The sequence below is a fragment of the Scyliorhinus canicula genome, unplaced genomic scaffold, assembly GCF_902713615.1.
Source record: "Scyliorhinus canicula unplaced genomic scaffold, sScyCan1.1, whole genome shotgun sequence".
NCBI classification, from domain to species: Eukaryota; Metazoa; Chordata; class Chondrichthyes; order Carcharhiniformes; family Scyliorhinidae; genus Scyliorhinus; species Scyliorhinus canicula.
Genome location: NW_024056027.1, coordinates 163,816 through 307,994, shown reverse-complemented (window position 1 = coordinate 307,994; position 144,179 = coordinate 163,816). Strand labels below are relative to the sequence as shown.

Sequence of the window (144,179 nt, the reverse complement as noted above, 5' to 3'; positions counted from 1 at the left end):
AAAGTGAAAGCTCTTATTTATTATCCCTCCTCCCCCACCCTCTGATGTGAAACATCCTCCAGTGGTTGAAGCAGAATGGCAGATTTGAAGGGCACAGGGACAGTACCTGAAGAGAGAGGAATGTTGACAATATCCATGGACACAGGGTAGTTGGCCGATCAGTAGCTCAGTGGGAATAGGGTCGATGGAGCAGGAGCTGGGTCTCATGGACAAGATGAGCTTTAAGAGGGCATGAGGGGAGATGGGAGAGAAACTAGAGAAAGATGTGGGTTCAGGGCTCGGGAAAGGATGAAATTTAGAGACAGTTTGGTCCGGTCGGCTCGTGGAAGGGAGGGAAGCAGCAGAGGCAGCTGATCGGATTGACTCAATCTCAGTCACAAAGAAGCTCCACAAGCTCCTCACACTTCTTGTTGGAGGTGAGGATGGAAGAGACAGGGGAGAGCGAGAGAACTTCACAAGGAACTAACTTGTGTTAGAGATATTAAAAAGTTTCAACACACTGCGTATTTCACGCAAATCAAATTTATTTGACTTTTAGCCAGAATATTAGCCCCTGTAAATGGGCTGGAGTTTATTATCAGCAGAAAGAGACCCAAATGAACATGGTTCAGTCCAGAATGTGAGGAACAGCAAAACCCAATCACTGTGGTTACTTGTGGCCTCGTTGGTGTCTCAGCAGGTGGGTTGAAGTGGCGAATCCCTTCCCACACTCACAGGTGAATGGCCTGTCCCGAGTGTGAATTCGCTGGTGCTTCAGCAGGTTGGATGACTCAGTGAATCTCTTCCCACACTCGGAGCAGGTGAATGGTCTCTCTCCGGTGTGAATTCGTTGATGTACAGTGAGGTGAGATGAGTGCCTGAACCCAGTCCCGCAGTAAGAGCACCTGAACGATTTCTCGTCAGTGTGAACACGCTGATGGCTCATCAGATCCCCAGAACGTTTAAAGCACTTCCTGCAGTCTGGACATTGAAACGGTCTCTCATCAGTGTGAACCCGCTGGTGACTCAGCAGGTTGGCTGAAATAGTAAATCCCTTCCCACACACTGAGCAGGTGAATGGTCTCTCCCCAGTGTGAACTCGCAGGTGTGTGGACAGAGCAGATGACTCAGTGAATCCCTTCCCACACTCGGAGCAGGTGTATGGTCTCTCCAGAGTGTGAATTCGCTGGTGTGTCAGCAAGTTGGTTGACTGAGTGAATCCTTTCCCACACTGGGAGCAGGTGAATGGCCTCTCCCCGGTGTGAATTAGCTGATGTACAATGAGGTCAGATGATTGTCTGAACCCAGTCCCACAGTGAGAGCACTTGAACGGCTTCTCATTAGTGTGAACACGTTGATGACTCCTCAGTTCCCCAGAACGTTTATAGCATTTCCCACAGTCTGGACACAGAAATGGTCTCTCCCCAGTGTGAACTCGCTGGTGACTCAGCAGGTTGGCTGAAATAGCAAATCCCATCCCACACTTGGAGCAGGTGAATGGTGTCTCATCAGTGTGAACTCGCTGATGATTCCGCAGGTTGGATGACTGAGTGAATCCCTTCCCACACTTGGAACAGGTGAACGGTCTCTCCCCAGTGTGACTGCGTCGATGAATTTCCAGCTTGGATGGGGAAGTGAATCCTTTCCCACAGTCCGCACATTTCCACGGTTTCTCCTCGGTGTGACTGCATTTGTGTCTCGTGAGGCCTGATGATCGACTGAATCCTCGTCCACACACACAGCACGTGTACGGTTTCTCCCCACTGTGAACGATGTTTTTTCCTTCCATGATCGATGATATTCAGGATATGATAAATTGAGGACTCTGTCAGATCCTGATGTGATGTTTGGTTTGCGTTTCCGGACTTTGAATCCTGCCCTTCGAACACCCTGTGAAATTGATTGAATACAGAAAATAGGGAGTGAGAGAGAACCCACAAAACACAAAGGCAGGTTGTGAAATTGAGCTGAATGAATCTGGTCATTTGTGGGGCCGGCTCTGGGAAAAAGTGACCATGAAAACGGCTGGATTGTCATAAAAACCCAACTGGCCTCTTTGGGAGGAGAGAGAAAGAGGTGAAAAGAGATTTTGTATATCTACAAGACATAGCGAGAGAGTAATTGGCAAAGCAAATTCGATCTTGAGCTTCATAATTAGAAATATTGATACCGAAACAGGATAGCTAGGCTTCTGGTGGCACAGTGATTAGCACTGCTACCTCACAGTGCCAGGGACCCGGGTTCAATTGCGGCCTTGCTGACTGTGTGAAATTTGCACTTTCTCCTCGTGTCTGTGTGGGTTTCCACCCGGTGCTCAGGTTTCATCCAATACTCCAAAGAAGGGAAAGTTAGGTGGATTGGCCTTGATAAATTGCCCCTTAGTGTCCAGGGATGTGCAGGTTAGGTGGGGTTATGGGGTTACAGGGACAGGGTAGGGGTGTGGGCCTAGGCAGGGTGCCCTTTCAGAGAATCAGTGCAGACTTGATGGGCCGAATGGCCTCCTTCTGCACTGTAGGAATTCTATGGTTCTAATTCTATCCTGTGAGTCTTTGTAAAGCTCTGGTCACCACTCTTCAGGAAGGATGTGAAGGTTCTTGGAGAAGGTGCAGAGGAGATTTACCAGACTGGATCCAGCAAAGGAGGTTGAGAGGAGATTTGATTCAGGGACACAAGATTATGCCAGATTTCCATTGGGTGGAGAAAGAAACTCTGTTTCCATTCACTGATCGTACAAGCAGTCGGGACACAGATTTAAAGTTTTGGGTAAAACCTGGATTGAACAATATAAGAACCTGAGGGGTCTTGACAGGGTGGATGTGGAGAGGATGTTTCCTCTTGTGGGAGAATCTGGAACAAGGGGGTCAATGTTGCAAAGTGAGCGGTCACCCATTTAAGATGGAGATGAGGATTTTTTTTTCTCTTGAGGGTTGCAAGATAGGGGTGGCATAGGGGTTAGCACTGCTGCCTCACAGCACCAGGGACCTGGGTTCAATTCCCAGCCTGACTGTGTGGAGTTTGCACTTTCTCCCCGTGTCTGTGTGGGTTTCCTCCGGGTGCTCTGATTTCCTCCCACAGTTCAAAGATGTGCAGATTAGGTTGAATCGGTTCGGACTGTATTCGCTGGAGTTCAGAAGAATGAGGGGGGGATCTCATAGAAACCTATAAAAAGTGGGTGGTGCAGTGGTTAGCACTGCTGCCTCATGTCGCCAAGGACCCAGGTTCCATCCCGGCCCCGGGTCACTGTCTGTGTGGAATTTGCACATTCTCCGTGTTTGCGTGGGTCACACCCCCACAAATCCAAAGATGCGCAGGGAAGGTAGATTGGCCACGCTAAAATTGCCCCTTAAGTGCAAAAAAAGAATTGGGCACTCCAAATTTATGTTAGAAAAAAACAGGGCGAGACAGAGTAGATTCAGGAAGGATGTTCCTGATAGTGGGTGTGTCCAGAAATAGGGGTCACAGTCTGAGGATACGGGGTAGACCATTTAGGACAGAGATGAGGAGACATTTCTTCACCCAGAGAGTGGTGAGCCTGTGGAATTCGTCGCCACAGGAACTAATGAAGGCCAAAACATTGCATGTTTTCAAGAACTGGTTAGATACAGCACTGAGGGTGAAGGGGATCAAAGGATATGGGAGAAAGCGGGATTAGGCTACTGAGCCTAATCAGCTCTGATTGTAATGTGGCAGGCTCAAAGGGCCAAATGGTCTCCGCCTGCTCCTCTTTTCTACGTTGCTCCGTATCTATGCATGTAAATGGTCCAGGAGGTATGAAGAAGAATGTTTTTACACAGTCAGTGGCAATGACCTTAAACTTGCTGCCAATGACGATTTTGCAAATAGACACAATAAATTATTTATTTTTTAAAAACTGGATAGAAACCGGAGAGAAATAAAGCTGTTCGGATACAGAGACAGAGAGGAGAATGACTCTGACTGGATTGCTCCAGATAATAATAATATTTATTAGTGTCACAAGTAGGCTTACATTAACACTGCAATGAGGTTAATCCCCAAGTCGTCACACTCCGGCGCCTGTTCGGGTACACGGAGGGAGAATTCAGAATGTCCAATTCATCCAACAAGCACGTCTTTCGGGACTTGTGGGAGGAAACCGCAGCACCCGGAGGAAACCCACAACAGACACAGGGAGACTGTACAGACACCGCACAGACAGTGACCCAAGCCGGGAACTGAACCCAGGTCCCTGGCGCTGTGAAGCAATGGTGCTAACCACCGTGCCGACTAGAGAGCTAGCATGGACTCAATGGCCCGAATGCCCGTCTCTGCCCATAATTTATATATTTAAAAAAATAAATTTAGAATACCCAATTAATTTTTTCCAATTAAGGGGCAATTTAGCATGGTCAATCCACCTCTCCTTCACATCTTTGGGTTGCGGGGGCGAAAGCCACGCAGACATGGGGAGAATGTGAAAACTCTATATGGACAGTGACCCAGAGCTGGCTTAGAACCTGGGACCACAGCGCTGCGAGGCAACAGTGCGACTCACCGCACCACCGTGCTGCCAGCTGACTCTGCCATTTCTGTCTAACCTCACCATGTAATTTAACCCCGGGGGGGTTCAGATATCACTCAGGTAATCTATGCTACACTCCCTCCGAGGCCATTCTATCCTTCCTCAGGTTTGTTGCCCAGAACTGTACACAGTGAGGTACTGAGGGGGGTATCAAGGTCGCAGGAGTGTACCAGCAGACAGAAAGGTGGGTTGAAGTGTGTCTATTTCAATGCAAGGAGCATCCGGAATAAGGTAGGTGAACTTGGAGCGTGGATTGGTGCTTGGGACGACGATGTTGTGACCATTACGGAGACATGGAGTGGAATTCGCCGATCCCCCGCAGGGTTGGTGAAATCGCCTGGGGCCGGTGTAAATCCTGCCCCCGCCGTGGCCGGAATTCTCCGCCACCCAGGAATCGGCGGGAGCGGGAATCATGCCCCGCCGATCAGTGTGCCCCCCGCGGCGATTCACCGGCCCGCGATGGGCCGAAGTCCCGCCGCTGACAGGCCTCTCCCGCCGGCGGGAATTGGAGCACCTCTGGTGCCAGAGGGAGCAGGCGGCGCGAATGGGCCCCGGGGTGATCGGACCCCGGGGGGTGCCCCCACGGTGGTCTGGCCCGCGATCGTGACCCACCGATCGGCGTGTGGGCCAGTGCCGTGGGGGCACTCTTTTTTTTTCCGCCGCTGCCACGGTCTCCACCATGGCTGAGGCGGAAGAGACCCCCCCCTACCTCGCATGTGCCGGTGGTAAAGTCAGTAGCTGCTGACGCACCAGCGCATGCGCGGACCGGCGAAGGCCTTTCGGCCAGCCCCGACGCCGGGCGCCAAAGGCGGTTGGCGCCGGTTTTGGCGCCGGCCGGCGCAGCGGAAACCACTCCGGCGCGGGCCTAGCCCCTAAAGGTGCGGAGAATTCTGCACCTTTGGGGAGGACGGACGCCGGAGTGGTTGGCGCCACTCCGCAACGCCCGGACCCCCCACCCCGCCGGGTAGAGGAGAATCCCGGCCATGATTAGAACAGGGACAGGAATGGTTGTTGGAAGTTCCGGGGTATAGAAGTTTCAGTAAGAGTAGGGAAGGTGGTAAAAGAGATGGAGGAGTATCATTGTTAATCAAGGTTAGTTTAACGGCTGCAGAAAGGCAGTTCGAAGGGGATCTGCCTACTGAGGTAATATGCGCTGAATTTAGAAATAGGAAAGTTTTCTATAGGCCCCCAAATAGTAGTAGAGATGTGCAGGAAGAAATTGCAAAACAGATTATGGATAGGTGTGGAGGTCTCAGGGTAGTTGTCATGGGTGACTTTAACTTTCCAAATATTGATTGGAAACTTTATAGGTCGAACAGTTTGGATGGGGCAGTTTTTGTACAGTGTGTGCAGAAGGGTTTCCTGACACAATATGTGGATAGGCCGACAAGAGGGGGGCCACATTGGATTTGGTACTGGGTAATGAACTGGGCCAAATGTTAGATTTGTTTGTGGGAGAGCACTTTGTAGATAGTGACCACAATTCGGTGTCTTTCACTTTTGCACTGAAGGGGGATAGGGCCATACAGCAGGGCAAGGTTTATAATTGGGGGAGGGGTAATTATGATGCAATTAGGCAAGAATTAGGGAGCATAAGATGGGAACAGATACTGTCAGGGAAAGGCACAAATGAAAAGTGGAGCTTGTTCAAGGAACAAATACTGTGTGTCCTTGATAGGTATGTCCCTGTCAGGCAGGGAGGAAATGGCCGTGTGAGGGACCCATGGTTCACAAAAGAGGTTGAATGTCTTGTCAAGAGGAAAAAGGAAGCATATGTAAGGATGAGAAAACAAGGTTCAGTTCGCTTGAGGGTTACAAGGTAGCAAGCAATGCGCTAAAAAAAAGGGCTTAGGAGAGCTAGGAGGGGGCATGAGAAGTCCTTTGCGGGTCAGATCAAGGAAAACCCCAAGGATTTTTGCACTTATGTGAGGAATAAAAGAATGACCGGGTGAGGTTAGGGTTGGTCAAGGATAGTAGTGGGATATTGTGCATGGAGTCAGAAGAAATAGGAGAGGCGTTGAATGAATACTTTTCTTCAGTGTTCACTAAGGAGAGGGGCCATGTTTTTGAGGATGAGAGTGTGATACAGGCGGGTAGACTGTAGGAGGTAGATGTTCTGAGGAAGGATGTATTAGCAATTTTGAAAAACTTTAGGGTCGACAAGTCCCCTGGGCCAGATGGGATATATCCTTGGATTCTTTGGGAAGCAAGGGATGAGATTGCAGAGCCTTTGGCTTTGATGTTTGGGTCCTCACTGTCCACGGGGATAATGCCAGAGGACTGGAGAGTGGCGAATGTTGTTCTTCTGTTCAAGAAAGGGAATAGGAATGACCCTGGGAATTATAGGCCGGTTAATCTTACTTCGGTGGTCGGTAAGTTAATGGAAAAGGTCCTGAAGGATGACCATTTGGAAAGATGCAGCTTAATCCGAGATAGACAACATGGATTTGTGAAGGGTAAGTCTTGTCTCACTAATTTGATTGAATTGAGGAGGTAACTAAGTGTGTCGATGAAGGTAGAGCAGTTGATGTTGTATACATGGATTTTTGTAAGGCGTTTGATAAGGTTCCCCATGGTCGGCTTATGAAGAAAGTAAGGAGGTGTGGGATAGAGGGAAATTTGGCCAATTGGATAAGTAACTGGCTATAACATAGAAGACACTGGATGGTGGTGGATGGAAAATGTTCAGACTGGAGACCAGTTACCAGCGGTGTACCACAGGGATCAGTGCTGGGTCCTCTGCTATTTGTGATATTTATCAATGACTTGGAGGAGGGGGCTGAAGGGTGGGTCAGTAAATTCGCTGATGACACCAAGATTGGTGGAGTAGTGGATGAGGTGGAGGGCTGGTGTAGGCTGCAAAGAGACATTGATAGGATGCAGAGCTGGGCCGGAAAATGGCAGATGGAGTTTAACCCTGTTAAGTGCGAGGTGATTCATTTTGGTAGAAAACATTTGAATGCGGATTACAGGGTCAACGGCAGGGTTCTGAGGAATGTGGAGTATCAGAGAGATCTTGGGGGTTCATGTCCACAGATCTCTGAAGGTGCCACTCAAGTGGACAGAACCGTGAAGAAGGCCTATAGTGTGTTAGCATTTATGAACAGGGGGCTTGAGTTCAAGAGCCACAGGGCTATGCTGCAACTGTACATGACCCTGGTGAGACCACATTTGGAGTATTGTGTGCAGTTCTGGACACCTCAGTATAGGAAGGATGTGGAAGCATTGGAATGCGTGCAAAGGAGATTTACCAGGATTCTGCCTGGTTTGCAGGATCGGTCTTATGAGGAAAGGATGAGGGAGCTAGGGCTTTTCTCTTTGGAGCGGAGGAGGATGAGGCGACTTAATAGAGGTTTATAAGATGATGAGGGGGCTAGATAGATTGGACGTTCAGAGACTATTTCCTCGGGTGAATGTAGCTGTTACAAGAGGGCATAACTATAAGGTTCAGGGTGGGAGATATAGGAGGGATGCGCGTGGTAGGTTCTTTACTCAGAGAGTGGTTAGGGTGTGGAATGGACTGCCTGCTGTGATAGTGGAGTCATCATAGAATTTACAGTGCAGAAGGAGGCCATTCAGCCCATCGAGTCTGCACCGGCTCTTGGAAAGAGCACCCTACCCAAGATCAACAACTTCACCCTATCCCCATACCCCAGTATCCCCACCCAACACCAAGGGCAATTTTGGATACTAAGGACAATTTATGATGGCCAATCCACCTGATCTGCACATCTTTGGACTGTGGGAGGAAACCGGAGCACCCAGAGGAAACCCACGCACACACGGGGAGGATGTGTAGACTCCGCACAGACAGTGACCCAAGCCGGAAGTGAACCTGGGACCCTGGAGCTGTGAAGCGATTGTGCTATCCACAATGCTACATTGCTGCCCACTTTAGGATTCCTGAGTTGGAACTTTCAAGCAGTTATGGGATAGGCACATGGAGCACACCAGAATGACAGGGAGTGGGATAGCTTGATCTTGGTTTCGGACAATGCTTGGCACAACATCAAAGGTCGAAGGACCTGTTCTGTGCTGTACTGTTGTATGTTCTATGTGCAGTTCTCCAGGTTTGGCCTAACCAGAGTTTGTGAATCTCGAGACTTTTCCAGTCACACTGAGACCTGAAATCTTCCCTCACAGACAGAACAGACAAACCTTTTACCTTCCACACCAGATGCTGCTAAAATTCAGTTTCTAATGAATCGAGTGACTCTGTCAGATCGCGATGTGACGTTTGGTTTGTGTTTCCCGTCTGTTAAGCCTCCACTTCCAGTATCCTGTAAATTTACAGAAACCTCACTGTCAGTTTAGGGTAGAAATTCACAACATTCTCTCCTCGCCAACTTTGATTAAATGTATTCCTGGAGGTTTGATCACATGACCAGTCTCCATCCTCCAGCCATTAATCGGTCAACACATCCATCCTTGTGACACACTGCCTTCCTCGGCCAATTGGGAAGTAAAAGGACTCATTACCTTACAGGACAGTGATTGACTGTCAGCCAAACAACCTTTATCCCATTTTCAATATTTTATATCCGCTGAAGAGAAATATTCAAAAATATTTTTTACTTTCCCAATGACTTTCCAGACACCCAGGTATGAATCTCACTAAGGCAGAAGGTAAAATTTGAATTCATTTAAAGTTTTCTGATGGCCATGAAATCATTGTCGATTGTTGCAAAGACCCATCTGGTTCACTCCTGTCCTTCAGTGAAGGAAATCTTCTCTCCTTACCTGGTCTGGCCTACATGTGACTCCAGATCCACAGTCAGCTGGTTGACCCTTAAAATGCTCTCTGAGATACACTCAGTTCAAGGGCAATTAGGAATGGGCAGTGAATGCTGGCCCAGCCAGCGACACCCACATCCCGTGAATGAATAGAAAAGAAAATCTGCCATCCTTACCTGGTCTGGCCGACACGGTTCCAAACCACAGCAATGTGGTTGTCTCTTTAAATGCCCTCCGAGATGGCCGAGCAAGCCACTCAGTTTAAGGAAAATTAGGGATGGGCAATAAATGTTGGCCCAGCCAGTGACTCCCACAAATGATTAAAATAAAATCCTGGAGCCTCCAGTCAGTCAATCCGCGAGAGTTGGTATCCGGTCCAGGCTCGCAGCGCATGCACCCTGCGGCACCTTGTCCTCTGTAAAGATGGCGGCCGGTAACCCGGGCCTGTCACCGCTCAGCTCTCACTCTATTCGGTGCTGTTTAAGACGGGACCGTTAACATTTTGCTCGGGAGTTGAAGCCCCCACGGGGTATTTATGAAGCCTCCCAGCTCACTCCGCAGCTTCTATTGCTCCCCGGCCACCCACCGAAGCTTCTGTCTTGTGGATAGAGCACATTCTCAGCTGCAATCCATGTTGGGTAATAAACCCGCCATTGAAATGGATATTTTTGATGTAAATTATGCTTTGCAAAATGATTACGATTAGTAACAGTGGGCCAAGGCAACACCCACATCCCAAGAACAAATTAAATTGCCCCTTGATTGGAAAACAATATAAATTTATATATTTTTTAAATTCTGTGGGATCAAAATAGTTTGGATAGGAAGGTCCTATTCCCTTTGGTTGAGGGATATATATAAAAGGGGGCAGAGATTTAGGGAAGGACTAGGAGGTTTAGAGGGTGGTGAGGATCTGTGACATGCTGCCTGAAATGATGGCAGAAACGCTCATAACATTTCAAACGTATTTAGATAGACATCTGAATTGATGTAACCAAAAAGGTTGCAGACTAAAATCTGGAAATTGGGATTAGGCTGAATACCTACTTTGTAGCCACGATGAGCTGAATGAAATGCAACCGGAACAACAAACTTCAATAAAATCCCGGATAGTAACTCTTACTACGAACAAGGTCACCAGTTTGCCCACTTTAGCTGCCAAGTATGTTAATGTGGTAATTTTAAATTTTACCTGCATACACAAGAGTACAACAGCAAATTATTTAACGTCTCCAATGTGATCGGTGTAATTAGTCTCAAATTTAACCTGGAATGGTCATTAAAAGTTTCCCAGTCACTCTGATATCTGAAATCTTTGTCCCCAGACAGAACAGACAAACCATTTTACCTCCCAATGACATTCCGGTCCTGATGAATGGAGTAACTCAGTCAGAGGATGATGTGATGTTTAGTTTGAAGTTCCCGTTAGTAAATCCTCCTCTTTCTAAAGGAATTTCACTCTCAGTCCTGGAGAGAAATTCAGGCGATTCTGTCTTCCGGTTTCCGGTTTCTGGATGCTCGCGCATGCGCCCTGCTGAGCATTTCCGCTGAGCAAGATGGCGGAAACGCAGGCGCCCTGCAGCATATCGCCCCAAAACAGATGACAGCCGTTAACAATGGCCGATCAGAGAGAAAATCACAGATGCGGCCGCCCCATTCGGTACCAACACCGAACTGTGTCAAAATTGCCGGAACCAATTTATCACCCTGAGGAACGTAACTGAATAATGGCGGATAAGGCTACCCAGAATGCCGGGCGCGGAGGAATGCGCCCTATCTCCATCACAGGAGCCAGAACGCGCAAGCGCGAGTATGCCCCACCCCCGAAAGTATCGTCTCTGCGCAGAGCAGTCGCAGTGCTGCTCCGGGCTGAGTGCAGCTCCCAGAGGCTGAATGAGAGTCGCCGCGAGCGGGGACAATGGTGAGAACCCAAACCCCCCAATAAGACCCATTGGTTTTATTGTCAGTCTGCAGACAGGAGTTGGAGAACTGAACCCAGGCAGAGGAGAGGGAGGGAGAAAACTGGGAGTGGAGGAAAGAAATGGTGAGATGGGTTTGGGTTTCAGCCCAGGGAGGAGGGAGAGTGTGTGGGACGGGGATTTTCAGCTTTGGAGGAACAAGAGAGGGAAAAATGTTCCAGAGAAACTAGAATTGCCTGATCAGAATTTCTGTCTTGGACTGACAGTGATGGCTTTTGTAAACTCCTTTTACAGGATATTAGAAGTGGAGAATTGGCCGACAGAAAACTCAAACCAAACATCACATCGAAATCTGACAGCCACTCTTTTCATTAGGAGCTAAATATGATCAGTCTGTGAATTTGGAAGGAGAAATGTTCCAAGAAATTCTCCTTGGAAGGAGAATTTGGAAGGAGCCATGCTAAATTGCCCGTAGTGTAAGGTTAATGGGGGGATTGTTGGGTTACAGGTATACGGGTTACGTGGGTTTAAGTGGGGTGATCATTGCTCGGCACAACATCGAGGGCCGAAGGGCCTGTTCTGTGCTGTACTGTTCTATGTAACACAACTTCCTGTTTCTCTGCTGCCAGCACATCTCACTTCTGAGCAGAAAATAAATCCAGGGACCACAATCTGGTGGGACCATCTGTCAGTGCGGCCTTATCTGTCCACAGAGTCAGGGCAGAGTCACACAGATTACATTGTGGTGACATTTACAAATGAGCCGGTTATTTCTGTTCAGAGTCTCTATTCCCGGACAGAACCGGTTGTGTCTGTGGACCAGTCACTGAGTTCCCTCTGCTCTCTGTAGCTGGGAACTGATAACCTGCTCCCTTATATTTTATATCATTCTTTCTGTGTTACTTGTTTCCTCTATTTTTCAACTTTAATCTCTCGCCACCTCATCTTTCTGCTGTTTAAAATCTCAGTTTTTCTCACAGTTAGAACATAGAACAGTACAGCACAGAACAGGCCCTTCAGCCCTCAATGTTGTGCAGAGCCATGATCACTCTACTCAAACCCACGTATCCACCCTATACCCATAACCCAACAACCCCCCCCTTAACCTTACTTTTATTAGGACACTACGGGCAATTTAGCATGGCCAATCCACCTAACCCGCACATCTTTGGACTGTGGGAGGAAACCGGAGCACCCGGAGGAAACCCACGCACACACAGGGAGGACGTGCAGACTCCACACAGACAGTGACCCAGCCGGGAATTGAACCTGGGACCCTGGAGCTGTGAAGCATTGATGCTAACCACCATGCTACCGTGAGGCCCCGTTCTTCTGCCTCTCCTTTCCTCTGTATCTCTCTCTCGATATCTGTATGTTCCTATTTAATAGAGGTGTTGAATTTCATGAAGGGGTTGTAATAGATTAAGGAAAGACGGAGAAAACCAGTAAATGTTGGAAAAACTCAGCAGTTCTGGCAGCATCAGTACTGAGAGAAACAGAGTTAACGTTTCAAGTCCCTGTGACTCAGAGCAGGAGAAACCGGGATTGTCCCTCTGAGATCAGGGAAGGTGAAGGGGAGATTTAATAGAGGTGTTTAAAATGAGGAAGGATTTGTGATGGTGTTGATGGGGAGAAACTGTTTCCCAAGAGCAGGAGGGTGTCTAACGAGAGAGCATAGAGATTTAAGATATTTGACAACAAATATCTTAAAGCAGATTTACAGTAACTTTCAAAGGGAGTTACACTTGTAGAGGGTAAATTGGCAGTGTTATGGTGAACACTGTTATTCCAGTGACACTGACTATAGCACAGAAACATCAAATTATCATTGCTACCTTGCATCTTGCCCTCTTATTATTGTCTAATGATAACAGTGACAGAGTAACACACTGGATTTGGACTGACAGGCAGGTTATTGTCTGATAATAACAGTGACATAATTATTATCTTGGCCCAGGTAGCGTGATATTTTAGAGAACAGATTTATAGAACATAGAACAGTACAGCACAGAACAGGCCATTCGGCCCTCGATGTTGTGCCGAACAATGATCACCCTACTCAAGCCCACGTATCCACCCTATACCCGTAACCCAACAACCCCCCCTTAACCTTACTTTGTTTAGGACACTACGGGCAATTTATCATAGCCAATCCACCTAACCTGCACATCTTTGGACTGGGGGAGGAAACCGGAGGAAACCCACGCACACACGGGGAGGACGTGCAGACTCCGCACAGACAGTGACCCAGCCGGGAATTGAACCTGGGACCCTGGAGCTGTGAAGCATTTATGCTAACCACCATGCTACCGGGTATTTGATGGGCCGAATGGCCCCCTTCTGCACGTTAGCGACTCTTATGATTCTACATTGGATCTAATGATATGTTCACTCACACACTACAGTCTGACTTATTATTGGAACATACACTGTGTTTTTTACTCTCAAAGTGAGTGAATCCTTTGCTGTTTCTCCTCTGGGCCCCATCTCCACTATTATTGTCTGATTGTCCCACTGAGACTCTCACTGTTATTATTGGACAATCAGCGAGTCAGCCTGAGCCTGGGGCCGCTCTCACCATCTGGAACCGTCACAATGCCCGGGTGATTGACGGCAGCTCCGGACCAATAGGAGGTGGAGGGGCGGGTCTGGAGGACGATCGGGAGCGGCTGGTCCTCCAATCAATCGGAGAGAATGAGGGGCGGGGTCCGCTGTGATTCAAGCATGCGCAGTGTGGGTAATGGCGAAGGAGACGGGCGTGTTCTTCAGATCCAAAATTCGTAAGGGGCGTTTAACAATATGGAGAGAGCGAGAGATCGCGGGGGTGGGCGGAAACGTTGTGTAAAGCTGTTGTAAGCTGCAATCCCCGGTAAAGGGTTTTCGGGACCCGGGTTGTACCCAGCGGGGCTGCAGCTCCTCATCTTCGACTCGGGTTAACGGCCGCCATCTTTATTGAATGTGCATCAGGGCGCATGCGCGTTTCTCATCTTTGTCGGGGCGATGTTTCAATGAGTGGGAGGGGCTTGTTCCCCATTGTTCAGAATGGAGACAACTTGTCCATCAAACTGGATTCGTCTTTGAGTCCCAATGTTTTATTGATGATGCAAAGCGGTGACAGAGATGGAAAGAAAAGGAAGCCAATCCTGCTCTCCGGATTTCACTGTCTCATTGGACATCCTGCCCCATGTGTCCAAAGCTCTGCGGCTCTGTTCAGCCACATGAAGTCCAGGGCAGAAACTCTCAGCCCTGAGGAGACGTCACCCTCAAATCGAGGGACTGCTGATGATAATAGGGGTCAGTGCGCAGTGGGGGGCATGAGCGGTCATCCTGGACCCATAAGCAGTAAGGGAAAATGTTGTGAATTTCTATCCTGGACTGACGGTGATTAATTTTGGATACTCCTTTTACAGGGGGTTAGTAGGGGAGGATTTACACACAGCAAATTCAAACCAGGAGAAATATTTATCTTTCCTGAATTTTATTTCTGGACTGACAGTGATGCCTTTGTAAACTTCTTTCACAGGGGCTTAGAAAGGGATTCACAGACAGGAAACTCACAACCAATCCTCACATCAAATTCTAACACCACTGTTTGGGTTATCAGGATGTGGAGATTATCGACCTTTGTGGGTAAGCATTGAGTTCCAGATCATTATCACTCACTGTATAAAATGTCTACCTCCTATCTCCCCTGTAGATCTTGTTCACAATCTTAAATCTGTGTCACACAATCCTTACACAATCTACTGATGGGAACAGTTTTAAAAAATCTTTGGTGGGTTTGCCGTTGTCTTGTGCCTGGGTCGATGCTGGGTGGTCCGTCTGGTTTCATTCCTTTTTCATGTTTTTGGTGTGGTTGAATCAGCTTGGACCAGTCCATTTAGGATCCAGAACACAATTGAAGACTCCTCCAAGAATCAATTGCTCTGTATCCAGGTCTGGAATGGATTCCAACAATTTTTTTACAAATGTTTCTATGAGATCCCATCATTAAAAAAAAGATAGAGAAGCAGAATTAGGCCATTCAGCCCATCGGGTTTGCTCTGCCATTCGATGATGGCTGATATGTTTCTCATCCCCATTCATCTTGTATTGTAGCTCTCTTGAAATGAATGCGAACATTGCATTTGCCTTTCTAACTGCAACTTTCCTTTATTTGTTCTTGGGATGTGGGTGTTACCTTGGCCCAATGTTACTAATCGTAATCAGTTTGCAAAGCATAATTTATATCAAAAATATCCATTTCAATGGCGGGTTTATTACCCAACATGCGTAGCAGCTGAGAATGTGCTCTATCCACATGACAGAAGCTCTTCGCACATGCGCAGAGTCCGGCTGTGACTGGAGCATGTGCCGTTCGGGCTGTGACTGGAGCATGTGCCGTTCGGGCTGTGACTGGTGCATGCGCAGTTCAGGTTGTCGCTGTCGCAAGGAGCGGGAAAGAAACAATCGAGTGACTTTCAGGATTAGAGCCGGTGGGTGGCCGGGGAGCAATAGAAGCTGCGGAGTGAGCTGGGAGGCTTCATAAATACCCCGTGGAGGCTTCAACTCCCAAGGAAAATGTTAATGGTTTTTCAGTTTTTTTCTGAAACAGCACTGAACAGAGTGACAGCTGAGCCGTGACAGGCCCGGGTTACCGGTCGCCATCTTTACAGAGGACAATGCGCCGCAGGGAAGGGGCTGGTTTAGCACAGTGAGCTAAGACAGCTGGCTTGTAATGCAGAACAGGGCCAGCAGCGCGGGTTCAGTTCCCGTACCAGCCTCCCCGAACAGGTGCTGTAATGTGGTGACTAGGGACTTTTCACAGGAACTTCATTGAAGCCTACTTGTGACAATACGTAATGATTATTATTATGTGCTGCAAGTCTGGCCGGATGCCAACTCTCCCGGATTGACTGACTGGAGTCTCCAGGATTTTATTTTAATCATTTGTGGGAGTCACTGGCTGGGCCAACAGTTATTGTCCATCCCTAATTTCCCTCAAACCGAGTGGCTGGCTCAGTCATCTCGGAGGGCATTTAAAGAGTCAACCACATTGCTGTGGTTTGGAATCGTGTCGGCCAGACCAGGTAAGGACGGCAGATTTTCTTTTCTATTCATTCCCGGGATGTGGGTGTCGCTGGCTGGGCCAGCATTCACTGCCCAGCCCTAATTGCCCCTGAACTGAGTGTAACTCAGAGCATTTTAAGAGTCAACAAGCTGACTGTGGATCTGGAGTCACATGTAGGCCAGACCAGGTAAGGATAGAAGATTTCCTTCACTGAAGGACAGGAGTGAACCAGATGGGTCTTTGCAATAATTGACAATGGTTTCATGGTCATCAGTAACTTTTCAATGAATTCAAATTTTACCTTCTGCCTTGGTGAGATTCATACCTGGGTCTCTGCAAAATCATTAGGACAGTAAAGAAGATTTTTGAACATTTCTCTTCAGTGGATATAAAAATATTGAAAATGGGATAAAGGTTGTTTGGCTGACAGTCAATCACTATTCTGTAAGGTAATGAGTGCTTTTGCTTCCCAATTGGCCGAGGAAGGCAGTGTGTCACAAGGATGGATGTGTTGACCGATTAATGGCTGGAGGATGGGGGCAGGTCTTGTGATCCAACCTCCAGGAATACGTTTAATCAAAGTTGGCGAGGAGAGAATGTTGTGAATTTCTATCCTAAACTGACAGTGAGGTTTCTGTAAATTTACAGGATACTGGAAGAGGAGGTTTAACAGACAGGAAACACAAACCAAACATCACATCGCGATCTGATAGAGTCTCTCGATACATCAGAACCTGAATATCAGCAGCATCTGGGTGTAGAAGGTAAAAGGTTTGTCTGTTCTGTCTGTGAGGGAAGATTTCAGGTCTCGGTGTGATTGCAAAAGCCCCGAGATTCACAAACCCTGGTTAGGCCTGAGGAAGAATAGAATGGCCTTGGAGCGAGTGCAGCACAGATTTACCTGAGTGATATCTGAACCCCCCCCCCCCCGGGGTTAGATTACAAGGCAAGATTAGACAAAAATGTCACAGTCAGCTGTCAGCACGGTGGCGCAGTGAGTAACACTGCTGCCTCACAGCGCCGAGGTCCCAGGTTCGATCCCGGCTCTCGGTCACTGTCCGTGTGGAGTCTGGACATTCTTCCCGTGTTTGCGTGGGTTTCGCTCCCAAAACCCAAAGATGTGAAGGCTTGGTGGATTGACCATGCTAAATTGCCCCTTAATTGGAAAAAATGAATTGGGTACTCTAAATTTATTTTTAAAAGTTTAAAGGAACATTATGGCCAGAGAAGGGCATTCGGTCCATTGAGTCCATGCTAGCTCACTAATCGGCACAATGGTTAGCACTGTTGTTCACAGCGCCAGGGACCCGGGTTTGATTCCCGGCTTGGGTCACTGTCTGTGCGGAGTCTGCACGTTCTCCCCGTGTCTGCATGGGATTCCTCCAGGTGCTGCGGTTTCCTCCCACAAGTCCTGAAAGACGTGCTTGTTAGGTGAATTGGACATTCTGAATTCTCGCTCAGTGTACCCGAACAGGTGCCGGAGTGTGACGGCTTGGGGATTTTCACAGTAACCTCATTGCAGTGTTAATGTAAGCCGACTTGTGGCACTAATAAATATTATTATCTGTAGCAATCCAGTCAGAGTCATTCTCCTGCTCTATTTCTGTATCCTCACAGCTTTATTTCTCTCAGGATTCTATCCAATTTAAAAAAAAATCATTTATAGTGTCTATTTCCAAACACTGTCCTGGGCAGCAAGTTTAAGGTCATTGCCACTGGCTGTGTAAAAACATTCTTCCTCATACCTCCTGGACCAATGTAGAAAATAGGAGCAGGGGGAGACCATTTGGCCCTTCGAGCCTACTCCAACATTCATTGCGATCAGAGCTGATTAGGCTCAATAGCCTAATCCCGCTTTCCCCCCATATCCTTTGATCCCCTTCACCCTCAGTGCTGTATCTAACTACTTCTTGAAAACATGCAATGTTTTGGCTTCAATTGGCAGCACGGTAGCATTGTGGATAGCACAATCGCTTCACATCTCCAGGATCCCAGGTTCGCTTCCGGCTTGGGTCACTGTCTGTGCGGAGTCTGCACATCCTCCCCGTGTGTGCGTGGGTTTCCTCCGGGTGCTCCGGTTTCCTCCCACAGTCACAAAGATGTGCAGGTTAGGTGGATGGGTATAATAAGTTGCCGTTAGTGTCCAAAATTGCCCTTAGTGTTGGGTGGGGTTACTGGGTTATGGGGATTGGGTGGAGGTGTTGACCTTGGGTAGGGTGCTCTTTCCAAGAGCCGGTGCAGACTCGATGGGCCGAATGGCCTCCTTCTGCACTGTAAATTCTCTGATAAGTAGTTCCTGCAGCGACGAATTCCACAGGCTCACCACTCTCTGGTTGAAAAAATTTCTCCTCATCTCTGTCCTAAATGGTCTACCCCGTATCCTCAGACTGTGACCCCTATTTGGATTGGATTGGATTGGATTTGTTTATTGTCACGTGTACCGAGGTACAGTGAAAAGTATTTTTCTGCAAGCAGCTCAACAGATCATTCAGTACATGGGAAGAAAAGGGAATTGAACAGAATTCAAGAAAATACATGAGAATACATAATAGGGCAACACAAGATATACAATGTAACTACATAAGCATTGGCATCGGATGAAGCAGACAGGGTGTAGTGTTAATGAGGACAGTCCATAAAAGGGTCATTTAGGAGTCTGGTGACAGTGGGGAAGAAGCTGTTTTTGAGTCTGTTCGTCCGTGTTCTCAGACTTCTGAATCTCCTGCCCGATGGAAGAAGTTGGAAAAGTGAGTAAGCCGGGTGGGAGGGATCCTTGATTATGCTGCCTGCTTTCCCCTGGCAGCGGGAGGTGTAGATGGAATCAATGGATGGGAGGCAGGTTCGTGTGATGGACTGGGCGGTATTCACGACTCTCTGAAGTTCCTTGCGGTCCTGGGCCGAGCAGTTGCCATACCAGGCTGTGATGCAGCCCGAGAGGATGCTCTCTATAGTGCATCTGTAAAAGTTGGTAAGGGTTAATGTGGACATGCCAAATTTCCTTAGTTTCCTGAGGAAGTAAAGGTCCTGTTGTGCTTTCTTGGTGATAGCGTCGACATGAGTGGACCAGGATAGATTTTTGGTGATGTGCACCTCTAGGAATTTGAAACTGCTCACCATCTCTACCTCGGCTCCGTTGATGCTGACAGGGGTGTGTACAGTACTTTGCTTCCTGAAGTCGATGACCAGCTCTTTAGTTTTGCTGGCATTAAGGGAGAGATTGTTGTCATTGCACCACTCCACTAAGTTCTCTATCTCCCTCCTGTATTCAGACTCGTCGTTGTTCGAGATCCGGCCCACTATGGTCGTATCGTCAGCAAACTTGTAGATGGAGTTGGAACCAAGTTTTGCCATGCAGTCGTGTGTGTACAGGGAGTAGAGTAGAGGGCTAAGCACGCAGCCTTGCGGGGCACTGATATTGAGGACTATTGGAGGAGGTGTTGGTGTTCATTCTTACTGACTGTGGTCTGTTGGTCAGAAAGTCAAGGATCCAGTTGCAGAGTGGAGAGCCAAGTCCTAGGTTTTGGAGCTTTGATATGAGCTTGGCTGGGATTATGGTGTTGAAGGCGGAGCTGTAGTCAATAAATAAGAGTCTGATGTAGGAGTCCTTGTTTTCGAAATGCTCTAGGAATGAGTGTAGGGCCAGGGAAATGGCGTCTGATGTGGACCGGTTGCGACGGTATGCGAATTGAAGTGGGTCAAGGCGTTCCGGGAGTATGGAGGTGATGCGCTTCATGATCAGCCTCTCAAAGCACTTCATTACAACTGACGTCAGGGCCCAATAGTGTTGTGGACACAACACTATTGGGAATATCCTTCCTGAATCTATTCTGTCTCACCCTGTTTTTTTTTTAAACATAAATTTAGAGAGCCCAATTTTTTTACAATTAAGGGGCAATTTTAGTGTGGCCAATCACAAGAGGAAACATCCCCTCCACATCCACCCTGTCAAGACCCCTCAGGATCTTGTATCGTTCAATCCAGGTTTTACCCAAAACTTTAAATCTGTGTCCTGGCTGCTTGTACAATCAGTGAATGGAAACAGAGTTTCTTTGTCCACCCGATGGAAATCTGGCATAATCTTGTGGACCTGAATCAAATCTCCCCTCAACCTCCTTTGCTGGATCCATTCTGGTAAATCTCCTCTGCACCTTCTCCGTGAACCTTCACATCCTTCCTGAAGAGTGGTGACCAGAGCTTTATAAAGATTCATTGAATTGAATTAGAACCATAGAATTCCTACAGTGCAGAAGGAGCCCATTCGGCCCATCGAGTCTGCACCGATTCTCTGAAAGGGCACCCTGCCGAGGCCCACACCCCTACCCTGTCCCTGCCACCCCATAGCCCCACCTAACCTGCACATCCCTGGACACTAAGGGACAATTTATCATGGCCAATCCACCTAACTTTCCCTTCTTTGGACTGTTGGAGGAAACCTGAGCACCAGGTGGAAACCCACGCAGACACGGGGAGGAACTCCACACAGTCACCAAGGCCGGAATTGAACCGAGTCGCTGGCGCTGTGAGGCAACAGTGCTAACCACTGTGCCACCAGAAGCATAGTTTGGTATCAATATTACTGTTTATGAAGCTCAAGATTGAATTTGCTTTGCCAACTACTCTATTAATCTGTCTTGTAGATATACAAAATCCCTCGTAACCTCTTTCTCTCTCCTCCCAAAGAGGCCAATTGGGTTTTATAACAATCCAGCAGTTTTCATGGTCACTTTTTCCCAGAGCCGGCCCCACAAATGACCAGATTCATTCAGCTCAATTTCACAACCTGCCTTTGTGTTTTTGTGGGTTCTCTCTCACTCCCTATTTTCTGTTTTTCAATCAGTTTCACAGGGTGTTCGAAGGGGAGGATTCAAAGTCCGGAAACTCAAACCAAGCATCAGAACTGGATCTGACAGAGTCCTCAATTGAACATATCCTGAATATCAACGTACTTTGAGCATGGAAGGAAAAAGCATCGTTCACAGTGGGGAGAAACCGTACACGTGTTGTGTGTGTGTGGACGAGGATTCAGTCAAACATCAGGCCTCACAAGCCATAAATGCAGTCACACTGAGGAGAAACCGTGGAAATGTGCGGACTGTGGGAAAGGATTCACTTACCCATCCAGCCTGGAAACTCATCGACGCAGTCACACTGGGGAGAGACCATTCACCTGCTCCAAGTGTGGGAAGGGATTCACTCAGTCATCCAACCTGCTGAGTCACCAGCGAGTTCACACTGGGGAGAGATCATTCACCTGCTCCAAGTGTGGGAAGGGATTTATTCATTCATCCCACCTGCTGAGTCACCAGCAAGTTCACACTGATGAGAGACCATTTCAATGTTCAGACTGTAGGAAGTGCTACAAAAGTTCTGGGGAACTGATGCACCATCAACGTGTTCACACTGACGAGAAACCGTTTAGGTGCTCTCACTGCGGGACTGGGTTCAGACAATCATCTGACCTCACTGTACATCAGCGAATTCACACAGGGGAGAAGCCATTCACCTGCACCCAATGTGGGAAGGGATTCACTCAGTCATCTGAGTTGCATAGGCACCAGCGAATTCACACTGGGGAGAGACCATTCACCTGCGTGCAATGTGGGAAGGGATTCACTCGGTCATCAGGCCTGCAGAAGCACCAGCGAATTCACACTGGGGAAAGGCCATTTGCCTGCACCCAATGTGGGAAAGGATTCACCGAGTCATTTTACCTCACTGTACATCAGCGAGTTCACACTGGGGAGAGACCGTTCACCTGCTCCAAGTGTGGGAAGGGATTCACCACTTCATCCAACCTACTGAAACACCAACGAGGCCACAAGTAACCACAGTGATTGGATTTTACTGTTCCTCACATTCAGGACTGAATAATGTTCATTGGGTCTCTTTCTGCTGATAACAAACTCCAGCCCATTTACAGGGGCTAATATTCTTGCTAAAAGTCAAATAAATTAGATTTGTGTTAAATACGCAGTGTTGAAACTTTTTTTAAATAAAAAATTTTAATTAGATGTTTTTCGGCATTGTAAACAATAGAATTACAGACGAGAAAACGAAAGGGCTGTACAGTAAACAAAGCACATAGTGCAATTTCCGTAGCCCACCCCACCCAGATCTGCCTAAATGACCCCCTATACCAAATTCCCCTGACACCTCCCCCCACCCCGCTGACGATTAATTCTCCCCAAAGAAGTCAATGAATGGTTGCCACCTCCGGGTGAACCCTAATAACGACCCTCTCAAGGCGAACTTGATTTTCTCTAAGCCCAGGAAACTCACCATGTCTGACAGCCAGGCGTCCGACTTTGGGGGCTTTGACTCCCTCCAAGATAAAAGTATCCGTCTCCAGGCTACCAGGGAAGCAAAGGCCAAGACGTCAACCTCTCTCCCCCTGGACCTCCGGGGCCCCTGAAACCCCAAAAATCGCCACCTCTGGACTCATTGCCACCCTCGTGTTCAATACTCTGGACATGACGTCCTCGAATCCCTGCCAGTATCTCCTCAGTTTTGGACATGCACAAAACATGTGGACATGGTCTGCCGGTCCTTTCAGACACTTTATGCACCTGTCCGGTCCATCCGGGACACTGCCATGTGGGGCCCGGTGGCCTGGCACATGTTGCAGTCCCATCAGCACCCACGTCCGCCCACAGGCCTTCCTCAATCTCCCCTCCCAACACCTCCCATTTATGTCTCAGCTCCTCGGTCTGCGTCTCCTCCACCCCCAGGAGCTCCTTGTCAATATCCGAGACACTTCCCTCCCCCACCCAGCCTCTCGACACTACCCTATCTTGGATCCCCCTCAGTGGCAAGAGTGGAAAAGATGGCACCTGCCTGCGCAAAACGTCCCGCACCTGAATACAATGGAATTCATTCCCCCTCGTCAACCCAAACTTCGCCTCCAGCGCCCTCAAGCTAGGGAAGTTCCCTTCCAAAAACAAATCTCTCATCTGCTCAATCCCAGCCCTCCGCCATACCCGTCCAACCTCCCCGGGGCAAACCAATGATTGTCACATAGTGGGGACCAGACCGATGCTCCCGTTGCTCCCACATACCTCCTCCACTGTCCCCAGATCGGAAGGGCCGCCACCACTACAGGGCTGGTGGAGAAGTGCGCTGGCGGGAACGGCAGAGGCACCGTCACCAACGCCCCCAGACTGGTACCCTTACCCCTACATGAGGCTGCCTCAACCCACTACCATGCCGACCCTCCCCCCACCACCCACTTCCTTATCATGGCTATGTTAGCCGCCCAATAATAGTTGCTGAAATGTGGCAGTGCAAGCCCCCCTTCCCCCCCTGGTTCCGCTCGAGCATCACCATCTTCACTCACGGCGACTTGCCCGCCCATACAAAGCCCAAAATGATCTTGCTTACCCTCTTAAAAAAAGGAACGTGGAATGAAAATGGGGAGACATTGGAACACGAATAAGAATCTCGGGAGGACCATCATTTTAACTGTCTGTTCTCTCCCAGGTAACGACAGTGGGAGCGCATCCCACCTCCAGAACTCCCCTCGCATTTGATCTACCAGCCAGGACAGGTTCAGCTTGTGCAGGTCGACCCCCCCCCCCCCCCCCCCCCCCCCCCCCAATCTGCTCCATGAACTCCCTCAGCTCTTTTCCCATTGCTGACTCTCTGCCCGTTTTTGAGCACGACCGGTCCAGGCCTGGATCCATAACTGTATTGAAGTTCCCTCCCATAACCAGCTTGTGGGAATCCAGGTCGGATATCTTCCCCAGCACCCTCTTTATGAAATCCGCATCATCCCAGTTTGGTGCATATATGTTGACCAGGACCACCTTCCTCCCTTCCAGCTTACCGCTAACCATAATGTAGCGACCTCCCCCATCCGAAACAATACTACCCCACCTCAACCTGCACCCGCTTGTTCACCAGAATCGCGACCCCCTGGTCTTAGTATCTAGCCCTGAGTGGAATACCTGACTAACCCAGCTCTTCCTCAACCTGATCTGGTCCGCTACCTTCAGGGGCGTCACCTGCAACATTATCACATCCGCCTTTAAAGCCCTAAGATGCGCGAACACTTTTGCCCTCTTCACTGGTACGTTTAGCCCTGTAACGTTCCACGTGACCAGCCTATTTGGGGGGCACCGCGCCTTCCCCCCCCTTGCTGTTCAGCCATCCCCTTTTCCTGTGCCTGCCCCCAGCCCCTGCCCTGCACCTCTGTAGCCCCACCTCCTGGCAGCGCCCAACCCTGACCTCTTCTCCACTTCTAAAATCAAATCCCTCCCTCATCAGATAGTCCGAACTTAACCTGCTTCTTGGACAGGATCGACTTTACTTGATTAAAACCTACCCTCCTCTTGACCACCTCCACGCTTAGATCTTAGTACACCCGCAAAATGCTGTTGTCCCACTTCCAGCTCCGCGTGCGATTGGCCCACTGGAGAACGCGCTCCTTATCCAGGGACCTGTGGAACCTGACCACCATCACCCGAGGGGGGTCTCCCTACCGCGGCTTCCTCGCCAGCGCTCTGTATGCCTGATCCACGTCCAACGGTCAGGGGAAAGTCCCATTTCCCAGCAGCTTCTGGAACAGTGAGTGTTCTACTGAGTAGATAGCAACGGGAGCATCGGTCTGGTCCCCGATATGTGACAACCATCGGTTTGCCCCGGGGAGGTTGGACGGAAGTTCCGGGTATGGCGGAGGGCTGGGATTGAGCGGATGGTGATTTGTTTTTGGAAGGGAGCTTCCCTAGCTTGGGGGCGCTGGAGGCCAAGTTTGGGTTGACGAGGGGGAATGAATTCCGGTATATTCAGATGCGGGACTTTTTGCTCAGGCAGGTGCCATCTTTTCCACTCTTGCCTCTAAAGGGAATCCAAGATCGGGTAGTGTCGAGAGGATGGGTGGGGGAGGGAAGTGTCTTGAATATTTACAAGGAGCTCATGGGGGCGGAGAAGACACAGACCGAGGAGCTGAGGCATAAATGGGAGGAGGAGTTGGGAGAGAAGATTGAGGAATGCCTGTGGGCGGAGGCGCTGAGCAGGGTTAATGGGACTGCAAGATGTTCCAGGCCTGGCCAGATTCAATTTAAGGTCGTCCACCGGGCCCACATGACAGTGTCCCGGATGAGCAGATTCTTCGGCGTAGAGGACAGGTGTATAAAGTGTCTGAGAGGACCGGCAGACCATGTCCACATGTTTTGGGCGTGTCCAAAACTTAGGAGATAATGGTAGGGGTTCGAGGGCGTCATGTCCAGAGTATTGAACACGAGGGTGGCAATGAGTCCAGAGGTGGTGATTTTTTGGGTTTCAGGGGCGCCGGAAGTCCAGGGGGAGAAAGAGGCCGACGTTTTGGCCTTTGCTTCCCTGGTAGCCCGGAGACGGATACTTCTAGCTTGGAGGGTCTCAAAGACCCCGAAGTCGAGTGATACATGTGATGTTACGGTATGGGGAGAATTGTGGGTGTTATGGGGCTGTTAGTTGCATATTACTGCTTTTTGCTATACTTTTTGTTATATTTTCTGTAAAAAATTCCAATAAAAATTATTTAAAAAAAAAAAATAAAAAAAAAAGACCCCGAAGTCGGAAGACTGGCTGTCAGACATGGCGAGTTTCCTGGGCTTAGAGAAAATCAGGTTTGCATTGAGAGGGTCGTTGTTAGGGTTCGCCCGGAGGTGGCAACCATACATTGACTTATTTGCGGATCATTAATCGTCAGCAGGGCGGGGCGGGGCGGGGGGGGGAGGGAGGGTTAGGGTAATGTAGTATAGGGGGCCATTTAGGCAGATCTGGGTGGGGTGGGCTACGGCAATTGCACTATGTACTTTGTTTACTGTACAGCCCTTTTGTTTTCATGTTCTGTAATTCTACTGTTTACAATGCCGGAAAATACCTCATTAAAATTGTTTGTTTAAAAAAAATGTTTCATCACACTGCGTTTTTTTAAAATGTTTTTTATTGAGTTTTCATATTTTATATCCAACAAATTACAAATTATTAGAAAAAAACACGCAGAAATTAACATATATATTTACACGTAAGCATCTTCATAATAACAACTGTGGCCGCCCCCTTTAGCCAACATACATATTTTACATTCCCCAATATGGCCAAGGCACATGTTTATAGGCATTTATTTACAGTTTGGTTTGGGCCTTAGCTAGCCATCAAACCCCCATAACGAACCCGTAGCCCCCCCCCTCCCCTCCCCCCCCCCCCCCCCCCCCCCGGCTACCTTCCCCCGATTCCCGTCCATTTTCCCCTGATTCTTGGCCACCCGACTATTCTTCCTCTTGCATGAATGGCTCCCACGTTCTGTGGAAACCGTCGTCTGACCCTCGGATGGCGAATTTGATTTTCTCCATTTGGAGAGATTCCGAGAGGTCAGACAGCCAGTCTGCAGCTCTGGGTGGTGCTGCTGACCGCCAGCCAAACAGGATTCTATGGCGGGCGATCAGGGAGGCAAAGGCAAGGGCGTCCGCCCTCCTCCCCAGGAATAGATCTGGCTGGTCCGAAACCCCAAAGACCGCCACTTTCGGGCATGGCTCCACCCTGATTCCCACCACTTTGGACATAGCCTCGAAGAAGGCTGTCCAGTACCCTGCAAGTCTGGGGCAAGACCAGAATATGTGGGCGTGGTTGGCCGGGCCTCTTTGGCACCGTTCACATCTGTCCTCCACCTCCGGGAAGAACCTACTCATACGGTTTCTTGTTAAGTGGGCTCTATGTACCACTTTTAGTCGCGTCAGGCTGAGCCTTGCGCACATGGAGGTGGAGTTGACCCTATGCAGTGCTTCGCTCCAGAGTCCCCACCCTATCTCAATCCCCAGGTCGTCCTCCCATTTCATTCTTGTTGCGTCCAGTACGGTGTCGTCCCTTTCTACCAGTCGGTCAAGAATGTTGCTACAGTTCCCTTTCTCTAGGATACTTGTGTCCAGCAGGTCCTCCAGTAGTGTCCGTCGTGGCGGTTGTGGGTACGTCCTTGTCTCCTTTCGTAGGAAGTTTTTGAGCTGACCTGGCTAGCCGAAATTCTCTGTCAGTTCATCCAGTGTTGCGATCCTGTCGTCCGTGTATAGATCCCTGACTGTCAGTGACCCCCCGTCCTGCCTCCAACTTTTGAAGGTGGCGTCAGTCAGTCAGTGCTGGTGTGAACAGTGCTTGTCCGACATTTTGGTCAGGCCAAATTGCTGCCGCAGTTGGTTCCAGGATTGGAGGGTGGCTGTCACCACTGGGCTGCTGGAGTGTTTTTTGGGTGGGGATGGGAGTGCTGCCGTGGCGAGGGCCCGGAGGGAGGTCCCCATGCAGGAGGCCTCCTCCGCACGCACCCACTCGGCTTCTGGCTCCTGGATCCATCCCCTTACTCGCTCGGCTGTTGCCGCCCAGTGGTAGAATTGTAGATTCGGGAGGGCTAGCCCCCACCTGGATTTTGTTTTTTGTAGGACCTTCTTTGGGATCCTAGCATTTTTACCCCCCCCCCCCCCCCCCCCCCCCCCCCCCCCCCCCATACAAACACCATGATAGGTTTGTCCAGCATTTTGAAAAAGGCCTTGGGGATGTAGATCGGAATGGATCTAAACAGGAAGAGGAACCTGGGCAGTACGTTCATTTTGATCATCTGGACTCTCCCCGCGAGGGAGAGTGGGAGTGTGTTCCATCTTTGCAGGACACACTGCGTATTTAACATAAATCTAATTTATTTGACTTTTAGCCAGAATATTAGCTCCTGTAAATGGGCTGGAGTTTGTCATCAGCAGAAAGAGACCCAAATGAACATGGTTCAGTCCTGAATGTGAGGAACAGCAAAACCCAATCATTGTCGTTACTTGTGGCCTCGTTGGTGTCTCTGTAGGGAGAATGACTGAGTGAATCCCTTCCCACACTGAGAGCAGGCGAATGGCCTCTCTCCAGTGTGACTTCGCTGATGTTCAGTGAGGTCAGATGATCGTCTGAACCCAGTCCCGCAGTGAGAGCACCTGAACGGTTTCTCATCAGTGTGAACTCGCTGGTGACTCAGCAGGTGGGATAACTGAATGAATCTGTTTCCACACTTCAAGCAGGTGAATGGTCTCTCCCCAGTGTGAATTCGCTGATGTACAGTGAGGTCAGATGATTGTCTGAACCCAGTTCTGCAGTAAGAGCATCTGAACGGTTTATCATCAGTGTGAATACGTTGATGGCACATTAGATTCCCAGAACTTTTGTAGCACTTCCCGCAGTCTGGACATTGAAACGGTCTCTCGTCAGTGTGAACACGTTGATGATTCAGCAGGTCGGATGACTTAGTAAATCCCTTCCCACACTTGGAGCAGGTGAATGGTCTCTCCCCAGTGTGAACTCGCTGGTGATTCCGCAGGGCTGTTAACTGAATAAATCCCTTCCCACACTTGGAGCAGGTGAATGGTCTCTCCCTAGTGTGAACTCGCTGGTGTATGGACAGAGTAGATGACTGAGTGAATCCTTTCCCACACTGGGAGCAGGTGAATGGTCTCTCCCCAGTGTGAACTCGCTGGTGTATGGACAGATTAGATGACTCAGTGAATCCCTTCCCACACTGGGAGCAGGTGAACGGTCTCTCCCCAGTGTGAACTCGCTGGTGTCTGGACAGATTAGATGATTGAGTGAATCCCATCCCACACTTGGTGCAGGCAAATGGCCTCTCCCCAGTGTGAATTCGCTGATGCACAGTGAGGTTATATAATCGTCTGAACCCAGTCCCACAGTGAGAACACCTGAACGGTCTCTCCTCAGTGTGAACACGTTGATGGTGCATCAGATTCCCAGAACTTTTATAACTCTTCCCACAGTCTGGACATTGAAACGGTCTCTCATCAGTGTGAACCCACTTGTGTCTCTGCAGGGTGGATGACCCAGTGAATCCCTTCCCACACTTGGGGCAGGTGAATGGTCTCTCCCCAGTGTGACTGCGTCGATGAGTTTCCAGCCTGGATGGGGAAGTGAATCCTTTCCCACAGTCCGCACATTTCCACGGTTTCTCCTCAGTGCGGCTGCATTTCTGTCTCATGGGGCCCGATGACGTGTGCGGTTTCTCCTCACTGTGAACGATGCTTTTTCCTTCCATGTTCAAAATCTGCTGATATTCAGGATATGATAAATTGAGGGCTCTGTCAGATCCTGATGTGATGCTTGGTTTGAGTTTTCGGACTTTGAAGCCTCCCCTTCGAACACCCTGTGAAACTGATTAAAAAGAAAAAATAGAAAGTGAGAGAGAACCCACAAAAACACAAAGGCAGGTTGTGAAATTGAGCTGAATGAATCTGGTCATTTGTGGGGCCGTCACTGGGAAAAAGTGACCATGAAAACTGCTGGATTGTTATAAAAACTGAACTGGCCTCTTTGGGAGGAGAGAGAAAGAGGTGAAGAGGGATTTTGTATATCTCCAAGACATATTAAGAGTAGTTGGCAAAGCAAATTCCATCTTGAGCTTCATAAACAGCAATATTGATAGTGAAACTATGCTTCTGGTGGCATGGTGATTAGCACTGCTGCCTCACAGTGCCAGGGACCCGGGTTCAATTCCGACCTTGGTGACTGTGTGGAGTTTTGCACTTTCACCCCGTGTCTGTGTGGGTTTCCACCCGGTGCTCAGGTTTCCTCCCACAGTCCAAAGAAGGGAAAGTTAGGTGGATTGTCCTTGATAAATTGCCCCTTAGTGTCCAGGGATGTGCAGGTTAGGTGGGGCTATGGGGTTACAGGGACAGGGTAGGGGTGTGGGCCTAGGCAGGGTGCCCTTTCAGAGAATCAGTGCAGACTCGATGGGCCGAATGGCCTCCTTCTGCACTATAGGAATTCTATGGTTCTAATTCTATTCTGTGAATCTTTATAAAGCTCGGGTGTAGAAGTCAACTATTTCCTAACACACCTAATAGGGAAAAGATAGCTATTTAGGATAAATATTAAGCCCCAATTTTACCCATTTTAAATGAAGGATTTCAACATTCTCATAACCTCAGTTCATCTCAAAACATCCAGCTTACAAAACAGCATCCTTTTTACTGTCCTAATGATTTTCCAGAGACCCAAAATTAATATCTTTACTGTCCTAATCATGTTCCAGAGTCACACAAATACTTTTTACTGTCCCAATGATTTTCCAGAGACCCAAAATTAATATCTTTACTGTCCTAATCATGTTCCAGAGTCACACAAATATTTTTTACTGTCCCAATGATTTTCTCGACACCCGGGTATGAATCTCACCAACGCAGAAGGTAAAATTTGAATTCATTGAAAGTTTACTGATGACCATGAAACCATTGTCGATTGTTGCAAAGACCCATCCGGTTTATTCCTGTCCTTCAGTGAAGGAAATCTTCTATCCTTACCTGGTCTGGCCTACATGTGACTCCAGATCCACAGCCAGCTGGTTGACTCTTAAAATGCTCTCTGAGATACACTCAGTTCAAGGGCAATTAGGGATGGGCAGTGAATGCTGGCCCAGCCAGCGACACCCACATCCCGTGAATGAACAGAAAAGAAAATCTGCCATCCTTACCTGGTCTGGCCGACACGATTCCAAACTACAGCAATGTGGTTGACTCTTTAAATGCCCTGTGAGATGGCCGAGGAAGCCGCTTAGTTTGAGGGAAATTAGGGATGGGCAATAAATGTTGGCCCAGCCAGTGACTCCCACAAATGAATAAAATAAAATCCTGGAGATTACAGTCAGTCAATCCGGGAGAGTTGGTATCCGGTCCAGGCTCACAGCGCATTCGCCCTGCGGCACCTTGTCCTCTGTAAAGATGGCGGCCGGTAACCCGGGCCTGTCACCGCTCAGCTCTCACTCTGTTCGGTGCTGTTTAAGACGGGACCGTTAACATTTTACTCGGGAGTTGAAGCCTCCACGGGGTATTCATGAAGCCTCCCGGCTCACTCCGCAGCTTCTATTGCTCCCCGGCCACCCACCGGCTCCAATCCTGAAATTTGCTCCATTGTTTCTTTCCCGCTCCTCGTACCGTCAACGACAACCTGAACCGCGCATGCTCTGGGCACAGCCCAAAATGTCACAATGCGCGGGGAGCGATCGGTGGCGGCTCTGGACCAATAGGAACAGAGGGGCGGGATTGGAAGACCGGACACGAGCGGCTGGTCCTCCAGCCAATGGGAGTGAATGAGGGGCGGAGCTGGACTGTGAGTGAAGCATGCGCAGTGCGGGTGATGGGCAGATGGGTCCACAATGGGTAAAGGGGGGGATGGCGGGGCGAAGGGTCCGGCGGGTGCACAGAGGCGCTCCGGAAACCCCAGGAATAAACTGAGCGGATCCCCCCCTCCCCCCGTTTACACCGAGCGAGACCGCAGCCCCCAGATCAATGAAGAGCTGCTTTGTATCAGGTTGGCCATTGGTTCCAGAGGTTGTTCCCTGGTCTCCAACGTCGCTTCTTTATCAGTGAATCATTGAATGGTCACAATACAGACTGAGGCCATTCAGCCCGTCCTGTCTGTGCTGGCTCTCTGTGCCAGAGCCAATCAGCTCCTCCCACTCCCTTGTCCTTTCACCAACAAGACCAGCAGCAAATATTCCCCATCCCCAGTTACCTGTGGAAAAGATGATGTTTGACCTTCTTGAACCGCTGCTGTCTGTGTGGTGAAGGGACTCCCACAATGCTGGAGTTACAGGTTATTCACCCAGTGATGATGAACGAACAGTGATACATGTTCAAATCAATAACAATGTGTATTTATATAGCGCCCTTCAACTAATGGACCATTCTGAGGTGCTCCATGGGTGGGTTAAAAAGCAATATTTGACACAGAGTCATATAAGGAGATAAGAGGCAGATGGTCAGAGTTGGATTTACCGAGTATCTTAAAGGAGGACAGGAAGATAGAGAAGTAAAGAGGTTTGGGGCAGAAATTCCAGAGTTTATGGCCTCAGCTCGAGGCATGGATACCAAACATGGAGTGATTAAAATCAGGAATGGTCAGGAAGCTGGAATGAGAGGAGTGCAGAGACCTTGGAGGTTGTGAGGCTGGAGCAGATTGCAGAGACTGGGAGATAAGAGCGTGGAGGAGATTACAGAGAGAGAGAGACCAGAGCATGGGGGAGATTATAGAGAGATAGAGAATGACATGGAGGAGATTATAGAGAGATAGAGAATGGCATGGAGGAGATTATAGAGAGATAGAGAATGACATGGAGGAGATTACAGAGAGATAGAGAATGACATGGAGGAGATTATAGAGAGATAGAGAATGACATGGAGGAGATTACAGAGAGATAGAGAATGACATGTAGGAGATTACAGAGAGATAGAGAATGGCATGGAGGAGATTATAGAGAGATAGAGAATGACATGGAGGAGATTATAGAGAGTGGAAGGGGGTGAGGGGGGAACAAGAGCATGGGGTATTTTTTAATGTATCTGCTTCTTAACTGGGAGCCTTTGTAGGTCTGTGAGCATGACTGAAACTTGGTGTGATTAAGCAATAAAGATCTTGGGTTCATAGGGAGGTTTAATGTGGGGGACCAGCTGGGACTGCATTAGAACTGTTAAATCTACAGAGAACAAAGGAATGGGTGAAAATTTCATCATCATCCAAATGCTGATGGATTTTGAACATGGAAGGGAAACAACACCGTTCACAGTGGAAACTGTGCTCAGGTTCTGTGTGGCTGAGATTTCAGCCGATCAGCTGTCCTGTTGAGACAAACGCAGTTACAGCAGAGAGAGAACGTAGAAACGTGCGGACTGTGGGAAGGGATACAATTACCCATTGAAGTGGAAATTCACAGTGACACTCACACGGGGAGAGATCGCTCACTTGCTCTGAGTGTGGGAAGACATTCACTACCTCATCCCACCTATTGACCCCAATGAGTCCACACTGGGAAGAGACCGTTCAGTTGCTCCGAGTGTGGGAAGGGATTAGCTCACTCAGCCAACCCGCTGAGACACCAGCGAGTTCACACCCACAAGATACCTTTTAAATACCCAGACTGCGGGAAACACTGTAGAGGTTCTGAGGAACTGATGTCCCATCAACGTGTTCACACTGACATGGCACCGTTCAAGTGCTCTGGCTGTGGGACTGGGTTCAGGCGATCATCTGATCTGACTGTACATCATTGCAGTCACTCCAGAGAGAGGCCGTTCACCTGCTCTGAGTGTGGGAAAGGATTCATTACCTCATCCTACCTGCTGACACACCAGTACATTCACACTGGGGAGAGACCATTCACCTGCTCCAAGTGTGGGAAGCGATTTAGTCACTCACACAACCTCCAGCGACACCAGTACATTAACACTGAGGAGAGGCCATTCACCTGCTCTGACTGTGGGAAGAGATTCACTCAGAGATATAGTCTTCTGGAACACCAGCGAATTCACACTGGGGAGAGGCTGTTCCCCTGCAGTGAGTGTGGGAAGGGATTCAGTGCCTCATCACAACTGCTGACCCACCAGTGCACTTACACTGGGGAGAGGCCATTCAGCTGCTCCTGGTGTGGGAAGGGATTTGCTCGATCATCCAACCTGCTGAGACACCAGTGGGTTCGCAGTGAGGATAGACCGTTTAAATGTCCAGACTCTGGGAAGTGTTATACAAGTTCTGAGGAACTGATGTCCCATCAACATGTTCACACTGACGAGAGACCGTTTAGGTGCTCTGATTGTAGGACTGGGTTCAGGCGATCATGTGATCTCACTGTACATCAGCGTATTTACACTGGGGAGAGACCATTCACCTGCCCTGTGTGTGGTAAAGGATTCACTACCTCATCCTACCTGCTGACACACCAGCGACTTCACACTGGGGAGAGGCCGTTCAGCTGCTCTCAGTGTGGGAAGGGATTCACTCAGTTATCCAACCTGCTGACACACCAGCGCACTCACAACGGGGAGGGGCTGTCTGATGCCCTGTGTGAGAAGAGAGTATATCAGACATACACCCTTCTGAGACACCAGTGAGTTCATACTGAGGAAAGGCTGAATACCTGCTCTGTGTGTGGAGGGATTCACTCAATCACACAGTCGCCTGTTGGACAGTCATTCACTTTCTCCATGTGTGGAAATGTTTCAACTGACCTGATCAATCATCAAATTGTTCATACTGGGGAAAGGCTGGGCAGTGATATGACGTGAGAGTGGATTCATTAATCATCCAATCTGTGGATACACCAGCAAGTTCCCACTGGGCTAAGACTGTTCACCTGCTCCGTGTGTGGGAAGGGATTCACTCAGTCGTTTAAACTTCTGACTCGTCAGTGAGTTCACACTGCACAGAGGCCGTGTGTGTGTGTGTGTGTGTGTGTAAAAGGATTTGATCATCATCACAACTGTAAACTTGTCAATTACAAAGTGGAGAGAGGATATTCACCTGCTTCCTGTCTGCAAACACATTTCCTGATAATGGATATCGGATTGATCAGAGATCCTGGAATTCATTTCAAATTGTTGCAGACTTGCTCTCTGAAGGCTAAATATAATTTTCTGTTGCTTCACACCTCCACTCTATCCCAGTAACCCCACCTAACCTTTTTGGACATGCAGGGCAATTTATCATGGCCAATCCACCTGAGCTGCACATCTTTGGGCTGTGGGAAGAAACTGGAGCACCTGGAGGAAACCCACACAGACACAGGGAGAAAGTGCAGACTCCGCACATACAGTGACCCAAGCCGGGAATTGAACCTGGGACCCCGGAGCTGTCAAGCAACAGTGCTAACCACCGTGCTACCGGAGACCAGGAAGAAGTGATGATGAAAGTTACTGGATTATTGTGAAAACTCAACTGATTCGCTAATATCCATCAGAGAGGGAACCTTCCACTTGGTCTGGACCTACACAGGACTCTGGCCTCTCAGAAAGGAGAGAGATAGAGGTGGCAAGTAAAGGAGAAGGATTTTGTATATCTGCAAGACATATTGAGAGATTAGTTAGTAAAGCCAATGGGGTGTTGAGCTTCATAAGCAGGAAAACTGATACAAAAACCGGGAAGTTATGCTGAATCTTTCTAAAGCTCTGGTTAGGTCACGTCTCGAGTATTGTGTCCAGATTTGGTCACTAGACTTTAGGAAAGATGTGAAGATTCTTGAGATTTACAGATTTACCAGAATAGTTGGAGCAAAAGAAGCTGAGGGGAGATTTGATTCAGGTTCTCAAGATTCTGACGGGTTTGGATCAGGTAGACAAAAAAAATCTGGGACAGAGATTTCCATTTTTGGATAAGAGATAGACGGGGATGTGAGGGAGAATATTTTTACACAGTGAGTGATAATGACCCAAAACCTGCTGCCCACGAGGGGGTGGAAATAGGCACGATGAATGATTTTGAACAACATTGGAGAGACACGAGGGAAATAAACCTGCGAGGACACGGGATAGAGCAGGAGAACGGGACTGACTGGATTGCTGTGGAGAGCTGGCACGGACTCAATGGGTGGAATGGCCTCCTCTGTACCATTATGACTCTATGGCTCTTTCCAAGAAATCCTTAAATCCTTACAGTGCAGAAAGAGCCCATTCGGTCCATCGAGTCTGTACTGTCCCTCTGAAAGAACACCCTACCGAGGCTTACTCTCCCACCCTATTCCCATAACACTACCTTTGTACACAAAGGGACAATTTAGCATGGCCAATCCACCTAACCTGCACATGTTTGTGGGAGGCAAATGGAGCACCCGGAGGAAACCCACGCAGACTGGGGAGAATGTGCACAGTCCACACAGTCTTTCCTTTGTTGCACCTTGTAATTTAACCCGGGGGGCGGGGGGGGGTTCCAGATATCACTCAGGTAAATCTGTGCTACACTCCCTCCGAGGCCATTCTATCCTTCCTCAGGTTTGTTGCCCAGAACTGAACACAATTCTCCAGGTTTGGTCTAACCAGGGTTTGTGAATCTCGGGGCTTTTCCGGTCACACTGAGACCTGAAATCTTCCCTCAGAGACAGAACAGACAAACCTTTTACCTTCCACATCCAGATGCTGCTGATATTCAGTTTCTGATGAATCGAGTGACTCTGTTAGAACGCGATGTGATGTCTGGTTTGAGTTTCCAGTCTGCGAAACCTCCTCTTCCAGTATCCTGTAAATGAACAGAAACCTCACTGTCAGTTGTCATCGTTCTCAAGCTGGCACCGTTAACTTCTCCGAACAAATGATTCACAGGAATATCCGAGCAGATTTACGAGAGAAAGCTCAACAAGCATCTCGCTGAACTAATTTTATTGTTCACACAAAGTGGCACATAGTTCTAACTTATTGAACACATGCACAGTCATTGTTTAAAGTTTCAATCTGGTATATATAAACACACACTTTCACCTACTCTTTGCAGGCACCGCTTATCTTGTTATTGTCCACTGTCCCTATCTGTTACTGAGACAGCCGTTACCTCCTGTTCCTTGTTATTGAAGTTCGCTGTCCTTGTGAGAACATAGCTGCAAATTCTGCTGACTTGTGCTTAAAGTTTTACAAAGTTCAATTTGAATTTTTGTAACAATCTGTAACCCCTTTTCTGGTGTTTTATTCAGACTGAAACCTCATTCTTAAATCATATCATAACCTTAACATGTACTATTTATTTCCCCTTCACACAGTCCAGGGTAGAAACCCACAGCATTCTCTCTGCCTGCTCCACGATGACCGCTCCTGCTCTAGGATGACCGCTCATGCTCCCTGGTCCAGGATAACCGCTCCTGCTCCCTGGTCCAGGATGACCGCTCATGCTCCCTGGACCAGGATGACCCCTCCTGCTCCCTGGTCCAGGATGACCCCGCCTGCTCCCTGGTCCAGGATGACCCCGCCTGCTCCCTGGTCCAGGATGACCCCGCCTGCTCCCTGGTCCAGGATGACCCCGCCTGCTCCCTGGTCCAGGATGACCCCTCTTGCTCCCTGCTCCAGGATGACCCCTCCTGCTCCCTGCTCCAGGTTGACCCCTCCTGCTCCCTGCTCCAGGATGACCGCTTCTGCTCCCTGGTCCAGGATGAACCCTCCTGCTCCCTGCTCCAGGATGACCGCTTCTGCTCCCTGGTCCAGGATGACCGCTCCTGCTCCCTGCTCCAGGATGACCGCTCCTGCTCCAGGATGACCCCTCCTGCTCCAGGATGACCCCTCCTGCTCCAGGATGACCCCTCCTGCTCCCTGGTCCAGGATGACCCCTCCTGCTCCCTGGTCCAGGATGACCCCTCCTGCTGCACATTGACCCTTTTGTCATCAGCAGTCGCTCGATTCGAGGATGGCGTCTACTCAGGGTCATGTTTTTCTGCCCCGGGTCTTCATGTGACTGAACAGAGCTGCAGATGTTTGGACACATGGGGAAAGACATCCCATCAGGCAGTGGGATCCAGAGAGCAGAATTTGCTTCTTCATTATCTTTCCTTATCTGCCATTGTTCTGCTTCATCAATCAGGCACCTGGGTCTCTACAAACCAGGGTCGTGGATGTCAAATTACCCAGGTCAAAGGTTAATGCAGTTTGATGGTCATAAAGAACAAAGAAAAGTACAGCACAGGAACAGGCCCTCCAAACATGCCACCCATCTGAACTAAAAACCCCTCCCCTTCTGGTGACCACATTCCTCTATTCCTGTCTTATTCATATTATTGTCAAGACGCCCCATAAAACTCACTATCGTCCCTGCTTCCACCACCACCCCCGACAGCGAGTTCCAGGCTTTCACCACCCTCTGTGTAGAATAACGTGCCTCATACATCTCCTTTAAAACTTGTCCCTCGCACCTTAAACCTATGCCCCTTAGAAATTGACTCTTCCACCCTGGGAAAAAGTTTCTGACTATCCACTCTGTCTATACCCCTCATAATCTTGTAGATTTCAATAAGGCCCTTCCTCAAGCTCCGTTGTTCCAGTGAGAACAAACCTGATTTCTCCAATCTCTTCTCATAGCTAATACCCTCCAGACCAGGCAACATCTGGTAAATCTTTTCTGTATCTTCTCCAAAGTCTCCACATCCCTCTGGTAGCCTGGCGACCAGAATTGAACTCTATATTCTAATCGTGGCTAAACTAAGTTTCTATAAAGTTGCAACATGGCAATTTTTTAACTCAATACCCCGGCCGATGAAGGCATGCATGTCGTATGTCTTCTTGACGACCTTCTCCACCTGTTCTCCCACGTTCAGTGACCTGTGTACCTGTACACCCAGATCCCTCTGCCTATCAATACTCTTTAAAAAAAAAAAAAAATTTTATGAAGGCATTTATGATTTTATAACAATAAACGACACCAATACAAATGTAAACACAATTCAGTGAGTAACACATCCCTCCTTCTCCCACAGCTCCTGCCTACTCTAGACACAAAATAGCCTGACTTCCCCCCCCCCCATCCCCCTCACCTTATCGAACCCACTGACAGTTTAGTTTTCTCCGAAGAAGTCAATAAACGGCTGCCACATCCGAACAAACCCTAACATTGACCCTCTTAGGGCGAACATAATTTTCTCAAGACTATAGGGGCAACACGGTAGCATGGTGGTTAGCATAAATGCTTCACAGCTCCAGGGTCCCAGGTTCGATTCATTGCTGGGTCACTGTCTGTGTGGAGTCTGCACGTCCTCCCCGTGTGTGCGTGGGTTTCCTCCGGTGCTTCGGTTTCCTCCCACAGTCCAAAGATGTGCGGGTTAGGTGGATTGGCTATGCTAAATTGCCCGTAGTGTCCTAAAAAGTGAAAGGTTGGGGGGGGGGGGTTTGGGTTGCGGGTATAGGGTGGATACGTGGGTTTGAGTAGGGTGATCATTGTTCGGCACACCATTGAGGGCCGAAGGGCCTGTTCTGTGCTGCACTGTTCTACTTCTACTTCTACTGAGAAACCCAGCTATGTCGCTAACCCATACCTTTGATTTTGGGGTCTTCGAATCCCTCTATGCTAACAATATCTGTCTCCAGTTTACCAAGGAGGCAAAAGCCAAAGCATCAGCCTCTCTCGCTCCCTGGACTCCCGGGTCTTCCGATACTCCGTAAATTGCCACCTCTGGACCCAGCGCCACCCTCGTCTTTAGCACCCTGGACATGACATCCGCAAATCCCTGCCAGTATCCCCTAACCAGAGGTGGACGTGAATATGGAATGCGAGCCCTTCCGTGCACCTCACACCTGTCCTCCACCCCAAAAAACATGCTCATCCGGGCCACTGAAATGAAAAATGAAACACTGTCATGTGTGCCCGGTGAACCACTTTGAATTGTATCAGGCTGAGCCTGGCACAAGATGAGGACGTGTTGACTCTGCTCAGCGCATCCTCTCACAGACCCACCTCTATCTCCCCTCCCAGCTCATCTTCCCATTTAGGCTTTAGCTCACCTATCTGGGTTTCCCCTCACTCCATAAGTTTGTTATACATTTCCAAAACCTTCCCCTCCCCCACCTCCGTTCTAAAAACTACCCGGTCCTGTATCCACTGTAGCCGTAGAAGCGGAAAAGTCAGAACCTGCCTTAGCGCAAAATCCCTTATCTGCAGATATCGAAACCCATTCTCTCCCGGCAATTCAAACTCCGCCTCCAAATCCTCGAAACATGGAAAGCTCCCATCAATAAATAGATCTCGCAGCCTCTCAATCCCTGCTCTCTGCCACCTCCGAAACTCCCCATCCAGGCTCCCCGGGACTAACTGGTGGTTGCCACAAATTGATGCCCACACCGATGCTCCCTCCACTCCCATATGCTTCCGCCACTGCCCCCAAACTCTCAGGGCCGCCAGTACCACTGGGCATGTGGTGTACCAGGCCGGCGAGAATGGCAGAGGAGCCGTTACCAATGCCTCCAAACTTGTGCCCTTGCATGATGCCGCCTCTACCCGCTCCCATGACTCCCCCCCCCCCACTACCCATTTCCTAATCATGGCTATATTTGCCATCCAGTAGTAGTTACTCAAGTTTGGCAGCACCAGCCCACCCCCCTCCGCTCAGCAACACTTCTCATTACTTGCGGGGTTTTACCCGCCCACACAAAACCAGAGATCATCTTGTTCACCCGCTTAAAAAAGGTCTTTGGTATAAAAATAGGGAGGCACTGGAAAACAAAAAATCTCATTTTTACTGTTCCCTCCCCACCACAGGAGCATGTCCCACCTCCGAACGTCCTCCTTCATTTGTTCAACTAACCGGGTCAAATTTAATTTATGTAACTGCTCCCATCCCTGTGCCACCCTAATTCCAAAGTAACAGAAACTTCCTCCCACCACTTTAAACGGCAGCTCCCCCAGCTCCTGCCCTCTCGTCCGGATCACAAAAACCTCGCTCTTACCCATGTTCAATTTGTATCCCGAGAACCGGCCAAATTCCTTTAAGATTCGCATAATCTCTCCCATGCCCGCTAATGGGTCAGAATTGTATAGGAGTAGGTCATCTGCATATAACGAGACCCTGTGTTCCACCACCCCCCCCGGAATAGTTCCTTCCAATCCTTTGGCACTCTTAGCGCCATCGCCAATGGCTCTACAGCCAAGTCAAACAAGTGGGGAGAGGGGACATTCCCTACCTTAACCCCCCCCCCCGGTGCAGGCTAAAGTAGTCCAAGCTCACCCGGTTCGTCCGCACACTCGCCACTGGTGCCTGGTACAGCAACCGAACCGAGTCAATAAAGCCCTGCCCAAACCATTCCAGGACTCCCACAAATAATTCCATTCAACCCGGTCGAAGGCCTTCTCTGCGTCCATAGCGATTACGACCTCTGCCTCCAGCCCCTTGGAGGGCATCATGATCATAAGAGCCTTCTAGGCCGTTAGCTGCCTACCTTTATCAAACCCCACCTGGTTTCTGCAGTGGGCCCAGCCTCCCAGAAAATATCTTGTAAAATTCCACAGTGTAGCCGTCCAGTCCCGGGGCCGTAATCGACTGCATGGCCTCCAATCTCTGTCCTACTTCTACAAGCCCGATCGGGGCTCCCAACCCCTCCACCAACTCTTCCTCCACCGTTGGAAACTCCAACCCTTCCAAGAACTGCCTGTAGATATCAGACCAAACTCCATCTGCAGCTTCTGCCGCTCCTTCAACAACTCTACCTCTGGGGCTTCAGAATACCTTCTGTCCACTTGGAGTATTTCCCTAACCAACCTATCCATCCCTACCCGCTCCACCTTCTCCGTATGAGCCCGTATCGAAATTAGCTCCCCACTAACTACTGCCTTCAGTGCTTCCCACACTGTTGCTGCCGAAATTTCCCCCGTGTCATTAATCTCCAAATAATTCTGAATGGCCTCCCTCACCCACCCTCATCTGCTAACAGTCCGACATCCAATCTCCATTGTGGACGCCGACCCCTGTCCTTCCAGGTCCTAAATCTTCCCTAACACCCGCCTCATAAATTCCACGTCGTCCCAATTTGGTGCATAAATATTTCCTAAAACCACCGATATCCCCTCCAGCTTCCCGCTCACCATGATGTACCTACCCCCCCACCGAGTCCGCCACTATATTCCCTACCTCGAATGACACCCGCTTATTAATCAAGATCGCAACCCCCCTAGTCTTAGAGTCTAGCCCCGAATGAAATACCTGCCTGATCCACCCCTTCCTCAGCCTAGTCCGATCCTCTGCCCTCAGGTGCGTTTCTTCTAACATTGCCACGTCCGCCTTCAACCACCTCAAATGTGCAAATACACGAGCCCTCTTGACCGGCCCATGCAGCCCTCTCACATTCCATATGATCAGCCTGGTCTGGGGAACGCACACATGCACGCAACATCCACTCTGCGCCCAGCACCCTTCTTAGGGCAGCCTCCAGCCCGCATCCTGCACCTCCTCAGGCCCGCCCTCAGGCACCCACTGTCCTCGACCTCCAATTTGTCTCCAAGCACCAATCCCTCGGTAGCTCACGGAAGCGCCTGGAAGGCGAGCAGGAGACTAGTTTCATATGGTGGGGAGGGGGGGTGGGGGACCAGGTCTGCTGATTGGGTGGTCGGCAGAACAGTTCCCCCTCCCCGCTCGCTTCCGTGAGCTAGCCCGCCCAGCTTATCTGGTAGCACCCAACCATGGCGCCAAGCAAATGGCGCATTGATTACCCGGCATCCCCCGCGGTGGTGAATGTCCTCTATTGAAACCAAAGGGCAGCAGTGCGCAGGCGCAATGACTGTGAGTAGTTGGAGCATGCGCAGTGTGTGATTGCCCCTGGGATAGAGACACTTTTTTGTCTCATGGGCAGCGGGTAAGGATGTGGAAATCCGGAGGAAGCGATGCAGCCGGCTCTGGAGAGAGAGTTTCCAAACACTGCGTGAAGGCCCCAAACCAGGAATATGTACCTGTAGGTCCTGCGGTTGCAGCTTCTTCCCGATCTTTTTCCCGATATCAGTCCCGGCTTAACGGCCGCCGTCTTGATTGAAATGGAGCGGTGCGCATGCGTGGATGCGGTGACGTCTATAATGGGCGTGGCTTCGTAGTGTGTACCCCACCAGGTCCTAGTGCCGGAAGGCTACCGACAATTAAACAACTTCACCCAGCCCCAACTGCAGTCTAGAGGAGGGACCATTGTTCAGTGTGAGAGGTTGCAGCCTCTGTATAGTTTCCTGAAGGGGTTGCTCCTCACCTTCGGTTACACTTCAGCCCCAGGCTCCTAATTCTTGGCTGCTCATTGTGGAGGAGGCTGGGTGAATCTGAAGTTCTTCTCCTGCATCTTTTCTTGGGGCTGATTAACAAAGACATTTGTTGAACCTCAATGAGCAGTTCCTATGGAGGTTGGGTGGCTGTCAGACTGCCTTACAAATTTTCATTGAAAGGGAGCAGTGGCGGCCAATGGTACGCTTGCTACCTTCCTCAACTGGTGGGAACCTCTGGGTATAGAACAACTCCAAAACACTAGAAGCAACATTCTGGTTTAGTTAGGAAGCTTCCCTTTGCTTTTGTTGGTATTTTGTTGCTAATTTTGTCTTCTTTCAGTTCGTTTGGACCACTTATTTGGGGTAACAAGGGGTAACAAGTGATAAAAGATTAGTCCACAGAAACTGGAATTGTCTGTACTGAATTTCTATTGCTATACAGTGATGATGTTTGTAAACTTTTACAGGGTATTAGGAGAGGAAATTTTGCGAGTGGAAACTCAAACAAAACATCGCAGAGATGAAACAGACTCACTCGCTACATCAGAATCTGAATAACATCGGCCTTTGTTGGTGAAAGGAGAAATGTTTCTCTGTTGTTTGTGAGAAAAGATTTCAAACATCAGTTTGACTGGAAAAGCACCGAGACCCACACAACACACACCCGAATGAGAGAGTTCCAGTGAACTGACTGTGGAAACATCAGTTTTTATGTGTGGCAGAGGTTTCAGCCAATCATCTGGCCTGTCAAAACATAAGTACAGTCACTCCATGGAGAAACCATGGAAATGTGGGGACTGTGGTAAGGGATTCAGTTACCCGTCTGAGCTGGACATTCATCGGTGTAGCCACACTGGGGAGAGACCATTCACCTGCTCCACATGTGGAAAAGGATTTGTTAGGTCATCCCATTTGCTGAAAGATCAGCGAGTTCACACGGGGGAGAGGCCATTCACCTGCTCTAAATGTGGGAAGGGATTCACTCAGCCATCCACACAGTGGCGACACCAGCTAGTTCACACTGGAGAGAGACCAGTCACCTGCTCCGAGTGTTGGAAGAGATTCACTGCTTCATCCTCCCTGCTGACAGATCAGCAGATTGATACTGGGGAGAGACCGTTTAAATGCCCAGACTGTGGGAAGTGCAAGAAAAGTTCCGGTATACTGATGCGGCATTAACATGTTCACCACCAGGAGAGACCATTCAGGTGCTCTCACTGTGGGACTGGGTTCAGACACTCATCTCACCTCACTGTACACCAGCGAGTTCACACTGGGGAGAGGCCGTTCAGGTGCTCTCACTGTGGGACTGGGTTCAGACACTCACCTCACTGTACATCAGCGAGTTCACACTGGGGAGAGGCCGTTCAGGTGCTCTCACTGTGGGACTGGGTTCAGGCACTCACCTCACTGTACACCAGCGAGTTCACACTGGGGAGAGGCCGTTCAGGTGCTCTCACCATGGGACTGGGTTCAGACACTCACCTCACTGCTCCGATTGTGGGAAGGGATTCACTCAGTCATCCAACCTGCTGAAACATCAAAGAATTCATAAGTAACCACATTGATTGGATTCTGCTGTTAATCACATCCAGATTCAAATATGTTTAGTGGGTCAGTTTCTGCTGATGTTGATGAAATCCAGTACAGTTATAGGGGTTAATATTCTCGATAAAAGCTGAATAAATGAGCTTTGTGTTAAATGTTTTGTGTGTGGCCCGTGGAAAGGTGGCGCAGTGGTTAGCACTGCTGAGTCACGGCGCCGAGACCCGGATTTCATTGCAGCCCTGGGCATTGTCGGTGTGCAGTTTGCCTTTTCTACCTGTGTCTGCGTGGGTTTCATTCCTACAACCCAAAGATGTGCAGGGTAGGTGGATTGGCCACGCAAAATCTCCACTAAATTAGAAAAAGTAAAAATAAAAGATTTGTGTGATAAATCTTAATATTGTCAACGTAAACAATTCTTTTTGAAGGTCTCTCCCTCTCCCCTGCCTCCTCCATCCTCACCTCCCCACAAGTGCTCATGGAGGAGGAACTCATTCTTTGTAACTAAGATTGAATCCATTCAATCAGCTTTCTCTGCTGTTGATAATTCCCCTCACCCACTGGGCCAAGTCTCCTCTAATATTCCCCTTTGTCCGAGCCCTGAACTCCTCTTTCTCTCGTTTCCCTCACCTCCGTTCATGCCCTTTGAGACCTCAACTGGAATATTGTGCACAGTTCTGGGCGCCACTCCATAGAAAGGATGTGAACACATTGGGGAGAGTGCAGAAGAAGTTTCCAAGAATGGTTCTAACAAGTTCCTTGTATAAGTTCAGCATAATCTCTTTGCTCGTCTACTCTATTCCCCTATTAATTTTAGAATCCATGCAGTGCAGAAGGAGGCAATTCGGCCCATAAAGTCTGCACCGACTCTCCGAAAGAGCACCCTACATAGGCCCACTTCCCATCCCTATCCCAGTAACTCCACCTAACCAACACATCTTTGAACTGTCGGGGGGGGGGGGGGGGGGGGGGGGGGACTGCAGCACCCAGAGAAAACTCATGCAGACACGGAAGAAAATGCAAACTCCACACAGGCAGTCACCCAAGGCTAGTATTGAACCCAGGTCCCAGGTGCTGTGAGGCAGCGGTGCTAACCACTGTGCCACAGAATAATAAATCCCAGGATACTGAGTACTTTTGTTTTGTATCATCTGCAAACTTTGAAATTGTTCCCTGTACACCAACGTCTAGATCATTGATATATATCAAGGAAAGCAGGTGTCCCAATACCACCCTCTGGGGAACACGACTAAACTCTTCCTCCAGCCCCCAAAAATATCCATTGACCAGTCCTCTCTGTTTCCTATTACTCGGCCAATATTGTATCCATGTTGCTCCTGTCTCTTTTATTCCATGAGCTATAGCTTTGCTCACAAGTCTGTTGTGTGGCATTGTATCAAATGTCTTTTGAAAGTCCAAGTACACCACATCTGCAGCATTACCCTCATCAACGCTTTTTGTTAGCTCCTCAAAAAACTCCAGCAAGTCAGTTAAACATTTTTAGAATTAACCTAAAGAAGGGTAAGCGCATGTTAGGGAGAAGGTTAATACTGTCAACATTCAGAACAACACAGATATTAAAGGAATAATTCATCTCAAAGACTATCTCTTGTAGTTTGTGTGACGGGTTTGCTGACCCAAGTTAAAAGAAATTAAATGGTACCTGTTTTTTAACTTAAATAATTTTACTTAAATCTGGAACTCTGGATTGACTGGGAGGATTTGGATCAGTGTGACAGTATTTCAGAACCAGTGTTCAGTCTACTCAGCAGCAGTAGGCTAAATCTCTCCTCAAAACCCACATTGAAATCTGCATGTTCTCCCCGTGTTTGCGTGAGTTTCCTCCGGGTGCTCCAGTTTCCCCCCACAAGTCCCGAAAGACGTGCTGCTAGGTGGATTGGACATTCTGGAATCTCCCACAGAGTACCCGAACAGGCGCTGGAATGTGGCAACTAGGGACTTTCACAGTAACTGCATTGCAGTGTTAATGTAAGCCTACTTGTGACAATAATAATAAAGATTATAAAAGTCCACTCCCATTCCCTATACCAACGACTCTAACCTAACCTAAGCATCTTTTCTGAGCACTAAGGGGCAATTTAGCATGGTTAATCCGGTCTTGGGCTGATCAGTTACCATACAAGCTGTGATGCAGTAAGATAGGTTGCTTTTTGTGGTGCATCAGTAAAAATTGATACGAGTCAATGTGGATCGGGTGGTGCAGTGGTTAACACTGCTTCCTCATGACGCTGAATATCCAGCTTTCATCCCGGCCCTGGGTCACTGTCCGTGTGGAGTTTGCACATTCTCCCTGTGTCTGCGTGGGTTTCACCCCCACAACACAAAGATGTGCAGGGTAGGTAGATTGGCCACAGTAAATTGCCCCTTAATTGGAAAAAAAACAATTGGGTACTCTAAATTAAAAAAAAGGACTCAATGTGGACAAACCAAATGTCCTTCATTTCCTGTGGAATATATGAAGTACATCTAAAGTTCATCATTTCAGTATTTCACTGAGGACCAGAACCATGTAAGGATTTGACTGTCTGTATTATTGCAGCGCTGTAAATAAAATTAGTAAAAGACGATTTGTTGTTGGCAGTTTGATTATCTGGTATCTGAAAACTACAAGATTCAATATTTAGTCAACAAGGTGAATAAGGAAACATATCAGGGCCCAATATTCCAGCTAGATATTCACAGGAGAAAGGCTGTTATCAAACACCTCGAATGGACAGGACAGAGAAAGATCCCAACTGTAAGAAACTCTCAAATCATTTGTAAATATCTTTCAAATGCTGACAGGTTGCAACTGTCAGTTTCCATCACACTGAAGTCAATGAAATGTTAGAGAATGGTTATTCGAGAACTAAAATACACGAGTTATATCACAGCTAGTCTCCAGAGTACAGTTCTGGTCACCACATTACAGGAAGAATGTGATTGTACTGGAGAGAGTACGGAAGAGATTTATCTGGATGTTTCCAGGATTGGGGAATTTTAACAAGAGGAAAGATTGGATCGACTGGGATTGTTTTCTGTGGACCAGAGGAGGATGAGCGGGCATTTAATTGAGGTGTATAAAATTATGAGGGTCCCAGATATAGTGGATCAGACGGCAGAAGGACCTATTTCATTAACAGGCTGGTCAGTAATCTGGGGGCCTGAGATTTAAGTATCTATTGGAAGGATTAAAGGGGAATTGTGGATTTTCTTCACCCAGGGGGGTGGTGGGGATCTGGAATTCTGTGTGAAAGGGAGATAAAGACAGAAACCCTGATCACATTTAAAGACACCCTGAGATGGAATTTCTGTGACCTGCAGGGCTACAGACCAAGAGGTAGAAAGTGGACTGGATAAACCATTTTCAGCCAACACAGACAGTGGGCGAAATAGCCTCCTCTGTGCAGTAAATGTCTAGGATTCTGTGATGACAAGTGATCCTTGGGAGTTTATCAGTCAGTTAGCCCAAGTGTTGATGTGATGGATCAAGTTAAGAGGTGTCAGGTACCAGGGGCAGTGATTAAAATGGAAATATCAGTAAATACTGATATAGTTTATCTGTATGTGGTTCCATTTTCATAACTTCTCCTGAATGTGACCCTCACCCAGGTTTTGTTTTGATTTATTTATAATAATAATCTTTATTGTCACAAGTTAGCTTATATTAACACTGCAATGAAGTGACTGTGAAAAGCTGCTAATCCGCCACATTCCGGGCCTGTTCGGGTACACGGAGGGAGAATTCAGAATGTCCAAATTACCTAACAGCATGTCTTTCAGGGCCTGTGGAGGAAACCGGAGCACCCGGAGGAAACCCACACAGACACTGAGAGAACATGAAGACTCCGCACAGACAGTGACCCAAGCCAGGAATTGAACCTGGGTCCCTGGCGCTGTGAAGCAACAGTGCTAACCACTGTACTACTGTGCTGCCCACACTGCTGGCCTTGCTCTGCATCATATAAAAATTGTCAATACATCTGGTTCAAAGCTGAAGTTCAGGTCTTAATGCCTTGTTTGATTTCACTTTGTGTTTAAATCCTCCTCATGTAACCCCCTGTAAAAGGGGTTGCCTGAATCCATCACTGTCAGTCCTGCTGAGTGGACAGGGCTCACCACGTATGTGCCCTGCTGCACTCTGTTACCTGTGAGCATGGTGGTGGTGAACTGGGGAAAGGCTCTGCAGGAAAACCTTCCCGCTCGGTGCAAACTCGGGAGCGGTAAATTCTTGTTTTAGCTTTGAGGCCTCCACTGGGTGTTTGTGAAGCCTCCCCTCCCACCCACTGCCCCTAACGCTGCCTCTGCTTATCTGCCTCCTTCCCGCCTGAAGATGAGACAAACAAGCATCTGTCCCTGGACATGAACCGCACTGCTCATGCTCCACATCACAATGCCCGGAGAGTGATTGACGGCAGCTCTGGACCAATAGGAAAACGGGCATGACTGGAGGACCACCAATCAATCGGAGTGAATGATCGGCGGCGCTGATCGCGGATCTCCCTCATTGGCTGAGATTCTTCCCTCCAGCCACGTGGGCATGGGTTCCAGAATCTAATTTCCTGCCTGAGAGGTGTTGACCAATGGGAAGACTTGGAGGACTGGGTGGACTCTGGTCCTCCAGCCAATCAGACTGCAGGCTTTGTGTGATTTAAGATTGAGCATCACACAGACTGAAACTTCTTCCTGTGTCAAACTTCTGAATAAAACATTTTCTTTCCACTTAAGTTGGCTTTTTTCAAGTCCATTGACCCTTCTACAGAACTGTTGCGACAAGGAACAACAAACGTTAACTCTGTTTCACTCGCCACAGATGTAGCATGGTGGCACAGTAGTTAGCACTGCTGCATCACAGCACCAGCGACCTGGGTTCAATTCCAGCTTGGTGTGACTGTGTGGAGTTTGCGCATTCTCCCCGTGTCTGTGTGGGTTTCCTCTGGGTGCTCCAGTTTTCTCCCACCGTCCAAAGATGTGCAGGTTTAGTGGATTGGCTACGCTAAATTGCCCCTTAGTGTCCAACGGTGAAGTTGGGTTACGGGGAGAGGGCGGGGGAGGTGCGCTTGGGTCGGGTGCTCTTTTTGTAGGGTTGGTTCAAACTCGATGGGACGAATGGCCTCCTTCTGCACTGTAGGGATTCGATGATGCTGCTAGACCTGTTGAGTTCATCTCGCATTTTCTGTTTTTATTCTATATTACACACTTTTTTAATCCATTAATTATATTTATTGAATCACTGTACCATCAACTAGCAGGAGCAGTGTGTGGATATTTCAGCCATTCCAGCCTTGGGTGAGTGTGTGGAGTTTGCACAATCTCCCCGTGTGTGGGTTCCCTCTGGGTGCTCCAGCTTTCTCCAAAGATGTGCAGGTTAGGTGGATTGGCCATGCTAATTGCCCCATGGTGTCCAAACAAAGGTTAGATGTAGTTACTGGATTACGGGGCTAGGCTGGAGGCATGGTCTTAAATAGGGTGCTCTTCCAAGGGCCGATGAAGGCTCAATGGGTGGATGGCCTCCTTCTGCATTGTAAATTCTCTGATTCTGGAGGATTTACTCTCTCACTGTCTGATCCGATGGGTCTGTTTGCTGGTATTTCCGATGGTAGCAGTTGGTTCACAGCACTAGGATACAGAGTTCAATATGCGTTTGGGTCACGGTCTGTGTGGTGTCTGCACGCTCCCTCATTGTCTGCATGGGTTTCCTCCGGGTGCTCCGGTTTCCTCCCACAAGTCCCGAAAGATGTGCTTGTTAAGTAATTTGGACGTTTTGAATTCTCACTCTGTGTACCCGAACAGGCACCGGATTGTGGCGACTAGTGGCTTTTCATGGTAACTTCATTACAGTGTTAACGTAAGCGTACTTGTAGTAATAACAAAGAATATTATTAATGTGTTTGAGTATTTTAGGGAGCAAGTAGAAATTCCTTTGTTCTACCTGTTATCCCCTCAGATATTCCATCTGTTTTTGGTTAATGTGTCTGGCTGTCTCGGGTATATGGTAGCTTGGTGTTGTGATTTGTGTTGTTTAGTTTGCTGTCTGTCTCCAGCAAGTATTTTTGTCTCTCGATAATGACTGTGCTGCTACCCTTGTCTTCTGGTCTTATGGACATATCCATGTTGGATCCAAGCTCCCGGATTGTCTGTCTTTCTCTCCGGGTAAGATTCTGTTTGTCTCTTGTATTTCACTGTGACAGGGCAGAGACCTGATTGAAGGGATTCAAACATGGGAGTTCTGGGAAAGATGGGCAAGGATTTTGGAGGTGACAACATGTTCAAAGAGTTTAGAGAGGAGAGGGAGGTTAATGACGGGGCAGTAATTTGTAAGAATGGCAGGGTCAAGGGTTTGTTTTATTGAAGAGGGGGTGATGATGGCAGATTTGAAGGACAGAGGGACAGTACCTGAAGAGAGAGAAATGTTGACAATATCCATGGACACAGGGTAGTTGGCTGATCAGTAGCTCAGTGGGAATAAGGTCGATGGAGCAGGATCTGGGTCTCATGGACAAGATGAGCTCTGAGAGGGCATGAGGGGAGATGGGAGAGAAACTAGAGAAAGATGTGGGTTCAGGGCTCGGGAAAGGATGAAATTTAGAGACAGCTTGGTTCGGTGGGCTCGTAGAAGGGAGGGAAGCAGCAGAGGCAGCTGATCGGATTGACTCAATCTCAGTCACAAAGAAGCTTCACAAGCTCCTCACATTTCTTGTTGGAGGTGAGGTTGGAAGAGACACGGGGAAGCGAGAGTACTTCAAAAGGAACTAACTTGTGTCAGAGATATTAAAAAGTTTCCACACACTGCAGATTTAACACAAATCAAATTTATTTGACTTTTATCCAGAATATTAGCCCCTGTAAATGGGCTGGAGTTTGTTATCAGAAGAAAGAGACCCAAATGAACATGGTTCAGTCCTGAATGTCAGGAGCAGCAAAATCCAATCACTGTAGTTCCTTGTGGCCTCGTTGGTGTGTCAGCATGTTGGATGAAGTGGTGAATCCCTTCCCACACTTGTCGCAGGTGAATGGTCTCTCCCCAGTGTGAATTCGCTGATGTACAGTGAGGTTAGATGATTGTCTGAACCCAGTCCCGCAGTGAGAGCACCTAAACGGTCTCTCGTCAGTGTGAACACGTTGATGGCACATCAGTTCCGCAGAACTTTTATAGCTCTTCCCACAGTCTGGACATTGGAACGGTCTCTCATCAGTGTGAACTCGCTGGTGTGTGGACAGAGTGGATGACTCAGTGAATCCCTTCCCACATTTGGAGCAGGTGAATGGCCTCTCCCCAGTGTGAATTCGCTGGTGACTAAGCAGGGAAGGTAACTTTGTGAATCCCTTCCCACACTTGGAGCAGGTGAATGGTCTATCCCCAGTGTGAACTCGCTGGTGTCTCAGCAGGTGGGATGACTTAGTGAATCCTTTCCCACACTCTGAACAGGTGAATGGTCTCTCCCCAGTGTGAATTCGCTGGTGTGTGGACAGAGTGGATGACTGAGTGAATCCCTTCCCACACTTGGAGCAGGTGAATGGTCTCTCCCCAGTGTGACTGCGTCGATGAGTTTCCAGCTTGGATGGGGCAGTGAATCCTTTCCCACAATCCGCACATTTCCACAGTTTCTCCTCAGTGTGACTGCATTTGTGGCTTGTGAGGCCTGATGATTGACTGAATCCTCGTTCACACACACAACACGTGTACGGTTTCTCCCCACTGTGAACAATGCTTTTTCCTTCCATGTTCAAAGTACGATGGTATTCAGGATATGATAAATTGAGGACTCTGTTAGATCCTGATGTGATGCCTGGTTTGATTTTCTGGACTTTGAAGCCTCCCCTTCGATCACCCTGTGAAAATGATTTAAAACAGAAAATAGGGAGTGAGAGAGAACCCACAAAAACACAAAGGCAGGTTGTGAAATTGAGCTGAATGAATCTGGTCATTTGTGGGGCCGGCACTGGGAAAAAGTGACCATGAAAACTGCTGGATTGTTATAAAACCCAACTGGCCTCTTTGGGAGGAGAGAGAAAGAGGTGAAGAGGGATTTTGTATATCTAGAAGACATATTAAGAGAGTAGTTGGCAAAGAAAATTCCATCTTGAGCTTCATAAACAGCAATATTGACACGGAAACAGGGAAGCTGTGCTTCTAGTGGCACAGTGATTAGCACTGCTGCCTCACAGCACTAGGGATCCGGGTTCAATTCCGGCCTTGGTGACTGTGTGAAGTTTACACTTTCCCCCCCCGTGTCTGCGTGGGTTTCCACCCGGTGCTTAAGTTTCCTCCAACAGTCTAAAGAAGGGCAAATTAGATGGATTGGCCTTGATAAATTGTCCCTGAGTGTCCAGGGATGTGCAGGTTAGGTGGGGCTTTGGGGTTACAGGGACAGGGTAGGGGTGTGGGCCTAGGCAGGGTGGCCTTTCAGAGAATCAGTGCAGACTCAATGGGCCGAATGGCCTCCTTCTGCACTGTAGGAATTCTATGGTTCTAATTCTATTCTATGAATCTTTCTAAAGCTCTGGTCACCACTCTTCAGGAAGGATGTGAAGGTTCTTGGAGAAGGGGCAGAGGAGATTTACCAGAATGGTTCCAGCAAAGGAGGTTGAGGGGAGATTTGATTCAGGGACACAAGATTATGCCAGATTTCCATTGGGTGGACAAAGAAACTCTGTTTCCATTCACTGATCATACAAGCAGTCGGGACACAGATTTAAAGTTTTGGGTAAAACCTGGATTGAACGATATAAGATCCTGAGGGGTCTTGACAGGGTGGATGTGGAGAGGATGTTACCTCATGTGGGAGAATCTGGAACAAGGAGTCACTGTTGCAAAGTGAGGGGTCACCCATTTCAGATGGGGCAACGGATTTTTTTTTCTCTTGAGGGTTGCAAGACAGGGGGTGGCATAGCGCTTAGCACCGCTGACTCACAGCACCAGGGACCCAGGTTCAATTCCCACCCTGACTGTGTGGAGTTTGCACTTTTTCCCCGTGTCTGTGTGGGTTTCCTCCGGGTGCTCCGGTTTCCTCCCACAGTTCAAGGATGTGCAGGTTAGGTTGAATCGGTTAGGATTGTATTCGCTGGAGTTCGGAAGAATGAGGGCGGATCTGATAGAAATCTATAAAAAATGGGTGGCGCAGTGATTAGCACTGCTGCCTCATGTCGCCGAGGACCCGGGTTCGATCCCGGCCCCGGGTCACGGTCTGTGTAGTGTTTGCACATTCTCCCTGTGTTTGCTTGGGTCTCATCCCCACAAATCTAAAGATGTGCACGGTAGGTAGATTGGCCACGCTAAAATTGCCCCTTCATTGTAAAAAAAAAAATTATGTTTAAAAAAAAAAGCAGGGCGAGACAGAGTAGATTCAGGAAGGATGTTCCTGATAGTTGGTGTGTCCAGAAATAGGGGTCACAGACTGACGATACGGGGTAGACCATTTAGGACAGAGATGAGGAGAAATCTCTTCACCCAGAGAGTGGTGAGCCTGTGGAATTTGTCGCCACAGGAACTAATTAAAGCCAAAACATTGCATGTTTTCAAGAAGCAGTTAGATACAGCACTGAGGGTGAAGGGGATCAAAGGATATGGGGGGAAAGCGGGATTAGACTATTGAGCCGAATCAGCTCTGATCGTAATGAATGGTGGAGCAGGCTCCAAGGGCCGAATGGCCTCCTGCTCCTATTTTCGATGTTGCTTCGCATCTGTGCATGTAAATGGTCCAGGAGGCATGAGGAAAAATGTTTTTACGCAGCCAGTGGCAATGACCTTAAACTTGCTGCCTGTGACGGAGTTTGGAAATAGACACAATAAATGATTTTTTTTTTTTAATTGGATAGAAACCAGAGAGAAATAAACATGTGAGGATACAGAGACAGAGCAGGAGAATAACTCTGACTAGATTGCTCCAAATAATAATAATATTTATTAGTGTCACAGTTAGGCTTACATTAACACTGCAATGAAGTTACTGTGAAAATCCCGAAGTCGCCACACTCCGGCGCCTGTTCGGGTACACTGAGCGAGAATTCAATGTCCAATTCACATAACAAGCACGGTTTTTTGGGACTTGTGGGGGGAAGCCGGAGCACACGGACGAAACTCACACAGACACGGGGAGAACGTGCAGACTCCGCACGGACAGTGTCCCAAGCCAGGAATCAAACCCAGGTCCATGGCGCTGAGAAGCAGCAGTGTTAACCACCGTGCCGATCAGAGAGCTAGCATGGACTCAATGGACCGATTGCCCTTCTCTGCCCATAATTTTTTTCATATTTTAAAATAAATTTAGAGTACCCAATTCATTTTTTCCAATTAAGGGGCAATTTAGTGTGGTTAATCCACCTACCCTGCACATCTTTGAGTTTCAGGGGTGAAACCCACGCAAACACGGGGAGAATTTGCAAACTCCACATGGACAGTGACCCAGAGCCAGGATCGAACCTGGGACCTCGGTGCTTTGCGGCAGCAGTGCTAACCACTGTGCCACCGTGCTGCCACTGACATTTTTGTCTAATCTCGCTTTGTAATTTTACCCCAGGGGGTTCAGATATCACTCCGGTAAATCTGTGCTACACTCCCTCCGAGACCATTCTATCCTTCCTCAGGTTTGTTGCCCAGAACTGAACACAGTTCTCCAGGTTTGGTCTAACCAGGGTTTGTGAATCTCGGGGCTTTTCAGTCACACTGAGACCTGAAATCTTCTCTCACAGACAGAACAGACAAACCTTTTACCTTCCACACCCAGATGCTGCTGAAATTCAGGTTCTGATGAATCGAGTGACTCTGTCAGATCGCGATGTGACGTTTGGTTTGCGTCTGTTAAACCTCCACTTCCGGTATCCTGTAAATTTACAGAAACCTCACTGTCAGTTTAGGGTAGAAATTCACAACTTTCTCTCCTCGCCAACTTTGATTAAACGTATTCCTGGAGTTTTGATCACATGACCTGCCCCCATCCTCCAGCCATTAATCGGTCAACGCATCCATCCTTGTGACACACTGCCTTCCTCGGCCAATTGGGAAGCAAAAGGACTCATTGCCTTACAGGACAGTGATTGACTGTCAGCCAAACAACCTTTATCCCATTTACAATATTTTTATATCCGCTGAAGAGAAATGTTCAAAAATCTTTTTTACTGTCCCAATGATTTTCCAATCACCCAGGTATGAATCTCACCAAGGCAGAATGTAAAATTTGAATTCATTGAAAGTTTACTTTAAAAAAAAAATTTAGTGTACCCAATTCATTTTTTCCAATTAAGGGGCAATTTCGTGTGGCCAATCCACCTAACGGGCACATCTTTTGGGTTGTGGGGGCGACACCCACGCAAACACTGGGAGATTGTGCAAACGCCACACAGACCCAGAGCCAGGATCGAACCTGGGACCTAGGCGCCGTGAGGCTGCAGGGTTAACCCTCTGCGCCACCGTGCTGCCTTCATCGAAAGTTTACTGATGACCATGAAATCATTGTCAATTGTTGCAAAGACCCATCTGGTTCACTCCTGTCCTTCAGTGAAGGAAATCTTCTATCCTTACCTGGTCTGGCCTACACGTGACTCCAGATCCACAGTCAGCTTGTTGACCCTTAAAATGCTCTCTGAGATACGCTCAGTTCAAGGGCAATTCAGGATGGGCAGTAAATGCTGGACCAGCCAGCGACACCCACATCCCGTGAATGAACAGAAAAGAAAATCTGCCATCCTTACCTGGTCTGGCCGACACGATTCCAAACCACAGCAATGTGGTTGACTCTTTAAATGCCCTCCGAGATGGCCGAGCCAGCCACTCGGTTTGAGGGAAATTAGGGATGGGCAATAAATGTTGGCCCAGCCAGTGACTCCCACAAATGATTAAAATAAAATTTTGGAGACTCCAGTCAGTCAATCCGGGAGAGTTGGCATCCGGGCCAGACTCGCAGTGCTTAATAATAATAATCACGAGTTGTCACAAGTAGGCTTCAATGAAGTTACTGTGAAAAGCCCCTAGTCACCACATTCCAGCACCTGTTCGGGGAGGCTGGAACGGGAATTAAACCCGCACTGCTGGTCTTGTTCTGCATTACAAGCCAGCTGTCTTAGCCCACTGTGCTAAACCAGCCCCTTCCCTGCGTCGCATTGTCCTCTGTAAAGATGGCGGCCGGTAACCCGGGCCTGTCACGGTTCAGCGCTGTTTAAGAAAAAAAATGAAAAACCATTAACAGTTTCCTCGGGAGTTGAAGCCTCCACGGGGTATTCATGAAGCCTCCCGGCTCACTCCGCAGCTTCTATTGCTCCCCGGCCACCCACCGGCTCCAATCTTGAAAGTCGCTCGATTGTTTCTTTCCCGCTCCTCGCACCGTCAGCGACAACCTGAACTGCGCATGCGCTGGTCACAGCCTGTACAGCGCATGTTCCAGTCACAGCCGGACTCTGCACATGTGCGAGAAGCTTCTGTCATGTGGATAGAGCACATTCTCAGCTGCAACGCATGTTGGGTAATAAACCCGCCATTGAAATGGATATTTTTGATATAAATTATGCTTTGCAAACTGATTACGATTAGTAACATTGGGTCAAGGCAACACCCAGAGCCCAAGAACAAATATTGGAAAGTTGGCAGTTAGAAAGGCAAATGCAATGTTCGAATTCATTTCAAGAGAGCTACAATACAAGATGAATGGGGATGAGAAACATATCAGCCATGATCGAATGGCAGAGCAAACTCCAAAACTCGATGGGCTGAATGGCCTAATTCTGCTTCTCTATCTTTTTTTCATGAGGGTATCTCATGGAAACATTTGTAAAAGAATTGCTGGAATCCATCCCAGACCTGGATACAGATTAATTGATTCTTGGAGGAGATTTCAATTGTGTTCTGGACCCTAAATGGACTGGTCCAAGCTGATTCAACCACAACAAAAACATGAAAAAGGAATGAAACCAGACGGATCACCCGGCATCGACCCAGGCACCAGAAACGACAACGGCAAACCCAGCAAAAGATTTTTTTTAACTGTTCCCATCAGTAGACTGTACAAGGATTACGGGACACAGATTTAAGATTGTGAACAAGATCTACAGGGGAGACAGGAGGTAGGCATTTTAATAAGTGAGTGAAAATGATATGGAACTCAATGCTTACACACAAAGATCGATAATCTCCAGGTCCCGGTAACTCGAACAGGTGTGAGAATTTGATGTGAGGATTGGTTGTGAGTTTCCTGTCTGCGAATCCCTCTCTAAGTCCCTGTGAAAGAAGTTTACAAAGGCATCACTGTCAGTCCAAAAATAACATTCAGGAAAGATAAACATTTCTCCTGGTTTGAATTTGCTGTGTGTAAATCCTCCCCTACTAACCCCTGTAAAAGGAGTTTCCAAAATTAATCACTGTCAGTCCAGGATAGAAATTCACAACATTCTCCCCTCCTGCTTATGGGTCCAGGATGACCGCTTATGCCCCTCGCTGCACACTGACCCTCATTGTCATCAGCAGTCCCTCGATTTGAGGGTGATGTTGATTCAGGGTTGGAAGTTTCTGCCCTGGGTCTTCATGTGACTGAACACATGTGAGCTTTGGACACATGGGTCAGGATAACCAATAAGACAGCGAAATCTGGAGAGCAGGATTGGCTTCCTTTTCTTTCCATCTCTGCCACTGCTTTGCATCATCAATAAGGCATTATGACTCAAAGACTAATCCAGTTTGATGGACAAGTTGGCTGCATTCTGAACAATGGGGAACAAGCTCCTCCCACTCATTGCAACCTCAAACAAACCATTGTTTGCAGCAAATTACCCAGCCTTCAGAACAGCGACCACGACACCACACAACTCTGCCAGGGCAATCTCTGCAAGAAATGCCAGATCATAAGAACATAGGAACTAGGAGCAGGAGTCGGCCATCTGGCCCTCGAGCCTGCTCTGCCATTCAATGAGATCATGGCTGATCTTTTGTGGACTCAGCTCCACTTTCCGGCCCAAACACCATAACCCTTAATCCCTTTTTTCTTCAAAAAAACTATCTTTACCTTAAAAACATTTAATGAAGGAGCCTCAAGTGCTTCACTGGGCAAGGAATTCCATAGATTCACAACCCTTTGGGTGAAGACGTTCCTCCCAAACTCAGTGCTAAATCTACTTCCCCTTATTTTGAGGCTATGTCCCCTAGTTCTGCTTTCACCCGCCTGTGAAAACAACATGCCCGCATCTATCCTATCTATTCCCTTCATAATTTTAAATGTTTCTATAAGATCCCCCCTCATCCTTCTAAATTCCAATGAGTACAGTCCCAGTCTACTCAACCTCTCCTCGTAATCCAACCCCTTCAGCTCTGGGATTAACCTCGTGAATCTTCTCTGCACACCCTCCAGTGCCAATACGTCCTTTCTCAAGTAAGGAGACCAAAACTGAACACAATATTCCAGGTGTGGCCTCACTAACACCTTATACAATTGCAGCATAACCTCCCTAGTCTTAAACTCCATCCCTCTAGCAATGAAGGACAAAATTCCATTTGCCTTCTTAATCACTTGTTGCACCTGTAAACCAACTTTCTGTGACCAATCATCGACATGGGTACCACCATTACACATGGTAACACCACCCACCAGGTACGCGGCACATACTCGTGCGACTCACTCGACCAATGTAGTCTACCTCCTACGCTGCAGGAAAGGATGTCCCGAAGCATGGTACATTGGCGAGACCATGCAGACACTGCGACAACGAATGAACGGGCATCGTGCGACAATCACCAGGCAGGAATGTTCCCTTCCAGTGGGGAGCACTTCAGCAGTCAAGGGCATTCAGCCTCTGATCTGTTGGACTTTAACCTGGTGTTGTAAGACTTCTTACTGTGCTCACCCCAGTCCAACGCCAACATCTCCACATCATGGCTACCATCGACACCGCAAACTGCCGGCTCAAAGTGGAGAGGATCTCCAGAAAGATCGCGCATATAGACACTGACATTAAGTTTCTACAAAGATGCAAAAAAGCAGATAAGATCCCGAAAGGGCTACAGATCACAAACCCACTCAAGTCGACCTACAACACATGAGGATGTGAAGCAAGGGTTAATAGCCAGAATGATCGGGATACTTTAGTGGAAAATCACAAAGTAGAGGAATGTGTTATTGAAGCCATTGAAGGAGAATGAATTTGCTCAGAGAATGGAGTGATATTTGAAGTTGTGAGCCGACTCATGACTATAAGCCAAACAGCCTTGAGAAACAAGGCGCATGGCCGGATGACAGGATATGAAATGTGGGAGCCGCTTGCAACCATAGCTAACACTTGTTAATTAAGCTAAGACTGCTACATACTCATGTGCCAATAGATAACCTCAAAGTCTGTAAAATCATGTACTGGAACTATTGTAATAACCAATCTATGCTTTGTAATGTGGGCAAGCTCAAGTGACTGTAAGAGACAACCCCTTAAAAAAAATATTAAAAAGGGATGCTTTGAGCAAGACTTTGGCACTCTCAGAGGTGTTTCTTTGGAATACCGCACCTCTGTCACACTCCTCAAACTCCTCGTACACCAGCTCTCCAGCAGTCGACGCAACCTGGAAACCAAGATAGAGGCAATATTCTCAACTTGCGCTCAGGATACAGCAGACCAGCTGCGTAACACCGCCAAACAGGTGAGACAAAGATACTATGCCACCTATATACACACCAAGAACAGAAAGCTTGAGAAACTCGGCATCACCAATCAAGCCTCCCCCTGTACCACAGTCGAAAACAATACACGGAAATCTATTGTCAACTTGTCAGACTACACCCTTCAACCAGATGAAATCGAAGTCCTCAGCAGAGGGCTCAATTTCTGCACCACGACCAAAATGGACCCCATCAGTCTCGCGGCAGACACGGAGGAATTCATCAGGCGAATGAGGCTCCGGGAATTCTTCCACAGACCCCAAGATGCCGACAGCGAACCCAAGGGGTCGACCAATGAACCAGAACAGCAGACCGCGAGATCTGCGGTGCAGCAAACGAAAAGGAAAGAGTCGAATTGGACTCCTCCGGAAGGCGGCTGCCCTCGACTCGACATGTATGCTCAAGCCGTCAGAACTCGTGTCAATGCCAGATTAATCAGTCGCAGTCACAAGGCAGCCCCGAACGTCAAACAAGCACAACGCAACGCCATCCGCATTCTCAAGACCAACCACAACATTGTCATCAAACCAGCAGACAAAGGAGGGGCCACCGTCATACTGAATAGAATGGACTACCGCAAAGAAGTATACCGACAACTCAACAACCAGGAACACTACAGACAGTTACCCACAGATCCAACCAAGGAACACATCCGCCAACTCAACAGATTGATCAAGACCTTGGATCCAGACCTTCAGAGCACCCTACGTGCTCTCATCCCACGAAATCCCCGCATTGGAGAACTCTACTGCCTCCTGAAAATACACAAGGCCAACACACCAGGCCGGCCTATCGTTTCAGGCAATGGGACCCTGTGCGAGAACCTCTCTGGCCACATCGAGAGCTTCTTGAAACCCATCGAACAAGGAACGCCCAGCTTCTGTCGCGACACGACGGACATCCTACAGAAACTCAGCACCCATGGACCAGTTGATCCAGGAACATTCCTCGTCACAATGGGTGTCTCGGCACTCGACACCAGCATCCCCCATGACGACGGCATTGCTGCAACAGCCTCAGTCCTCAACACCGACAACTGCCAAGCTCCAGACGCAATTCTGCAACTCATCCGCTTCATTCTAGATCACACGTCTTCACCTTCGACAACAAATTCTTCATCCAGACGCATGGAACAGCCATGGAGACCAAATTCGCACCTCGATATGCCAACATCTTCATGCACAAGTTTGAACAAAACTTCCTCACCACACAGGACCTGCAACCGACGTTATACACCAGATACATCAATTACATATTTTTCCTTTGGACCCACAGCGAAGAATCACTGAAACGACTACATGATGAGATCAATAAATTCCATCCCACCATCAGACTCACCATGGACTATTCTCCAAATTCTGTTGCATTCTTGGACACACTCATCTCCATCAAGGACAGTCACCTCAGCACTTTGCTTTACCGCAAGCCCACAGACAACTTCACGATGCTCCGCTTCTACAGCTTTCACCCGAAATTACATTAAAGAAGCCATTCCCTATGGACAAGCCCTCCGTATACACAGGATCTGCTCAGACGAGGAGGAGCGTAACAGACACCTACAGATGCTGAAAGATGCCCTCGTACGAACGGGATATGGCGCTCGACTCATCGATCGACAGTTCCAACGCGCCACAGCAAAAAAGCCGCACCAACCTCCTCAGAAGACAAACACGGGACACCACTGACAAGAGTACCCTTCGTCGTCCAGTACTTTCCTGGGGCGGAGAAACTGCGACATCTTCTTCGCAGCCTTCAACACATCATTAATGAAGATGAACATCTTGCCAAGGTCATCCCCACTACTGGCCTTCAAACAACCGCGCAACCTCAAACCAACCATTGTTTGCAGAAAATTACCCAGCCTTCAGAACAGCGACCACGACACCACACAACCCTGCCAGGGCAATCTCTGGAAGACATGCCAGATCATCGACTTGGATACCACCATTACACGTGGAAACACCACCCACCAGGTACGCGGCACATACTTGTGCGAATTGAACAATGTAGTCTACCTCATACGCTGCAGGAAAGGATGTCTCACAGCGTGGTACATTGGCGAGACCATGCAGACACTGCGACAACGAATGAACGGGCATCGTGGGACAATCACCAGGCAGGAATGTTCCCTTCCATTCGGGGAACACTTCAGCAATCAAGGGCATTCAGCCTCTGATCTCCGTGTAAGCGTTCTCCAAGGCGGTCTTCAGGACACGCGACAACGCAGAATTGCCGAGCAAAAACTTATAGCTAAGTTTCGCACGCATGAGTGCGGCCTCAACCGGGATCTTGGATTCATGTCACATTACATCCACCCCCCACCATTTGGCCTAGATTTGCAAAATCCTACCAACTGTTCTGCCTTGAGACAATTCACACCTCTTTAACCTGTGATTATCCCTCTCTCTGGATCTGTAATGGTTTGATTATCTGCAAATGCTCGCATTCCAAGCCTTGTCTGGCATCTCTGACTTTGTCTATATAAATGTTTCTGGAACATACCTCTCCATTCACCTGAGGAAGGAGCTGTGCTCCGAAAGCTCATGTTTGAAACAAACCTGTTGGACTTTAACCTGGTGTCAGACTTACTGAGCTCACCCCAGTCCAACACCGGCATCTCCACATTCTGAACAATGGGGAACAAGCCCCTCCCACTCATTGAAACATCACCCCGACAAAGATGAGAAACGCGCATGCGCCCTGATGCACATCCAATAAAGATGGCGGCCGTTACCCTGAGCCTAACATGAGGAGCTGCAGCTCCGCTCGGTACAAACGGGGTCCCGTAACTTTTCCGAGGATTGCGGCTCACTACATCTTTACACAACGTTTCCGCCCACTCCCACAACCTCTCGCTCCCTTCATATTGTTAAACGCCCCTTACCAATTCCGGACCTGAAGAACACACACGTATCCTTCGCCATTACCCACACTGCGCACGCTTCAATCACAGCGGGCCCCGCCCCTCGTTCACTCCGATTGGTTGGAGGACCAGCCACTCCCGGTCAGTCCTCCAGTCCCGTCCCTCCTCTTCCTATTGGCCGGCGTCAATCACCCGGGCATTGTGACGGTTACTGATGGTGAGAGCGGCCACAAAGGCTCAGGCTGACTCGCTGATTGGCCAATAATAACAGTGAGAGTCTCACTGGGACAATCAGACAATAATAGTGGAGATGGGGCCCAGAGGAGAAATAGCAAAGGATTCACTCACTTTGAGAGTAACAAACACAGTGCCTGTTCTAATAAGTGTTGTTTTTTTCCTGAAGCACCGCCTCTGTTACGTCATCACAATGGCCCCTCAGCCGCGCCGCTAAACAAAGATGGCGGCCGTGGTATTGGGCCTGATACCGGATAAAAGCTCCGCAGCTCAAACGCGGGATTTGCAGGGTTTTAGTCCGGCCTTGTGATCAGCAGGGGGTGTTTATGAAGCCTTCACTCCCTCCCCGCCCCGACCCCCGGCTCCATTACTCCCTCCACCTCACCGCCCCAAACAGCCGCTCCCGCACTGGCAGACCTCCCAGCAAAGTGACACTGCGAATGCTCCAGGGACAGCCCAGCATTGCGTCTGCGCAGTGGGCTCCTGTGGAGTGAATAGGGTACATTCACAGCCGCAGGGGATGTTGGGTAATACCAGCACCATTGAAAGCGCAAACAGTTAATACAAAATAATTTGTTTCCTAATTAACACAAATAATCAAGTAAACTATTATCAATGGGTATTCTGCTATTCTCTATTTCTCAAAATGATTAAATGCTGCTCTTCTGAGGAACAATGCAGAACTTAAGGTTTTTTCCCAATGGGTCCTTCCTCCCCTCCCCAGAAGATGCAACTCTTGCAGGGTTCAATCCCAGAATCAGTAATTCCTCTATCTTCTTCCCTCTTGCTCGTGAAACTGAATGTTCAATTTTGCTAGAATGATCCAGCACAGTTATGTGGAGCTGTTTAGCACAGGGCTAAATCGCTGGCTTTGAAAGCAGACCAGGGGAGGCCAGCAGCACGGCTTGATTCTCGCAACAGCCTCCCCGAACAGGCGCCGGAATGTGGCAACTGGCGGCTTTTCACAGTAATTTCATTTGAAGCATACTTGTGACAATAAGCAATTTTCATTTCATTTCATTTCAGATCTCACTCGGCACACCATGTCTGTACTGACCCTGTACCAGAGCTGCCACTTTTCCTGCTTTAATTCCATTTGCCAGTGTTCTGCACATATGACCCACCTATCTGTATCATCCTGTAATTTAAGACTTTTCTCCTCACTAGTTACCACACCAACAATTTTCCATTTGCAAACTTATTGATCATACGTTCACATATTTCAAGACCTCGACTTTATATATAATTACTATTGGTGACTGAGGATGCACCAGAATCTCCATCAGCACCTGAACCTGTGCTTCCTTCCTTTGAGTGGTTTAAGAACTTTGGAGAAACATTGCTGAGAAAGCTGATGTTCTAGTCAAGGCCAATAAGTGGGTGCTGCCTTGCCTGTCTCTGAAGTTACTCCACTCCTGTTCACTCCCCACGTATTGACCATAATGACTGGGAAGAGTTTAGAACATGGAACAGTATAACACAATACAGGCCCTTTGGCCCACGATGTTATGCCGACCACTTATCCTAAATTAAGATCAACCTAACCTACACCCCTTCAATTTACTGCTGTCCATATGCCTGTCCAAGAGTCGCTTAAAAGTCCCCAATGACTCTGACTCCACCACCTCTGCTGGCAGTGCATTCCACGCACCCACCGCTCTCTGTGTAAAGAACCTACCTCTGACATCTCCCCTATATCTTCCTCCTTAAAATTATGTCCCTTCATGACAGCCATTTCTGCCCTGGGCTAAAGTCTCTGCCTATCCACTCTATCCATGTGTCTCATCACCGTGTACACCTCTATCAAGTCACCTCTCTTCCTTCTTCGCTCTATTGAGAAAAGCCTAGCTCCCTCAACCTTTCTTCATAAGTCATGCCCTCCAGTTCAGGCAGCAACCTGATAAATTCCCTCTGTACCCTCTCCAAAGCATCCACATCCTTCCTATAATGAGGCGACCAGAACTGGATACAATATTCCAAGTGTGGTCTAACCAGGGTTTTATAAAGCTGCAGCAAAACCTCGCGGCTCTGAAACTCACTCCCCCGTTAATGAAAGCCAACACACCACATGCCCGCTTAACAAACCTATCAACCTGGGTGGCAACTTTGAAGGATCTATGTACGTGGACCCCAAGATCCCTCTATTCCTCCACACTTCCAAGAATCCTGCCTTTGAACTCTATATTCAGCACTCAAATTCGATCTTCCAAAATGAATCACTTCACATTTATCTAGGTTGAAGTCCATCTGCCACTTCTCAGCCTAGCTCTGCATCCTGTCAATGTCCTGTTGTAACCTGCATCAGTCCTCAACGCTATCTACAACTCCCCCAAACTTTGTGTCATCGGCAAACGTACTAACCCACCCTTCCACTCCCTCATCCAAGTCATTTATAAAAACAACAAAGAGCTGAGGTCCAAGAACAGATCCCTGCAGGACACCACTGGTCACCGACCACCAGGCGGAATACTTTCCAGCCACTACTACCTGCTGTTTTCTATTGGCCAGCCAATTCTGTATCCAGACAGCCAGATTTCCCTGTATCCCATGCATCCCTAACTTTCTGAATGAGTCTACCATGAGGAACTTGATCAAATGTCTTACTGAAATCTATTTACGCCACATCCACTGCCTGATCTTCATCAATGTGTCTCGTCACATCCTCAAACAATTCAATGAGTCTTGTGAGCCATGACCTGCCCCTCTGTCACTCTAAGCCCACTCAGGGGCTGGTTTAGCACACTGGGCTAAATTGTTGGCTTTTAAAGCAGACCAAGGTATGCCAGCAGCACGGTTCAATTCCTGTAACAGCCTCCCCGAACAGGCGCTGGAATGTGGCGACTAGGGGCTTTTCACAGTAACTTAATTTGAAGCCTACTTGTGACAATAAGCGATTTTCATTTAATTTTCATTTTCACAAATCCATGCAGACTATCTTTAATCAAACTATGGTTTTCTAAATCATCATAAATCCTATCTCTCAGAATCCTTTCCAATAATTTGCTCACCACAGACGTAAGACTGATGGGTCTGTAATTCCCAGGGATTTCCCTATTCCCTTTCATGAACAGGGGAACAACATTTGCCTCCCTCCAATCATCTGGTACCAATCAGTGGAGAGCGAGGACGCACAGATCATTGTCAACGGCACAGCAATCTCCTCCGTCACTTCCCATAGTAACCTTGGGTATATTCTGTCAGGCCCAGGGAACTTATCTATCCTGCACATCCTCCAGCACATCCTATTTCTTAGTGTCAACCTGTTTGAGTCTATTAACCTGGTTCACGCCGTTCTTATGAGCAACAAGGTCCCTCTCTCTCATTAAAACTGAAGCAAAATATTCATTTAGGCCCTCCTCCATCTCCTCAGATTCTAGGCACATGTTCCCTCCACTATCCCTGATCGGCCCAATCTCACTCTGATTATTCTCTTACTTCTCACAGAAGTGCAGAACGCCTTGGGGTTCTCCCTAATCCTTCCCACCAGGGCTTTTTCATGCACCCTTCTAGCTCTCCTCAGTCCATTTTTGAGTTGCATCCTGGCTAACTTGTAACCCTCTAGAGCTGTGCTGGAACCTTGCTTCCTCAACCTTACGTAAGCTTCCTTATTCCTCTTGACTAGAAGCTCCAATTCTCTTGTCATCCAAGACTCCTTCACCTTACCATTCCTTCCTTGCCTCAGTGGGACAAACGTATCCACCACTCACAGCAAGTGCTCCTTAAACAACCACCACATCACTGTTCTGCATTTTCCCAAGAACAATTGTCCCCACATTATGCTCCTCAGCTTCTGACTCATAGCTGCCAATCAGTCACTATCGTGACAACGTGCCCATCAAACTGCATCATTAGGGCAGCATGTTAGCACAGTGGTTAGCATTGTCGCTTCAGAGCCCCAGGATCCCGGGTTCAATTCCCACTTGGGTCACTGTCTGTGCAGAGTCTGCACATTCTCCCTCAAAGACGTACTTGTTGGGTGAATTAGTCATCCGAACAGGCGCCGGAGTGTGGCGACTAGGGGATTTTCACAGAAACTTCATTGCAGTGATAAAGTAGGCCCACGTGTGACAATAATAAAGATTATTATTACTTTTGAATTCCAACACCTCAATGAAGAGGCAGAGAGTGGCAGAGAGGGACCTCTGCCAAAGATCTGTGGGTCGAGAAACAATTTCTCCAATCACAGAAAGACTACAAGAGAAACACATGACTGAGTAGTTGTCATCCTCGAAATGTACAAGAAGGATGTGTTGCATCTAAAACGGAGGGGCACCAATATCCTGGCTGGGAGGTTTGCTGGAGTCACTCGGGAGGATTTAAACTAGTACAGCAGTGGGGTGGGAACCAGAGCGTTAGCGTAGAAAGTCTAATAACTGAAGGGGAATTGGAGAACAAAAATAAGAGAACTTCACCCTGTCTGCTCAAACATAGTGGTTTGAAGAGTATTTGTTTCAACGCCAGAAGTGTAGCGGGGAGGCAGATGAACTTAGAGCACTTATGAGTACTTGCAATTACGATGTTGTGGCTATCACAGAAACATGTTTAAAGAAGGGCAGGATTGGCAGCTGAATGTTGGAGGATATAGATGCTTCAGGAGAGATAGAGAGGGATGTAAAAGGGGTGGGGGTGTAGCATTACTGGTTAAGGAAAATATTATTATATTATGAGGGGAAATATACCGTAAATGTCAAAACTCCGAGGAATATATAAAGTCAGAGTGTGTGCATGTGCACAGATCTTTGAAGTTGGCAACACACATGGACAAGTTACTCAAGAAAGCAGATGGAACGGTTGCCTTCATTGGACGGGGCATCAAGTATAAAAACTGGCAAGTCATGCTACAGTCGTGTAGAACCTTGTTAAGGCCACACTTGGAATATTGTCCACAATTCTGGTCACCACAGGACCAGAAGAATTTGGAGGATTTGGAGAGGGTGCAGGCAAGGTTTACCAGGATGTTGCCTACTCTGGAGGGTGTTAGCGATGTGGAGAGGCTGAATAGACTTGGACTGTTTTCGTTAGAAAGACGGAGGCTGAGGGGTGACCTGATAGAGGTCGACAAGATTATGAGGGGCATTATTAGAGTGGATGGGCAGGCACTCTTTCCTCGGGTGGAGGGGTCAGTCACCAGGGGACATAGGTTTAAGGTCCATGGGGCAAAGTTTAGAGGAGATGTGCGAGGCAGGTTTTTTTATGCAGAGGGTGGTGAGTGTCTGGAACGCATTGCCAGGGAAGGTTGTGGAAACAGATACATTAATGGCGTTCAAAAGGCATCTTGACAAACACATGGATAGGATGGGTATGGAGGGATACAGCACAAGGAAGTGTTGAAGGTTTTGGCAAAGGTTGGTATCATGACCGGTACAGGCTTGGGGGGCCGAAGGGCCTGTTCCTGTGCTGTATTGTTCGTTGTTCAAAGACCCTGTTCAATGCGGGAGAAACAGTTCCCGTGTTCTGAATGTGGATAATATTGTAGCCAATGGTCTGACCTTTCAAACGATATGTAGTCACGCTGAAAGAAACCTTGGAAATCTGGGGATTGTGGAATAGATTTAATCAGACCTGGAGATTGATCAACCTGTTCACACTGAGGAGATACCGTTAATGTTCCCCGTGTGTGGGAAGGGATTCACTCAGTTCACCAGCCTCACTTCATCACGGTCAATCTATACTGGACTGTTGCCAAGTGCAATGTATCTTTCCTGAGGTTTGGTGGCCAGTACAGAACACAGTTCATGCAGCAAGTGAGGAAAAGACAGCAGGAATTTCTCCAATCTGTGATTTACAAGGACACATTCTTGGTTCCCAGCAGTTACGTTTCTTCAGTAATTTCCTCATTTACCCTAAACTACCCTGCCTGTTAATTCTATTATTACTGATAATTCCATTACTGTAGCTATCACATATTAGAATTTAATCTGTTCTATTATTCACTCTGGTTTAAGTTTATGTTGAGGTTAATAACAGACAAACTCTGTCCCCTCCCCGATCCGATTACAGTTTCCAATGAGTCGATTCTGTGGAATGGAATGTCTGATCAGCGTTTCCACGGTGACCTGTCTGCAGTGAAGGAATGTCTTATCAGTGTTTCCACGGTGACCTGTCTGCAGTGAAGGAATGTCTTATCAGCGTTTCCACGGTGACCTGTGTGCAGTGAAGCGCCTGCTTGAGTTTCTAACTCAGACTAAACTGGGGGGGAGGGGCAGGCGGGGAGGGGGGGGGGGGGTGGCGGATAGTGAGTTGCTCATCATTGTGCATCTGCTGATGTGTCAGCAGTTGGGATGACTGAATGAATCCACTCCCACACTCGGGGCAGGTGAAAGGCCTTTCCCCAGTGTGAACTCACTGGTGCATCAACAGGCTGTCTGACTGGGTGAATCCACGCCCACACTCGGGGCAGGTGAAAGGCTTCTCCCCAGTGTGAATGCGTTGATGGGTTGCCAGGTCAGATGGGTAATTGAACGCCTTGCCTCAGTCCCCACATTCCCATGGTTTCTCCCTGCTGTGACTGCGCTTGTGTTTTGACAGGCCAGATGATCGGCTGAAGCTTCGTCCACACACAGAACACGTATACAGTTTCTCCCCACTGTGAACTGTGCTTTTTCCTTTCATGTTCAAAATCTGATGATATTCAGGTTCTGATCAGTTACACGACTGTCAGATTTTGATGTGGTGCTTGCTTGGAGTTTCCCAATTGCACATCCTTCCCTGCTAATACCCTGTGAAATTGATTTAAAACAGAAAAAAGGGAGTGAGAGAGATCCCACAAAACACAAAGGCAGGTTGTGAAATTGAGCTGAATGAATCTGGTAACTTGTGGGGCCGGCTCTGGGGAAAAGTGACCACGAAAACTGTTGAACCTTTTGTGAAAAGTGAACCAGTTTGTTAATGTCCTTCAAGGAAGGGAACCTGCCACATGGCCTGAGCCCACACAAGATTCCGGCTTCTGCAAGAACACAAGAAATAGGAGCTGAAGTAGACCATTCGGCCCGTAAAATCTGCTCTGCCATTGAACACGATTGTCGTTGATCTCAGTCTTCAATTCTACTTTCCTGTTAGCTTTCTATATCCTTTGACTTCCTGAGAGACCAAAATCTCACCATCTCAGCCTTAAATATATTCAATGGTGGTCGCAGTAACTTCATTGCAGTGTTAATGTAAGCCTACTTGTGACAATAATGATTATTATGATCATCCACAACCCTCTGGGCTGGAGAATTATTTGTGAGAAACAGAGTGAGAGAGAAAGAGAGTGAGTAGTGGGAAAGAGAGAATCAAATAGATTGATGGAAAGGGAGAGAGAACTGAGTGAGGGTAACAGGAAGCAATGAACCAACAACTGAATCACAATTTGACAGAATTTCCAAAACACATAACCTCCACCACCTGGATGGAGCAGGACAGCAGATGTATGTGAACATCACCACCTGCAAATTCCTTTCCAAGCCACACACAGTCCGATCTTGTCCGACATCCAGTGCTGGATGAGCAGACCTTTCCTCCATTTAAATATTGAGAAGACTGAACCCATTCCCTTTCATCCCCTCTACAAACTCCACTCCCTTGTTACCAATTCCATTCCTGTCAAATGTTTCACCCCTAGATGAGCTCTTAACCACATATCCACATCATCACCAAGATTGCCGATTTCCACCTCAGGAACATAGCTCTACTTCACCTTAGTCTCTGTTCATCTGCTGCAGAAACCATCATCCATTCTTCTGTTACCTCTCAACCAAATTATTCCAACGCACTCGCAGCCGGACTCCAACATTAAACAACCCCCTCCATCCCATCCCAAACTCTGCTACCCAAGTGCTTACTCACACCAGCCCCTGTCCCACTGATCTGTAAATGTTTCCTTTTAAAAGGCACAAAAACGTTTAAATTTCTCATTCTTCTTTTCCTCCATGGTAGTGATCATCCTGATCACTGTAATCTCCTCCACACACACCCCTTTGAGATCTCTGCACTCATTTAATTCCAGCCACTTGAGAATTCCTGATTTTAATCTCTCCACCATACTGTGTTGCCAAGGCCGCAATTTCTGGAATTTCCTCCTTAAAACTCTCCCACTCTCTGACTCAATTTCTCCATTAAGATTCTCCTTAAAGACTTCCGGTTGCGGCTATGACCAGCTAAGTCGCACGTTTGGCTGCTCCTGCGAGGAAGGTGTTTTCGGGCCGATTGGAGGGCCCCTAACGGCGCTGGAACGACGATTCCCGGTGGGGGAAGGTTCCCAGAGGAGAACCCTGCAAAACTTATGGTCGTCACCCGAAGTGGGGCAGAAAAAAAAGCGGCAGCAGCTCCCCGAAAAAAGCGGGGGAAGAAACCCAAAATGGCGGCCGGCGGCGCACCCGAGGACTGGAGGAAATGGGCGGAGGAGCAGCAGGCCGTTCTCCTGCGCTTCTTCACGGAGCTGAAAGTGGAGCTGCTGGAGTCGATGAACGCGACGACCACCAGGCTGATGGGAGCCCAGGCGACCCAAGAGGCGTCAATTCGGGAGCTGCAGCAGGAGATGGCTGTGAGGGAGGAGGAGGCCACGGTCCTCGTGGGAAAGGTGGAGGTGCACGAGGCACTCCACCTGAAATGGCAAAACCAACTGGAGGAGATGGATACCCGCATGAGGCGGAAAAACCTGAGGATCCTGGGCCTGGCAGAAGGGCTGGAGGGGTCGGACCTCCCGAGATATGTGGCAGAAATGCTGGGCTCACTGATGGGGGCAGGGGCCGTCCCTTCGCCCCTGGAACTGGAGGAGGCCTACAGAGTAATGGCCAGGAAGCCAAGAGCAAACGAACCCCCGAGGGCGGTGCTGGTTCGGTTCCAGCGACTCAGTGACCGGGAGAGGGTGCTGAGGTGGGCCAAGAGAGAGAGGAGCAGCAAATGGGAGAACTCGACGGTGAGGATCTACCAGGACTGGAGTGCGGAGGTGGCAAAGCGGCGGGCCCGGTTCAACCGGACGAAGGCGGTGCTCCATGCCAAGAGAATCAGATTTGGGATGCTGCAGCCAGCGCGCTTGTGGGTGACCTATAAGGACCAGCACCACTATTTCGAGTCCCCGGAGGAGGCGTGGGCCTTTGTCCAGGAAGAAAAGCTGGACTCGAACTAGAACCAGGGGATACTTGGCGGTCGTTGCCGCTCTGGTACTTTAAGCTGGACACGTGGCTTTCTTTTGGTTGGATTTTCACTTGGCTGTATTTTTGGACCCCTTTTTTTCTCTCTACCAGTTTTTTTCTTTTTTCTGTTATTTATAATGTTATGATGGGGGGGCGGGGTGGGGGGGGAGTGCCGGGGGTATGTGTTTCTTGTGGGGGTTTTTTTTTTTATCGGTGTGGGATCGGGGACGGGGGTGGAACTGAAGATGGAGGGGTGGGGAGTGGCAGGGCGAAAGCGCGGGCTTTCCTCTGGTTTCCCGCGCGCGGGGCAGAGGAGGGAGGAGGGTGGGAGGAAGGGGCGTGGTCAGCAATGGCTCCCTTTCCCGCGCTGGAGCGGGGTCAAGGAGGGGTGGTAAGGGGGGGGATGTCCCCCATGCCGGGAGGAGTCGGATTGTGGCAGGGGCAGCCAGGTCAGCGTAAACCAGCTGACTTACGGAAGTGCTATGGGGGGTGCATCGCGGCTAGGAAGGGTCCTAGCCTGGGGGGGGGGAGGGGGGTGGGGGGGGGGGGAGGGGGGGCTACCGGGTTGCTGCTGAAAAGGCCAGGGAGGAGAAGTTGAGGACCGGAGGGGTGGGGGGAGGGCGCCATCGCCATGGGGAGCGGGTCAGAAGGGGAGGGCTGACTCGGGGCGAGCAGGTGACAGGATATGGCTAGTCAGCGGGGGAAAGGGGCGGGCTGCCCTTCGACCCGGCTGATCACTTGGAATGTGAGGGGGCTGAATGGGCCGGTCAAGAGAACGAGAGTAATCTCGCATTTGAAGGGACTGAAGGCGGATGTAGCAATGCTACAAGAGACCCATTTGAAGGTGGCGGACCAGGTCCGCCTGAGAAGGGGGTGGGTGGGACAGGTGTTCCACTCAGGACTGGACGCAAAGAACCGGGGGGTGGCGATCCTGGTAGGGAAGAGGGTGTCGTTCGTGGCGGCGGAGGTGGTGGCGGATAAAGAGGGTAGATATGTCATGGTGAAGGGTAGGCTATAGGGGGAGAAAGTGGTGATGGTTAATGTGTATGCCCCGAATTGGGACGACGCTGGCTTCATGAGGCGCCTACTGGGCCTCATTCCGGACCTGGAGGCAGGGGGCCTGATCATGGGGGGGGACTTCAACACAGTGCTGGACCCCGTGCTGGACAGATCGAGTTCAAGGACGAGTAGGAGGCCGGCAGCGGCAGAAGTGTTAAAGGGGTTTATGGAGCAGATGGGAGGGGTAGATCCCTGGAGGTTTGGGAGGCCGAGGGCGAGGGAGTATTCCTTTTTCTCCCATGTCCACAGAGTCTATTCTAGAATTGACTTCTTTGTATTGAGCAGGGGACTGATCCCGAAAGTACGGGAAGTGGAGTACTCGGCCATAGCGGTCTCAGACCATGCGCCACACTGGGTAGATTTGGAAATGGGGGAGGCGCGAGACCAGCGTCCGCTGTGGCGCCTGGATATGGGGTTGCTGGCGGATGAGGAGGTGTGTAAGAGGGTCCGGAAGAGCATTGAAAGATATCTGGACACTAATGACACGGGGGAGGTGCAGGTGGGGATGGTCTGGGAGGCCCTGAAGGCGGTGATCCGGGGGGAGCTGATCTCCATACGGGCACATAGGGAAAGGAGGGAGAGACAGGAGAGGGAGAGGCTGGTGGGGGAGCTTTTGGACGTGGATAGGAGATATGCGGAGGCACCAGAGGAGGGGCTGTTGGGGGAACGGCGCAGTTTGCAGGCTAAGTTCGACCTGTTGACCACCAGAAAGGCAGAGACACAGTGGAGAAGGGCGCAGGGCGCGATTTATGAATATGGGGAGAAGGCGAGTAGGATGTTGGCGCACCAGCTCCGCAAGCGGGATGCGGCTAGAGAAATTGGGGGAGTGAGGGAGAGGGGTGGGAACGTAGTGCAGAAGGGGCCAGAAGTAAATGGGGTCTTCAGAGACTTCTATAAGGAGCTGTATCGGTCAGAGCCGCCGACGAGGGGAGGGGGGATGGAGGGCTTCTTGAACAAATTGAGGTTCCCCAAGGTCCAAGAGGAGCTGGTAGAGGGGCTGGGGGCGCCGATAGGGTTAGAGGAGCTAGTCAAGGGGATTGGGCATATGCAGACGGGGAAGGCGCCGGGGCCAGACGGGTTCCCGGTGGAATTTTACAAAAAATATGCAGATTTGGTGGGCCCTGTGCTGGTACGAGCCTTCAACGAGGCATGGGAGGGGGGGGCTCTGCCCCCGACAATGTCGCAGGCACTGATCTCTCTGATCTTGAAGCGGGACAAGGATCCTGTGCAGTGTGGGTCATATAGGCCTATCTCGCTCCTGAATGTGGACGCCAAGTTGCTGGCAAAGATCCTGGCTACCAGGATAGAGGATTGTGTGCCAGGGGTGATACACGAGGACCAGACGGGTTTTGTGAAAGGGCGGCAGCTTAATACGAACGTGCGGAGACTGCTAAACGTCATCATGATGCCGGCAGTGGAGGGTGAGGCGGAGATAGTGGTGGCAGTGGACGCGGAGAAAGCATTTGATAGGGTGGAGTGGAAGTACCTGTGGGAGACGCTGGAACGGTTTGGATTTGGGGAGGGATTTATTAAATGGGTGAAGCTGCTCTATTCGGCCCCGACGGCAAGTGTAGTGACGAATGGTAGGAGATCGGAGTATTTTGGGCTCCACCGGGGGACCAGACAGGGGTGCCCCTTGTCCCCCCTGCTCTTCGCACTGGCAATTGAACCGTTGGCGATGGCACTGAGGGGCTCAGGGGGGTGGAGAGGGCTGACAAGGGGCGGGGAGGAGCACCGGGTATCGCTGTACGCGGACGACCTGCTGCTATACGTGGCAGACCCAGAAGGGGGAATGCCGGAGGTGATGGAACTGCTAGCAGAATTTGGGGACTTTTCGGGGTACAAGCTAAACTTGGGCAAGAGTGAGGTATTTGTGATACACCCAGGGGACCAGGAAGAGGGAATCGGGAGACTCCCGTTTAAGAGAGCAGGAAAGAGTTTTAGATATTTAGGGGTGCAGGTGGCAAGGAACTGGGGGACTCTCCACAAGCTGAACTTCTCCAGGCTGGTGGAACAGATGGAGGAGGAATTTAAAAGGTGGGACATGGTGCCGCTGTCGCTGGCGGGCAGAGTGCAGTCCGTTAAAATGACGGTCCTCCCGAGGTTTTAGTTTTTATTTCAGTGCTTGCCCATCTTCCTCCCTAGGGCCTTGTCAAAAAGGTGACGAGTAGCATCATGAGTTACGTGTGGACGCACGGCACCCCAAGGGTGAGGAGGGTCTTCTTGGAGCGGAGTAGGGATAGTGGAGGGCTGGCATTACCCAATCTTTCGGGGTATTACTGGGCGGCAAATGTATCGATGGTGCGCAAGTGGATGATGGAAGGGGAGGGGGCAGCTTGGAAACGAATGGAGAGGGCGTCCTGTGGCAACATAAGCCTGGGGGCCCTAGTAACGGCGCCATGGCCGCTCCCTCCCACGAGGTACACCACGAGCCCGGTGGTGGCGGCCACCCTCAAGATCTGGGGGCAGTGGAGGCGACACAGGGGGGAAGTGGGAGGTCTGATGGAGGCACCGTTAAGAGGGAACCATAGATTCATCCCGGGGAACATGGACGGGGGATTTCAGAGCTGGCACAGGGTGGGCATCAGGCAGCTGAAGGATCTGTTTGTAGATGGGAGGTTTGCGAGCCTGAGAGAGCTGGAGGAGAAATTCGGGCTCCCCCCGGGAAACATGTTTAGACATTTGCAGGTGAAGACATTTGCTAGACGCCAGGTGGAAGGGTTTCCCTTGCTCCCCAGTAGGGGGGCGGGTGATAGGGTGCTCTCGGGGGTCTGGGTCAGAGGGGGGAGGATATCGGACATCTACAAAGTAATGCAGGAGGCGGAGGAGGCATCAGTAGAGGAGCTGAAAGCCAAGTGGGAGGGGGAGCTGGGAGAACAGATAGAGGATGGGACATGGGCTGATGCCCTGGAGAGGGTTAATTCTTCCTCCTCGTGTGCGAGGCTTAGCCTCATTCAATTTAAGGTGCTACATAGAGCCCATATGACGGGGACAAGGATGAGTCGGTTCTTTGGGGGTGAGGACAGATGTGTCAGGTGTTCGGGAAGTCCAGCGAACCATGTCCATATGTTTTGGGCATGTCCGGCACTGGAGGAGTTCTGGAAGGGGGTGGCAAGGACAGTGTCGAGGGTGGTGGGATCCAGGGTCAAACCAGGATGGGGACTTGCGATCTTTGGGGTTGGGGTGGAGCCGGGGGTACAGGAGGCGAGAGAGGCCGGAGTACTGGCCTTTGCGTCCCTAGTTGCTCGAAGAAGGATACTATTACAGTGGAAGGACGCGAGGCCTGCAAGCGTGGAAACTTGGATTAATGACATGGCAAGCTTTATTCAGTTGGAAAGGGTTAAATTCGCCCTGAGAGGGTCGGTACAAGGGTTCTTCAGGCGGTGGCAGCCTTTCCTCGACTTTTTGGCTCAGAGATAGGTACAGAGGTCGCAGCAGCAGCAACCCGGGGGGGAGGAGGGGGGGGGGGGGGTGGCAACAACGATTGTGGTGGGTTATTTACGGTTGAAATGCGGGCAAATTTGCTCGCAGTTCATGTTTGATGTTGATTGTTGCTTTGTTTGTTTTTGGGGGAGGGGGGAGGGGGGGAGGGACAACGCGCGCGCGAGTTCGGGCGGGGGGGGATATTTGTTAAGAGGGAATATTTTGTAATATTTTATAGTTAGTTGGGGTAAATATCTTCATGTAAAAAATTCTTTCAATAAAAATTATTTAAAAAAAAAAAAGATTCTCCTTAAAACCTAATATCTGGGGCCTCACGGTAGCATGGTGGTTAGCATCAATGCTTCACAGCTCCAGTGGTCCCAGGTTCGATTCCCGGCTGGGTCACTGTCTGTGTGGAGTCTGCACGTCCTCCCCGTGTGTGCGTGGGTTTCCTCCGGGTGCTCCGGTTTCCTCCCACAGTCCAAAGATGTGCGGGGTAGGTGGATTGGCCATGCTAAATTGCCCGTAGTGTAAGGTTAATGGGGGGATTGTTGGGTTACCGGGTATACGGGTTTAAGTAGGGTGATCATTGCTCGGCACAACATCGAGGGCCGAAGGGCCTGTCCTGTGCTGTACTGTTCTATGTTCTATGTTCTATCTCCTCATGTGGCTCAGTATCAATTGTCATTTTGTGACGTTTCTCTGAAAGTCTTAAAAGTTGTATTCTGTTCAAGTCATAATATAAATTCACCTGAAGAAGGAGCCGTGCTCCAAAAGCTCGTGTTTGAAACAAACCTGTTGGACTTTAACCTGGTGTTGTAAGACTTCTTACTGTGATAATATAAATTCGAATTATGGTCACTGCCCTCGACATATATTCTGCCCCATAAATAAGAATTTGTAACTCAGAGTGAAACTGTCTGTCTGGAATATACATTTAAAAAATGTTGCCCCCAACAATGATGGCGACTGAGCCTGCGCTCTGCTGCTCGTGCCCCAATAAAGATGGTGGGTGCGCGTGCGCACTACCGCGAATGATCCAAATAATGATGCCGAGGGCGCATGCGTAGCGTTGCGAGCACCAAATAAAGATGGCGGCCGCATAGTCTCTTCTGTAACAAAGCTGCAACCTCCGCTCAGATCCCCAGGTACCGGTGGTTTATTTTGTCAGATGTTCGGTTTATATAACATGTTTGCGAAGCGTGCCTATCAACCCGCATGATCCAGCTCTCCGTCCGACCCGCCATTCCCACCTTCACTGATTATAGATCCGAAAAGAACCTTTTTCACGTCGCCATTAATCACAGTGCGCATGCCTCACTCTGCCCAGTCCCGCCCCTGATTCACTCCGATTGGTTGGAGGACCAGTCACTCCCGCCATGTCCGCCCGAACCCGCCGACTCCACTATTGGTCGCGCGATGCCGTCAATCATTGCCGGGCATTGTGAGGCGTCATGTGAGGGGTCGGTGTTGGGGGGCGGGGTTTACAAATCCCCAGTGCCGAACAATGAAGATTCTCCACTCTCACTGATCGTCACTTCCGACTTCTCTCCACAAACAACCTCATGGAGACCAGGGGGGTAGACACTGGCCCAGTGACAATGTCACTGCATTAGTCACCCAGAGAGACAGGAAAATGTTCTGGGGACATCGGCTCCAATCCATTAAATTAATAAAATCTGGAATTTAAAGTTAGTCTCAATGATGGTGACTGAGGGTCACTGAGAAAATCTCCAATGTCACTGGATTAGGTCAAAATGGCAGAAAGTAGGAAATTAGTTAGTTTAAAGTCTGTTGTTGGGAAACTGTTGGAATCCATTATTGAGGAAGCAGTATCTGGACATTTGGAAAGTCAAACTGCAATCCATCAGAGTCAGCGTGGTTTTGTGAAGGGTAGATTGTGTTTGATTCATTTCTTGCAGTTCTTGGAAGATGTAACAGGCCAAATGAATAATGGGGGTCCTGTAGATGTATTTGGACTCCCAGAATACATTTGATAAGGTGTCACACAAAAGGTAATAATCAACGTAAAATCCCATGGGGTTGAGAGATGATATATTAGCTTGGATAGAGGATTGGCTAACCAGCAGAGAGTGGGGATTAGATTCATTGACACAGGTACTGAGGAAAAATATTTCTACCAGAGGGTGGTGACGGTCTGGAATGCACTGCCTTCAGAGGGTGATAGAGACGGGTTGCCTCACAGCCTCTAAAAAAGTACCTGGATGAAGACTGGCACGTCATAACATTGAAGGCTATGAGCCAAGTGCTGGTAAATGGGATTAGGTAGGTGGGCCAGGTTTATCATGTGTCGGTGCAAATTTGATGGACGGAAGGGCCTCTTCTGCACTGTGAATGAAATGAAATGAAAATCGCTTATTGTCACAAGTAAATGAAGTTACTGTGAAAAGCCCCACATTCCGGCGCCTGTTCGGGGAAGCTGGTCCGGGAATTGAACCGTGCTGCTGGCCTGCCGTGGTCTGCTTTAAAAGCCAGCGATTTAGCCCAGTGTGCTATACCAGCCCCTCTGAGTTGCTGATGATACAAAGTTTGGTGCCATCATAGACAGCATAGATGATTGCATTAAATTGCAAGAAGATATTGACTGACAGACAAGGTGAATGGGCAAGATTGTGGCATTATAAACAAGTGTGAGGTTATCTGTTTTGAACCGAAAAAGGATAGAACTGAGCACTTTCTAAATGGAAACAGGTTCAGTACAGTGGGTGTCCAAAGAGACTTGGGGTTCATAGAATCTACAGCAGGGAGACAGGCCCTTCGGCCCAAACTGGTCCATGCCAACCAAAAAGCTCATCTAAGTCAATCCCATTGGCCTGTATTTGGCCCATATCCCTCTGAACCTTTCCTATCCATGTATCTGTCCAAATGCCTTTTCAGTGTTGGCAATGTCCCTGCCTCAACTTCCTCCGGCAGCTCATTCTGTACTATCCTCTGTGTAAAACCATTGCTCCTCAGATTCCCATTAATTCTTTTCCGCCTTAACCTAAACATCTGCCCTTTAGTTCTCGATTCCCTAACCCTGAGAAAAAGACTGAGTGCATTCACCCTCTCCATGCCTCTCATGATCTTATACACCTCTATAAGATCACCCCTCAGTCCCCTACGCTCCAAAGATAAAGGTCCTGGTCTGTCGAATCTCTCCCTTTCACTCAGTCTCTTGAGTCCTGGCAACGTCCTTGTAAATCTCTTCTGCACTCTCTCCAGTTTAATAACATGTTTCCGATAGCAACGCAGCCAAAACTGAACACCATACTCCAGGTGCGACCTCACCAACGTCCTGTACAACTGCAACATAACTTCCCAACTTGTATACTCAATGCCCTGACTGATGAAGGCCAGCATGCCAAAAGCCTTCTTCAGAGAATTTGCAGTGCAGATGGAGGCTATTCAGCCCATCGAGTCTTCCAGAGCTGGAGAGCCCTTAGAAAGGGCATCCTACGCAAGCCCACTTATCTACCCTATCCCTGTAACCCAGTAAACCCCACTTAACCTTTTTTTTGGACACTAAGGGCAATTTAGCATGGCCTGTCCACCTATCCCGCACATCTTTAGACTGTGGGAGGAAAGCAGAGAACACACACAGACACGGGGAGAGCGTGCAGACTCCATACAGACAGTGACCCAGCTGGGAATCGAACCTGGGACCCTGAAGCTGTGAAGCAACTGTGCCAACCACTATGCCACCATGCTGCCCTATCTACCTGTGACTCCACCTTTAAAGAACCGTGCACATGAACTCCAAGATCCCTCTGTTCCATGATACACCCTAAGGCCCTACCATTCACTGTGAAAGTCCGACCTTGATTTGACTTTCTGAAATGCAACACCTCACACTGATCTGTATTGATCACCATTTGTCATTTCTCGGCCCACTTCCCCAGCTGATCAAGATCCTGCTGCAATTTTTGATAACCTTTGTCACTGCCGACAATACCACCTATTTTAGTGTCATCTGCAAATTTACTGATCATGCCTTGTACATTCTCATCCAAATCATTGATTATAGATACAAACAGCAATCTCCTAGTTACTGATCTCCGAGTTACTCCCTACTTAGTTAATTACTCCAGTTTCTCAAATTTAGAACAGATTCCCAACCAGACAATCAGCTTTACTCCGAGGTACATTATTTATATTTACTGTTCCGAAGCTCCTCCTGCCCGAGTTCACACTAACTCCGCTCCCTGTGTTGGTGACATTCATACCTGGGTGTCTGGAAAATCGTTAGGACAGTAACTGTCCTGTAAGGTAATGAGTCCTTTTCCCAATTGGCCGAGGAAGGCAGTGTGTCACAAGGAAGGATGTGTTGACCGATTAATGGCTGGAGGATGGGGGCAGGTTATGTGATCAAACCTCCAGGAATACATTTAATCAAAGTTGGCGAGGAGAGAATGTTGTGAATTTTTATCCTAAACTGACAGTGAGGTTTCTGTAAATTTACAGGATACTGGAAGTGGAGGTTTAACAGACGGGAAACGCAAACCAAACGTCACATCGCAATCTGACAGAGTCTCGATTCGTCAGAATCTGAATTTCAGCAGCATCTGGGTGTGGAAGGTAAAAGGTTTGTCTCTTCTGTCTGTGAGGGAAGATTTCAGGTCTCAGTGTGACTGGAAAAGCCCCGAGATTCACAAACCCTGGTTAGACCAAACCTGGAGAACTGTGTTCAGTTCTGGGCAACAAACCTGAGGAAGGATAGAATGGCCTCGGAGGGAATGTAGCACAGATTTACCTGAGTGATATCTGAACCCCCAGGGGTTAAATTACAAAACTAGATTACACCATCGGGTCAGAGACATGATGGCACAAAGAAGGGCATTCGGTCCATTGAGTCCATGCTAGCTCTCTGGAGCAATCCAGTCAGTCCCATTCTCCTGCTCCCTGTATCCTCGCAGGTTTATTTCCCTCAGATGTCTGTCCAATTTCCTTTTGAAATCAAATGATTCATTGTGTCTATTTTCAAACTCCCTCATAGGCAGCAAGTTTCAGGTCATTGCCACTCGCTGTGTAAAAACATATCTCATATCTCCTCATATCTCCTGTACCTTTTACATACAAACTAGGAGCAGGCCACTCGGCCCTGCGAGCCTGCTCAGCATTCAGTTGGATTGTGGCTGATCTCATTCCAACTTCAATGCCACATTCCTGCCTACCCCTGATAACCTTTCACCCCCTTGCTCATCCAGAATCTATCCAGCTCTGCGTTAAAAATATTCAAGGACTCTGCTTCCACTGCCTTTTAAGGACGTGAGTTCCAAAGTCTTACAACCCTCAAGAGAATAAAAAATCCTCATCTCCATCTGAAATGGGTGACTCTTTATCTTCCAACAGTGATGCCTTTATTGTAGATTCTCCCACAAGAGGAAACATCCTCTCCACATCCACCCTGTCAAAACCCCTCAGGATCGTGTATCGTTCAATCCAGGCTTTACCCAAAACTTTAAATCTGTGTCCCGACTGCTTGTACGATCAGTGAATGGAAACAGAGTTTCTTTGTCCACCCAATGGAAATCTGGCATAATCTTGTGTCCCTTAATCAAATCTCCCCTCAACCTCCTTTGCTGGAACCATTCTGGTAAATTTCCTCTGCATCTTCTCCAAGAACCTTCACATTCTTCCTGAAGAGTGGTGACCAGAGCTTTATAAAGATTCATAGAATAGAATTAGAACCATATAATTCCTACAGTGCAGAAGGAGGCCATTCGGCCCATCGAGTCTGCACTGATTCTCTGAAAGGGCACCCTGCCTAGGCCCACACCCCTACCCTGTCCCTGTAACCCCATAGCCCCACCTAATCTGCCCATCCCTGGACACTAAGGGGTAATTTATGAATGAAAATGAATGAAAATCGCTTATTGTCACGAGTATGCTTCAATGAAGTTACTGTGAAAAGCCCCTAGTCGCCACATTCCGGCGCCTGTCCGGGGAGGCTGATACGGGAATCGAACCGTGCTGCTGGCCTGCTTGGTCTGCTTTAAAAGCCACCGATTTAGCCCAGTGAGCTATATCAGCCCCGATTTATCAAGGCCAATCCACCTAACTTTCCCTTCTTTGGGCTGTTGGAGGAAACCTGAGCACCGGGTGGAAACCCACGCAGACAAGGGGAGAAAGTGCAAACTCCACACAGTCACCAAGGCCGCAATTATAGAATCATAGAATTTACAGTGCAGAAGGAAGCCTTTCAGCCCATCGAGTATGCACCGGCTCTTGGAAAGAGCACCCCAACCAGGGTCAACACCCCCACCCTATCCCCATAACCCAGTAACCCCACCCAACACTAAGGGCAATTTTGGACAGTAAGGGCAATTTACCATGGCCAATCCACCTAACCTACACATCTTTGGACTGTGGGAGGAAACCGGAGCACCCGGAGGAAACCCACGCACACATGGGGAGGATGTGCAGACTCCACACAGACAGTGACCCAAGCCGGAATTGAACCCAGGTCCCTGGCGCTGTGAGGTAGCAGTGCTAATCATTGCCGCCAGAAGCATAGTTTTGGTATCAATATTACTGTTTATGAAGCGCAAGGTCGAGTTTGCTTTGCCATCCATTCTCTTTAATATGACTTGTAGATATACAAAATCCCTCTTCGCCTCTTTCTCTCTCCTCCCAAAGAGGCCAGTTGGGTTTTTTTGACAATCCAGCAATTTTCATGGTCACTTTTTCCCAGTGCCGGCCCCACAAATGACCAGATTCATTCCGCTCAATTTCACAACCTGCCTTTGTGTTTTTGTGGGTTCTTTCTCATTCCCTATTTTCTGTTTTGAAACCATTTCACAGCGTGTTCGAAAGGGAGGATTCAAAGTCCGGAAACTCAAACCAAGCATCACATCAGGATCTGACAGAGCCCTCAATTTATCATATCCCAATGTTTAGGGCGACAAAGACGGTTACGGACCCAGGGGGACGGTATGTCATGGTCAGCGGGGCCCTGGATGGGGCGCCGGTAGTCCTAGTTAACGTGTATGCGCCCAACTGGGACGACACGAGCTTCATCCAAAAGACCATGGCAGAAATCCCGGACATAGCGACGCACCGACTAATCATGGGGGGGGACTTCAACTGTGTACAGGACCCAACGACGGACAGATCAAACCCCAGAACGGGGAAAACCTCAAACATGGCAAGGGAACTCAGTCACTATATGGAGCAGATGGGAGCAGTAGACCCCTGGAGATTCGCCCACCCGGGGGAGAAAGAATTCTCTTTCTTCTCCCCAGTACACAACGTGTACACCAGAATTGACTTCTTTGTGGTGGGGAAAACGGTGCTTCCAGAGATAGACAAGGTGGAATACTCCGCAATTGTGATATCAGACCACGCTCTACACTACATGGATGTGCGGCTAGAGACGGGAAGGGCCCAGCGCCCCAAATGGAGGTTGGACGGTGCCTTACTAGCTGACAAGGCCTTCAGCGAAAGGATAGCGCAGGCCATAGCGGAGTACACTGCGATCAACCAAAACGGGGAGGTCTCACCCTCCACGTTCTGGGAAGCGCTTAAGGCCGTACTAAGAGGGGAAATCATAGCCTACAAAGCGCAAAGAGATAGGGAGGAAAGGGTGGCTAGGCAGAAGCTGGTCGACTCCATACTGGAGGTAGACCATAAATACTCCGAGGCCCCGACCGTAGAACTCCTGGCGGAGAGGAAAGAATTACAAAGGAACTTTGACCTGCTCTCCACCAGGAAAGCAGTACACCAACTCCGCCAGGCACGCGGGGCCCTATACGAACACGGAGACAAAGCCAGCCGCCTGTTGGCCCACCAGCTGAGAAAGCAGGCAGCCAGCAGAGAAATTGCGCAAATCAGAGATACCAGAGGCACGTTGGAAACAGAACCAGAGAGGATTAACAAAACCTTCAAGGCCTTCTACCAAGAGCTGTACACCTCAGAGCCCCCAACGGGGAAGGCTGGGATGAACCGGTTTCTTGACGGACTGGACATACCAGTTGTGGGAGAGGGCAGAAAACGGGATCTGGAAGCACCACTAGCACTGGGAGAGATCATGGACAGCATTAGCTCCATGCAGGCGGGGAAGGCGCCGGGACCGGACGGATTCCCGGCGGACTTCTACAAAAAATTTGCGACAGCGCTGGCCCCGCACCTGCGGGAGATGTTCACAGACTCGCTAGCTAGGGGCACATTGCCACCCACGTTAGCACAGGCCTCAATCTCGCTGATACCTAAGAAAGACAAAGACCCAACGGAATGTGGGTCATACAGACCCATATCTCTGCTGAATGCAGACGCCAAAATACTGGCCAAAATCCTAGCCAAGAGGCTAGAAGACTGTGTACCTGAGGTGGTCACAGAGGACCAGACGGGCTTTGTCAAAGGTAGACAGCTTACCGCGAACATCAGGCGCCTGCTGAACGTGATAATGACCCCCTCCGGGGAGAGAACACAAGAGGTGATCGTCTCCCTGGACGCAGAAAAGGCCTTCGACAGAGTCGAGTGGAAATACCTCATAGAGGTACTGGAGCGGTTCGGGCTTGGAACAGGGTTCACCGCTTGGGTAAAGCTCCTGTACAACGCTCCCATGGCGAGTGTACAGACCAACAATACCAACTCCCAATACTTCCAGCTGCACAGGGGCACCAGACAAGGATGCCCACTGTCCCCGCTGCTGTTCGCACTAGCAATTGAACCGCTAGCAATCGCGCTCAGGGCAGCAAAAAATTGGAGGGGGATCCGAAGGGGAGGTAGAGAGCACAGAGTCTCACTCTATGCGGATGATCTGCTCCTCTATATCTCGGACCCACAAAGCAGCATGGACGGAATCATCGCGCTCCTGAAAGAGTTTGGAGCCTTCTCGGGCTACAAACTCAACATGAGCAAAAGTGAGATCTTCCCAGTACACCCGCAAGGGGGGGGGGGGGGGGGGGGGGGGCAGCACTAAAGGGGCTGCCGTTCAATCAAGCCCGACATAAATTCCGCTACCTGGGGATCCAAATAGCCCATGACTGGAAAGGGATCCACAAATGGAACCTCACCAGCCTGACGGAGGAAGTTAAAAAGGACCTGCAAAGATGGAACACACTCCCGCTCTCCCTCGCGGGGAGAGTTCAGACGATCAAAATGAACGTACTGCCCAGGTTCCTCTTCCTGTTTAGATCCATTCCGATCTACATCCCCAAGGCCTTTTTCAAAGCGCTGGACAAACTCATCATGGCGTTCGTATGGGGGGGTAAAAATGCTAGGATCCCAAAGAAGGTCTTACAAAAAACAAAAACCAGGGGAGGGCTAGCCCTCCCGAATCTACAATTCTACCACTGGGCAGCAACAGCCGAGCGAGTAAGGGGATGGATCCAGGAGCCAGAGGCTGAGTGGGTGCGTGCGGAGGAGGCCTCCTGCATGGGAACCTCCCTCCGGGCCCTCGCCACGGCAGCACTCCCATCCCCACCCAAAAAACACTCCAGCAGCCCAGTGGTGACAGCCACCCTCCAATCCTGGAACCAACTGCGGCAGCAACTTGGCCTGACCAAAATGTCGAACAGGGCTCCCATCTGCAACAACCATAGGTTCACACCAGCACTGACTGACGCCACCTTCAAAAGGTGGAGGCAGGACGGGGGGACACTGACAGTCAGGGACCTATACACGGACGACAGGATCGCAACACTGGACGAACTGACAGAGAAGTTTCAGCTAGCTGGGGGGAACGAGCTACGGTACCTGCAGCTCAAAAACTTCCTACGAAAGGAGACAAGGACGTACCCACAACCGCCACGACAGACACTACTGGAAGACCTACTGGATGCAAGTATCCTAGAGAAAGGGAACTGTAGTGACATGTATGACCGACTGGTAGATAGGGACGACACCGTACTGGACGCAACAAGAAGGAAATGGGAGGACGACCTGGGGATGGAGATAGGGTGGGGACTCTGGAGCGAAGCACTGCATAGGGTCAACTCCACCTCCACGTGCGCAAGGCTCAGCCTGACGCAACTAAAAGTGGTACATAGAGCCCACTTAACAAGAACCCGTATGAGTAGGTTCTTCCCGGAGGTGGAAGACAGATGTGAACGGTGCCAAAGAGGCCCGGCCAACCACGCCCACATGTTCTGGTCTTGCCCCAGACTCGTGGAGTACTGGACAGCCTTCTTCGAGGTTATGTCCAAAGTGGTGGGAGTGAGGGTGGAGCCATGCCCGATAGTGGCGGTCTTCGGGGTTTCAGAACAGCCAGATCTATTCCTGGGGAGGAGGGCGGACGCCCTTGCCTTTGCCTCCCTGATCGCCCGCCGTAGAATCCTGTTTGGCTGGCGGTCAGCAGCACCGCCCAGAGCTGCGGACTGGCTGTCCGACCTCTCGGAATCTCTCCAAATGGAGAAAATCAAATTTGCCATCCGAGGGTCGGACGACGGCTTCCACAGAACGTGGGAGCCATTCATGCAACTGTTCCGGGACCTATTTGTGGCCAATGTACAAGAGGAAGAATAGTCGGGGGAAGGTAGCGGGAGGGGGGGGGGGGGCTACAGGTTCGGTACGGGGGTTCGATGGCTAGCTAAGGCCCAAAACCAAACTAAATAAACATGTTGAGGGGGGGGGGGGGGGGGGGGGGGCGGGCGCAGTTACTACTACGAAGATGCTTACCTGTAAATATGTATGTTAATTTTTGCGTGTTTGTTTGTTGTTTTTTTTTTTGTTCTTTTTCTCTCCTAACAATTTGTAATTTGTTCAACATAAAATATGAAAACTGAATAAAAACATTTATAAAAAAAAAAAATTTATCATATCCTGAATATCATTGTACTTTGAACATGGAAGGGAAAAGCATTGTTCACAGTGGGGAGAAACCGTACACGTGTTGTGTGTGTGGACAAGGATTCAGTCAATCATCAGGCCTCACAAGCCACAAATGCAGTCACACGGAGGGGAAACCGTGGAAATGTGTGGACTGTGGGAAAGGATTCACTTCCCCATCCCAGCTGGAAACTCATCGACGCAGTCACACTGGGGAGAGACCATTCACCTGCTCCAAGTGTGGGAAGGGATTTACTCAGTCATCCACTCTGTCCATACACCAGCGAGTTCACACTGGGGAGAGACCATTCACCTGCCCCAAGTGTGGGAAGGGATTCACTGAGTCATCCGCTGTGTCCAGACACCAGCGTGTTCACACTGGGGAGAGACCATTCACCTGCTCAGAGTGTGAGAAAGGATTCAGTGATTCATCGGCCCTACGGAACCACCAGCGAATTCACACTGGGGAAAGGCCATTCACCTGCTCAGAGTGTGGGAAGGGATTTACTATTTCAGCCCACCTGCTGAGTCACCAGCGAGTTCACACTGATGAGAGACCGTTTCAATGTCCAGACTGTGGGAAGCGCTATAAAAGTTCAGGGAATCTGATGAACCATCAACATGTTCACACTGACGAGAGACCGTTTAGGTGCTCTCACTGCGGGACTGGGTTCAGACGATCATGTGACCTCGCTGTACATCAGCGAATTCACACTGAGGAGAGGCCATTCACCTGTGCCGAGTGTGGGAAGGGATTCACTCAGTCATCCAATCTGTCCACACATCAGAGAATTCACACTGGGGAGACGCCATTCACCTGTGCCGAGTGTGGGAAGGGATTCACTCAATCATCCGCCCTGTCCACACACCAGCGAGTTCACACTGGGGAGAGACCTTTCACCTGCTTCAAGTGTGGGAAGGGATTCACGCAGTCATTAGCTCTGTCCACACACCAGCGAGTTCACACCGGGGAGAGGCCATTCACCTGCTCAGAGTGTGGGAAGCGATTCACCACTTCACCCAACCTGCTGAGACACCAACGAGGCCACAAGTAACCACCGTGATTGGATTTTGCTGTTCCTCACATTCAGGACTGAACCATGTTCATTTGGGTCTCTTTCTGCTGATAACAAACTCCAGCCCTTTTACAGGGGCTAATATTCTGGCTAAAAGTCAAATAAATTGTCTTCCGGTGGTGTTCGTGAGCGGAGCGGCCGCGTTGAGGAGAAGCTCCTGCCGGTCCACGATATCGCGGTCTTTTTCGGGGGGCATCCCGCTGTTTAAAAAAAATTAAACTTCTCCGGGGCGGCCCTGCCTCCCTCGCCCAAGCGTCAAAGCTCCGTTTGACGAAGCCGGAGGGTTGGAAGGGTGAGGGGGGAAGAGACTGGTCCCGGTGGGTTCGGCAGAGCGGCTGCACGTGGAGGAGGAGTGGGACAACCTGAAAGCCAGACCTGAAAATTTCAAAGGAGCAGCGGGGCGGAGCCAAAGGGGGGCCGAGGTGGCAGGCCCGAAGCCAGGGTGTGATGTAGGTGAGATTTCCCACATCGGATCGCTCCCGCCTTGAATATGGAAAGAAGACTGAAGCCCGGTCCCAGGGAAATTCTGGAGAAATACAAAAAAGAAGAGAAAAAAGTTTTAAAGAAATGTGGTTAAAGTTTTTTTCCCCCTGTTTTTTCTGAAAGAAGAAAAATTTCATGTTTTTTCTATTTTAAAAAAAAAAAGAGGATTGAAGAAGGAAAGAAGGGTGGAAAAAAAAGGAAAAATAATAATCTGTTAAAGGATGCGAAAAGCAGCGTTGAGGAAAGGTGGCTCACCGTTGAATGAGAAGACGAGCAAAAGTGCGAACAAGATGACGGAGGCCGGACCACATGGTGGAGCCGCACTACTTATGGTGATGAAAATGACCGAGGTGATGGCGGTAGAGCTGGAAAAGCTGTTTGTGAGGCACATGGAGGCTTTGAGGAAGGACATGGCATTGAAGTCATTGGTGGAGGATGTAATCGCCCCGGTGAGGGTGGCTGTGGCAAAGACATCGGCCGAGGTGAGAGAGCAGGGCAAGAAGATTAAGGAGGTGGAGGAGGCCCTGTCGCAGCACAGCGACCAGTTCACGTCGATGGGGGACAAGCTGCGGAGGGTGGTGGAGGTCAACAGAGGACTCCAAGCAAAGCTCGAGGACTTGGAGAACCGCTGGAAACGGCATAGTCTGAGAATTGTGGGCCTGCCTGAAGGGACAGAGGGTCCAAGGCCAACAAAAAGACCAGCGGTGTTCAGGCGAGTGAAGGCAGCGCTGTACAAGGGGCTGCGATTTGGTATGGTGTACCCGGCGAAGCTGAGGGTGACGTATGATGTCAAAGACTTTTATTTTGAGACAGCAGAGGCGGCTGAGGCGTTTGTGAGGGTAGAAGGCTTGGGACAGACGTGAGGAGGGGAGCTGAAAGAGAGACTGTGGACTGTGATTGGTGAGCTGGAAAATGTATAAATGCTATAACTTTCATTTCACTGAAGTGTATTGTAATTTACTTCTCTTCGCATTGTTGCAGAGTTCAAGTTATTGGTTAAGTTGTTTTGCATTCTGTGTTGCGACGGTTATACTGTATCTTATTTTAGTGAATTGTATGGGTTGGATTGTTGGGTTTGTTTTTTCTTGCTCTGGGACTGGGTGGGAGGGGACGATATATCCCCGCGCTAGCTAACGAAAGTCGGCTGGTGAACGGAGGTGAGAGGAGGGCTGCGGACATTGGAGCCTGGTTGGCAGGTTTCGATGGGCCGACGAGGCGAGCGGGGGAGGGATTGATGCTGAGAGATGTTTTTTTGAGAGGAAATGTAGGGGGGGTGGGGGGGGGGGGGGGGGGGGGGGGGGGAAGGCATTCGATGTTAATAATGGATAGGGGCGGGTCATGCTCATGGGGCAGGGCCCGGTGGTATGATGATGGTGGTTAAGAAGTTGGGGGGGGGGGGGGGGGCGTTGAGAGACCCCCAGTAAGGATAGACACGTGGAACATGAGGGGATTAGGAGATCCGGTCAAGAGGTTAAGGGTGCTTGTGCATCTTAAAAGTTTGAAAGCCGATGTGGCAATGCTGCAGGAGACTCACTTGAGTCTGAAGGCTCAGGTGAGACTTAAAAAGGACTGGATTAGTCAGGTGTTTCACTCTGGATTTGATGGAAGGGCTCGAGGGGTAGCGGTGTTGGTCAGCAAAAGGGTATTCTTCCAGATGGAGAAGGTGGTGGCAGATGAGGGGGGTAGATATGTGATTGTGGCCTGGGCGCTGGAGGGGGGGTTAGTGGCGCTGGTCAGTGTATACGGTCCCAACTGGGACAATGCGGGATTTGCGAGGAAGATGTTTGGGGCCATTCCCGACTTGGACACACACAAGCCGATTGTGGGGGGGGACTGGAACCTGGTGCAGGAGCCAAGGTTGGACAGATCACGGCCACGCTCGCTGGTCCCATCAGGGGGGGGGGGGGGGGGGGGGGGGGGGGGGCTGGAACCTGGTGCAGGAGCCAAGGTTGGACAGATCACGGCCGCGCTCGCTGGTCCCATCAGGGGGTGCGAAGGCGTTGGCTGGGCTAATGGAGGAAATGGGAGGGGTGGACCCTTGGACGTTTCTGCACCCGAGGGAACGGGAAAACTCGTTTTTCTCAGCATTCCATAAGGTACATTCGCGGATCGAGTTTTTCGTGGTGGGGAAGGCTTTGTTGGCTGGGGTTAAGGGGTCGGAACACTTGGCAATTGCAGTGTCAGATCATGCTCAGCATTGGGAGGATATGATACTGGAGAAGGGGGTAGCGCAGAGGCCGGGGTAGAAACTGGATGTGGGGCTTTTGGGGAACCAAGTGTTCTGTGAGAAAATTTAAAAGGTAATTAAGGAATATGTAGGTTTCAACTGTACGGGTGAGGTGCCGAAGGCAGTTGTCTGGGAGGCTCGAAAGGCGGTGGGGAGGGGTGAGGTAATTCTGTTTAAGGCTAGGGTGGACAAAGAGGAGAGGTTGGAGCAGCAGAGGGTAATAGATGAGATATTGGAGGCAGATAGGAGTTAAGCAGAAGATGGGGACCCAGCGAAGCTGGAAAAGAGGAAGGAACTACAGGCGAGCTTCAACCGACTATCCACCAGGAAGGCGGTATGCCAACTGAGATGAGCAAGGGGTGCAGTTTATGAACATGGAGATAAGGCTGTTAGCAGGTCAGCTCTGGAGGGAAGCAGCAGCAAGGGAAATTCTTCAGGTGAGGGGTAGGGCAGGGAAGTTGGTAGTGGCCCCGGAGCTGATTAACAAGGTTTCTGAGTTTTATGAGAGGTTGCACAGGTCACAGCCACCCGAGGGAGACCGTGAGATGCAGGAAGCTGGCAGGGCCGGATGGGTTTCCGGTGGAATATTATAAAAAATTTAAGGATAAGTTGGCACCCCTGATGGTAGGGATGTTTGAAGAGGCGATAGGGAAGGGGGTGTTGCCACAAACCTTGGGGCAGGCATTGACTTCACTGTTGCTAAAAAAAATAAGGATCCGATGAAGTGTGGGTCGTATAGGCCCATATCACTTCTGAATGTGGATGCAAAAGTATTGGCGAAGGTACTGGCGGGTATTTGGGTCTTTCTCGGGGTACAAGCTGAACCTGGACAAGAGTGAGTATTTTGTGGCGTCTCGGCCGGGGGTGGGGGGGCTGCAATTCCGTAGGGAAGGGACTCACTTTGGGTATCTGGGGTGCAGGTTGCCTGGGAGTGGGGGAGGCTTCGCAGGTACAACATCACGAGTTTGGTGGGGAGAGTGAAAGCTGACCTAGCGAGGTGGGATGGTCTCCCTCTGTCACTGGCGGGTCGGGTACAGGTGGTTAAAATGAATGTGTTGCTGCGATTTCTGTTTATTTTTCAATGCCTACCGATTTGCCTCCCAAAGGCTTTTTTCAGGGAGATTGAGGGAAGGATTACCTCGTTCATATGGGGAGGGAAGGTGGCCAGAGTTAGAAAGGTGCCGCTGCAGAGGGGAAGGCAGGCAGGGGGTTTGGGTCTCCCGAATCTAATGTACTACTACTGGGCGGCGAATGTGAAGAAGGTGCGGAGCTGGGTCAGAGTGGAGGAGAGTTTGTGCAAGGGGTCGGGACTAAAAGCACTAGCAACAGCGCCGCTCCCGATTGGTCCGGGGAAATACTCAGGGAGTCCGGTAATAATAGCTTCATTGAAAATCTGGATGCAGTTTCTCCAACACTTCGGGTTGGGGGCAGGGTCAAGGGAAATGCCAATTCGGGAGAACCACAGATTTGAGTCAGGGAAGTGGGATGCAAGTTTTCGGAAATGCGAAAGGGGGATTAAGACGCTAAAAGATTTGTTTCTTGGGGTCGGTTTGCAGGAGGGTGCTGGAAGCGAAGTATGGGCTGGAGCAGGGAGAAATGTTCAGATACGTGCAGGTTCGAGATTTTGCCAGGAAGGAGATACAGAGCTTCCCGGAGGAATCGGCCTCCACATTGCTGGAGGAGGTGCTGACGACAAGGGGACTGGAGAAGGGGGTAGTGTCAGCGGTGTACGGAGCTATTTTGGAAGACGATAAGGCACCACTGGAAGGGATCAAAGCAAAATGGGAGGAAGAGTTGGGAGAGGTTATAGAGGAGGGGGTCTGGTGTGAGGTGCTCCGGAGAGTGAATGCCTCCACCTCGTGTGCGAAGTTGGGGCTGATACAGCTGAAGGTGGTATACAGAGCGCACCTCACGAGGGCGAAGATGAGCCGATTCTTTGAAGTAAAATATGTGTGTGAGTGTTGGGGGGATGTGGGGGGGGGGGGGGGGGGCTAATCACATTCAGATGTTTTGGTCCTGTCCAAAGCTGGAGGAGTACTGGAAGGAGGGTTTTAGGGTAATTTCCAAGGTGGTGCATGTGAAGCTGGACCCGGGTCCTCGGGAGGCCATGTTCGGGGTGTCGGACCAGCCAGGGTTGGAAACGGGTGCGGAGGCAGATATTATAGCCTTCGCCTCGTTGATCGCCCGAAGGCGGATCCTGCTGGGATGCAGAGCAGCCTCTCCACCCTGTGCCCTGGCATGGCGGGGGGACCTGTTGGAATACTTGACCCTTGAGAAGGTTAAGTTTGAACTGAGGGGAAGCTCGGAGGGGTTTGACAAGTCATGGGCACTATTTATTATACACTTTCAAGAACTGGATAACATCGAACATTAGTTGGGGGTGGGGGGAGGGGGCTGTGTATATTAAGGATGACTATGTATAATCACCAATTCTTTTTGTCCTTTGTTTATGTTAACATGCGGGCTGATGTTTGGGGCTTGGTGGGAGGATGGGATCGTTGTTATTGTTATGGGATTGACACATCTGTTGCTGATTATTGTTTATTATTGGTGGGTGTAAATTCAGGAGAGAGTGTGAAAAAGGAGAATAAAAATAATTTTTTTTTTTAATTGTGTAATAACCAAGGCGTTGACACCATTTTGAATACTGTGAGATACTCCAGACACACCATATGCACAATTATTTGTTGTAAAACACAGCGAGTTGTTGTGATTTAGAATGCACTGTCTATAAATGGTGCTGGAATCTCATTGCACTGTAACTTCCAAAAGGGAAGTTGATGCATTCTGAAAAAAAACCAAAATAGTCCAACTCTGGGATTAAATGGGTCGCTGTACAGAGCTGGCACGGGAAAAATAGGCCAATTAGACTCCTCTGTGCTCGAGGAGCCTTGTGTACATGTAAAGAGAGTGGTAACAACCTGGAACCTACTGCCTATGACCGTAGGCGATGCAGAAATGACAGAAGGATTTCAATACGAAATTGGACGGGCATACAGAGAAATAAACCCACAGCGATTGGACAGGCACGCAGAGAAATAAACCCACAGGGATTGGAGGGGCACGCAGAGAAATAAACCCACAGCGATTGGACAGGCACACAGAGAAATAAACCCACAGCGATTGGACAGGCACACAGAGAAATAAACCCACAGGGATTGGAGGGGCACGCAGATAAATAAACCCACAGCGATTGGACAGGCACGCAGAGAAATAAACCCACCGGGATTGGACAGGCACGCAGAGAAATAAACCCACAGCGATTGGACAGGCATACAGAGAAATAAACCCACAGCGATTGGACAGGCATACAGAGAAATAAACCCACAGCAATTGGAGGGGCACGCAGAGAAATAAACCCACAGCGATTGGACAGGCACGCAGAGAAATAAACCCACAGGGATTGGACAGGCACGCAGAGAAATAAACCCACAGCGATTGGACAGGCACGCAGAGAAATAAACCCACAGCGATTGGACAGGCACGCAGAGAAATAAACCCACAGCGATTGGACAGGCACGCAGAGAAATAAACCCACAGGGATTGGACAGGCACACAGAGAAATAAACCCACTGGGATTGGACAGGCACGCAGAGAAATAAACCCACAGCGATTGGACAGGCACGCAGAGAAATAAACCCACAGGGATTGGACAGGCACACAGAGAAATAAACCCACAGTGATTGGACAGGCACGCAGAGAAATAAACCCACAGCGATTGGACAGGCACGCAGAGAAACAAACCCACAGGGATTGGACAGGCACGCAGAGAAATAAACCCACCGGGATTGGAGGGGCACTGAGAGAAATAAACCCACAGCGATTGGAGGGGCACGCAGAGAAATAAACCCACAGGGATTGGAGGGGCACGCAGAGAAATAAACCCACAGCGATTGGACAGGCACGCAGAGAAATAAACCCACAGCGATTGGACAGGCACGCAGAGAAATAAACCCACAGGGATTGGACAGGCACGCAGAGAAATAAACCCACAGCGATTGGACAGGCACGCAGAGAAATAAACCCACAGGGATTGGAGGGGCACGCAGATAAATAAACCCACAGCGATTGGACAGGCACGCAGAGAAATAAACCCACAGCGATTGGACAGGCATGCAGAGAAATAAACCCACAGCGATTGGACAGGCATACAGAGAAATAAACCCACAGCGATTGGACAGGCATACAGAGAAATAAACCCACAGCAATTGGAGGGGCACGCAGAGAAATAAACCCACAGCGATTGGACAGGCACGCAGAGAAATAAACCCACAGGGATTGGACAGGCACGCAGAGAAATAAACCCACAGCGATTGGACAGGCACGCAGAGAAATAAACCCACAGCGATTGGACAGGCATACAGAGAAATAAACCCACAGCGATTGGACAGGCACGCAGAGAAATAAACCCACAGGGATTGGACTTACACACAGAGAAATAAACCCACTGGGATTGGACAGGCACGCAGAGAAATAAACCCACAGCGATTGGACAGGCACGCAGAGAAATAAACCCACAGGGATTGGACAGGCACACAGAGAAATAAACCCACAGTGATTGGACAGGCACGCAGAGAAAAAACCCACAGCGATTGGACAGGCACGCAGAGAAACAAACCCACAGGGATTGGACAGGCACGCAGAGAAATAAACCCACCGGGATTGGAGGGGCACTGAGAGAAATAAACCCACAGCGATTGGAGGGGCACGCAGAGAAATAAACCCACAGGGATTGGAGGGGCACGTAGAGAAATAAACCCACAGCGATTGGACAGGCACGCAGAGAAATAAACCCACAGCGATTGGACAGGCACGCAGAGAAATAAACCCACAGGGATTGGACAGGCACGCAGAGAAATAAACCCACAGCGATTGGACAGGCACGCAGAGAAATAAACCCACAGCGATTGGACAGGCATACAGAGAAATAAACCCACAGCGATTGGACAGGCATACAGAGAAATAAACCCACAGCAATTGGAGGGGCACGCAGAGAAATAAACCCACAGCGATTGGACAGGCACGCAGAGAAATAAACCCACAGGGATTGGACAGGCACGCAGAGAAATAAACCCACAGCGATTGGACAGGCACGCAGAGAAATAAACCCACAGCGATTGGACAGGCACGCAGAGAAATAAACCCACAGCGATTGGACAGGCACGCAGAGAAATAAACCCACAGGGATTGGACAGGCACACAGAGAAATAAACCCACTGGGATTGGACAGGCACGCAGAGAAATAAACCCACAGCGATTGGACAGGCACGCAGAGAAATAAACCCACAGCGATTGGACAGGCACGCAGAGAAACAAACCCACAGGGATTGGACAGGCACGCAGAGAAATAAACCCACCGGGATTGGAGGGGCACTGAGAGAAATAAACCCACAGCGATTGGAGGGGCACGCAGAGAAATAAACCCACAGGGATTGGAGGGGCACGCAGAGAAATAAACCCACAGCGATTGGACAGGCACGCAGAGAAATAAACCCACAGCGATTGGACAGGCACGCAGAGAAATAAACCCACAGGGATTGGACAGGCACGCAGAGAAATAAACCCACAGCGATTGGACAGGCACGCAGAGAAATAAACCCACAGGGATTGGACAGGCACGCAGAGAAATAAACCCACAGCGATTGGAGGGGCACGCAGATAAATAAACCCACAGCGATTGGACAGGCACGCAGAGAAATAAACCCACAGCGATTGGACAGGCATGCAGAGAAATAAACCCACAGCGATTGGACAGGCATACAGAGAAATAAACCCACAGCGATTGGACAGGCATACAGAGAAATAAACCCACAGCAATTGGAGGGGCACGCAGAGAAATAAACCCACAGCGATTGGACAGGCACGCAGAGAAATAAACCCACAGGGATTGGACAGGCACGCAGAGAAATAAACCCACAGCGATTGGACAGGCACGCAGAGAAATAAACCCACAGCGATTGGACAGGCACGCAGAGAAATAAACCCACAGCGATTGGACAGGCACGCAGAGAAATAAACCCACAGGGATTGGACAGGCACACAGAGAAATAAACCCACTGGGATTGGACAGGCACGCAGAGAAATAAACCCACAGCGATTGGACAGGCACGCAGAGAAATAAACCCACAGGGATTGGACAGGCACACAGAGAAATAAACCCACAGTGATTGGACAGGCACGCAGAGAAATAAACCCACAGCGATTGGACAGGCACGCAGAGAAACAAACCCACAGGGATTGGACAGGCACGCAGAGAAATAAACCCACCGGGATTGGAGGGGCACTGAGAGAAATAAACCCACAGCGATTGGAGGGGCACGCAGAGAAATAAACCCACAGGGATTGGAGGGGCACGCAGAGAAATAAACCCACAGCGATTGGACAGGCACGCAGAGAAATAAACCCACAGCGATTGGACAGGCACGCAGAGAAATAAACCCACAGGGATTGGACAGGCACGCAGAGAAATAAACCCACAGCGATTGGACAGGCACGCAGAGAAATAAACCCACAGGGATTGGAGGGGCTCGCAGATAAATAAACCCACAGCGATTGGACAGGCACGCAGAGAAATAAACCCACAGCGATTGGACAGGCATGCAGAGAAATAAACCCACAGCGATTGGACAGGCATACACAGAGAAATAAACCCACAGCGATTGGACAGGCATACAGAGAAATAAACCCACAGCAATTGGAGGGGCACGCAGAGAAATAAACCCACAGCGATTGGACAGGCACGCAGAGAAATAAACCCACAGGGATTGGACAGGCACGCAGAGAAATAAACCCACAGCGATTGGACAGGCACGCAGAGAAATAAACCCACAGCGATTGGACAGGCACGCAGAGAAATAAACCCACAGCGATTGGACAGGCACGCAGAGAAATAAACCCACAGGGATTGGACTTACACACAGAGAAATAAACCCACTGGGATTGGACAGGCACGCAGAGAAATAAACCCACAGCGATTGGACAGGCAAGCAGAGAAATAAACCCACAGGGATTGGACAGGCACACAGAGAAATAAACCCACAGTGATTGGACAGGCACGCAGAGAAATAAACCCACAGCGATTGGACAGGCACGCAGAGAAACAAACCCACAGGGATTGGACAGGCACGCAGAGAAATAAACCCACCGGGATTGGAGGGGCACTGAGAGAAATAAACCCACAGCGATTGGAGGGGCACGCAGAGAAATAAACCCACAGGGATTGGAGGGGCACGCAGAGAAATAAACCCACAGCGATTGGACAGGCACGCAGAGAAATAAACCCACAGCGATTGGACAGGCACGCAGAGAAATAAACCCACAGGGATTGGACAGGCACGCAGAGAAATAAACCCACAGCGATTGGACAGGCACGCAGAGAAATAAACCCACAGGGATTGGAGGGGCACGCAGAGAAATAAACCCACAAGGATTGGACAGGCACGCAGAGAAATAAACCCACAGCGATTGGGCAGGCACGCAGAGAAATAAACCCACAGGGATTGGACAGGCACGCAGAGAAATAAATGCACAGGGATTGGACAGGCACGCAGAGAAATAAACCCACAGGGATTGGACAGGCACGCAGAGAAATAAACCCACAGGGATTGGATGGGCACTGAGAGAAATAAACCCACAGCGATTGGACAGGCACACAGAGAAATAAACCCACAGCGATTGGAGGGGCACGCAGAGAAATAAACCCACAGTGATTGGACAGGCACGCAGAGAAATAAACCCACAGTGATTGGACGGGCTCGCAGAGAAATGAACCCACAGGGATTCGGGGACAGAATGGGGCAATGGACAGACTGGCTTCCTAAACAGAGAGCTGACACGGTCCCAAAGGGCTGAATGGCCCCATTCTCCACCCTCCACATGCTGTGATCTCAGGAGAGAAACTCAGCTGCTCCAGTCACTCCAACTGAGTCCCTCATCTCTGGTGCCTTTCTCATAAATGTCCTCTGCCCCTCTCAAAGAACTTCACATCTTTCCCAAAGTGTGGGGCCCATATATAGGTTTCCACTCTTAAGGATAGAATTGATAAGCTCAGGGTTAGACTACACTGGGAGCACTTTCAACATTGATGATCTCCATTCAGAAAAAGGAAATTGAGGCACTGGAGAAGGTGCAACAAACATTCATGATATGCAGAACTGAGAGCATTTAACACTCGGGAAAGGCTGGGGCTGCTTTTTTTGGAAAAGAGAAGACTGATGGGTAACCTGATGGACATCTTTCAGATTATGAAGGAATTCAATAATCCAATAGGAAGGTCAGTAGAAACCTCTTTACCCAGAGAGTGGTGGGAATGTGGAACTCGTTACCACAGCGAGTGGTTGAGGTGAACAGCATGAATCCATTGAACGTAAAGCTAGATACATACATGAGGGAGAAAGGCATAGAGGGAGATGCTGATTGGGGGGAGATGTAGAGGGGTGGGTGGAGGATCATGTGGAGCATAAATACTGACAGACCATGGCTAACCTCAGCCAGTATGGGAATTTAACCTGTGCTGTTGGTGTCACTCAGCACGGACCAGACATCCAGTCAACTGAGCTAACCGAAGAGCAGCACAGTGGCACAGTGGGTAGCACTGCTGCCTCACGGCGCCGAGGTCCCGAGATCCCAGCTCTGCGTCACTGTCCGTGTGGAGTTGGCACATTCTCCCCGTGTTTGCGTGAGTTTTGTCCCCACAACCCAAAGATGTGCAGGGTAGGTAAATTGGAAAAAATGAATTGGGTACTCTACAATTATAACATTTAAAAAAAATTGACCTAACCGATCCCCGTGTAAATCTGTAATAATTCTTCAAATATCAGTGATTGCCTGTCTCCCACCATATTATTTAATGTAGTTTCCCAGTGCACCTCAGACAACTTGCCCCTCATACCCTGATAGTTTTATTCTGTGAGAAGCATCAAGATAAATTAAAGAGAACCATGTAACCACCATAGCCCATCTTCATGGCAATGTGGCATGATTTTGGGGGTTTCCAAACATAAATGGTAATGAAACATCTTCTAACCTCCAAACCCCCTTTCAATCTTTGATCCATGTGAAATGTGAAACCAGATATTCGCAAGAAGGCTCAGAGAGAACCAGCCGACTGGGGGAGAAGCCGTGAGACCGGCCAGTCCAGCAGAAAGAAACCCTCTGACCATCCCCATTGACCAACAGAATGAACAAAATGCAGTCCTGGATGTAACTGAGAACAGAAACAAGAACAGCAGAATCCAATCCCTGTAATCAGTTGTGAACTTGTTGGTGCCTCAGGAAGTGCGATGAATGACTAAATCTCTTCACACATTGAGGGCAGGTGAATGGCCTCTCCCCAGTATGAACTCCCTGGTGTGACTGCAGATGGCATAATCAAGTGAATTGCGCAAATATACATGAACAGATGTAATATAAGAACATAAGAACTAGGAGCAGGAGTAGGTCATCTTGCCCATCGAGCCTGCTCCGCCATTCAATGAGATCATGGCTGATCTTTGGTGGACACAGTTCCACTTTCCGGCCCGAGCACCATAACCCTTAATCGCTTTATTCTTCAAAAAACGATCTATCGTTATCTTAAAAACATTTAATGAAGGAGCCTCAATTGCTTCACTGGGCAAGGAATTCCATAGATTCACAACCCTTTGGGTGAAGAAGTTCCTCCTATACTCAGTCCTATAATCGGGATTATGGATACGTGGCTGCAGAATGACCAGGGATGGGAATTGAATATATTCAGTATTTAGGAAGGACAGACAAAAGGAAAAGGCAGTGGAGTGGCAGTGCTGGTTAAAGAGGAAATTAATGCAATAGTGAGGAAGGATATTAGCTCCAACAATGTGGAATCTATATGGGTGGAGCTGAGAATCAGCAAGGGGCAAAAACATTAGTGAGCATCGTATATAGACCCCAAACTGCAGTGATGATGTTGGGAATGGCACAAAACAGGAAATTAGGCCGATTGTATAAGTTTCTGTCGGTATGTGAAGAGAAAAAGATTGGGGAAGACAAATGTAGGTTCCTTACAGTCAGAAACAGGGGGATGTATAATTGGGGACAAAGAAATGGCTGAGCAAATAAATACATACTTTGGTTCTGTCTTCACAAATCAGATACCAGAAATGTTGGGGAAAGCAGGATTTAGTGAGGGGGGGGGGGGGGAGAACTGAAGGAGATCAATATTAGGAGAGAAATGGTGTTGGGAAATTGATGGGATTGAAGGCTGATAAATCCCCAGGGTCTGATAATCTGCATCCCAAAGTACTTAAAAGAAGTGGCTGTAGAAATAGATGGTGGTCACCTTCCAGGATTCTACAGACCCTGGAACAATTCCTGCAGATTGGAGTGTGCCTTATGTAATTCCACTATTGAAAAAAGGGATACAGAGAGAAAACAGGGAATTATCGACCAGTTAGCCTGACATCGGCAGTGGGGGAAAGTCTAGAATCCATTGCCAAAGATTTTGTAGCAAAGCACTTATAATAATAATCTTTATTGCCACAAGTAGGCTTACCCCACCCCTGATTAGTTAGAACATAGAACATAGAACAGTACAGCACAGAACAGGCCCTTCGGCCCTCGATGTTGTGCCGAACAATGATCACCCCACTTAAACCCACGTACCCGTATACCCGTAACCCAACAATCCCCCCATTAACCTTACACTACGGGCAATTTAGCATGGCCAATCCACCTAACCCGCACATCTTTGGACTGTGGGAGGAAACCGGAGCACCCGGAGGAAACCCACGCACACACGGGGAGGACGTGCAGACTCCAAGTTGGAGGTCAATTTCACAAGTCAGGCCTCCAATACCTTCCTGTCTATTAGTGAACAGGCCCCTTTATTCTCAGCTAAATTCAGCCCTCAGCTCCATCACCTGGCTGCCTTTGACACAAGCAATAGAAACAGAACGGTACCCGATGTTCAAATCCGAAGTCAGATTTTGTGGATTAGGGCTTCCATAAATGTCAGCAACTTCTTTAAAAGAAATTGAATTCCCAGTCAACAAATGAAAGAATCACACAATGGACCTTTAAGTTTTATGACTTTTGATGCATCAAACTGTTACATGTGGGCCAGTGGCGCAATGGATAATGCGTCTGACTACGAATCAGGAGATTCGAGGTTCGATTCCTGGCTGGCTCGGTGTTCAAACTTTTATGGGCACGCTGGTAGCATGGTGGTTAGCACAATTGCTTCACAGCTCCAGGGTCCCAGGTTCGGTTCCCGGCATGGTTCACTGTCTGTGCGGAGTCTGCACGTTCTCCCGTGTGTGCGTGGGTTTCCTCCGGGTGCTCTTGTTTCCTCCCACAGTCCAAAGATCTGTAGGTTAGGTGAACTGGTCATGTGCCTTAGTGTCCAAAATTGCCCTTAGTGTTGGGTTGGGCTACTGGGTTATGGATGGAAGGTGGGATTGGGTAGCGTGCTCTTTCAAAGAGCCGGTACCGGGGCAGACTCGATGGGCCGAATGGCCTCCTTCTGCACTGTAAAGTCTATGTTTCAAACAAACTAGAAGATATTTTAACCTACACACAGAACTTTGCTCTTTTTTAATAATAATAATCTTAATTATTTTCACAAGTAGGCTGACATTAACACTGCAATGTTACTGTGAAAATCCCTGAGTCGCCACAGTCGAGCGCCTGTTCGGGTACTCAGAGGGAGAATTCAGGACGCCAAATTCATCTAACAAGCACATCTTTTGGGAGGAAACCGGAGCTTCCGGAGGAAACCTACCCAGACACGGGGAGAACGTGCAGACTCTGTACAACAGTGACCCAAGTGGGAATCTAACCTGGGACCCTGGCGTTGTGAAGTAACAGTGCTTACCACTGTGTTACTGTACTAAAGTTATGCAATCTAAATTCGAACTGTACAATTATGGTTACTCTGCCCCGCAAGTCGAAGCTGAATTATCTCAGAACCAGTCCTAATTAATGAGTCATTCCCGAGGATTTACTTCCGTTCTTTTCACAGTCAGGCAGCGTTTAATCCCAGAACTGTCTTTCACAGTGAAAGATTAGCCAGCTGCCAGAAAACCGAGAGTCGGCACAAATAGGCCATTTTCTGGTTGGCGAGATGTAATGAGTGGTGTGTCACAGGGATCAGTCCTGGAGCCTCAACATTTTACAATTTATATCAATGACTTTGATGACAGTACCAAAGGTATGGTCGCTTAGTTTGCTGATGATGCAGGCAAAAAGGAAAAGGAGGTGGTGTTGCTCGGATAATAAGGGACGGCATCAGAACATTAGTAAGGGTGGATCTCAGATCAGGAATACAAAACATGGAATATGTTTGGATGGAGCCAAGAAACAGCATGGGGCAGGAAACATTGGTGAGAGGTGTTATAGGCCACCAAACAGTAGGGGTTGTGTGGGACATGGTATTAATCAGAGATTAGAGAAGCATGTAGCATGGGTAAAACATTAATGGGTGACTTCAATCTGCATATAGACTGGGTAAACCTAATGGGCACTGATGCTGTGGAGGACACGTTTCTGGAATGTGTTAGGGACAGTTTTCTACAGCAGTAAGTTGAGGAACCGACTAGAGAACAGGCTTTGCAGATCTAATATTATGCAATGATAAAGGGCTAATTGATAATCGTGCTGTAAAACAACCTTTAGGGATGAGTGACCAGAATATTGAATATGAGGTATTCTAATCCGAAGCCAGGGTATTAAGTTTGAAGGAAATTATGAAGGTAGAAGGGATAAATTAGCTGAGGTGGATTGGGGTAAGTAAATTAAAATGTGTGACAGTCCACAGGCAATGGATAGACTTTCAATAATTATTACACAGTTTACATTCCTTCAAGGCACAAGAACCCCAAAAGGTCAGAGAACCGTGACTACCTGAGGGAAATGAAATGAAAATCGCTTATTGTCACGAGTAGGCTTCAATGAAGTTACTGTGAAAAGCCCCTAGTCGCCACATTCCGGCGCCTGTCCGGGGAGGCTGGTACGGGAATCGAACCGTGCTGCTGGCCTGCTTTAAAAGCCAGCGAATTAGCTCAGTGAGCTAAACCAGCCCCTAGGAGTGAAGTTTTGTAAAAGATTGAAAGAAAAGGCCGATAATATTATCAGAAATAGGAATAAACCTGAGGATTGGGACGATTTTATAATAGAGCAAAGGACCAAGACACTGAGAAAGCGAGGGAGAATAGAATATGAATGTGAACCAGCAAACTACATAAAAATGGACGGTGGTAAAGGTTTCTATAGGTACGTAAAAAGGAAACGTTTGTCCATTACAGATAGAGTCAGGAGAATTTAGAATGAGGAAAGCCATCTTGTTCAACACTCTGGGATGTAGATCAGCTTTTGGGGATTTATTCACTTCCAACCCCATTAATTTCTCCAGGACTACTTTTTCACTAATTCTCATCTCTTACTGTTCCTTGTGCTCACGAGCCCCTTGGGTCTCTAGGGTTTGGGGGAAATGTTTGCATCTTCCTCCGTAAAGACAGACACACATTGTTCAGTTTCTCTGCCATTTCCTTACTCCCCATTATAAACTCTCCTGTCTCTGCCTGGAATGGACCCACATTGGTCTTTGCTAATCTTTTCCTTTTCACATTCCTGTCAAAGCTTTTCCAGTCGGTTTTTATGTTTCTCCCCAGTTTGCTCTCATCAGTTTCTTGATCCTCCTTTGCTGAATTCTAATGGATCTCATGGAATCTTTAACTTTTCTTGTTAGCCACGGTTCCATCACTTTTCCTGTTGGATTTTTATTCTTTAAAGGAATCTATATTTGTTGTATATATGTGAAATAAAAGTCACAAAATTCCCAGAGGACCATAGGCTGCTCTCGCCATTGACAGAGAGAGAGCTGACTGGAGGTGATTTAACCCGAGGGTCAGCCACCTCAGGCGAGGGGCCTGGTTGAGAAGTTTATTCATGAATAAACCCAGCCAGTACGGGAGTTGAATCCTCACTGTTGGCTTTGCTCTGCATCACCAACCAGCCGTCCGGCCAACTGAGCTGACCGACCCCCTGATAAATATGTAATAATTCCTTAAATATTAGGTATTCCCCGTACCAATCAGTTTCCCAGTCCACCTCAGACAACTTGCCCCTCATACCCTGATAGTTTTCTTCTGTGAGGAACACCCAGATAAATTATACAAAAGAACCAGGTAACCACCAGGGCCCATCTCCATGGCAACATGGCATGCTTTGGGGGGGTTCCAAACAGAAATGGAAACGAACTATCTTCAAACTTCCAAACACCCTTTCACTCTGTGATCCTTGTGCAATTTGAAGCCAGGTATTAGCAACAAGGCTCAAAGAGAATCAGCCCACTGGAGGCAAAGTGGTGAGACCGGCCAGTCCAGCAGAAAGAAACCCTCCGACCATCCCCACTGACCACCTGTCAGAATGAACAAAATGCAGTCCTGGGTGTAGAGCAGAAACAATAACAGCAGAATCCAACCCCTGTAATCGATTGTGAAATTGTTGGTGTCACAGGAGGTGCGATGAAACATGTAATCCTGTCTCACATGGAGAGGTGGACAGCGTCTCCCCAGTGTGAACTCGCTGGTGTCTCCGCAGGGTGAATAAACGAGTAAATCCTTTCCCACACTGAGAGCAGATCAATGGCCTCTCCCCAGTGTGAACTCGCTGGTGTGACTGCAGGTGAGATAACCGAGTGAATCCCTTCCCACACCGAGAGCAGGTGAATGGCCTCTCCCCAGTCTGAACTCGCTGGTGTCTCCGCAGGTGAGATAATTGAGTAAATCCTTGCCCACACTGAGAGCAGGTGAATGGCCTCTCCCCAGTGTGAACTTGCTGGTGTCTCCGCAGGTTGGATACTTCAGCAAATCCTTTCCCACATTGAGAGCAGGTGAACGGCCTCTCCCCAGTGTGAACTCGCTGGTGTGACTGCAGGTTGAATACTCGAGTAAATCCTTTCCCACACTGAGGACAGGTGAATGGCCTCTCTCCAGTGTGAACTCGCAGGTGTCTCTGCAGGTGATATAATTGAGTAAATCCCATCCCACACTGGGAGCAGGTGAATGGCTTCTCCTCAGTGTGAACTTGCTGATGTGTCTGCAGGGTGGATAACCGAGTGAATCCCTTCCCACACTGAGAGCAGGTGAGCGGCCTCTCCCCAGTGTGAACTCGCTGATGTGTCTGCAGACTGGAGAACTGAGTAAATCCCTTCCCACACTTTGAGCAGGTGAATGGCCTCTCCCCGGTGTGACTGCGTTGATGAATTTCCAGCTGAGATGGGACTCTGAATCCCTTCCCACAATCCCCACATTTCCACGGTTTCTCCATGTTTTGGGTCTCCTCACGTCTCTCCAGGCTGGACAATCAGTTGAAGCCTCAGCCACAACACGGGTATGCACCCTCCCTGCTCTGAATGTTATGTTTTTCAGGCTGTGTAACTGGTTAAAGCTCTTTCCACAGTCAGTTCACTGGAACTCTCTCACTCGGGTGTGTGTTGTGTGGGTCTCGGTGCTTTTCCAGTCGCACTAATGGTTGAAATGTTTAGCTAACAGTTTGGGTAAACATTTCTCCTTCTAGGTTGAAAGCCCGATAGTATTCAGGTTCCAAGGAAGGGAGTGGCTGTCAGATCGGGACGTAACATTTGAGATTTCTGTCTGTAATTCCTCCTTGTCCAATATCCTGGAAGAAACAATTTACAAAATTCATTACTGTCAGTACAGGATTGAAACTCAGAACAGACAATGCTAGTTTCTATGTCACATTGTTTCCTCTCTCTTATTCCCTGAGAGCTGTAAATTTCCATCCCACACACTCTCCCTCCATTCTGACTCTGCTGTATCTAATATTCACCCTCCCAATTCTCCTGAAGGTGCTGATTCATGTTGATTGACAGATCCAAGCTCACAGCTTCCTGTCCAGGCGATCATAACAAAAATGAGTTGCAGTCGGCCATTCAGCCCATTGAAGCTGAACCATTCAATGGGATCCTTAGCCGATCTACCTCAGCACCATTTTCCCACACTATCCCCATATCCCTCGACATCTTCAATGTCCAGAAACTTGTCAATCTGTGTCTTGAACATACTTGACGACTGAAGCTGCAGAATCCTCGGAGGTAGAGAATTCCAAAGCTTCACCACATCCTCGAGTGAAGAAATCCCTCCCACCGGAATGGGATTAGCTTGTTTTCCGCAGGTTCTGGTGCCACTGACCTATGATCTGTCACTTATCCTGATTGCCTGGCACTCATTTACCTAATCCTTGAATTAATATTTGTTATCATGTCCCTGGAAGACTTCAGGGTTCGGTCTGGAAGGATTATGCTGTAAAAAGTGAAGAAATGCGCTGATAAAACAGGGCAGGTGGATTCAGCGGGAATTAAGCCGCCTTTTCAACAATGCGGCCTGACCCTCAGGAGGTCTCACGATCCCGCGCTCTGTGGGGCTCTCTCAAGAGGTGGCGAAAATGTTGACTGCCGACATTATCCGTGTTACTGACCAGAGGCGGAGTGTGCTGACTCAATATCTGTGAGCTCATGAGGCCCAGCTGCAAAACACCAGGAAGAGGCTCAATGATCCGGAGGAGAGAACCTGAACATTCAGCAAGATGCCTCCTCGACGGAGGCAAGAATTCAATCCTTTGAAAACCAGCTGGGTGCCTGGCGGAGGTCCTGGAGGATTTGGAGAACCGAGTGTCGGAGAAAGAACATCCGAGTTGGCGGCCTGTCAGAAGGTGTGGATGGTAAGGATCCCGTTAGTTCTTCGAGGACCGGAAGCCACGTTTTCTCAAGCTGGATGTGAAGCCTGGGTGTTCCAAATTAGAAAGGATGTATCGTATCCTGTCCCTGAGGCTGAGGGATAGTTTTCATCCCAGGCCTATAATCATTTACTTCCACAACTGGAAAGATCGCCAGAATGTCCTGGAGAGGGGCTGGTTTAGCTCACTCAGCTAAATCGCTGGCTTTTAAAGCAGACCAAGCAGGCCAGCAGCATGGTTCGATTCCCATACCAGCCTCCCCGGACAGGCGCCGGAATGTGGCGACTAGGGGCTTTTCACAGTAACTTCATTGAAGCCTACTCGTGACAATAAGCGATTTTCATTTTCGAGAGGGAACGGTGAGGTGGCGTCTGGCTCCAGAAGAGAGGGAGGATTTAGGACTTTCGGCAGCAACACAAACAAAGTGTCGAGGCTTCGATGAAGTTCAAAGGCAGCTCAAGCCCGTGGGTCGTAAATTACGTCAGGCTTTATCCTGAGACCCCAAAAATGGTCTCCAACAACTCCATCAAGTCTTTGAATAATCCAACTATCGCCTTGGCCTTCATTAAATCCATGAAGGGCCAGGATCTGGAGGGATGGTTTGCAGCTCGGACTAACTCAGGTTCTAATCTGAACTCTTTCCCTGTCATGGTATACTATTTTTTAAAAATTTAGTGTACCCAATTCATTTTTTTTCCAATTAAGGGGCAATTTAGTGTGGCCAATCCACCTAGCCTGCACATTTCTGGGTTGTGGGGCCGAAACCCACGCAGACATGGGGAGAATGTGCAAACTCCACACGGACAGTGACCCTGAGCCGGGATCGAACCTGGGTCCTTGGCGCCATGAGGCTGCAAGGCTAACCCCACTGCGCCACCGTGCTGCCCCTGTCATATTATTGTCTGTATTTCAGAATTACAGAAATACACATAGGGACAGGAGTAGGCCATTCAGCACCTCAAGTCTGTCCTGCCATTTAGTGAGATCATGGCTGATCTGTGATCTAACTCCATATCCATTAATATCTTTGCTTAACAAAACTCTACCTCAGATTTAAACTTAACAACTGATGCAACTTCACCTGCTGTTTGTGGGAAAGAGTTTCAAATCTCTCCCACCCTGTGTGTGAAGAAGTTCTTCCGAACATCTCTCCTGAACGGTCAAGGCCTAATTTTTAGACAATGATCCCTACTATTGGAATCTCCAACCAGTGGAAATAGTTTATCTTTATCTACCCTGTCTTTCCGTGTTAATATCTTAAATACTTCAATCAGATCACACCTTAACCTTCTAAATTCTACGGATCACAGGCCGAATTTATGGTTAAAACTTTGGGTAAGAGCCACTGCAATCTCTCCCTCACCTCCCACAGCATCCTGGGACACAATTCATCCAGAATTAGTAATCTAATAATCTTCTGGGCAGCACGGTAGCATAGTGGTTAGCACTGTTGCTTCACAGCATCAGGGACTTGGGTTCGATTCCCGGCTTTGGAGTCTGCACGTTCTCCCCATGTCTGCGTGGGTTTCCTCCAGGTGCTCCGATTTCCTCCAACAAGTCCGGAAAGATGAGCTTGTTAGATGAATTGGACATTTTGAATTCTTCCTCTGCGCACCTGAACAGGCGTGTGGAGGATTTTCACAGCAATTTCATTGCAGTGTTAATTTAAGCCTACTTGTGACACTAATATTAAAGATTATTATGAATGGGCAAAAGGGCCTCTATCTGTGCTGTAAAGAGAGGGAATGAATGAGAAGGACTTTACAGAGAGACTGCCAAAGCCACAACATTCACCAGCTCTAAGGACACACCTTAGCTCCCTTTCCAATCTGAAAGCAGCCTGAGCTGGATTTACATTCCCCTTAATTCATCATTGCTGGGTGATAATCCTGTACTTCCTTACCTCACACCAACTGACCAAACATCACCTTCCCAGTTATTCCTGAAGGCACCGCCTTCCCAACCTGGCCCCTTGCCTGAGGTGTGGTGATCCTCAGGTCACATCACCGCCGGTCAGATCTCTGTCCCGGGACCAGACCCTGCTTCACAGCCGCCATCTTGGTTCACCGGGGAAAAAGAGCGCATGCGCTGGCGTCTTCGTTATGCAACAGCTGGTGGGCGGGACCTGTAGGTTTCTCTTCCCATCCGGGTCCTAGTGCCCGGGGAATATTCCTGAGAACAGGTTTTTAAGATCTTTCACCCACTCCCAGGCTGCAGCTGATGTTTGTAACCTGGAGGTGTCTATGGATCACGTAGACATTCAGTGTGAGAGGCTGCAGCCTCTATATAGCTACCTGAAGGGGGTTATACAACGGTTGATTACATTTCGTGGTCCTTTCCACTTCCATTATCAGGATGTTTGTGTGATATTTTCTGACCCTCAGCATGATATTTCTTTATTTAAAATACAGTTCAGCAGCAGGCTTACTGGTGATTTTTAAAGGAATAAAGGTTATTTATTGTCACAATATTTCCCTGGATGTTTAAGCATCTAAGTCTCTCGGTTCTTTCACTCACTGACATATACCGAAATTAGATACAGATCAAGTTGAAGCTGTGATGATGAAAATGGAATGGAGACTGCAATCTTTATATCGCTGCAGGTCTGATGTCTTCTTATTGAGCTGATTCTTTCGTTGGAGTGAAGCGTTTTTAAAAACAAATAATTCTCATGAGTTTCTGAAGCTTCTTATAAGACATAAGACATAGGAGCAGAATTAGGCAATTTGGCCCATCGAGTCTGCTCTGCCATTCAATCATGGTTTATATTGTTTCATCCCCATTCCCCTGCCTTCTCCCCATAACCCGTGATCCCCTTATTAATAAAGAACCTATCTATCTCTGTCTTAAAGACACTCAGTGAATTGGCCTCCACAGCCTTCTGCGGGAAAGTGTTCCACAGATTCACCACCCTCTGGCTGAAGAAATTCTTCCTCATCTGTTTCAAATGATCGTCCCTTTAGTATGAGATGGTGTCCTCTGGTTCTATTTTTTGCTGCAAGTGGAAACATCCTCTCCATGTCCACTCTATCCAGGCCTCGCAGTATCTTGTAAGTTTCAATAAGATCCCCTCTCACCCTTCTAAACCCCAACGAGTACAGACCCAAAGTCCTCAAACGTTCTTGTAGATGAAAAGCCAGGAGGTTGGGTCTGAGGTGGGCTTGGAAGCTGGAATAAGTTCAGTCTTGTGGCTGCATTGGGAGACATTCAGCTCTGTTGGTCCAGCTGGTTCCTGGTGCTTCAGATGCTTCTCACACACACATTTGCTTTGTGCAGGGTTTATTATACTGCATCTCTGACAATTAACTACAGGGTTAAAACTCTGAGATCCAGAACACCCCGATGCAATAGCAGTTTACGATGCTCACTCATGCTTATCTTTGTATCAATTCAAGTTCATTCTCCTCAAATGCTGGTTCATCCTGACACAACGAAACATTTAAACTTCACAGGTGGCTGCAAAGTTTCGTTATTCAGGTCCGTGTTTAACTCAATATTTGTCACAGTAACTTCATTTCAGTGTTAATATAAGCCTACTTGTGACAGTAAAGATTATTGTTATTATGGAGGTGTGTGAGTGGTTACTCGGGCTGCTGACTTCTGTTCCGTGATCTTTTCTATTCCCAGTGGCCCTGCAGAGGCAGCATGCGACATCCACCGGAATGCTTGACACCTTCCACACCCAGTGGATACCTCAGCGGACAGAGTGTTTCAGAGACACTGGGAACAATATTCTGGTTCAGTTGGGAAGGTTCCCTACACTTTTGTTGGGACTTCTAGCTGATTTTGGTCTTTTATTTTGACTGGACCACATGCTTGGGGAAAGCAAGAGGGGAAAGAAGGTTCGATAGAAACTAGAATGATCTGTTGTGAATTTCTACCACATTCTTACAGTGATCATTTTTGTAAACTTCTATTTCAGGCATTAGAACGGGAGGTTTGGCAGCTGGGAAACTCGAACCAAATATAACATCAAGATCTGACAGTCACTCAATTCATTAGGATCTAAATATCACAAACTGTCAATGTGCTTGTCTGTTCGGACTGTGGGAAGAGATTTCAAACATCAGTGTGACTGGAAAAGCCCCGAGGCCCACACACATCTGAGTGGGAGTGTTCCAGTGAACTGACTGTGGAAAGAGCTTTAACCAGTTACACAGCCTGAAAAATCATCTTGTTTCATCTTGTGGGAGAGTCTAGGGCCAGAGGCATAATCTAAGAGTAAGGAGTCTCAAATTTAGGACAGAGACGAGGAAGTATTCTTCCATCAGATGGGAGTGAATCTGTGGAATTCTTCAGCTGGCATTATATCTCTGGTGTTTACCATAAAAAGGCAAAGATCAAGGTGTCGTATGGGCCGCTTGGTGGCTCTTTCACTGAGGGGCCTTGAGTTCAGACACATCCCAGACAGGACTGGTGAGAAATATCTGTCTGGGAAAGGGGAGAAAACTGTATAATCGGGGAAAAGGATCAGTGCCGATGGACCTTAGAGAAAGGAGTTCAGATTAGTCTTATTTTTTCATTTTTCATTCAATATTTATTAAAATTTCAGCGAAAATATTACACAAAACTTTATTTTGATGTTTACAAAAGGGAACATAACGATTGAGGGTCACAGTGAGAACAGAACACATGCCCTCTGAGCTGCCAAATGTATGTACACCTGTAACAGGCACAAGAGAGAGAGAACAGGAGCTCAACATAAAGGGAAGGCAACTGTTGTGAACAAGATACGAGATAAATTACTTATTTAGACATGACATTGAAAGAAATTATTAGTTACAATTACATTACAGCCAAAATTATCGCGTACATTTTAAACTGAAAAGCAGAAATACTGTCCATGATTGTCTCAGTTACAGATGCAGAATAATAAACTGAGAGAATTTTACTGTTAGAGTCACCAAGAGGAGATATTGTATTTGTGTCACACACAGATCATAATAAACAGCTGAGGGAAATCTACAGCGTCCGAACGTCAACCGATCACTTGATCTGTAAAAGAGAGAGAAAATGATGAAGCAGATGTTTATGATCTGTGATATTGATGTTAGTGTTTTTAATCAATCAAACATTTAGAGATGTTTTTAAACAACTTCTGTCAGTTTGAAGTGTGAGTGGATTGAATCTTCTCACCTTCACCAGAGTGACTGCAGCGCTGTAGGAAATGCTCAGGAAGAACAGGGTGATGAATGTGGAAGCGGTTGTCCAGATGTTCCCGTTATCATCCTCATTTTCTTCAGTCCAGGTGTGGTCTGTGGTATCTACGGGGATAGAGCCAAATAAATATAATCAGATTGTTTATTAATACACGTTTTGTTTTTAATATTCTCGTTTCATTTTCTCCCGCTGCTAATTCATTCTTTAATATATTTTCATTGCATTTCTACTGTTGAGTTCATGACACTCAGAAATCGATCTCTGTAACTTTTTTCTTCCAATTAAGGGGCAAGTTAGCCTGGCCAATCCACCTACCCTGCACATCTTTGGGTTGTCGGGGTGAGACCCACGGGTCATGGAGAAAATCCACAGGGACAGAGACCCAGGAGCGGGATCGTGAGGCAGCAGTGCTAACCATTGCGTCACCGTGCCGCCCTTGCCTGACGTTTGTGTTTGTTCTTTAGCTTTTGTGTCTGTGTAGATGCGAAATTCGTGTTTCTTTACTCTTTATTTGTGTGTCCCGATGTCTTTAAAAGTGTCATCGTATGTGTCATGTGTCAATGAGTATAGATCTGTGTATCTGTGAGTCAGGGCCTGTGTGTAAATTTATCTTAAGTCAATGTGTATATATGAGTGTTTTATTGTGTGTGTTTGTGTGTTGAAATCTATGTTTATATATTAATGCCTGTGTTAGTATAAGTTTATACTTCCCTGCCCAGTAATAAAAGTGTTAATGTGTCTTTATACGTTCAACATGCATGTCATTGTCTTAATGTTTGTGTCTGGATAAGTACGTTTGTGTGTGTGTGTGTTTGTTGATGCGTGTAATTCATCATAGAATCATCATCGGATAATCCCGACTGTGCCGAACGAGGCTATTCGGCCCATTGAGTCTGCACCGACCCTCGGAAAGAGCACTCTGCCTGGACGCATGCCCCTGCCCTGTCCCCAGAACATCGTATCCCCACCTAACGTTGTGGGCACTAAGGGGTAATATAGCCTGGCCAATCCACCGAACCTGCACATCTTTGGACTGTGGGAGGAAACCGGAGCACCCGGAGGAAACAGGAACAGACCCGGCAGAACGTGGGAACTCGCCACCGACAATCACCCAAGGCTGGAATTGAAGTCGGGTTTATGGCGCTGTGAGGCAGCAGTGCTATTTATGCGTTGATGGTTGTTTATAACTATATATTGATGTGTATTGATGACTCTATGTGTATTCATATGTGTTCGTGTTAACGTCTGTACAAGTCTGCTAATATGTGTCTACGTGAGCACATTAGTGTGTTAATGTGGATTATTGTCTCTGTTTGAATGGAAATATTTCTGTCATCGTGAAATTCTGCTAATGTACATGTAATTGGTTACACTTCTGTTTCATATTCTTCTGTCAGCCTGCTTGTCTGGTTTTATATGTTTGTGTATCTGTGTGGACATGTGGTTGTATGTGTCTGTGTACATTTGTGTAGCCGTGTGTGTGGATTTGTGTGTGTATGTGTAGATGTGAACGTGTGTCTGTGTGTGTATAAACGTGTGTTTTTTTGTGTTTATGTGCATGCTTGTGAATTTTTGCGCACGTTTGCGTGTGTTTTTGTGTCAAAATACGTGTGGTTCGTTGTGCCTGGGTGTATGTTTATGCATGTGTTTCTATGTGTGTGTCTATGTGTGTATTTGTGTCTACGTGTGGGCGTGTGTGTGTTTGTGGGTCTATATGCATGAATGTGTAGTGTCTGTGGGTCTGTGTGTATGAATGTGTAGTGTCTGTGTCTGTTTATCTGTCTGTGTATCTGTATCAGCTGCCTGTAGCTTTGCCAGTTGTGGGTATTATTGATACCGATGTAGAATATGTTGAACTTTCTGCATATAAATGTGTTTTGTGTAAGTTGCAAACTGACATCAGGTGACCTAATGCAAAAACTCAAGAAGGCGCCACAGGAGAGAACAGTGAAACCCAGGGAGAATTCAATCACCAGTCTGGATTTGGATTCTGGTGAATCGGTCTTAGCAGACGGATAAGAGGAACAAGGGTGCTAAAAAAATACACCTTGATCATGATGGTCTTTTAAACCCTTCAGCCAGTAAGCTACATACCGTCTTGTAATGTCAGTAACTGAATTCTTAGTCTAGAGAACCGTTTACTTCCAAACTCCCTGCTTGGGGACTGGGAAGATATTGAGTTAATAATCGCCCTCTCTCTGGTCAGCTCAGCAAATTGCCTTTGGGTTCTCCCTGCTGGAGGTGGAGATACAGAGAGTTCACTCGTCACCTTCCTCCTCTTTTGGTCGGGATAGTGGAGGTAAAATGGGTTAGTATTGCCCCTTAGCTCTCTTTGTTGGGGAAGTGTGGGTACAGTGGATTAAATAATGCCCATCCCCATCTCATTTTTGGAAGCGGGTGGACAGTGGATTAACTCAGGCCCCCAACGATTATTTGTTGGGCAAGTGGAGGAACAGTGCGTTAACTAAAGCCCCTCCCCCTCTCTCTATTGGGAAGTGGGGGTACAGTGCGTTAACTAAAGCCCCTCCCCCTCTCCCTGTTGGGGAAGTGGGGGTACAGTGCGTTAACTAAAGCCCCTCCCCCTTTCCCTGTTGGGGAAGTGGGGGTACAGTGCATTAAGTAGTGCCCTCCCCCTCTTTGTTGTGGAATTGGGTTACGGTGGATTAACTAAAGCCCCTCCCCCTCTCTTTGTTGGGGAAGTGGGGAGACAGTGGTTTAACTAATGCCCCTCCCCATCTCTCTATTGGTGAAGTGGGGGTACAGTGGATTAACTAGTGCCCCTCCCCCTCTCTCTATTGGTGAAGTGGGGGTACAGTGCATTAACTAATGCCCCTCCCCCTGCCTCTGTTGAGGAAGTGGGGGTACAGTGCATTAACTAATGCCCCTCCCACTCTCTCTATTGGTGAAGTGGGGGTACAGTGGATTAACTAATGCCCCTCCCCCCCTCTGTTGAGGAAGTGGGGTACAGTGGATTAACTAATGCCCCTCCCCCTCTCTCTATTGGTGAAGTGGGGGTACAGTGCATCAACTAATGCCCCTCCCTCTCTCTCTATTGGGGAAGTGGGGTTACAGTGCATTAACTAATGCTCCGCCCCCTCTCTCTATTGTGGAAGTGGGGGTACAGTGGATTAACTAAAGCCCCTCCCCTCTCTTTGTTGGGGAAGTGGGAAGACAGTGGTTTAACTAATGCCCCTCCCTCTCTCTCTATTGGGGAAGTGGGGTTACAGTGCATTAACTAATGCCCCTCCCCCTCTCTCTATTGTGGAAGTGGGGGTACAGTGGATTAACTAAAGCCCCTCCCCTCTCTTTGACTGGGGATTATCGGTCCATGTTTCTGTGTGACCCTCAATTCAGTTCCCAGTGGGTGTGATACAGCAACTTAAAGCTGACATTAATTTTAAAGGAATGGACAATGACAGAAGCAGGAACACCGCGATCTAAATGTGATGTGTTTGTTTGTCTGAAGTGGGAAATTGTCCGATTTCTCCTCAGCGGGAGGAAAGTCAATGAAGATATTTTGCTGAATCCTGGAATGAATGAGTTTTACTCTGTCTCTAACCCAGGGTGTATCTGAGCTGGGAGCACTGATTGTATCAGACTTGGGGCTGAGACCTGTAGAAATCCGGGTCTCATTGAACAGATCTAATATCAGCAAAGTGGAAGCACCATTAATTAAGCGGCTGTGTATTTAAATCACAATTGGAGGAAAAAACCTTTATTATTTTTATTTTAGTTCGAAATATAATCAATAGATTGTCATTGACATGAATTAACGGTGTCCATCAGAGCGAGGGAAATGTTCACAAAACTGGGTTTACCGCTGGATTTATCAACCGTTCTGTTGATGATCTTCAAGGGGATGGCTTCATGTCCCACCACACAGGAGTAAGAAGCGCCGCTGGCCCACTCCTCCGCTGCAATGGATAACAGGCTGTACATGAAGAAGGAGCTATTGCCGTTCTCCGCCATCACCTCGGTGTTCTTGTAGTTCCCGGGATTCACCGGCTTGTCATTGACGGTCCACTTGACGAAGATCTCTCGGGGGGAGAAACCTCTCACTAAGCAGCTGAGGGAGACGAATCTCTGAGCGGAGACGTCTTCAGCCGAGGGCAGGAGGACAGAGACGGACGGTTCCCGCGGATTGGGATCTGCAGAAAATGTACAACAAACGTCAATAAAATGGGGGATCCCGGAGACAATGGAACCGCGGGTTAGATGTGAGAGAAATGTGTTTTGTGTTGTATTTTAAAGGTTTCCATTTTCCACTTTGGGATCTGTCCGGGTTCCAAGCTCGGAGCAGAGGTGGACACAATCCTTTTCCCTGAGAATTTACGGATATTGGATTCGAAAGTTTCAGAAAGTGTACAGCAGGGGAACAGGCCATGCGGCCCAACTATTCTGTGCTGGTGTCTAAACTCCAAACCAGGCTCCTCCCACCTTACCCCAACAGGATTAGAAAACTGCCAATGTAACACCCTTATTCAAAAGGAAGGGTGTCAAAAACAGGTAACTATAGGCCAGGGACCTTAACATCTGTCAGTGGAAAACGGTTCGAGTCCATTATAACAGATCCAATAGCTGAGCATTTCGAAATACATAATATAATCAAACAGAGTCAGCACGGCTTCGTGAAGGGGAAATCATGCCTGAAGACTTTATTGCCCTTGTTCGAGGTGATAAGGAGAAGGCTGGAGAAGGGGGAACCAGTAGATGTAATATACATGAATTTCAAAACTGTGTTTAATAAATGAATGTACTATTCCCACGGCTGGAGATGACAAAAATATAAAGGCAAGTGGTGAGGTTACAGAAAATCTAGAGAGGGACAGAGGTGGCTTAAGTTACTGAGTAAAAACTTGGCAGATGGAACATAATGTAGGGAAATGTGAGTTTAGACACTTTGGTAGGAGGAGGAACATAACAGAATATTATTTAGATGTAGAAAGACTGAAGAAAGCTGAAGTAACGGGGGAATTGGGGGCCCTTGTGCAGAAACCACACAAAGCAAGTTCTGCAGGTAATATGGAGACAAATTGAATGTTGACATTTATTTCAAAGGGAATAGAATATAAACATGGGGACGTCTGGCTCAAACTATACAAAGTTAGACTAGTTAGACTAGTTAGACTACACCTGATATACTTTGAATAGTTTTCGTGCCCTTACCTAAGGAAGACAGATTGGTTTTGAAGGCAGTCCAGAGAAGGATCACGAGGGATGGAGGGATTTTCTTCCAGGGAGAGGTTAAGTAGGCTGGGCCTGGACTGATTGGAGTTTAGAAGAATGAAGGTGGCCTAATCGAGACATGAAAGATTCTCAGGGAGCTTCGGCGTGTAGTCGCTGTGAGATTGTTTTCCCTTGTGGGAGCATCTCGGACCAGAGTGCAGGATCACATAGTCAATGTTCGCCCATTTCAGACAGAGATGAGAAGGAATTTCCTCTCTCAGAGCGTCGGGGAGCTGTAGAATTATTTAACCCAGGGGGCTGTAGATTCTGGGTTGTTCAGTATGTTCAAGGTTGAGAGAGACATATTTTCAACCAATGAGAGATATGGGATTGGATTTTGTTTATTGTCACGTGTACCGAGGTACAGTGAAAAGTATTTTTCTGCGAGCAGCTCAACAGATCATTAAGTACATGAAAAGAAAGGGAAATAAAATAAAATACATAACAGGGCAACATAAGGTACACAATGTAACTACTTAACACCGGCATCGGGTGAAGCATACAGAGGTGTAGTGTTAATGAGGTCAGTCCGTTAGGGGGTCGTTTAGGTGTCTGGTAACAGCGGGAGAAGGCGGGAAAGAGGAGTTGAAGACCATCACATCAGATCAGTTATGATCTCATTGAAGGCTGGATCAGTGTTGTTGGGCTGAATGGCCTACGTCTGCTCCTACGTCTTGTGGCCATTGGTCTAGCTCTGTCTAAACCCCATATCACTGCTTTTAATTCATTGTTCCTTCATCTACGTAGCAATTTCCCCCTTAAGATCAACAGGCCCAAAATTTTTAGTCGTGGAATTACCAATCAGAATGGACCATAAATACACTGAATGCTAAATACTGACCGCTGCACTGACACCAGAAATAGACACAATGACTCACTTATTGCTTCAGTTTCACCGCTCACCTATTTTTTTGTGGATTGAAATTCTTAAAGGAGTTGGCAGGTCCTGATGGCTCGCCACACAGTCAAACACAGCCCCACTCAGCCAGGCTTGTGTCGAGATGTTTAATTTGCTGACCACGCTCTCAGTATCTGCCCCAGGCTGGTCGGCAATCTCTGATTTCAGCGGCTTCTTCGCTTCACTCCAGGACACGTTGACTCCATAAGGACCATTCGAAATGACGCAGGTTAAGGTGACAGTCGCCTCCAGTAAGACCTGTTCTATTGGTGGTGGCAGTATTGTTACTGAGGCGGTAATACAATCAGAAGGATCTGTGAATGAAAACATGAAAATCAACACAAGTTTCATCTTCAGAATCAGGACAGAAGGATTCAGCCTTCACTCACTCAATGGGAATAAATCAACTTCGAAACTTCTAATGATCGCCATTAATCTTCTGTACACAATGGAAAACCAGTTTGGTCATCTTAAACGATTCTCATTGTGAAATACAGTCAGCACCAATGGCATTCTAATGAACGAGTATTGCAGCATTCCCAATACAAATATTCCAATCCTGATCTCGGAAACCTAATACGGAAGGCTGATTTACAAATTGGTTGAATGAACTTTCCAACAATTTTCCTTGGAGCTGTTATCAATAAAGGGGTTCAGACACCCACTGCCTCTCAAATATAATCAGCTGTCTCAGGATAGGCTGATATCAAATCCACCTCACTCACTAAATGACTTCAAATTAGAGGGAAACATTTATTTCTCTGCTGATCAAATCCTGAATGGTGAGCAATCCTAATGCAGCTCTTACATCAGAATGAAACACAAACTACATGGCAGTAAATTAGAAGTTATTCTGTGCTTTGTCCTGATTTTAATAAATTCCTGATTTGGATTAACATCAGAGTGCAGGATGATTTATTGTTTCCTCTGTTTGTGTCTCTTACCAGACGCGGTGATGTTGTGACTTTGGGTGACCTCTTGATGAGTGACCTGGCAGGTATAGACCGCTTTGCTGAACCATTCCCCAGCGGAGAGTGTCAGCCGACTGTTCGCCGAGAAGTTCCCGTTCACTTCACAGGCGGGAGAGGTGATAATTCCTGAACCCATGGGTTGTCCATTCTTCAGCCACTTCACCGTGATTGAATTTGTCTGGAAATCGTTAATTGAACAGACGATGGTTGCAAATTTCTGTCTTGTGATTTCTTCACTGGAACTCACGGTGAGGATAACATGTGGAGGGACACCAGGCGGGCCTTCAAGAAACACAATTTAGACATTTCTTGCAGAAGATGGTGTGATAAATAAAATGATTTATTATATTTTAACTGTTTCTCTGCGGCCAATATTTTCCTCAGGAATCAGAACGGCACACTTTATCATAAATATGTTACAGCCAAAGGTGTAAATAAAGTAATCACAGCGGTTCTGCTTCGCACAGTTTCCATAACACTTACATGTCATTCCAATGCTCTTGTCTGAGCCGCTGTGTCGAACCTCACAGCTGATTTTGTTGCATTCCCCCTCTGACTCGGTGATGGTTAACTGGCTGCTCAGGGTGTAGGTTCCCTTCTTGTTTCTCACTGACGGGTATTCCTTAACTCCAGTGCTGATCAGCTGCCCATCTTTCTTCCAGGTAAGGCTGGTGATTTCTGGGGAGTAGTCCATCGCCAAACAGCCGTAGGTGACGGAGCCGTCGGTGTTGTGTTGCTGACAGGAGACCAGGCTGTAGAGAGTGGGTGGAGACGGTGTCGCTGGGAGAGAATGGCCAATTGAACAAGTTAGACTCTGGGATTTGTCATTAAGATATCATACAACTTAGAATTTGGATAAAGTTACAAATTTATCATAAACCGTTCGCATTAAAACTGCATCCATACTTGAGCTTCTGTTACTTCGAACTTTTGAGAATCACCATTTGTTTATTCCCTCTTTAGAAACTCACATCTCTTTCTCCATTTCTAACACCTTGCAGAAATTAGCATTATGGTGTCATCTGAAAATGTACCATTCATTCCTTTCAATGAGCAGAGCGGAGGGTTTCCCCCATTATTTATGACACCAATGTTTTTTCCACCAACAGCACTTTGTGATAAAGAAGTTGTCTCTTCATTTCGGTCATTGCTGTTTGGAAATTGCCTGTGTTCAAACTGACTGATGTCCCCCCTCTCTCCACCTCACTACCCCCACTCCCCGTGACTTTGCTTCAGAAAAATCATCCAGGTATTTACATAATGACTATAAAATTCTACGTTTGAGCACATGTGCAAGTAACTCCAAAATTCTCCAATTACAGGACCCTGGACATTAAAAGCGGGATGCGGCCATTCGGTCCCTCAGGTCTCCTGCACCATTCAATATGATTATGGCGGAGCAGTTTGTGGGATGGACTCCGCATTCCATGTATCCGTGATAACCAGCTTCCTGTCCTTTTCCCAGCTCTCTGCGCTTTTCCCAGCTCTCTGATCTTTCCTCCACTTCTGTAATTTGCCCAGCTGCACCTTTCCAGGTTGTTTGCTCTTTGCCTCAGCTTCTGGAACTTTCCACTTGCTCTTTGTGCTTTTCCCCAGAACATGGCACTTTGCCCCCTGATTATTGGCTTTGGCCCATCAATTACCACTTTTCCCCGTGTTCCTGCAGATTCTCTCCCCTGTCTGCGCTCAGCTCTCTGCCCATTTCACCTGCTCACTACTCAGCTCTCGTATTTCCCAGGCTCCCTATACTTTAACCCAGCTTTATGCCATTTCCCAGGCTCCATGTGTCCCCCCCCCCCCCCCCCCACCCCAGCTCGCTACCGTTTCCCAGGCTCCCTATACTTTACCCAGCTTAATACAATTTCCCAGGCTCCGTGTGCCCCCCCCCCCCCCCCCCCCACACCCCGGCCAGCTCGCTACCCATTCCGAGGCTCCCCGTGCTTTTCCCCAGCTCTCTGCCTTTTCCCAGTCTCCCTGCGCTTTTCCCCAGCTCCATCTTTTCCCAGGCTCCCTGCGCTTTCCCCCCAGCTCTCTACCTTTTCCCAGGCTCCCTGTGCTTTTCCCCATCTCTCTACCTTTTCCCAGTCTCCCTGCGCTTTTCCCCAGCTCCTTCTTTTCCCAGGCTCCCTGCACTTTCCCCCAGCTCTATCTTTTCCCAGTCTCCCTGCGCTTTTCCCCAGCTCCTTCTTTTCCCAGGCTCCATGCACTTTTCCCCAGCTCTATACCTTTTCCCAGTCTCTCTGCGCTTTTCCCCAGCTCCATATCGTCTCCCAGGCTTCCTGTGCTTTTTCCCAGCTCTCTACCTTTTCCCAGGCATCCTGTGCTTTTTCCCAGCACTCTACCTTTTCCCAGTCTCCCTGTGCTTTTCCCCAGCTCTCAGCCTTTTCCCAGTCTCCCTGCGCTTTACCCCAGCTCTCAGCCCTTCCCAGTCTCCCTCCGCTTTTCCCCAGCTCTCAGCCTTTTCCCAGGCTCCCTGTGCTTTCCCCCTGCTCTCAGCCTTTTCCCAGGCTCCCTGTGCTTTTCCCCAGCTCTCAGCCTTTTCCCAGGCTCCCTGTGCTTTCCCCAGCTCTCTACCTTTTCCCAGGCTCCCTGTGCTTTCCCCCAACTCTCTGCCCTTTCCCAGACCCCCTGCGCTTTCCCCCAACTCTCTGCCCTTTCCCAGACTCCCTGTGCTTTTCCCCAACTCTCTGCCTTTTCCCAGCCTCCCTGTGCTTTTCCCCAGCTCCATCCTTTCCAAGGCTCCCTGCGCTTTCCCCCCAGCTCTCTACCTTTTCCCAGGCTCCCTGCACTTTTCCCCAGCTCTCTGCATTTTCCCAGTCTCCCTGCGCTTTTCCCCAGCTCCTTCTTTTCCCAGGCTTTCTGCACTTTTCCCCAGCTCTCTACCTTTTCCCAGTCTCCCTGCGCTTTTCCCCAGCTCTACTTTTTCCCAGTCTCCCTGCGCTTTTCCCCAGCTCCTTCTTTTCCCAGGCTCCCTGCACTTTACCCCAGCCCTATACCTTTTCCCAGTCTCCCTGCGCTTTTCCCCAGCTCTATCTGTTCCCAGGCTCCCTGTGCTTTTTCCCAGCTCTCTACCTTTTCCCAGGCATCCTGTGCTTTTTCCCAGCTCTCTACCTTTTCCCAGGCATCCTGTGCTTTTTCCCAGCTCTCTACCTTTTCCCAGGCTTCCTGTGCTTTTCCCCAGCTCTCAGCCTTTTCCCAGGCTCCCTGTGCTTTCCCCAGCTCTCTACCGTTTCCCAGGCTCCCTGTGCTTTCCCCCAACTCTCTGCCCTTTCCCACACCCCCTGCGCTTTCCCCCAACTCTCTGCCCTTTCCCAGACTCCCTGTGCGTTTCCCCAACTCTCTGCCTTTTCCCAGCCTCCCTGTGCTTTTCCCCAGCTCCATCCTTTCCAAGGCTCCCTGCGCTTTCCCCCCAGCTCTCTACCTTTTCCCAGGCTCCCTGCACTTTTCCCCAGCTCTCTGCATTTTCCCAGTCTCCCTGCGCTTTTCCCCAGCTCCTTCTTTTCCCAGGCTTCCTGCATTTTTCCCCAGCTCTCTACCTTTTCCCAGTCTCCCTGCGCTTTTCCCCAGCTCTATTTTTTCCCAGTCTCCCTGCGCTTTTCCCCAGCTCCTTCTTTTCCCAGGCTCCCTGCACTTTACCCCAGCTCTATACCTTTTCCCAGTCTCCCTGCGCTTTTCCCCAACTCTATCTTTTCCCAGGCTCCCTGTGCTTTCCCCCATCTCCATATCATCTCCCAGGCTTCCTGTGATTTTCCCCAGCTCTCTACCTTTTCCCAGGCATCCTGTGCTTTTTCCCAGCTCTCTACCTTTTCCCAGGCATCCTGTGCTTTTTCCCAGCTCTCTACCTTTTCCCAGGCTTCCTGTGCTTTTCCCCAGCCCTCTACCTTTTCCCAGCCTCCCTGTGCTCTTCCCCAGCTCTCTACCTTTTCCCAGGCTCCCTGCGCTTTCCCCCCAGCTCTCTACATTTTCCCAGGCTCCCTGTGCTTTTCCCCGTCTGTCTACCTTTTCCCAGGCTCCCTGCACTTTTCCCCAGCTCTCTGCATTTTCCCAGTCTCCCTGTGCTTTTCCCCAGCTCCTTCTTTTCCCAGGCTCTTTGCACTTTTCCCCAGCTCTATACCTTTTCCCAGTCTCCCTGCGCTTTTCCCCAGCTCTATCTTTTCCCAGTCTCCCTGCGCTTTTCCCCAGCTCCTTCTTTTCCCAGGCTCCTTGCACTTTTCCCCAGCTCTATACTTTTTCCCAGTCTCCCTGCGCTTTTCTCCAGCTCTATCTTTTCCCAGCCTCCCTGTGCTTTCCCCCATCTCCATATCGTCTCCCAGGCTTCCTGTCATTTTCCCCAGCTCTCTACCTTTTCCCAGGCTTCCTGTGATTTTCCCCAGCTCTCTACCTTTTCCCAGGCATCCTGTGCTTTTTCCCAGCTCTCGACCTTTTCCCAGGCATCCTGCGCTTTTTCCCAGCTGTCTACCTTTTCCCAGTCTCCCTGCGCTTTTCCCCAGCTCTCAGCCTTTTCCCAGTCTCCCTGTGCTTTTCCCCAGCTCTCAGCATTTTCCTAGTCTCCCTGTGCTTTTCCCCAGCTCTCAGCCTTTCCCAGTCCCCCTACCCTTTTCCCCAGCTCTCAGCCTTTTCCCAGGCTCCCTGCGCTTTTCCCCAGCTCTCAGCCTTTTCCCAGGCTCCCTGAGCTTTCGCCCCGCGTCCTGCATTTTCCGGACTCCTTTTGCTTTCCTCCAGCTCTCAAACGTTTCCCAGGCTCCCTGTCCTATTCCCCCAACTCTCTGCCCTTTCCCAGACTCCCTGCGCGTTCCCCCAACTCTCTGCCTTTTCCCAAACTCCCCGCACTTTCCCCCAGCTTTCTACCTTTTCACAGGCTCCCTGCGCTTTCCCACAGCTCTATACATTTTCCCAGGCTCCTGTGCTCTTCCCCAGCTCTCTGCCTGTTCCCAGACTCCCTGCGCTTTTCCCCAGCTCACTGCCTTTTCCCAGACTCCCCGCACTTTTCCCCAGCTCTCTACCTTTTCCAGGCTTCCTGTGCTTTCCCTCAGCTCTCTACCTTTTCCCAGGCTCCCTGCGCTTTTCCCCAGCTCTCTACCTTTTCCCAGGCTCCCCGCACGTTTCACCAGCTTTCTACCCTTTCCCAGGCTCCCTGCACGTTTTCCCAGCTTTCTACCTTTTCCCAGGCTTATGCGCTTTCCCCCAAACCTCTACCTTTTCCCAGGCTCCCTGTACTTTCTCCAGATCGCTGCCTTTTCCCAGTCTCCCTGTGCTTTTCCCCAACTCTCTACCTTTTCCCAGCTTCCCTGTGCTTTTTCCCGGCTCTCTGCCTTTTCCCAGGCTCCCTGTGCTTTCCCCTGGCTCTCTGCCTTTTCCCAGGCTCCCTGTCCTTTCCCCAGCTCTCTATATTTTCCCAGGCTCCCTGTGCTTTTCCCCAGCTCTCTACCTTTTCCCAGCTTCCCTATGCTTTCCCCCGGCTCTCTGCCTTTTCCCAGGCTCCCTGTGCTTTCCCCCGGCTCTCTGCCTTTTCCCAGGCTCCCTATCCTTTCCCCAACTCTCTATATTTTCTCAGGCTCCCCGCAGGTTTCCACAGCTCTCTGCCTTTTCCGAGGCTTCCCGCACATTTCCCCATCTCTCTACCTTTTCCAGGGCTCTCTGTTCTATTCCATGACTCTTTGACATGTTCCTCTCCCTCTATATTTTCCCACGCCTCTTTACAATTCTCCCAGCCCCCGACCCTGACGCTTCCCTCCAGCTCTCTTCTCTTTCTCCTGGGTCTTACTGCTCCCTTACCAGGCACCCACGTTCGTGCACACTGGCTCTCACGCTTCGCTGCAATTCTCTCTTCCTCTCTCGTTGCAGACTAACTCCCCCCCATTTAGTGAGCAAGGGGACAAGTGAATGAGGATGAGCGAGCAGGGGTGTGAATTAGGGCGGGAGTGAGAAGGGGGTGGCTGTGTGTGTCAGTGTGTGTGCATGAACAATGGTGGGCGCGTATGAGTGTGGAGCATGAGGATGGGCGTGCGATTGTAAATGATTGAGGATGGATTGGTGAGTGAGGGAGGCTGCATGGGCGACGGTGGTGGTTGAAAGTAAGTGAGCACAGTAAGAAGTCTTGCAACACCAGGTTAAAGTCCAACAAGTTTGTTTCAAACACAAGCTTTCGGAGCACTGCTCCTTCCTCAGGTGAATGAAAAGATATGTTCCAGAAACATACATATAGAGTTTTGTCTGTATATATATTTCTGGAACCTACCTCTTCACTCACCTGAGGAAGGAGCAGTGCTACGAAAGCTAGTGTTTCAAACAAACCTGTTGGACTTTAACCTGGAGTTGTCAGATTTCTTACTGTGCTCACCCAATCCAACGCCAGCATCTCCACAGCATGTAAATAAATGAGTGGGCGGTTTGGTGTTGAGTGAGATTTTGGGTGATCTGAGGTTTATGAATGTGGCTGCGTGAGTAATGGTGGGTGAGTGAGGGAGGGTAGATGAGGCTGGGTGAGAGGTGTTTAGTGAGGGTGGGTGAGTGAGGCTGGGTGAGGGTTGGTTAGTGAGGGTGGGTGAGTGGGGGTGGGTGAGGGTTGGTTAGTGAGGGTGGGTGAGTGAGGCTGGGTAGGGGTTGGTTAGTGAGGGTGGGTGAGTGAGGCTGGGTGAGGGTTGCTGAATGAGGGTGGGTGAGAGTTCGTTAGTGAGGGTGGGTGAGTGAGGCTGGGTGAGGGTTGGTGAGTGAGGCTGGGTGAGGGTTGGTGAGTGAGGGTGGGTGAGGGTTGGTTAGTGAGGCTGTGTGAGGGTTGGTTAGTGAGGGTGAGTGAGTGAGGCTGGGTGAGGGTTGGTTAGTGAGGGTGGGTGAGTGAGGCTGGGTGAGGGTTGGTTAGTGAGGGTGGGTGAGGGTTGGTTAGTGAGGCTGTGTGAGGGTTGGTTAGTGAGGGTGAGTGAGGCTGGGTGAGGGTTGGTTAGTGAGGGTGGGTGAGTGAGGCTGGGTGAGGGTTGGTTAGTGAGGGTGGGTGAGGGTTGGTGAGTGAGGCTGTATGAGGGTTGGTTAGTGAGGGTGAGTGAGTGAGGATGGGTGAGGGTTGGTTTGTGACGGTGGGTGAGTGAGGCTGGGTGAGGGTTGGTTAGTGAGGGTGGGTGAGTGAGGCTGGGTGAGGGTTGGTTAGTGAGGGTGGGTGAGTGAGGCTGGGTGAGGGTTGGTTAGTGAGGGTGGGTGAGTGAGGCTGGGTGAGGGTTGGTTAGTGAGGGTGGGTGAGTGAGGCTGGGTGAGGGTTGGTTAGTGAGGGTGGGTGAGTGAGGCTGGGTGAGGGTTGGTTAGTGAGGGTGGGTGAGTGAGGCTGTGTGAGGGTTGGTTAGTGAGGGTGGGTGAGTGAGGATGGGTGAGGGTTGGTTAGTGAGGGTGAGTGAGGGTGGGTGAGGGTTGGTTAGTGAGGCTGGGTGAGGTTTGGTTAGTGAGGGTGAGTGAGGGTTGGTTAGTGAGGCTGGGTGAGGGTTGGTTAGTGAGGCTGGGTGAGGGTTGGTTAGTGAGGCTGGGTGAGGGTTGGTTAGTGAGGGTGGGTGAGGGTTGGTTAGTGAGGGTGGATGAGTGAGGCTGGGTGAGGGTTGGTTAGTGAGGGTGGGTGAGTGAGGCTGGCTGAGGGTGGGTGAGTGAGGCTGGGTGAGGGTTGGTTAGTGGGGGTGAGTGAGTGAGGGTGGGTGAGGGTTGGTTAGTGAGGGTGGGTGAGTGAGGCTGGGTGAGGGTTGGTTAGTGAGGGTGGGTGAGTGACGCTGGGTGAGGGTTAGTTAGTGAGGGTGGGTGAGTGAGGCTGGATGAGGGTTGGTTAGTGAGGGTGGGTGAGTGAGGCTGGGTGAGGGTTGTTTCGTGAGGGTGGGTGAGTGAAGCTGGGTGAGGGTTGGTGAGTGGGGGTGGGTGAGTGAAGCTGGGTGAGAGTTGGTGAGTGAGGGTGAGGAAGTGAATGTGGACGACAAGGTGGGTGAGGGAGGGTGAGTTAGTTCGGATGGATTACTGTGAGTGAGTGAGTGTAAGGGAATGAGGGTTGGTGATTGAGGATGTGCATAGGTGAGTGTGGGTGTGTGAATGAATGTGGGTTAGTGGGTATGGATGCATGAGGGTGGATGATTGAGGGAGGGATTGTGACTTAGTGTTGGTAAATGAGAATGGGTTAATCAGTCAGTGTGTATGCGTGACTGAGTGAGTGTGAACAGGGGTGAGTGAGTGTGAGTGAGAGAGTGTGAGTGAGTGTGAGTGAGTGTGAGTGACGGTCAGTGAGTGTGAGTGATGGTGAGTGAGTGTGAGTGAGTGTGGGTGAGTGTGATGGTGAGTGAGTGTGAGTGAGTGTGCGTGAGTGTGAGTGACGGTGAGTGAGTGTGGGTGAGGGTGAATGAGTGATCATTCAGGTACTCCGGGCCAAGCCGGGCGATGTTTCTCTGGATGGCATTCCGCTCAGGCTCAGCTTTCTCTTGTCTGTTGTCCACAGCCGAGCTGGGGGCTCCTCCATTCGGCTGCACCACCCCCACCTCCTCCTCTTCCTCTCCATCGATCCTGTCCTGATTCTCCACATTGATCAGCTTTCAGTAACACCGGCTGCATAGTCAGACAGCAGTGTAGATCACTGGGCAGCTGCTTTAATACTGTCAGTAACACTGGCTGTGTACAGTCCAACAGGTTTGTTTCAAACACGAGCTTTCGGAGCACGGCTCCTTCTTCAGGTGTAGATTCACCTGAAGAAGGAGCCGTGCTCCGAAAGCTCGTGTTTGAAACAAACCTGTTGGACTTTAACCTGGTGTTGTAAGACTTCTTACTGTGTTCAGTAACATCGGCTGTGTACAGTCAGACAGCAGTGTAGATCACTGGGCAGCTGCTTTAATACTTTCAGTAACACCGGCTGTGTGCAGTCAGACAGCAGTGTAGATCACTGGGCAGCTGCTTTAATACTGTCAGTAACACGGGCTGTGTGCAGTCAGACAGCAGTGTAGATCACTGGGCAGCTGCTTTAATACTGTCAGTAACACGGGCTGTGTAGTCAGACAGCAGTGTAGGTCACTGGGCAGCTGCTTTAATACTTTCAGTAACACCGGCTGTGTAAAGTCAGACAGCAGTGTAGGTCACTGGGCAGCTGCTTTAATACTGTCAGTAACACCGGCTGTGTAAAGTCAGACAGCAGTGTAGATCACTGGGCAGCTGCTTTAATACTGTCAGTAACACGGGCTGTGTACAGTCAGACAGCAGTGTAGATCACTGGGCAGCTGCTTTAATGTCGGTGTGATTTCATTTTGTAGAAAACAATCCGGAACTGGAACAATGAACATTCCTGCAACTTATTAGATTTTCATTTTGAAAATGGCAATTTCAGGCTGGTAAAATTATTGTCATATTGTGTCAGAGTGTGTCCTTCATTTTGTGCTGTAGGAGTCTGGCTGGGCCAGAATTTATTTCCCATCACTCATTGCCTTTGCGAAGGTGGTGGTGAGCTTCATTCTTCAACCACTGCAGTCCATGTGGTGTTTGGGAGGCAGCTCCAGAATTTTGAATCATCCACAGTGAAGGAACATAGAACAGTACAGCACAGAACAGGCCCTTCAGCCCTCGATGTTGTGCCGAGCCATGATCACCCTACTCAAACCCACGTATCCACCCTATACCCAACAACCCCCCCCCCAACCTTACTTTTTAGGACACTAGGGGCAATTTAGCATGGCCAATCCACCTAACTCGCACATCTTTGGTTTGTGGGAGGAAACCGGAGCACCCGGAGGAAGTCCACGCACGTACGGGGAGGACATGCAGACTCTGCACAGACAGTGACCCAGCTGGGAATCGAACCTGGGACCCTGGAGCTGTTAAGCACATATGCTAACCACCATGCTACCGTGCTGCCCAAACAATGTGATATTTGAGGTCACAATGGAGAGAGGCTGATGGAGAAATTCCAGTTGGTGATGTTCCCATGTGTCTGCTGTCCTTGAACAGATGGTGCTGTTGTGAGTTTTGAAGGTGCTGCCTAAGGAGGCATGACGTGTTCCTGCAGAGCATGTTGTAGGTGCTAGACACTGCTGCCAGTGTTCCTCAGTGGTGGAGGGGAGTGGTTGTCGATGGTGTGCCAATCAAAGGCTACTTTGTCCTGGATGATGTGAGTTTTTGAGTGTCGTTGGAGCTGTATTCATTCAGACAAGTGGAGAGCATTCCATCACACTCCTGAGAATCTATCATCAAGGAAGAAATTGCGAGGCATCTGGATAGAAATTGTCCCATTGGGCAGACGCAGCATGGGTTCATAAAAGGCAGGTCATGCCTAACTAATTTAGTGGAATTTTTTGAGGACATTACCAGTGCAGTAGATAACGGGGAGCCGATGGATGTGGTATATCTGGATTTCCAGAAAGCCTTTGACAAGGTGCCACACAAAAGGTTGCTGCATAAGATAAAGATGCATGGCATTAAGGGTAAAGTAGTAGCATGGATAGAGGATTGGTTAATTAATAGAAAGCAAAGAGTGGGATAAATGGGTGTTTCTCTGGTTGGCAATCAGTAGCTAGTGGTGTCCCTCAGGGATCCGTGTTGGGCCCACAATTGTTCACAATTTACATAGATGATTTGGAGTTGGGGACCAAGGGCAATGTGTCCAAGTTTGCAGATGACACTAAGATGAGTGGTAAAGCGAAAAGTGCAGAGGATACTGGAAGTCTGCAGAGGGATTTGGATAGGTTAAGTGAATGGGCTCGGGTCTGGCAGATGGAATACAATGTTGACAAATGTGAGGTTATCCATTTTGGTAGGAATAACAGCAAACAGGATTATTATTTAAACGATAAAATATTAAAGCATGCCGCTGTTCAGAGAGACTTGGGTGTGCTAGTGCATGAGTCACAGAAGGTTGGTTTACAAGTGCAACAGGTGATTAAGAAGGCAAATGGAATTTTGTCCTTCATTGCTAGAGGGATGGAGTTTAAGACTAGGGAGGTTATGTTGCAATTGTATAAGGTGTTAGTGCGGCCACACCTGGAGTATTGTGTTCAGTTTTGGTCTCCTTACTTGAGAAAGGACGTACTGGCGCTGGAGGGTGTGCAGAGGAGATTCACTAGGTTAATCCCAGAGCTGAAGGGGTTGGATTATGAGGAGAGGTTGAGTAGACTGGGACTGTACTCGTTGGAATTTAGAAGGATGAGGGGGGATCTTATAGAAACATTTAAAATTATGAAGGAATAGATAGGATAGATGCGGGCAGGTTGTTTCCACTGGCGGGTGACAGCAGAACTAGGGGCATAGCCTCAAATAAGGGGAAGTAGATTTAGGACTGAGTTTAGGAGGAACTTCTTCACCCAAAGGGTTGTGAATCTATGGAATTCCTTGCCCAGTGAAGCAGTTGAGGCTCCTTCATTACATGTTTTTAAGGTAAAGATAGATAGTTTTTTGAAGAATAAAGGGATTAAGGGTTATGGTGTTCGGGCCGGAAAGTGGAGCTGAGTCCACAAAAGATCAGCCATGATCTAATTGAATGGCGGAGCAGGCTCGAGGGGCCAGATGGCCTACTCCTGCTCCTAGTTCTTATGTTCTTATGTTCTTATGAATGTGCCTTGCAGATGGTGATATGGAGATGCCGGCGTTGGACTGTGGTGAGCACAGTAAGAAGTCTCACTCAGGTGACTCACCTGATGAAGGAACTGAGCTCCGAAAGCTAGGGATTCCAAACAAACCTGTTGGACTTTAACCTGGTGTTGCAGATGGTGGACAGGCTTTGGGGTGTCAGGAGGTGTTTTGTTGCAGAATTCCGAGTCTCTGACCTGTTGTCACAGCCACACAGTGTATATGGCGAGTCCAGTTCAGTTTCTGGTCAATGGTCAGCAGGAGATTCAGCGATGGTAATTCCATTGAATGGCATGGGGTGATCGTTCGATCTTCGCTTGTTTGAGATGTCCATTGCGTGCACTTGTCTGGTACGAATGTTACTTTTCCCTTGTCAGCCCAAGCCTGGATATAGTCCAGATCTTGCTGCATTTAGCAATGGACTGCTTCAGTAATTGCGGAGTCGTGAATGGTGCTGAACATCGTTCAATGATCAGCCAAAATCCCCATTTCTGACTTTGGAAGGTCATTGCTTTTCATAGAATTTTCATAGAATTTACAGTGCAAAAGGAGGCCATTCGGCCCATCGAGTCTGCGCTGGCTCTTGCAAAGAGCACCCTACCCAAGGTCAACACCTCCACCCATAACCCAGCAACCCCACCCAACACTAAGGGCAATTTTGAACACTAAGGGCAATCTATCATGGCCAATCCACCTAACCTGCACATCTTTGGACTTGCACATCTTTTTGCTGAAGCAGCTAAAGATGGTGGGGCCGACACTAAGGAACCCTTCAGTGTTGTCCTGCAACTGAGATGATTGACCTCCAACAATTGAAACATCTTCCGCTCGGTATGACTCAAACCAGCGGGGATTTTCCCCTGATTCCCTAAACTTCAGTTTCGCTCGGGGTCCTTGATGCAACACTGGTTTAAATGTTGATGTCACGAACAGTCAACTCTCAGCTGTCTATGCGTTCTTGTATGTGTGTCCCTGTGTGCGAGTTCTTAAGTGTTCGCGTGTGTGTGTGTGTGAGCGTGTGTCTGTTCCTGTGTGTGTGTATCCCTCTGTATGTCTGTGAGCGTGTTCCTCTGTGTTCATGTGTGTCTGTGAGCGTGTGTGTGTCCATGTTTGTGTTGCTGTGTCTGTGTTGAGTGTGTGTGTGCTCCTGAGTGTATGTGTGTGTGTTTCCTTGCGTGTGTGTGTGTTGCCGTGTTGCGCGTCTGAGTGTAAGTGTGTGTGAACGTATGTGTGTGTTCCTGTGTGTCTCCATGTGTGTGTTCCTGTGTGTGTGAGAGAGAGACAGAGCACGTGTATGTATGTGAGATAGGTGTTAGAGGGAGAACAAAATAATTTGCAAGGGAGAGTTTCTGTGTGAGTGTGTGTGGGGGGATGTGTGTGTGAGATTTTGTGTGTGAGTGAGGAGAGAGAGGCAATGTGTGTGTGTGTGTAAATGGCAGGTTGTGTGCGCGAGTTCGAGATAGTGTGTGTATGGTTGAGTGTGTGTGACAGAGATTAGAGAGCATGTGGGTGTGTACCTAAAACAGTGAGAGAGAGACCACGTGTGTCAGAGAGAGACAGAATGTGGGGGCGCGTTTGTGTGTTTCTGAGAACGTGTGATAGAGTATGCCAAGGAACATGTCTGTGTTTGAGTGAGAGAATATGTGTGTTTGCGAGATGCTGTTTGTGTGCGAGTGTTTGTATCTGTGTGAGGGAGAGACGGTGTGTCAGAGAAGGACAGATTGTGCGGCCGAGTTTGTGTGTTTATGAGAGAACGTGTGAGAGAGTGTGCCAAAGAACATGTCTGTGTTTGAGTGAAATAAAATGTTTTTACGAGATATGTATGTACCAGTGTTTGTGTGTGAGAGAAATAAGTGCTTGGGTGAGTATGTGTGGTTGTGTATGAGAGTGTGCATGTGCGAAAGAGAGATTGTGTGTGAGAGAGACGTGACACAGTGTGCATGAGAGCAGGTGAGAGAATGTATGTGTGTGACACCGTGCGTGTGTGTCTGTGGGAGTGTGTGTGAGAGAAAGGGAGAGAGATAGTATGTTAGAGATTGTGTGTGTGAACGAAGGAATAATTATATTTGAAGAGCGATTATGGATGTGAGATTGTGTGTGGGGGAGAGAGGGTATATGTATCTGGGATAGTGTGTCTGATAGAGAGGGAGTGTGTGAGACAAAGAATGTGCGTATGAGAGAGTGTGTGTCAGAGAGAGCGAATGTGAGAGAGAAGGTGCGAGATACTGCATGCCTGAAAGAGAGAAAGATTGTGTGTCAGAGAGAGAATGAGACAGACTGTTCATGAGAGAGAGAGGGTATGTGCCGGGGTGCACGTGTGAGACTGCGTGAGAGCGAGAGAGTGAGAGAGCAATAACGTGTTGGCGAGTTTGTGTGCGTCTGAGATATTGTGTATGTATGTATAAGGGAATGTGCGTGAGAGAGAGCCTGAAAGAAACAATGCCGTGTTTGAAGAGCGATTATGCATGTATGTGAGGGAGAGAGACGGTCTGTGTGTTTGAGAGTGTGAGAGAGAGAGGCAAGGTGTATCAGAGAGATTTGGTGAAAGAGAGTTCGTGTGAGATAGAGCGTGTGCGAGTGAGAGAGCGTGTGAGCGAATGTGTGTGTGAGACAGATCGTCACAGTGTGTCTGAGTGAGATTGTGAGTGTGCGATTGTGTGTGAGGCACAGTGTGTATGTTTGAAAGAAGTATTGTTATTATGTGCGTGAGAGAATGAGTTTGTGTGAGGCTGTGAGAGAACGTGTGTAAGAGAGCGAGAGTATGTATATGTTTCTGTCGATGTATGGGTGCACCAAAACCTGCAAGTTCGCTTCCAAGACACTCACCATCCTGATTTGGAAATATAGCGCTATTCCTTCACTGTCACCGAGCCAAAATTCTGGAAATCTCTCCCTGACAATATTGCGGATAGTCCTCCGCCACATGGACTGCAGCTATTCAAGGATGCTTCGCATCAAAACTTTCCCAGGGGACACAGGCATATATAATAAAATCTGGCTTTGACAGCGCCTCCAGAATCCTAGGATTAAAAATAAAATGCAAAATGATTTCTCCGCTGCACTGACCCATTAAATAGATCAAGTACGGCCATAGCACGGAATGTAACTCAATAAATCGCCCTCTGCATTGCCGAATCGAAAATTCCCAGAACCAATATATCACTGATTAAAATACAACCGAATCTCCTTTTCCAGCCTGTCTGGCGTTGCTGAATTCTTTCTGACTGTCACAATCTGGGTTTGGAATCCCTTTTCTGAGTCGCCTAGTCAAACATCAAGTACAATTTCCACATCCCACACATATACAAGTTCTATTGAAGGACTTGATCAAATTGCACTCCCTGAAATACTGCAAAATGAAGCAGAAGATTTACAACCAGTCAGGAAGATTCCTGGTCCCAGCACAGTGACCGCGCGCACAGAAACTGAACAGACACACATGGCAACAATCGAGTTCCAGCTGATAAATCTGTTCAATCTGTCAATTTCATGAAATTGTTTGATTCTAATTGATCAGTGGTCAACTTCTGACAACAATAATTCAGTAATTTATTTGAAATTAAACTGACATTAATTTCAATATCATATTCGACTTTTAACTATTTTTCCCTGTCTGTCTCAAATCTCGATAATTGAGCAAAAAGTAGTTTTGCTGAAAATTAGCAGATTAAATATTACAGATTCAGGGTAGATTAATGACGTAACAGAGACACAGTGACAGGGCAATAATTAAACAAACCAGAAAATATTCACATTACCCACTGATATGATCTAAAATTACAATTAAATGTAATCAGAAAAAGAATCAGGGCAAAATAATGTAATCGGTAAAAGAGTTTAGCTGCACACAGCAGTATAATGAAATGTATAGTTTCCTAAATTCATTTCAGATATTATTAAAATTCTCTAAAACTTTTGAGATATTGCCAGGATACAACTCAATTGTAGGAGGTCATTTATGTTGACTTAATTCTCACTGATATTGTATTGTAAGTTATTGTTAATTGTCAGCTAATTCTTTATTAGATTATCTGTACTATAATAATAAATATAATAAAAATAGTTTTCAATAATCCCTAATTTGTTTTTACCCAGAGCTTTATGAAATAATTGGGGTTTAATTAAAACAACCTGACAATCAAACAATGTTGAGCAATATACTCCAAATTACTAGATGGAAACATTTTAACATTTAATTGACTGTATTCACATTTTAATTTTTTAAAACTCCAATTGCCCAATTAACCTACAAATGTGTAAAATCTGCGCCTTTCTGAACACATTGATAAATCATAAACACCATTATCAGAAAGTAATGAATATAACGAGAACAGCTCAGTAATGTTTATTCAAATCATTTGTAAAACTGACACATTATGAGCAAGTAGATTCGATAATTTGATGTTGAATTTAGCATTTAATAAAATTTAAGCCTAAAGCTAAGGTATAATCATTCTTTCTTTCCTATCATCTGTTTTCCTATCATTCTATCGTGTGTAGAGCGCAGCTGTGGGAGACAGGAGGTCATTATAAAATGCAAAGGTACTGTTAACCTTTTGTAAATAAATAAATCGGTTTGACATTCAAGCTTTTACTTTTCAATCTCTTGCCATAGGCAATCTGAACTTTCCTACAATACAAATAAAATCATGGGAACAATTCCTTGATTGGCAGCGACTTCCACATCTCAGAAACCTGTTTAAGATTAGATTAATGATAATTACCTCGCTATCCAACTATGCATTACAGTGAAGGTATAATATGGTTGCAGCGGCACTGACATAATAGAATAACTGGAATTACAATGTATTTCCAGCCTAGAAACCTGTCCCGTCATGTTAACCTCGTGCAGAACACAGTATGATTGCGAAAGGTGATTAATGATTAATTATATTAATATAAAATAACCTTTGGTTAATATGGAGTTGTATCACCGCATTGCAATTGTTTGAATTATATAAATGTAACTATGTTCTGCATGGGCGTTTCAGTCATTATTTCGTTTAATCTGGAATCTTCAGTTAAAATTACAAAATGCATCAACATATCTTTATTAAATTATTTTCTTAAATCTGGCTGTTTTCTCCGGACAATCGCCCTTCAAGCATTTTCAAACGCCGAGGCTGTTTGCATTCAACCAGAAAATGTGTAACCGCTCAGTGTCACCGAGTTTAAACAATGCAGAAACGCTGCACCGTTTGACAGATCTGAATCATTTAAAGTCACCCAGATACACAATCTCCTCAACAGAACAAAACACTAAATCACATCAATGAAGGACTGAAACCCATTTATGGAGAAGCAGCTCAACTCTGCACCGAACTGGATCAATCTTAATATTGCAAGAAAATATCAATATCCAGCAAACCAGCTCGTAACCAAATGTATAAATTATTAAACTAAACAGAAATGTGGAATAACACAAATATCACTGTGAGGTGCTCGAATATTAACAACAAATAAATATTGAAACTTAACCATTTTTTTCATACTGAGTCATTTTTCAAACACATTTAAATGTTTTTAATGATTACAGTTGATCGTAAAAGCTGCAACCATCAGATGCCACCGAGATTAAACTTTGCACAAACGGCAAACTGATTGCAGCAACAACTTCTGCTCGGAAAGGATTTGTCGAAAACCTGGCTTAGTTTAAGCTGCAATTTTCACTTTTTTTTCAAGATGCAGAAACAGCCTCCCTGTTCTCAGCCGATAATCCTGCGACAAGCAGTTTCCAACACGCAGACTCTGCATTCAATCACAAACCGTGTAACCGCTCAGTGTCACCGAGTTGAAACAATACAGACACACCAAACCGTTTCACAAACTTTTCTACACAAAGTCACCCAAAACATTCCTCAGCAGGAAAACACCAAATCACATCACTGAAGGAGTGAAACATCATGGAGAAACAGCTCAATTCTACAAACACTTTCAACAGAACCAAATGTAACATTGCAAGAACATCTCAATTTAGAGCACCAAACCCTCATGTCATCAAATGAATGAACAGGTAAACTAAACAGAAAACTTGAATAATACCATCAGCACTTTCAGTAAGCAGAACATGTTCAATAAGATAATACAGAAACTTTAACACATTTTGTCAATGTTGGGTTCGATCTCAAACACTTGTGCGGAAGACGGTACAAGCTGCAGACATTAGATAGAACCGAGATTAAACATGGGGTAAAAACAGACGTTTTGCATTTAAAGTAACCCAGCCACACAGAATCCTCAGCAAATAAACATCAAATCAGAGCAAACAGGGACTGAATCCCTCAGCAGCATCTATCTGTCAAGAAACCTCGGGATTCTATATCCCCCTTTCAGCAGAATCAAATGAAACATTGCAACAACATCTCAATACATGATCCAACAAAACACATTTCAGTGAACGAATAGATTTTGAAAATGCAGAAAAATATAAAACAAATACTCAAGTAAAACAGTTGGTAAATAATGGAATGGTTCTTACCTGCAGTCACCGTCACCATGGTGCCTTGTCCCCAGTAGCCCATGATGTCACAGTGTCACATTCCCTGAGCTGCTCCATACAATAACCGCATCTGCACAAAATAGACAGAAATCCAGCATTATTTTAAATATTCACAAACCAACTGCAAAGAGATTCACGATTAATTTTCAGGAAATTATATTAATATTTGTGGATACCGTTCTTTCTTCATTAATGACCGAATGTTTTATATTTCACAGACATGGAAATGTTATTGAAAACACCAACTGTGACTAAATAACGACCACCAATTTTCCACATTAATTCTTATTATTTTCTCATTGCTGGAATCAAATAATGCTTCACTGTGAATAAAGTTGGATTATAAACGTGAGCACTGAGCCAGCTTCAGTTAATTAGTGCTGAGGGGCTTTTTGTATTGACAGTAACTGCTGTGCCCCAGTTGTAGTCACAGTGACAGACACCCGCATAAAAACTGCACTCACTCTCTGTTCAGTCCTGCCGCTCAATATTCACTTCAAATACACGTTTACTTCTGATCTAATTTACAATTTATACAGCAGTTTATCAAATCCAATGTACATAGATTTGCCCAAGTATCAGAAATAATAAAACGATGATTATATACAAGTCTGTAATAGCTGAAACTGTTAACAATAAATATAAACTGACACAAGCTCATCCTATTATATCAATTGGTTTGTTCAGTTTTACTGTTTAATTTTCTCTGTGTTAGTTATGTAAGAAGCAGCGTGTGCATTGACTCTGATCACTGACATTAATATTACATTTGAATCAAGTGCTGACCTTCAGGTTAAGCTGCAAGTTGCTGAATTCCCTCTCGAGCTGTTCTTGTGCGGGTCCAGCCCTGGTTCCTCTCGCTGTGGTGTCTTGCACAGTAATAGATGGCGGTGTCTTCGGTCTTCAGACTCCTCATGGCCAAAGATAAGATGTTGTTTGAAGTGTCTTTGGACGCAGTGAATCGATCTTTAATGGCTGGGGCGTAGTTGTTGCTGGATGAACTATAGTAGTAAAGCAGCCACTCCAGCCCCTGGCCGGGAACCTCGCGGACCCACTGCATGTAAGCGGTGCCGAGATCGAAGCCGCTGGTTTTACAGGTCAGTGTCAGGGAGCCTCCGGGACGCCCGGTCTCTGCCTCTGGCTGAGTCAACACAACATCCGACTGGACACCTGTAAAAATATATCAAAAAGCCCGAGGATTAATGCTGGTGAAATGATTGGTGACTCTGGAACATTCAGAGGAGAGACTAACACTGAGACAGTAACAGTGAGAGACTTGGACAATAAAAACTACTCACGGGATAAGAAAGTCAGCAACAAACTGAGAGAAATGGCCCACCTCATCCTTCTGGTCATTTGGGGGAAATGGTTGTGTCAGGAACTCAGTGAACAAACCAGCTCCCGGACTGTTGGATTCGGGTCCCAGTGAGCGGCATTTAAATACCCGGCAGAAGGGGGCGGCTTTCCAGGCGCCGCCTGTTGATTCCCTGGTGGAGGCGGCGACTGGATCCACGTCCCGCCTTCCACACCCCCAACAGAATGGACTCAGAGATTTACTATAGGATATTATTTTAAAAAATACATTAGATCGGTATAATTGTTTGGCTGAATGGATTAATTGTAATGTCTATCCTCATCCGAATGGAAAATTATACTTGAACTTCTCTAAGTAAAATCTAATTCCATTATATATTAAGTCTCTTTATTTCTACACTCCAATATAAAGGGATGAACACAAATAGATCAAATTACATTATCAGGGAATAAATCGTCTGTCAGTTAGATTTGCAACACTCCGGGACTCTATCCCATTACAACAATAAAGTATAATTTATCAGACATAATGTAACTAAATGAGGGAATGAATGACGTGATTACATTTGCAGTGCGGATGGTCATCACTGTACAATGTGGGTCTGTAGACAAAAGAAACTCTAACATTACACAATGTCTCTCTTTACATTTCTCGATTTGCCCCTGAGCCACAGACAGTCCTGTGAACATTAGCGGTAAAAGAAGCCGCTTGCCTGATAATTCAGCAGTGAGTTGACAGAGAAACATAAAATTAACAACAGCTTTTGACAGAGAAGTTAATGAATCAGAACTGACACGGTGATCAGCAAAGTTATCCTTCAGCATCCAAATTATTGCCGCTAATTTTACTGACCACCGGCTGTCTAACATTCACTGGTGTTGGGAACACAGGATATCAGGACTTTGCGGCATATTACACAATATCACAGGAATAAATGTTTTATCTTCCACTGAAGCAGGTCATGAACTGGTCATTTCTCCACTCATTGGCAGCAATGAGAGGGACTGTTAAATAATGGAAATCAGCACAAATTAAACTGTACAGAACACGGTGTTAATCGGGTATAAGAGACGCCTCCGTTTAACGGAGATGATCCCAGGAATCCCCCGAGTTCAATGCAGTTTATTTACTTTTATTTCATTTTATTTTATTTTTTGGAATTGGAGTCATCTTATTGAACTTGTAGATTGTGTCCATCAACACCAATCACTCTCTCACTTCATTCGGTTCTCAACAAACGGACTTTAATAACTAGAGTGATCTTTACTCAGAACTATTATAAATTAAATAGCATCTGGTCAGGTTACTATTTTCCGATCATGTTTAATCTCATAGTGAACAAAACATTCAGTGAATATATTTATTTGCATGGAACACCATTTAAAACGTTCACTTCATGTGCGACTAAAACATTTATTGTTTGAATGGATAAATCCCATTTAATCCATTCATATTCAGGTTAAACTGCCCCACACAGTATTTGGCAGCAATCCAGCCGCCTGCAGTCAGGGAGGCTCGAATGTTCAATGTTGTTTACAGGAAACATCTGTACTTTTTTTTCAAAGATCTGTTTGCTCAGTACTGACCGCTTGGCTGCAATCCAACTTCAAACTCTTAACATTGTCAATGAGGACTATTTATAAGCAAATCTACCCAGCAACAGTACTGGAGATCTTTTTATGTTTTAAATTGTGAACCTATTTGAACTGTTCCCATCTCTAAGGAAAGGAGAGTTATCCAGCTTCTCTGACCAATCGTAGCAATTGCCGGCTGGAGTATCTCTCCCACATCTCATAACATTGTGATGATGGATAGGAATACAAGCAGACTATCAGACAGGGGCTACATTTTGTAATAGATAAACATGTACATTTACGTGTTTTTCCCTTTATTCTTCCATGGAATGTGGGAGTCACTGGCAAGACCACCATGTGTTCCTGCCCTAATTGCTGTTGAACTGAGTGGTTTGCTGGGCCAGCTCAGAAGGAACTGAAGAGTCAGACATGTTGCTGCCGACTGGAGCCACATGTATGTGAGACCAGGGAGGGATGTCAGATTTCCTTCATTAGTGAAGCAGAGGGGGTTTCATGGTGACCATTAGTATGTATTCCGGATTTATTAACTGAACTCAAATTCCCCCACCGGCCATGGTGGGATTTGTACCCAAGCCCCCACAGAATTAGCCCGGGCCTTTGGATTATTGGTTCAATGTCATTAATACTCCCCCACTACCGACCCAAAAGATAAAGGGATTATTGCTTTGATGTAGGGATGGATGTTTGTTAGATGCCTGAATATTTTGATTGTGGAATCGGTGAATGGGTTTGATGGATGCATGGATAGATGGTCCTGAAAGATGCTGTTCTACATTCTCAGTTTTGTGCTTGATGACTTCACAAATTAAATCAGGCCCTTTATAATTTGTGTCAGTATAATGCATTCGGTGGCTCAAGCTTTTCTGGGTGAATTCCATCCCCAGACTATCGGGAACTGATGAGATGGACGTCACTAAGAGGAAACTTGAGATATCCTGCGGTTCTGGTGATTCTTCTCTGCTGATGGCGAATCTTCATCTCAAAGACAGAAAGCAGGAACATGATGACGTTGAGGGGGGACGGTTGTAATATTTGGAACATGTGGTAATTTCATGTACAATAGGTCAATTAAGATGTCCTCACCCAAATTAATGAAGACACCAGACTGAAAACACATTAATGTGAAATCTGAAATACTGTGAAACTCAGTGGACAGATGCAGACGTTGAATTAGTTTCCAAATCATTGTAATAACATACTGGGATTCAAAGATTCATCAGCGTCACATTGGGTACAGACATTTTCATTTCTACCGACACTTTAAAAATCATCTCACACTCCAGTCTGGAGATTCTGTGTGACGATGAGGAGATTACTGACCAATACAACGCAGAGGCTGCTGGGTAGCTGCACATAATCCTCGGTCTGGTTTAATTCCATTTCACATTGAATTCTGATGCAGATGTGACTACTCGGTGACAGAATAGTCAATCCTATCTCAATTAAATTATGTTGAACATATGACTATAGGAATTAGGAGCGGAAGTAGGCAGTTCAGCCCTTTGAGCCTGCTCCGCCATTCAATCATCATGGCTGATCTCTTCCTGGTCTCAAATCCACCTCCCTTAAATGAATTGCATTTACAGTTTGTAAAAAAAAGTGTGGATCATAATTGGTGAATATAACGTTTTATGTTGTGAGTTGATGATAATTGATTAATATCATTATTTAACTTTGTGAATTGTGACAATTGGTAATATTCGCCACGGAATTGCTAAACAATGACCATCTCCAGCAAAATAGAATCTCACCATCGCCACTTGATATTGACTGAAGCTGCCATCGCTGAATCCCGCACGATCAATACACTGGGGTTACTATTGACCAGAAACGGTACTGGACTAACCATATAAATGCTGAGGCTACAAGATCCGGTCAGCGTCTCGGAAGCCTGCAGCGAGCAACTCACCTCCTGATTCCGAAAGCCTGTTCACCATCTGCAAGGCACAAGTCAGGACTGTTGAATACTCTGACACCTTCCAGGCCAAAGCAGCTCCGCTTGATTGCCACCCCATGTGCAAACACTCATTCCATCCACCACCGAAGCACAATGACAATAATGTACCATCCACAAGATGAGCTGCAGGAGCGCAGCAAGTCTCCCTTGAAACACTTTCTAAACCCAGGACCATTACCTTCTAGAAGGAAAAGGCAGCAGACACATGGGAAGATGACCACCTGGAAATTCCCCTCCAGATCACTCACTATCCTGACTTGGAAAAATATCACAGAATCTTCAGTGTCGTGATTCAAAAACCTACAACTGCCTCCCTAACAGCATCGTCGGTGTACCTACACCAGAGTGACTGCAGAGGTTGAAACAGACAGTTCACCGCCTCTTTGTGAAAGGCAATTAGCGATGGACAATAAGTCATGGCCTAGCCCTCGGCGGCCACACCGTATAACTTAATTTAAAATTGTACTTTGTGGAACGATGGCAATTTGTGAATCTAATTAATTATATTCATAAATGAATGAAAATTGGTGAATATAATTGTTATGCTTCTGAACATTTATGGCCTGCTCTTTCTCTGCTGGAAGATATAACCCATCCCACAGGAGATTCATGATGCAAAATCATAACCAATATCTGAAAACATAGTGGACAGAGGAGACTGCAGCAACTATTGGCATATCTCACTCATAGCAGCACTGGGAAGGCCTTTCCAATGGTCACAGTTTAAACACTTCACCTGCTTGCAGGCCGAATGTTGCTGGAAGAAAGGGGCTGTGTTTGCGTCGCAAGATTTACTCTGGACATGATCTGCTCCCTATACCACATGCCTACCTCTTCACCTTACGTTCGTCAATCTCAATACAAATTTGACACTGTCAGCGGAATGGGGACTATATGATTTGGGGAAAATTGGCTGTCTGCCTAAGCTCCCCTGTCGCACTCACTCCTTCCATCGCAAAATGCACTGCACTGTACTGATTGATGATTCCACTTCCGAATGATTCTAAGTGAATAATTGAATGAAAGAGGACCTCGTACCACACCCAACTCTATTCGGCAGATTCCTCTCCATGCTGCTGATCTTCGCCTTCCCTGAAGGTATGGATGAACCCACTTGCAAACTCATGGACTCTGTCCTCAGTGCCTTGTAACTTTTTCTTCCTTAAC

The 144,179-nt window shown here is 48.2% G+C and overlaps 4 long non-coding RNA genes and 1 gene segment (V, D, J or C); 2 read left to right on the top strand and 3 right to left on the bottom strand.

Moving 5' to 3' along the window:
• LOC119961683 overlaps positions 1 to 10,750 on the bottom strand; it is a 67,229-nt gene extending 56,479 nt beyond the window's left edge. Inside the window, exons 1-3 of one of the 2 annotated variants that reach the window (XR_005459716.1) lie at positions 10,602 to 10,750; positions 8,685 to 8,799; positions 1,607 to 1,869 (exon numbers count right to left, since the gene is read on the bottom strand). This is a non-coding gene — a long non-coding RNA (uncharacterized LOC119961683). Of the gene's footprint in view, positions 1 to 1,606; positions 1,870 to 8,684; positions 8,800 to 10,601 lie in introns of those variants that run through there. The other variant, XR_005459715.1, reaches the window with a different exon arrangement.
• Positions 10,751 to 13,823: 3,073 nt separating this feature from the next.
• Positions 13,824 to 21,290, top strand: LOC119961684. Its single transcript, XR_005459718.1, has 4 exons — positions 13,824 to 13,952; positions 14,696 to 14,802; positions 16,871 to 16,986; positions 21,060 to 21,290. It is a non-coding gene; the product is annotated as an uncharacterized LOC119961684 (long non-coding RNA).
• A 33,744-nt stretch (positions 21,291 to 55,034) lies between these two features.
• On the bottom strand, positions 55,035 to 62,821 carry LOC119961685. Its single transcript, XR_005459719.1, has 3 exons — positions 62,753 to 62,821; positions 57,345 to 57,449; positions 55,035 to 55,062 (listed from the first exon to the last, which is right to left on the bottom strand). It is a non-coding gene; the product is annotated as an uncharacterized LOC119961685 (long non-coding RNA).
• A 14,820-nt stretch (positions 62,822 to 77,641) lies between these two features.
• LOC119961682 lies at positions 77,642 to 120,167 on the top strand. 3 transcript variants are annotated; one of them, XR_005459714.1, is made up of 3 exons: positions 77,642 to 77,711; positions 81,028 to 81,141; positions 120,064 to 120,167. It is a non-coding gene; the product is annotated as an uncharacterized LOC119961682 (long non-coding RNA). The 3 variants fall into 3 exon arrangements; XR_005459713.1 differs by lacking the exon at positions 120,064 to 120,167 and adding an exon at positions 112,426 to 112,594; XR_005459712.1 differs by lacking the exon at positions 120,064 to 120,167 and adding an exon at positions 83,368 to 83,443.
• On the bottom strand, positions 116,692 to 139,517 carry LOC119961681. The segment is given in 7 exon segments: positions 116,692 to 117,140; positions 119,122 to 119,430; positions 120,061 to 120,369; positions 120,571 to 120,867; positions 138,125 to 138,175; positions 139,010 to 139,315; positions 139,444 to 139,517. Coding segments are annotated over 7 exon segments (1,722 nt in total).
• Positions 139,518 to 144,179: the final 4,662 nt, after the last annotated feature.